This window comes from Leptosomus discolor, chromosome 1, assembly GCF_034619465.1.
Source record: "Leptosomus discolor isolate bLepDis1 chromosome 1, bLepDis1.hap2, whole genome shotgun sequence".
Lineage (NCBI taxonomy): Eukaryota > Metazoa > Chordata > Aves > Leptosomiformes > Leptosomidae > Leptosomus > Leptosomus discolor.
The window spans coordinates 59,012,896-59,139,371 of NC_141391.1; the positions used below are offsets into that span (position 1 = coordinate 59,012,896).

General features: G+C 41.5%; 1 protein-coding gene across 1 annotated transcript; it reads left to right on the forward strand.

Moving 5' to 3' along the window:
- Window positions 1-55,456: 55,456 nt before the first annotated feature.
- IPO5 (importin 5) lies at window positions 55,457-104,010 on the forward strand. The gene is made up of 26 exons (XM_086482044.1): window positions 55,457-55,549; window positions 59,985-60,065; window positions 69,139-69,331; window positions 69,840-69,942; window positions 70,200-70,296; window positions 71,400-71,504; window positions 75,237-75,359; window positions 75,443-75,563; window positions 79,204-79,291; window positions 82,439-82,545; window positions 84,947-85,071; window positions 85,161-85,250; window positions 85,347-85,520; window positions 85,747-85,965; window positions 87,190-87,273; window positions 88,086-88,218; window positions 88,329-88,450; window positions 88,972-89,068; window positions 89,576-89,748; window positions 90,209-90,320; window positions 91,377-91,432; window positions 95,162-95,284; window positions 95,904-96,123; window positions 99,513-99,741; window positions 101,129-101,270; window positions 103,641-104,010. Exons 1-26 carry the CDS (start codon window positions 55,463-55,465, stop codon window positions 103,725-103,727), a joined length of 3,291 nt encoding a protein of 1,096 aa, XP_086338170.1. The 5' UTR covers window positions 55,457-55,462; the 3' UTR covers window positions 103,728-104,010.
- Window positions 104,011-126,476: the final 22,466 nt, after the last annotated feature.

The following is a 126,476-nucleotide window of genomic DNA, read 5'->3' on the forward strand; positions in this document are numbered from 1 at the left end:
GTATTCCAGCAATGCACAGCATCTTTCCTTTCTATATAACAATGCAATAAATTGTTGGGCTTTACTGTGTAAAAGGTGTTACTGTACACAAGTGTGTCGGTGTCCCCCCCGCTCCCCAGCCATTAAAAATAGCAGCAAAATAAAGCAGTCACAGAAAGTCAACATGCCAAAAATATATACAGCAACCTGACAGTCATACTGTGCTTCCCATTTGTTTGTGACGCAGAAACTGTATTGCAGCACAGTGCGTGAGGGAAATTTGGGCACCAGTAAGTATGTGCATGGAAACGTCCACCTGTGTGTACATGCCCATGTGTTAAAGGATACAGGATTTTGGCAGGCACTATTTCGCATAGTCCTGCAACTCGTTCCTCTGTCATATAAATATTGCACCATTTCAAATCCTGTATTTTAGCTTTCTTTATGCCACTTCTTTCTAGGTAAGCCTTAGCAAGAAATAAAACTTCTTGCTCTCTGCTTAATCTCTAATTAAAACTGAGAAACGAGCATTAGTGTTTATAATGAAAATCCTGGAAAGGGAAATCAGCTATGTGTCATTTAAAATAATAATGTCAATTTAAACAATTATAGTAAGAAATTAGATCACACATGTCTCTTCCAATGGTGAAGCAAACATTTAACACTGGTTAATCTGCTACAGATCAGGTGACAATTGATTCTGAATGGACAAGCAAGTCCATATTTTCAGTGAATGAGAAACACATGAAGAGAATAAAATTTGTAGCTTGTGAGACATTGTAGTGAACATGACAAAGGATGAAACACGAAAGATACGAGGGTATAATGAAGAAAAATTGACAGCACAGAGACACATGCAAAATGCATGTTTTTGTAAATGAAGATGTGTAAATTAGGAAATCGTTTCCTTAGTTTGCAGTTAGCAGAGCAGACCCATAGGTAAAAATGATGGTGGATAACTTGTTGGAACACTATCAAAAGTATACCCAAACCCTAGGAGTTTAAACAGTATATTTGCTTGAAGCCTAGTTCAAAGCACAAATTTTCAAATTTGTTCCAATTAATAGCAAAGATGAGAAGAAATTAAGATTGAAGTGGCTAGAATTCAAATTTTATTTTTCTAAATATAGACTAGTGAGATTTAATTTTCTACCCTGGGCACCAAGTTAACAATTTGGTTAAGCTATGGTAACAGTGGTACTTGTTTTACTTAGAATATTTAAATTTATGCAGGTGATGGGTTTATATGAAGTAGCTTTTAATGGTGACACTGTAACTGAGAAACCATAAATATTTTATAATGTATTTAAGAAACAGTAAGAAGGGAGAGAGTAAATTTTCATTTTTCTAGAATGGCTAATAGCACAAGAAGCCCAGGTCAAAACAAACTTTTCTTTTTTTTAAAGGAAAGCACTTTTCTTTTTTAGTGACTGCTCTCAGTTTTTTATTTTCAGCTATAAATATCAAGTTGCAAAATACCCTACATGTCAGTCAAACTATTGTTCTGGTAAGTTGCATTTAAAAATATAGCAATGTATTATTAAAGTTACACATACATGCACATACATACATAACTTTATATGAGAGCAGCGTGTTCAGAATGACGGCAGTAACTTGACCCATATTAAAGACAGAACACAAACTGGGAATGGGACTGCAACACAGGGGTTTGATTTACATATGCAGAAACATGTCCTTTTTTGTAGAGGTGCTAATCACAGAATCACAGAACAGTAGGGGTTGGAAAGGACATCTGAAGATCATTTAGTCCAAGCCCCCTGTTAAAGCAAGTTCACTCAGAACAGGTTGCCCAGGACAGCGTCCAGGTGGGTTTAAATATCTCCAGAGAAGGAAACTCCACAACCTTTCTGAGCAGCCTGTTCCAGTGCTCTGTCCAAGAGGTTTTTCCTTGTGTTCAGGTGCAACTTCCAGTTTGTGCCCATTGCCCCTTGTCCTGTCACTGGGCACCACTGAAAAGAGCCTGGCCCCATCCTCTTGACACCCACCCTTTAGACAGTTAGAAGTGTTGATAAGGTCCCCTCTCAGTCTTCTCTTCTCCAGGCTAGAAAGACCCAGGTCTCTCAGCCTTTCCTTGTAGAGGAAATGCTTCAGGCCCCTAATCACCTTCATAGCCCTCCACTGGACTCTCTCCAGTAGCTCCCTGTCTCTCTTGAGCTGGGGGCCCAGAACTGGACACAGCACTCCAGATGTGACCTCAACAGGGCAGAGTAGAGGGGGAGGAGAATCTGCCTCGACCTGCTGGCCACACTCTTAATGCACCCCAGGATGCCATTGGCCTTCTTGGCCACAAGAGCACATTGCTGGCTCATGGTCAGCTTGCTGTCCACCAGGACTCCCAGGTCTTTCTCTGCAGAGCTGCCTTCCACCAGGTCAACCCCCAGCCTGTACTGATGCTTGGGGTTATTCTTCCCCAGGTGCAGGACCCTACACTCACCCTTACTGAACTTCATTAGGTTCCTCTCTGCCCAGCTCTCCTGCCTGTCCAGGTCTCGCTGAACGGCAGCACAGCCCTCTGATGTGTCAGCCGCTCCTCCCAGTTTTATGTCATCAGCAAACTTGCTGAGGGTGCACTTCGTCCATTCATCCAGGTTGTTGATGAATATGTTGAATAGGACTGGACCCAGTACTGACCCCTGGGGAACACTGCTAGTTACAGGCCTCCAACTGGACTCAGCACCACTGATCACAACCCTCTGAGCTCTGTCCTTCAGCCAGTTGTCAATCCACCTCACTGTCCACTCATCTATCCCACACTTCCCAAGCTTATCTGTGAAGATGTGATGGGAGACAGTGTCAAAAGCTCTGCTAAAGTCGAGGTAGACAACATCCACTGCTTTCTCCTCATCCACCCAGCCAGTCATGCCATCATAGAAGGCTATCAGGTTGGCCAGTGCCCACCATCCCAGCAATATTACACTTCACTGGGAAAAACACAGTGCCAGGAGTTTCCTAACAAATCACAGAAATCTCATAAATCCCCAAATATGGGGTTTTTTCCCTAGCATGTATTTTCTTCTATGGATAAGACATTAAGCTCTGGATAGAGTATGGTCTTCTAACACAAGGCTAAACTTACAAAAATTGCAGTACAGAAAGTCTTGACAACAGATAGCCACTTGCCAGAGACACAAATAGCAGGGGTTTGCCTGTCAAGTTGAGCTTATTTCTGTAGGCCCAAGTAAGAAATAAATGTGCCATAGTGGATAGACATTCTTTGTTTAATGAATATTATTTTGAAGTAGGAAGTCACAAAAACTACTTATTATGATTGATTTATTATTTAAAATGTATCAAAAGTAAAGCTTTGGCTATCCTTTCAAAAAACAGGATCAGATCCTTCACTGCATTTAATCACAGTGACAGCCAGGCTGTCCTGTTTCGGGTCATAGATACTGTATTTTTTTATTATTTTTTCTTATTCCTCTAGGGCCAAAAAGGAAAAATTAAACTCCTGACAGGGTGGTCAAAATGGAGAAGCATCAAGTGTCTCCTACACCATCAGGAAGATACATTCAAGATTTGCACTGTGAACTTAATGCGAGACCAGTTTCTCCTGCTTCAGGAAAAGGGCCGCAAATGTCTCAAACCCTGCCAGGAGCAGGTGGTGATAGCTGCTCGTGATGTTCCCCCTTTTCTCTTAAACGCATGAAAGCCCTGTTGCATGCACATTGGTGGGGACAGTCTGGGGTGCATTAGGCAGTTATGCTTTGGAGTAGTTGATGTGCAGGAGCTGAGCACAGCCCTTCTTCGCAATATGACCATCTGGCAAAAAGTACTGCTTTAGCAGATTGTTATATAGCAACTGATATTGCTTATCTGCACAATGTGGGTTTGACTGTTTCTGCCACAGGAGTAGCCAAGGACTCTAATTTCCTGGATATCAGGGCCAGTTTCAGACAAAGACAATTCAAACCCAACCATTCATCCTGGGGCAGTAATGGGTTCTCCACAGGGGTCGTATTCATGCTGACACTGTTCCAGAAACGTGCAAACAGCCAGTGTCTCCTCAGTAAATAGCACAGTGGGCAGAAACCACATCAACCTGTTGTAATGCAGTATGGTCTAAATGCTAGTAAATTCCTGGATTGATTTATGGGTGTCAATCACAGAATCACTCTACCCATGTAATCCTAATGAGTTTAGAGTTTTTAATCTGCTCAGCTTTCTGTAACACTACTAGCAAAGAAAGAAACCCAAACTGGGTCTCCTAAGGACGTAGGATGGCCTACCACTCTGCATGGAGATTGCTCACAGGCTTTGAAACGCTCCATCATATTTTCTCTGCCTTGGCCTTCCCCCATCTCTTGGTGCATTTGGATCTCCCTGGATTCCTGAGCATTTTGTTTGTTCTTGTTTAAATAGCATTTCACAAGGATGGGGTTGACATTGACTGCATAAGAACTGCTGGTTAGATAATTCTGTGTGTTCATGTCACATCTGCACAAGTGTTTGTCAGTCCCTGAAGATGGGAGGTGAGAAATAGGTGAAGGGAGATGGAGTTGCTGGAGTTGTGAGGCCACCTGGCCTATCTGAGGACATGAGGGGCATGGACTTTAAAGTGTGGGTGGTGTTATTCTGCTTGGTAGTCAGTCCCACTATTAGGACCATTGCAGGGCACCTGTAAATGGAACACATTTCAATCCCTCTCTCTCCTCCAAGGCCCAGCATACTTAATAACACAGTTCCCAACCTCCTATGCCACTTGCTAAGGGGCTCACATTGGACAAAACTGGAACTGGCAGCTCAAACATGGGGCCAAGAATCCCCCTCTCTGCCATGTTGTTTTTTCAGAGGTGTTTTTCCTGTCTGACCAAAGGCGAAACCTTTTTCACCTTACTTATAGCCTAAAAATATCAGATTGAGGCACTTAAAAGAGGGTGCTCTGATTAGCATTCAGGGGTATGGTCTGATGACAAGCAGCCTCAAGGTTTTTTTGCAGCACAGTCCACACCGATGTTTGCTCCCCAAATATGTGTGAAGAATAACAAATTTCTGGTAGCTGCAGATCTTGCTCTCCATCACTTCACCAGCATGCAACAAGGCGACCGAGCCATGGCTGCAGCCTCTTCATGGCCTCCAAGGTCTGTCACCCTGAGTGGCTCCTGCATGGCCTTTCCTGGCTTTCGACTGAGCTATAGGAGGGCAGTCACAAGCTTTTTGGGCTGTAGCTGTGCTCCAAACACATAAATCACCCCCTTTGATTCCAAAAAGTACAAGGAAGCTGTCCAGGCTAGAAACAATGCTTGGGCAGTTCACCCTACCCTGAAAGCCACTCAACTGCCCTACCCAGCAGTGACTTTTATCTAGTCCTCCAGAAGTATTTGCTGATGGTAAATGGGCCAAACTTCCCTCAACTGCAAGCACATTGCTTCAGAAAAAGATGTGGGGACAAAGGAAGAGATGAATAAAGAGATGAGTGCAGACCCTTCTGAAACCCTGGTCCTCCTTGTCTACACCGTATCCCTTCTACTCCAGGTGATTTCAGGAATACATCTGTTAGGTTTTCCAGACATTCAAGCATGTCTGCCCAGCCAAGCTGTTTGATGACAGTGCAAAAACTGTCCCCATTGCCCTGCATGTCCTCTCTGGGAATAGTTACCCTTGGGCTCTCAGCTTTTGTCACCAGCTGATTGCATTGGGAAAGTTGTAGGCATTCACTAACAAAATATTGGCAAAGGCTCAAAAGGGGGCATGGGCTGAGGCAACTGTGTGATTTATTAGCACCAATAGCTGGGGGGGCTCTCACAGACATTGAAATCAGACCACTGAAGCTGTCTCTGACCTGTTCCTGGACTTCGCTCCCCCAAGGCAGAGGCATCTGATCTGCTTATGCAGAGGTCCAGAGCTGCCACAGTTTTCAGTCCACAGTTAAGTTTAACCGTTTCATTTTTTCTTATCATCTCTCACAGAGTAGCGATGCTTCCCTGTGGGATTTTTTCTTCTTCCTCATACTTCATCATTTGTAGTTTCTAAGTAAAACTCTTGAAAAAATTAAGCAATATTTGGGAGAATCAACCAGGACTGTTGGTTCTCTATCCTCCTAAACATAATCTGTTACCAGTCCTTGAGTTACTGTCGTGATTTGAGCCCACCCAGCTGGCAACAAAGCACCCCTCGGCCAATCGCTCACCCCTTCTCTGTCCCCTGAGGGGTGGGGAGGAGAAAATACAACCGAAAGGCTCCAGGGTCGACAGAAAGGACAGGGAGGGCTCACTCACCAGTTATGGTCATGGGCAAAGACAGACTCGACTTGGGGAGAACAACATACATTTAATGAACAACCACCACCATCAAGGATAATGAGAAATACAACCAGGTCTTAAATACAAAACACCTTCCCCGCCCCCTGCCCCCCCGCCCCCCCCCCCCCCGCCCCTCCCTTCTTCCCGGGCTCAGCTCTGCTCCCTCTTCCCCCCCAGCAGCGCAGGGGGCAGGGAATGGGGGTCACAGTCCGTCCGGCACAAGGTGTCTCCGCGGCTCCTTCCCCCTCAGGGAGAGGGGCCCTCGCAGCCCTCCCCTGCCCCACCGCGGGGTCCCTCTCCCGGCAGACAGCCCTCCACCCACCGCCCCAACGGGAGTCCTTCCCGCGGGGCCGCAGCTCCCCACAACCCCCCAGCGCGGGTCCCTCCCGGGGCTGCCGCCCTCCCCCCGATGGGCGGCTCCAGCGCGGGCTGCCTCGGAGTCGCGGCTGCTCCGGGCCCGGTCCCTGCTCCTCCGGCCCGGGGCCCTCCGCAGGCTGCAGGCCAACCTCTGGGCCACCGCTGGGCTCCAGGGGCTGCAGGGGCTCAGCCGCCACCCCAGCGTGGTCCGCAGGGGACCCTCTGCTCCGGCACAGCTCCCCCTCTCCTTCCTCACTGACCTGGGTGTCTGCAGGGCTGTTTCTCTCACATCCCCCGCTCACCAACAAAGAAACATGAACAAAGAACTCGCTCAACAGGTCCTTTCACTCTTAAGTAGAGTTATTCTCAGAGCCATCATTGGCCTGGCCTTGGCCAGAGGCAGGTCCAAAATTGGAGCCAAGGGAGCTTCTCGAACCCTCTTACAGGAGCCACCTCTGTAGCCCACTCCCCTACTACCAAAACCCTGCCAGACACCAAACAACCGCAGTTACCTAAGGGAAAATTAGTTTTGGTATCTCTGCACTCTATGACTATACTGGCCATGGACCCTGACTGACCGTTTCAGGGGCACCTACGGTGGGTAAGAAGCTCAAGACTGGATCAATTTTTGTGAATGATGGCTCTCAGAATAAGCTGCTTCTCTTCCCAGTGCAATGAAGCCTAACAGTATTTTGCTCCAAATGGCTGATCAGCCCTCTCAGATTAGGTGGTGCAGTTCATGTGTTGAGTACTTTGCTTGTTCCTATTTGGTCTTATTTATAACAAATTTAAGAGGCTGCATCACATTATTTCCAAATTCCCAAAAAAATCTGCAGTACTAATTAGAGGGTAGTTATCCCAGCTGGTAACCTTTTATCTTTGCTGGATACTTCCATTTACCAGCAAGGCAAAAAAATAGATTACTGCCAGCACTACCATTACAGCAATCAAATGTTGCGGGTTGCCAAACACAATTTTTTCCCCTGATAAAACTTATTTCTTTTAATGAAAATAAATCTTTCCGAAGCACATTTTCTTTCTGATGTGAATAAATGGTTTGAAACAGAAGCACACACATGTCTATGTGACGTCTTTTTAACATCAGATTTCTGGGCTCCAAGGAAACCATGCATGCACACAATATACAGAACTACAGAGGACAAGGTGGGTTTTTTTATTGCACTACAGCAACGCTCTTTTATCTGTTCTGGGCTGTTGGATACCATTTTGAGATACCTACTGGTGGCAATATCTTCACACTGGTCTAATGTTAGGAAAATCATTATACTGCTTTCTGAGGTGCCTCAAGGGAGGGAAGCTTACAAGAGACATCTCCTCCGGTTTGCCACAGGCCGTCACAGGAGGAGGTTCAGAGTGGAAAAGCACTGCGGACCTGTTCAGGAAGCGTGGTGAGCGCTGCAGCAGTCAGCACCCCCGTATTCAATAAAGAGTTTCTGGTCTGCTGCAATTCACACACAAATGTGCTGCTGCTTAAACCCTCAGAAAAAAATAATAATAATAATAATTCCTGTGTCAAAAATGCTTCCTGGGCAGGTCTGCTGCCATGTCACGGTCCCGGGACCACCTGGGAGAGGAGACTCCAGGGCCCAGGGCTGGGCAGGCAGGCTTCTCCCCAGGACCCAGGGGAAGACCCCCCCCCTCTCCAAAGCTGCATCAGTTGCACTCAGTAAGTGCACTGTGAGTACATTTTATGTGAGCAAGAGCAATAGACTGGCTGTGTCTGGATATGGAGTAGTACAGGATTCACATCTGAGAAAGCTTTTCTGTTGTTGTTTTGCTGTATCCTCTGACCAGGGTGAAGAACAATCCTGAACTCTTTGAGAATGCTTTTGGAGCCAAAGTAGTTTTCCCTCTGGTTCCATCCATACGAAAATGGAGGGTTTTAGCCAAGCAACAAGCAGAAGCAGGTCAGCCGCTCAAAACTCCCCCTGCCAGGAGGCAGCTGCCCAGGCTCCAACAAAAGCCTCCTTGCAACTAACACTCCGAGTGACAGAGAAGAACAGAGCGAGAATGTAAAATAGGGGCTTTAAAATGAGGAGCCACACTCGAGCTTGGCCCTACAGTACCCCTGCTAAAGGGCAGAAACTCGTTAATGTGCAGTGCAGGTAGCTACCCAGAGGTTACCTTTAACCGCAAGCTTGAAGGAAAAAGCTGTAGTGGAAATGGAGTGGGGAAAAAGCAACACATCTAGAATGTGCAGAGTCAGTTATAAGTATGGCAGGGTACAAAGAGCCAAAAAAGGTCCAGTTAGCTCTGTCCAAAGGAGTGAGGGGAAATAAAAAGGACATTTACAAGTTATCAGAAGAAAATAGATTGTTAATAAATCAAAGGGGGTAGACTGCATGGAGATTGACAAATGCAAAATAATAATTTCTACATTGGAATTGCTTTCATAAAAAAATAGATAGATTTAATGCCTTGGCTTAAATGATTTATGATGAGTAAATGAATACACAAATCATATACAATCATTCATTCATTCAAAATAATGAATAAGGAGAATAATGAAGAGAAGAACAGTCTGATCATAGTTATCTGGTCTGATTTTCTATTTAACACAGTCTGTTTATCCTTGTTGGAAGCAGACCAGAACATTAGTTTGTGGATTGAGGTGTCTGACTCCTAGATGTCTCTTACTGCACATCTGGAAAAAGCCTTTTTTCCTTTCCTGGGACTCAATACCTGGAAAAAGAATAGGCAAACCTTTGTCTACATTTTCCCAAGAAACACAGTCTAGAGAGTGCTTGCTTGTGAATCACATTATCTTTTGAATCCAAATCACTGTTTGCACAACCCCCATGACTCAGTGCTGGTTGGCTCAAAAGCAGGATGGGGTCCTCTTGTCCCAAAAGCCTTCCAGGAGCTACTTGGGACTCTTCCCCATGCTCAAAGAGAGGATGGCACAGGATTTGGGCCAGAAAATGTCTCCCTCTGCCACATGCTCCTCTGGGAATTAAATCTTTCCCTATCAGAAACCCAGGTAAAAGTGAGCATTGCTCAGATATTCCTCTTAGGCTTTTCCAAACCTGGTGTATGTTGCTGAATGTTGAGCATGTTCTGCTCTTTTTTTTTTTTTTTTTAATGACTTGTCTATAATATTAAGAGTTCTGGGTAAAGATGCATTTTCTTTGACAGTAAAAACAAATTTATCAGATACTATCTGGTATTTGATCAGTCAGCTCATGCTGCACATTGCAAGTGAGGCCTCTTCTTCCAACCCTTCCACAGCAGGTCCCATTTTAATAAGAGCAGAAAAGTCCCATTTCTTGCCAAAAGACTTTTGATCTGATCCCCTCTTGAGTGGAATATGTTCATTCAGATCAACTCTGATACAGTGGGAAAGTCAGGTCCTCTACTTAGAGTGAACATGTGTATGAAATTCAGAAATAGCTACTACTTCTTCACTGGCAGAGGAGCAGCAGATAAGGAAGGGCTGTCCCACTTGGGCTCCATGCCGGACCCCAGGAATCACTCCATACCCTGCTAATGACAGACCTACCCCAAAGCTTATTTATACTGCCATGAAGCCAAAACCACATAGCAGTTCTGTAAATATCAAGGAGGGGAAAAAGCTGATCTTTCAGAAAAAAAAAAAAACAACCTTGTGTAATCCCAGAGAACAACAAATCTCCCTGAGGGCTCCAGTCCTTTGACACCAATCAATACCAGAATGAACACGGCACTCAGACACTGCTGGTGCATTTTGCTGTGTTTGGCACCCGCATTTCTGACTATCTTTCTCCTTGATTTTAGGAACTTTCACACTAATAGAGTTTAGAAAGACTACCACTCTGAAAAGAGGCGCGTGCAGATTTATTTTCATAACACAGTGAGGTACAATGGAGGAACAGTAATTTATTTAACATGGACAGTAATGCCTGTCTGAGGTTTACTTTTGTGAACTGCTTATTGTAAGCAAAATGTTAATTAATTGGGTATTTCAAGGGAATAGGCAGGCCTCCAGGAAGCCCTCAGATTTGTCTGACACTAGAAGCTAACATTTGTCATCAGCAACAATCACAAATACAATTTTATAGTGGAGTTTCTTGTGTGCATTAAGTGGATTGTGTTTAATCCCCTGATGACATGCAAAATGACATTAGTCACTATCACTTATATAATGAATCACAGATATATCATTATAGAATCAGGCTGCATGAGCACAGACTCCAGCAATAAAGAACAACATGCCAGCCTAAATAAAGGGGCACTGAGTCCTGTGATGGGTAAGAGAGAAGAATTTTACCCTCTTTCTTACTGTCCTGCCTGTAGAAGAGTTTTATCAAGGCAACTGGCATGCCCCAAGAGCTTCTGCCCTTCAAACTTACCACAAAAGGTTTTGTTTAAAAGCAGATTGTGGCCATGAACTGTTATGCATGCCCCCTCCATCTTACAAAGCCTATGCTAGTGGCAGACGGTACACGGACAAGAGGTGCAATGCATTGCCTCACAAACTGACACAAGCAACCTTCTGTTGGCACTGGTGTGGGATTTAAGATGCTGGTTTGGGGAAGGAGCTCCAGACACCTTTTTCACATTTCTCACGTTTCATGTGGCCCAGCTGTGCCAGCAAACCCTTAATTTCACGTATACCAGCCCCTCTGGATCCCCATAGGGGCACAGCTATAACCAGCTTCCTCGTGTCTCCTCAAAAGTTTGTGTTTTAAGAGCTCCAGGCTCTCTTCTTAAAGAATTCGTGCCTCAGTGTCCTCCACTGACTTTATCCCTGTCTATGGGAAAACAAGATGCTGCTTAAAGAAGATAAACTTCAAAGAAATTAGCACATCCACTACCTGCCTGCGTACCAGCAGCACAACAGATATATATGAATGTAGACAACTCCCATGTTCTTGCCAAGTGCTTGTTACCTTCCCGACTCACCAGAACAGCTCAGAAATAATTTAGGGATTCAATAAACTCATGAAGTACTTCCATTTGCAATTTAGGATGCTATAATCTGGTCTTGTTGATTTGCATAAACTAAATCTTTCTGACACATATCATACCTGTTTCTCTCAACCTAGGTCTTTACTTAGAAGATTTACATTACTTCCTAATTGCACATATTATAATTTTCTTATTCAAGACAGGTTTTTGTTAGAGTATTAAAATAATTTTAAAGATATGATTAACGGTTTGCCCTTTCTCATTAATCGGTCAATCTCTCATTCTTTTTTATTTCTAAGACATGTTTTTAAAGCAGGGTAAAAAGTCCTTTCATTGCCTTTAATTAAAATTGTTGCTGCTGATGCACTTGCACTGTCATGCACCTTTAGTAGCTCTGTGCAAGGCACCTTTCATCAAAGCTGATCTTTACTCTGAAAGGCTCAAACCTAAGGGCAGACAAAGGAATAAACTGAAGTTTAAATAAGGGAGACAAAAATACAGTCAACACACAAAGCAATTTGTTTCTCTGTAGCCAGGAGGCTGTTTCTGAAAAGGTGTCAGTTCCAAAATTTCTTCGTATTCAACAAAGCTCTCAAGCATAGGGTGTAGCTTAGTGTAGATTGAGACTCATTGAGTAAGAATGAACTTGATCTCATGAGTGTCCTACTTGCTGAGTTGAGGGTTGGTACCATTCAGATTGAAGTCAGTACTCCTTAAATGAAGCCTGAGGACTTCAGATACAGAATTTCCAAGTCATGAAACTGGAAATTTGAGGTCTTCATCAGAGACAGGTGAAGTCTGACTGCCTTTCTCAAATAAAGTGGGCTAAATAAATTTCTCATGATGATGGATAAAAGCTGGGAAAATTAGTATCTAAGTTAAGTGGGAACACATCTGCACTGGGCTTACAAGCCCTGAGCTGCCAGTGCAGACATTGCCCATAACACTTTGTGGTGGTTTGGTGTCTGGCGGGGTTTTGGTGCGGTTTTGGTAGTGGGGGAGGGAGCTACAGAGCTGGCTCCTGTAAGAGGCTTCGAGAAGCTCCCCTGGCTCCAATTTTGGACCCGCCTCTGGCCAAGGCCAGGCCAGTGGTGCCTCTGTGAGTAACAGAGGAAGGAAGGAGCCGCGGAGACACCTTGTGCCGGATGGACTGTGACCCCCACTCCCTGCCCCCTGCGCTGCTGGGGGGGAAGAGGGAGCAGAGCTGAGAGCTGAGCCCAGGAAGACTGGGGTGGGGGGGGGGGGGGGACACGGAAGGTGTTTTGTGTTTGAGGCCTGGTTGTGTTTCTCATTATCCTTGATGGTGGTGCTTGTTTTGTATTAAATGTATGTTGTTATTCCCAAGTCGAGTCTGTCTTTTGCCCCTGACCATAACTGGTGAGTGAGCCCTCCCTGTCCTTTGTCTAGACCCTGGAGCCTTTTGGTTGCATTTTCTCCTCCCGGTCTTTCAGGGGACAGGGGAGGGGGGAGGGAGCATCTGCACGGTGCTTTTGTTGCCATCTGGGTAGGTGTAAACCACGACACACCTGAAAACCAAAAGGTAAGGAACCTAAATGTATTGGAAGGCTTGAGTCAAGAAGACATCTTACCTTGATACAAAATTCAGAGTTTCCAAACCCCCTTGCTTTCTAACACTCCTCACCGAGGTGGCAGGCTAGGTGCGGCTGGGTAAGGATTGTGAGTTGAAAACTCAATAACAACAAAATGTTATTAAGCAGGCATTCTTTATTGCAGCACTGGGGATCGTTCCACCATGCATGCTCCGACGGGTTAGCAAAACACATCAGTTCATATACACAAAAATCATACATATTCACCAGATTTCCTGAGAAGGACAGCCTTAAGGTGATGAGTTTCTGGAGTTCACTTACATAGTCCAAGCATACGCAGTAGATTTAGGATTAGGGTCTTTTCACCCTCCAGTGGTCGTTCATAGTCTTCCTCATGCTGTCTGCTAGTTGAACTTCGGGCTTCCTTTGTCCATATATAGTCATTGAATGAGTTCATCAGTCCTTTGACCTCTGAATGTTACAAGGGGTAGGTTTAAACTATCTCCTTGGGTGCTTATCTCGGCTGAGTTCATGTTATCAGTGACTTACATGGCAAGCCTAATGAACTTGCTTAAGGTCTGTTTAATCTTGTCAGGTAAGATGTTACCTGTTTATCAACTCTGCTCAGCAAATAGTTAAAACCATCCTTGCGGGGGAAGGAAAACTCAGGAAAACAAAGATGCAAGCAAAACTAAACTAAAAAAAAGTGCAAGTAAAGCTTTTATGTATTACAGTGAGGCCTTAGGAATTGTCAGGGTTTAGCTCTTTCAACCTGTGATGGGTTGTGCAGGAGGATGAAGTGGGCAGAGGCATGACAGATGCACCTTGGAAGACTGAGGAGTGTTATTATTGTTCTCTTGTTGGGCCTGGAGTCAGCCATCGCCAGGCCACAGTAAAATGGGCCCTCTGCTGCCGCTTTCTCGGGCACATTCCACGATATAAATGCCCAGAGGTCTATATGACAGAAAACAAAGAAGTTCCCCCAGGTAAAGTAGGCTATTGGCCCCAGGGGCTTTTCCCTTGGCTCCTTTGGCTCCAGGGAGAGGGTGTGCTCCAAAGCTGCCCTGAGTCATGGACTCCTTCTTCTTTGTTCTGTACCCTTAGAGATAGCTCAAGGGTCCATCATATGTCCCCACAACCTTTTCAGCTCTGGGCTGAATGAGACCGTTTCATGTTTTCTGAAATCCTGACCATGCTCATTCCTTTCTTCTGCACTTCCTACACTGGGTCCTTGTGAGACCACGATCCTTCTAGATATGTGGTTCCCAGATATCCTATATATCCCATAAGCTGGGAACCTCTGAGGCCTTTCCAGTCCTGAAGAGAGGATTATTTCACATATCTTGCAGGGTATGCTCCTGTTTAGATATTTGGGTAGGATATTCACCCTTTAGCAGCAGTACCTTGTTGCCTAACATCCAGCTTGTTATCCCCAGCAGACCCAAATCTTTTCCTGTAGGATTGTTAACCTCTATCACCTGCTCACTTCAACCTTCACTGCTGAAGTCCTGATGACAGGTATACATGGAGCACTGTCTCATTTGGTTTTATTCCATCAGTCTATTAAAATACAAGCTTGTACAGTATTCAAGTCTTCAAGAAACAATTTCATGGTTTTTTGCATGATCTTTCTTTTTACTTTTTTCTCCATTCTTCTGAATTCAGAAGTATAAATTTGGTCTACAAAAAGCCATTTCTGTCATAAAGAACAAATGTAGTCCCCATGAAGGAAACAGAAAACAGGTACTGGGTTTATTATTTACTTTTCACTTCAAATTTTTTTCAAACCCCAAAAAAGCAGCAAATTACCATAAGTGTGGGCTTGCTCATATAAGGGACTCAGAGAGCAAAACCACGTTTTGCTAACAGAACTACAGGATGTGTTTTGTCTTCTCTCACCATTTTTCATGCAGAATTTCACCACTTGCACTCAGGGTGGAACCAAGTTATTAAATGGAGCCTTACTTACATAAGAAGCACGTCGCAGAGCATTTTAGCAGTTCCTGCAAGGACGTTAAAACTAGTGAGTTTCTGTATAAGTAAAGCAATCTGACTGGAAAACCAAATATAAAGACAAAGATGAGCTTTTAGATGCCTCCTCCCACGTGTGTTGATAATGTGTTTATTTTTTGAAATGGGGGTTACCAGCAGTGTCAGACACACACTAAGACTGAGGGCAGATCAGTTCCAGTGGAAAAGACTAGCATAGTTTTTCTGAGGTTGGTGTGTTCAATCAAAAATAAAATGCATAAGCAACATGAATTTGAAGTGTGTGATGAATATATCTTTTGTACTCTGTAGCCCTTAAGCAAATAATGAAAAGCAACTCTAGTTATGAGTCATGATATTTCTTTAACAATGAGAATTTATTCTTGATGCCTGCAATAACATTATTTAGTTAGACACTGTGCAGTCTTTATCTACATCTCTTTTTTTGCAAATATAAAGTTATAGAAATGCATGGAAGGGTATTTAAATCCCTTTGAGATCCATCCATAAGCCCACATAAGGTACACTGTATTAGACATTCTAATAAAATGAATTTTCAGGTGCAGTATCTAGTCATCACTGCAGTGTTGCTTTCTATCCAGATTTTTAGCTAAGCTGAGTGAAGCTCAGTAAAGCTGAATGGTTTGCTCTTGATTACATAGCTCAACTTTTTTTCCAGCAGCAGTTGCAGTATCATGAAGCTGCTTTAGGGCAGAACATGGAAACTTTTGGATGCTCTGCACAATACGACTGAAGAAGGATGAAACAGAAGGACACCTACACATCTGACCCTTCGACAACCCTTGGCAGATCTGGGTGAGGACTCCAAATGGACCTTCGTTGTGTGGGAGTAGGTGGTGGAAGAGCAGAAATGTGCTTGAAAAGAATATGGAAAAGTTTGGTTGCTGGTGAAGGACACTTTAATATTTGTGACATCTCTCAGGTTAATCCATGGTGGGTGCTGCTTGTCTACACCACGCAGCAATGGGGTAGCTGGTTAAGTAGCCAAGCAGTTCATATCATTTATCACAGACAGCTATCCAAATCGTTCATGTGTCTCCCATGCACCTCCCTAGCCCTTTTGGCTACCCTAACACCTCAGCACATACCTTGCTCATTGCTCTATAGCCTGCAGTAGTGGTGAAGCCTGGACAGTGGTAGCAGAGACTTCTCCCTTCTGCCCCATCAGGGTGCCTCAAAACTGTCCAAGATGCAAAAGTACACTTTAGCTTAGTTCTAGCATTCAGTTTACCGCCATGGAAGAAAGCCCATGCTGGGCTAGAATAGAAAAGAATAGGATACAATACAATACAATACAATACAATACAATATTTCAGTTGGAAGGGACCTACAATGATCATTTAGTCCAACTGCTTGACCAATTCAGGGCTGACCAAAAGTTAAAGCATGTTGTTGTCCAAATGTTTGTAATGGCTGTGCCATAACAAACCCAAATCAGCTGTTTGTCTGTCAGAATACCTGTGAGTCCCCAAGTAACAGGGACCTCAGAATACCAGGACTTGCTATGACAGCATGTCTATTGAGAGTCAGTTCACTTGTCACTGGAGCTTTTATGGTCTTACAATGACTTCGCTGATGCCAAAAGTCATGTGTGGCTCCATGTACCCTACTATCCAGTAATCTCCTCGGAAACACCCCAGGGATTATATTTTCCTGCAGCTTTATAATTTCTCCCTAACTGGGAAAGAAAAAATTTTGGATGGCAATGTTTTTGATCAAGCTAGGCTATAGCAGACAAGATCTATAGACGCAAAGGCCTGAAGCTCTTGCACCGTTGTGCAGTAGTTAATGCACAGACAGTCCTTGTGTGCTCTGCCAGGGCAGGATAAGGTTTCTATTTTTGGCTTGTAGGTACAGGAGAGTCACCTGTAGGGATGGTGACTGCCCGCAAGACAGGCTGGCCCTGAGCAGGGGTACACAGTTTCTTCAGACAGAAGAGTGCATGTGTATAAAAACAGTGTAGCGGGTCCGTCTGAGATGGAGCCCTTAATGGTGCTGTGCTGTGTAGTGGTAGTTAGAAAGTTGTTGGTAACACACCAGTGCTCTGACAGCTGCTGAGCAGGGCTCACACAGCACCAAGGCTGTCTCCCCAACATTTCCCCAGTAGGCTGGAGACCCCCTCATCCAAACCTACGGCATCCATCACATCCATCAGCCCTGTGCCATTGCCAGCAGTGACCGTGGCAAGTCAGGCTGTCTGTTACAGTTCACCTCATTCCCTCTGTTTTCCAGAAACAATAAAGCTAGGACTGATTTCAGCCCCTTAATTCAGGGGAAGTAAAATTCACATATTTCTATGCAGCTGAGAAGCTTTGAGCTGACAGAGTTACAGGTTTAGAATCAGTGAACCACTTGCACCAGGGCGGTGATCTTCTTTCAATGTAAAGCACCATGCATACTAATGTATGGTATTTAAAAGAAGTCTTCTTGATATCTTTTATAACTTCTGCAGGTTGTAGGTCCTTTTTTGAAGACACAGCAAAATGACTGTAAAAGGCCCTGCCCACATGTGGTATGGGCCACCTTTATTTCAGCTTTTATCACCCAGAAGAATGTGCTGGCCTGTGTCTATTTCATGATCCACTGTCAACTGCTCTTATCACTTAACTGTAGTGTAATCAGTTGTCACCTAGTTATGTGTTTATGGCATATACATTATACCATTTTGGAGATAAGAAGTGATTACTGACACACACACCTTCATTAATTCACTGACAGAGGAGTAATAGCAAATACAACTGTCAAGGTAAAATGACAGAATATATCAGCATTAGGGTCATCAAACAATGCAGGCAAATAACATCTATAAACATAAACCTGTTACAACAGCAATACTTTATGACTTTTGGCAGCCACAAAGTCATCAATAAGATCCTAAAAGCTCCAGTGACATGTGAGCTCACTCTCAATAGATATGTTGTCAGAGCAATTTAATTTGCTTTGTGGTGGTGTCACTCTTTGTTGGAGAAGGACCTTTCTCACCCTCAGAGTTCATTAATGGCAGTGTCAAAAACAGTCTTATTGCCATGACAACAATAAAGAAAGTTGAATGGAGACTACTGGATAGCAGAAAGCAGATATTTCACGTGGCTGTACTTGGCAGGCATGTTCATACCAAGCAAAATTCTGTTTCCAAAATGTATTTAGGTGAGTTCAAATTAAACATGCACAAGCAACTTCTGGATCTTTGGAATGTGTCTCTCTGTGTATAAATTTGTTAACAGACACTGATTTTTTTTTAATCATTCTTGTAGCAGAAGTTAGGAAGAACTACTCAGTGATTTAGGTCTGAAAACCTACTCAGTTCCATCACTTCTAGATGAAAGTACCTTTTGAACCACTTTTATCCATCTCATTTTTTCTTTCAGAGCAATGATGACCTTGTTTATGTTGTTGGGTAGCAGTTACAGCTGCTCTTTTACTTTGCAGTTGAGTCACACAATCAACATTTGATAGAGTATTAATGGTAAAGACAACTCTGAGTTAATGATTTTTACGGTCTAATTATTTTTTCTGTGGCAACAAGATTCCCTTCCATCACTTTGTAATTTTCTCTCTGTGAGACTCATTGACTGAAAAAGTGGGTAAACCCAGATGTTTCGTGTCCCAGGCTGGGGCAGTGAAAGCCAAATAAACACTGTATTATCCAAATTAGAAGTAAACTAATTCCAATTAACTGTGTTTGCCTTTGTTTAAACCATTGATTTTCCCTTATTCTTGTGTTCCCAAGTTCACTTCTTCAGATCATCTGCTGTTTTATATATTGCTATCATACTCCCACTTCTCCTTGTTTCAAAGGCAAATGATCTTGATCTTTTAAAACATGGTTTCTGCTGAATATTTTTACATGCTTGCAGTCATTCCCATCACCCTGCGCTGAAGCTGACATACATCTGCTTTGTCGCTTGAGAGTGTGAGCACTCTGTCCTGCACATGGTCTTCCCCACAGAGGAAAGAGCATATAGAAACACTGCATTCTTTTTCCATACATTTACCATCTCTTAATTTGTTTTGTTCTTTGGACTATGGCTATACACAGCTGTCTATAACTATATCCAAGTCCCCTTCCTAACCTGACACCGGCAGAACAGTGTAAGGTTAATGGGTAAATTCTGTTTTCCTCTCTAATTAATATGATTTTGCATTTGTTGACACTGAGATCCACCTGTCACTTTGTTAACCCTTGTTCAATTCTCTGGAGTCCCAACCAACCTTCCCCACTCATGACAGATTCCAAGAATATTATTCAAAAGATCAGTACTTGAGTACTCTATCCTTAATCTTTTGCTTTCTTAGAAATGGATTCATCTGGCTCTTTATTTCCTATTTCTTGGCTTTTGCTCCCAGACAATACATCGCTTCACCGAACAGAAAAAAGTGATGTTTTCACATCTTCTAAGGAACCTTTTCAGTCACCTTTTGAAAATCAAAATACATTGTTTTTACTTTTTTTACACTGCTTTACATTTTTACATTGCATTACTGACAGATTCAAAAAATTCTAATAGATTAGTGAGGCACAATTTCCCATTGCAGAAACCGGTGGATTGCCTTTTCCCCTTAATACCTCCTTTTAATATCTTTTTCCTAATGCTTCCTTTTCTAGAAGTATGAGACATGATTACAAAAGCTACTATTATAATTTTCAACAGCGGAAGCCTGAGAGTATTAGGAAAAGAAGAGGCAATTCCAGGCCAACCTTTGATATATCACCAAGATATTATGCTGGTGCTCTTTGCTGGGTTCATCTACTGACTGCAAGTTGATTAATCAAATTCATAAAATATTAAACTACAATGCAACCCAATTCTGCTAATTTATCATCGACTCGAAACACAGATTTTAGTCCCTCACACAAGTACACAGGTATAATGTATTTTTAACATAAAATACAAAATGAGAAGCAAGGAGAGAAGTAAGAAACTGAAGGGAAGCATCACCATTGAAAGCAAGGTCATGAAAAGGAACCTGAAGGCCAGACTGAGCACTGCAGATACATTCGCATCAATTGTCTTCCTCCTCAGGTGTAAGTTTTCCACTCGTATTTCATCCCTTTTGCTTTTCTTTACCAAAAAAAAGGGAAGAAAGTGTGTAAGATACAGCAGCTCGTCTTGTCAAAGAAAGAGTTCCCATTCATCCCACCTTTGCTGTGCAAATGTCCTGCAGCACACCTTGGGTCTCGGTCTTTCAGATTGGAGATCCACCAAAATGTGCCACAGGGATCTGAACTTCAATGTTTGTCTTAATGTCTACCACAAGCAGCTCCTCATCTGTGCAAGCCCCAGGAAGGACCAGCCTTCTCCTGCTGACCTGTTGGTTAAGCACCTGTGAGAGACGTGTGGTCCTCGCTGACCTCAGCCATTCATTCCCTGCCAATATCCTGCCTTTCAACGTCAGGAATATGATTTTCACTAGATATTAATTGGCCTGGCTAGTGAGGTTCTGAAAACACAATAAATTATTCGGCAGGCTCTTCAGCCACATTTACTTACTAAAGAGAGGATTCCAAGCGAGCTGTGTGTCAAGTACTATGGTTCAAATGGCTGAGAAACCAAGGGCTTGCTCAGTGTGTCCGCAGAGCAGAGCACGTAGAGGGGCTGTGGCCAAGGGATGTTTCTACCTGATGCACTTGTGTAAAACAAACAATGAAATACTGATGCATTTGTTTTCCTTTACCAGAAAAGAACAACAGTAAAAATTCACCTTTCAACTTGATGAAAATTCTGTGCTATAAAGCTACTTGGTTTAGGTTATGACTGATAAGAAATAATTAACAACTTGCCTTGTGCTCTCAAATTATCATGCTCAAGCCACAAAAGCACTGCACTTCTTACTTCATTGCAGCCAACTAATGTAACCATGTCTTGTTTGGGAAAAAATACTCTGGGGTTTTTACTTATCTATATACGAATGTCTGAGATCAAAAAGAAATTAAAGACCAGCCACGTAGCAATTAATGGCAGGCTGTTAGTGAAAGGTTCCTCACGAAATGTCATAATAAAAAGAATTTAACAGCAGTCCCCTGTACAAGAAATATGTCCCTTAACACCAAGCTTTCACCAACAAAATGCCTTGCACCCACATTTTGTTGCCCTAAATGTAAGATTTTATCACAGTTTCACTGCTTGATTAAATCTGCACCTGAGTGGATGAAGGCACATCCTACGGCTCTTGCACTGTGCAACCTCTGTAAGCCCATAATGGGGAGCAGGCTGCCTTGAGCATGGCAGTGTTTGATTTAAATTGGAGCAGGTCCAGAAGTCCACAGTCAGGTTAGTCCAAGCAGTTAAGAGGTTTCTGTGAAGATGTGCAGGGTCAAAGCCGAGACATTTCAGCTTGCCATTAACAAAGGAGCCCTGTGTCCCATATGCAGGTGTCCCTGTCCACTGCTCCCATCACACACACACTTTCCTGCACTGAAACCACTGGTTAGGTTGGGCTGTATCAAGGGATATACCCCCTAAGTGTGGTCCTCTGCCTTCACCTTAGCTACCAAAGGGGTTTATGTGTCTCTGGAAATGGTAACCTTGATTACCTTTTTAACAGATGGGAATGACAAGAGCTCTGGTGCAAGCCCTCTGCATATTCACTTCTGTATGCAGCAGCACATTTTGCTCTATGTCCTCTGTTTGTACGTACTAAAACAGGTAGCAAAAGATTAAAAGCAAAAAGCATAAAATGTGATGTATGGATGTGTGAATGGAGAGATTTAAAAGGTTCTGTGAAGTGAGACAGGATCAGAAGACACTAAGGGAGTCATTTTGTTCCTGTATAATCAAAGTTACAATCCAAAATACAGCGATTGAAGTGTCACTTGTTCCACAGCTTCTATGTGTAACTGTAGATTTGAAGGTCTATTTGCAAAGGAGGATGTACGGACTCCTGCTTCAGCAAGGCAAACAACTATTAAGCATTTATATCTGTCTCATTGGATTTACAAATGCAAGTCATCCGGCTTGAGAAATCCTACTGGTCACCCTAATATAGCAATGATACTCACTGTAATTATTAGCATGTGGCTCAGACCTACAATAGATCATTTTTTTTTCACCTTAAGTATGACCCTAATTCTAATGACGGCTCACAGGCGGGCCTATGTGCTAACCATAGTGAGGGAACGGGAAGGCAGGTCTCTCCCCACCGCCTGGACAAGGGCACCTACAGGCTCTACTCCTTCTTATGATCTGATCCAGCAAATGCATACCAGCTAGGGTTCATGTCCATATGTGGGCATCTACACATGAGCTAGGTGTCTACAGGCCTGTTATAGTCAGTCAATATAGTCAGTGGAGCCTGGAGAGCTATCAAGCTAAGGAAATATTGGTGAGATTAGGGTGAGCTGAATAACTCTCTGGCTTCCCTTGTACCGACTAAGCGCTTGACTGAGTTGTCTAATGATAGGCATCCAGTGCCATTTAAGGTATTCTGAATGGCCTCCAAATGCTATCCTCTGGAAGGACACAGATCCTGTGCTGTGTCAGCCCAAATCAGATGTCTCAGATGCCAAAGAGCATCTCAAATGCCACCAGAAGCCTACATGCAGGCAGCTGAATCTAGCTCTAGATCTTGATTGACTATAAGGGGAAGGTACAGTCCTAGTTCACATGTAGACACATATGTTGAAGGCACCTATATGGAGATGTCTGGATCTCTCTCCAAATGAGAAAAACCTTTTTTTTATTTTAATTATGCAACTTTCATTGTATAACTTTTTTTTTTTCTGAAAAGTAACCAGCTTCTTAGATAAAGGTAATGTAGTAGATTTAATTTTTTTTAGGTTTAATGCATGTCAGATGGAGATTGTAGGAGTGAATACAAGAATTTCAAGGGCTTTAAAAGGGGACTGAATGGCTATTTTTTGACAGGGAAAATTTGCATGATTTTTACACTGTTTTTAATTAGATCCCTGTTTCAGGGTTTCTACTAGTTGCTCGCTGTGGGCAGGAAGGTGGTTTTTTCTCTTGTTAATGTATAGTTTTTTTCCTCCTCCCTTGAAAGCAGGATATGTGGTCTAGCTTCAGAAACAGGCAGGCACAATACATATTGACAGTACCAAAAACCTCTAGCAAGCTGATTTATGTGTGTTGTTGACTGGCTCAGGCTTGGACAGATCACCAGATCCAGGGGTAGGAAGGAATTTCCTCTCAAGTCGAAGTGACAGCACCACTGGAGGAGAAGGTCATTGCTTTTCTCTGTAACGTTGACGTAGCCCAATCCCCATCATCTTCTGGGCCTTTATTCCTTACAAATTAGCTCCCATTAGAATCATAGAACAGTTTCAGTTGGAAGAGACCTTCAAGATCATCGAGCCCAACCTTTGTCCTAGCTCTAGCAACACCACTAAACCATGTCCCTAAGTACAACATCTACCCGTATCTTAAACACCTCCAGGGATGGTGACTCCACCACCTCCCTGGGCAGCCTGTTCCAATGCCTGACAACCCTTTCAGTAAAGAAATTCTTCCTAATATCCAGCCTGAACCTCCCCTGGTGCAGCTTAAGGCCATTTCCCCTTGTTCTATCGCTTGTTACTAGGGAGAACAGACTGATCCCAGCGCGCTACAACTTCCTTTCAGGTAGTTGTAGAGAGCAAAAAGGTCTCCTCTCAGACTCCTCTTCTCCAGGCTAAACAGCCCTAGATCCCTCAGCCATTCCTCATATGAGACATGCTCCAAACACTTTACTAGCTTGGTAGCCCCCCTCTGTACCCTCTCCAGCATCTCAATGTCCTTCTTGGAGAGAGGGGCCCAAAACCACACACAGTACTCGAGGTGCAGCCTCACCAAAGCCGAGTACAGGGGAATGATCGCCTCCCTGCTCATGCTGACAACACTATTCCTCATACAGGCCAGGATGTCATTGGCCTTCTTGGCCACCGGGGCCCTCTGCTGGCTCATGTTCAACCAGCTGTCAGTCAACACTCCCAGGTCCCTCCCTGCCCCTAGCGGGAGCAGCCACTCCAGCCCTCCAGCCACTCCTCCCCAAGACTGTAGCGCTGCTGCGGGTTGTTATGGATGAAGTACCGTCCAAGTCACTGGCTCTAGACCTAGATCTTCCCTTGCTCTTTTCTGTGACCTTTCATTAAATTTCCAGTATTTCAGCTTTTGTACTAAGGACAGCTTCATTTGCAATGGCCAAAGGAGATGTTTCATGGCTTGTGGAGAATGGGGATTCTGCAGATCCTTATGGATTAAATATTGATTGGATGAAAGCTTTTGATGTCAGGGCTCTTAACAGATGATTTAGGCAGTCCTAGTGGTCTGTGCCTGAGAAGTCCTACAAAACATCACAGTCATAATCCCCCTGCTTGTGGAAGATGAGAATGAGGGGTCGCACCATGATAAACACAGAGCAGAAATTGCACAATTAGCTCAGGGCAGATTTTTCCAAAACTATTTAGTAAAATTCCTTCTAAAAAATACATGCCTGTAGGAACTTGTTAGGGAGAAGAATCAGAGATTTCTCAGCATTGAATTAAGAAAAAATAGCTTTGTCTTGGACCAAGATTTCCTCCTACAAGGGTGCCACTGCAGTGTTACATTTATGTTCATTCACGTCACTGGCAAACAGCACTGGTGATCACTGGGTGGTGAAGTCATGAGGCTATACATCCCATACTCTCTGCTTACCATGTAGGGTCACCAATTTACATGAGTCTAAGATCAGCAGGAGACAAATACAGAGCACACTTGCTCACTAGTTGTGGGGTTCAGCTCCTTTTGCGTCATCCAAATTCAGGTGTCTACCTCAGGGTTGGGTGCCCAGTCAACAGCAATTTAGCCTGTACAGTCAATGAAGGGTGAAGAGAGTTTGGGCTGCTGGGCATCTGTGCTCATGTAAGGTGAACAGTTCCTCTGCCTTGATTCACCAGTTCTCCACCACCCATGACGGGAGCTTGGTGCAGTCACCCACCTGGTATAGAGGCAACCCAGACACTGACCCAGAGGCTGAGCAGATGTAACCCATGCCTTCCAGGAGCAGAGGCTAGACTTCATGTGGGATCCTTTATGCCACCCTGAATAACACCAGATACCTGCTACAGACTCACGTGTCCACACACTACACTTTCACACTGTGATATGCTATACCCTATTGGCCTAAATCCCACCCTAGCTGTCTGTATCATGTCTGGCTTTCCCCAAAACCATTTCCTTAAAACGCATCAAGAACACAACCATCCCCAGCCTGTTCTTTAACTAAATGGGGTGTTTCAATGTCCCACCAGCTACAGCACATAGAAGGTATAAAAAGAAGAAACAAAGTAGTTAATAGGTGTTCTGTCCTCCCCATTTTCCTGGATATGGAGCACCAGGATATTTTTATCTCCTTCGTCAGCAAGGATCCATATGGATGCACCAGTTGCTTCAAAAATAATTGTCAGCTTTCACCAGCATTCAGATGGGCCCTATTTCTGGCCCCACGCACAGAGCAAACAGAAGATGCCATCTAGTGTCTCTGAGCAGCATCCGAAACCAAAAGGAGAAATAACTCAAATGGTGCATTTAATGTCTACTTTCTCATTGACAGACACAAAACTGGTCTTCAAAATGTGCAAACATTTCATTTCAGAGAAGTTTAAACAAGGCAGGACTTAAGTCTTCTTTCTCCCTTTGTCTCTCTGCACTGTCTTCATCCAATGTCTGAGCCTGAAGTTCAAGACAGGGGTGTTCAGGAGTTCGATCCATTGGCTTGCTTGGATTAAACAATTTAAGGTCATTCTAAGCCATAATGATTCATGTTTAAACAAGTTTGGGCTTGAAATATAGTTTTGCATGTTACTAGTAACTTTTCGTCCCAAGGGGCTTAGTCCCATTTAAAGTGGAAAGCAATTCAGTCATTTGCTATCCCACAAAGGGAAAAGAGACAGTTTCAAAACTAATAAAATAGACAGTAGAGCTGGATTTATAAAAGGACTTAAAAGCCTAAATCCAGCCTAACTGATTCTGTGCATGCCTTTGACAAAAAATCAGAGCTCTGAAACTCCACTCAGCACTGACTGTACGTTGCAGGCATATTTGCAGTGCTATGCCCGTCGATACAAAGGCCAGGCCAAGTGGTGTAGTGAGGCTGTGTTTACCCTGCTCAGTCCTCACATCCCCAAAAAGCTGATGGGTTACATCCATTCAGTGCCACTCTTGGCCCTGGGTCTCACCACAGGTTCAGAGCGGTGCCCCTATCATGCTACAATTAAGGATGGTCTGGGCCTGCATTATTTTCATCTCAAAGTATCTCAGATGGCAGGAGGACGGGGTGACACTCTCCAGACTGGTGTTTTCATGGCATGAAATTGAGGAGGGGTACTGCATGCCCTGGGGCACAGCGGAAAGGTACATGGGAGTGCTGGGCAGTGGCAGTCAAAGCTCGGGATGGTGCTGGAGGATGGTGTCCGCCAGCAGAGGTGGACAGACCTGCCATGGGCAGGTTCATGCTGCCTTTTGGCAGTATGAATGGAGGGCAGTCTGAACCAACCCTTCTTGAGTCTTGCTTCGGAGAGGTTTCCTGGGAGTGAGCTGGGAAGTTGATATTTGAGAATAAAAACTTCTATGTGCATCAACATGTGCCTCTGCTATATCCAGTTATAAAGGACCAACCTGAAGCACCTGAAAGTTTACTCACATTTCCAAAATGGATGATACGAAGAAAAATCTGGCAGCTGTTGCCAGCATTGGCTCTGGTTCCACAATAAGGGACTCTGGCACTTTTTTTCAGCAAAACCAGAAGAAAACATTTTATTACATCAGAGAGACTCTTTGAAAGAACAGCCATACAGATTACCTGCCCCTAATTTGCAGGTATCTTGCTACCTCCTAGGCTGAGACAAGGCCACAGAGGATGAGTATCCCATATGAACATCTAGGAATTCATATTGCTTCTCACCCTTGTAGAGCTTATATAAAACAACAACTGAAATAAAACAAAAGAAAATGAAAGAAGCCTGCAACAAATATACTTCTGCCTTTCCTTCCTGCAGGATTAACTCCCTTATAAAACCTCCGTCTGCTCTATGATGCTTGTTGCATAGGCTGTATTCTTAAAGCTAAGTAATCAAGGATTATTCTCTGAGAACAAATGACAAATTATACTGCATCTTTTTTCAGAATTGTTCATCTTTTTACTTAAGAGAAAATCTGAACTTCTGGGCTACCTTATGTGGTAGTTACAGCTCTTTTTCCAAAAGAAATTATATATAAAGTGTTTTACGACACATTTTACTCTGCAAATCTTTTCCTTGATTATTGGGATTTCTATATGTATAAATAGAAGCTGTTTGTTTTGCATGTCTGATTCATTCTGCAATGCCACCATCCAGTGTTCATGATGCTTCACTGTCATTGCAATGATTATAAACCCATAGATACTGAATTGGAACATCAGAAGAGGGTAAAAGATGATAAAATAAAGCTTTGGAAAAAAATATACCAAGAAGGACATTAAAGGGAGAGGTGAGTTTGCACATCACTGTGAGTCAGATTCACTTGCCTTATTCACACACTGAATGCCATAGCAGACAGAACTCCTGTGGGCTTAAAGCATTCAGTCACCTTCTTTTGAGAAGCAAAGATCATGCATATGTAAGATTACCAGAAGGGTCTTTCTCTATCTTGGAGCCAAGTCCCCTGGAATGGAAGAAAACATGCAGCATACTTCCTAAACTGATCATATTCCTGCTTGGAGCCAGAAAGATTTGCATTTTATATGGAAAACTGTCCCTGGATGGTTAGAAGCTTTCTTCTACTTTCCAGAATAATTGATGTATAGCCAGAATTCACAGGCTTTTTTGTCAATATTGTTCCTTAATGTAAATAATTCTTCTTCATTCCTATGCATTCGCAGAGATCAAACATGGAGTCTTAGACTAATAAAACTGGAGGAAATTCAAGAAGCCATGTAAGCCATTTCCCCACCTCAAGGTGGGATCGTCAGTATACATCTATATCATCCCTGAAAAACACTTATCAGTAACTTAAGGCCTTCAGTAATGGTGAATACAAAGAATATTTAGGCAACCTATTCCAGACTCTATTCAGTGGTAATCTTTTCTTAATTTCTAATCTGCATCTTCCCTTCCTGAAAAATTAGGTCCATTTCTTCTTGTCCCATCCACTATAGTCTTGGAAACTTGCATGGAAAACTTCCTTTTACAAGCACCCTTTGAAGACTGTTAGCATGCTTCCCTCTTTTTGTACAGAGTAAATCACACAAATTATTTCAATCTTTTCTTCTAAATCACACCTTTGAGACATCTAGACATTCTGTGCTGTTTCCAGTTGGCCCACATCACTATAAGCTGTGGTGTCCAAGAAGGGACACAGTACTGCAACCAAGACCTTACCATACTGAAAAGTTTTGTAGAAACATAGAATCACAGAATCACAGAATGGTTTGGGCTGGAAGGGACCTCAAAGATCATCCAGGTCCAATCCCCCTGCCATGGCAGGGACACCTTCCACTAGAACAGGTTGCTCAAGGCTTCATCCAACCTGGTCTTGAACACTTCCAGGGATGGACCATCAACAACTTCCTTAGGCAACCTGTTCCAGTGTCTCACCACCCTCAGGGTGAAGAACTTCTTCCTTGTATCTAGTCTAAACCTGCCTTCTCCCAGCTTCCAACCATTATCCTTCATCCTATCACTGCAGGTCCTTGTAAAAAGTCCCTCCCCAGCCTTCTTGTAGGTCCCCTTCAGGTACAGGAAGGCTGCTGTAAGGTCTCCCTGGAGCCTTCTCTTTTCCAGGCTGAACAAGCCCAACTCTCTCAGCCTGTCCTTGCAGGAAAGGTGTCCCAACCCTCTGACCATCTTGGTAGCCCTCCTGTGGACTTGCTCCGACAGCTCCATGTCTTTCTTCTGTTGGGGGCTCCAGAGCTGGACGCAGCACTCCAGGTGGGGTCTCACGAGGTGTCCTAGGTTACAGTGTAAAATGTGCCCCAAAAAAAGTATTCTATTACCATCCTCAGGAGCTGTTGAGACCAGGTGGAGTGGTGCTCCCTGCCTCCCCCCTCTGGACTATCTTCTGTTACTGGGCACAACAATGCCTTATCTCATGACCCATCGATAACTCGCTCCTGGACTATCTCCTGTTAATGGCCCATCAAGGAACTGCCTCACGACTCCCCATCCCATTGTGAGATGATCCGCCCGGGGGGAAGGAGCCAAGCAGTCCGTGCTAAATAAAAACTGAGATCTCGAACATCCTAGCGGCCTTCTTCCACTGGATTCCCAGAGGAGTTTTTTCCCCCACTGAAGTTCCAGAGGACAAGAGCTACCTACCTACCACTGGACCTTCGGAGGAAGACCAGACCCTTTTACAAGATCGCTGCTTCAACAGAACTACATCCATCACTTCAGGAGGACTGCAGCCACCATCTTATCGGACTGCTACTGCCACTCTAACAGGGTGTCAGGTTGAATTTCTGACTCTGTCAGTGTAAACCAGTGGGTTGTTTTTTTTTTCCTGCCTTGTGTTATATATAAGTAAAGAACTGTTATTCCTATTCCCCATATCTTTGCCTGAAGGCCACCTAATTTCAAAATTATAATAATTTGGAGGGAAGGGGGTTGCATTTTCCATTTCAAGGGAGGCTCCTGCCTTCCCCAGCAGACACCTGTCTTTCAAACCAAGACACGAGGGCAGAGTAGCGGGGCAGAATCATCTCCCCTGACCTACTGGCCACACTTCTCTTGATGCAGCCCAGGATACAGTTGGCTTTTGGGGCTGCAAGTGCACAGTGTGGCTCATGTTCATCCCATCATCCGCCAATGAAATATTCTATTCCTTTTCATATATGTACTAGTATGAAGTCTGAATTTTTGAATCACAATTATGTTGAGATCCACTTTAGCTCCCATATAATTTTCTGAAGAGCTGCTACATGGCAATTATTCCCTATCTCACTTGAAGAGCTAAAGAAAATTGAACTGCATCCTATTTTCCACCTGATCCCTGAGAAAACAAAACATATGCATTTAGGCAGCTGCTTTATCTGTTTGCCTGATACTTTTTCTTATTTCCTCCCATTTTCTTGGAACTCATTTGCCTCTCTATCTGATTTAGTTGAAAAGCTGCAAAAGTATTAAGTTCTTTCAAGTTGTGTGAAAATGGAGGACTGGATAGAGGGAAAAGATGGGAACTGCAGCCCCTGCAGAGGGCCAGGCTGCAGTGTGAGCTCACTGGGCATTTATTCTGTCTGGCTTGCCAGCTGACCCCTCCGCCTGGGCTAGTTCAGGGCTAGTCCCATTACCCGCTGCCCCTTGCCCAGCTTAGAGTTGGGGAACACGAAGAAGAACCAGCCCCAGTGTGGAGGGAAGATGGGAAATAACAAGTGGTGAGGGGAAACAGCACCTTACGAGGAGGGCAGAGGGGTTGAGGGGAAGGGCATGCTCGCATAATGTGCAGGGTAGATACAGATATGGGAAATAAACCCACAGCTCCATGGACTGCCTGTTTTTCAAATTGTTTCTCCAGCTGTCAGCGTGGCAATTTCTCTCAGGTTTCAGTCATTGATTAATTTAATAAGCATATCCTATTTCCTCATCTGCAAAAGAATGGAGTCAAAATGCACCAAGGACAGATGCTGCTGACCCCTCAGCACTGTTCCTTCCCCGCTGGCAGTGTAACAAGGATAACACTCTCCAAATACAATTCTTCAAACCAGTTTTGCTCCTATTCTCTCTCAGTTTGTTTAAGCAGACTAAGAGAGCAAAGCTTTCTCAATTTCTTATGAAATAGGAGATAATGGTCCCAATAGCAGTTTCCACTCATCTTTATAAAGCATGGGTCATTCAAAACTATCTTGAACACAGATAATTCGAATTGCACACAGGAGTGCAGAGGAGCCACAGGAATATCACTACCGGCACACACTACTTCATCACTACTGGAAATACTTTGTTTAACAGGCTCCAGGATCACATTTTCGTCTTCACTCTCTCCCCATTTTCCCACCACCCTCATACACGATCTGCAATCAATTAATACAGAAACTCTTTGTACAGTTCTGCCAATTCCAGCTGATGCATTCACAGCTTATAGGGACCTGTAATATGAATTTCTATTTTGTAAATGCCCCGTACTGTTCCACTTTATCTCATTTTCCCTGCTGCTTGGGAAGCAATTGGACAAGTCATGTTTGGGAACTCATAAAACATTGGCTATTCTAGTTTTCCTCTGTATCCAGAATGCCTTTATATCAACAGCAAATTTTGTTTGTGTACTACAGAAATTTAAAATACTGATAGACTCCGTTCTGTCTGCTTTTTCATTTTTAAACACAGTCTTTTACCATCCTCTATGTAACTGGTTTGTATTCAACTTTAAAAAATAATTTTATCAGTGTAAGTAACAATTCTCCATGTGTCACCATGGCTTTTGCTTACTGACCCTGAAGCAGCTGTGACCTTCACATCACATTTCAAATCTTCATGTCACTAGAGTGTCATGAGTTTTTGTTCATAACATTATTATTATGATTATTAATAATAACAACAACACCACCACCACTATATAAACTACTAGTAGATCCATATCGATGGATCTAGTTGCATAGAAATAGTGGGCATTGTCAGAACCACACTCATTGCAATTTTGATTCCTCTGGATTTCTCTTGGAAAATCCCCTCAGTCAAGTGGTCTTTATTCAACACGTGTCTGACAGAATAAACCCACTAGAATTTCTCATTCTTGGATCAGGATCTCATTTGCAGCCTGCTGTGTATTACCTGCCACTAACCTCAGCATATCTCACCCATTAGCAAGTCCAGAGTTGGGTCAGCCAATGCTAGTCCAGGTGCCTCTGCAACACAGTGTACAACCATCCTAATTGATTAAAGGGAAAAGAAAAAAAAACCAAAACATTTTCTTCTGAAGGAATTGGTTTGTTTTCTTCCTTCTGGCCATGCTGTACTTGACTGATGTGAAGTCAGAGACAACACAAGGTTTCTTTCCCATCCTTGAGAGCCAATAGTCACCTAAGCACCCAGCAAGCCTTATGTCCAAGCAGAATAACTACGCGGTGTCAGCTGAAAATGTTTATTTCTGTTCTTACATCATTTATTATTGCAGGATCCCCCATTTCCATTGCAATACTGGCCAAAGCTGGAAATTACAGAAATACCATTACTATTAGGGAGAACTGGAAATATCTGAAAAAGTCTGATTTAAGTGTCTCTCCATTAACAACCAAAATGAACCCCTGCAGATTTTGAATTTTATTTGTGAGAAGCTGAGTAGGACCTAACTGTATTGACTATCTTAATTTGCCTCTGGGAAGTCTACCTTTCTTTGTCAACCTTCATCAAAAACAAACAAACAAACAGTTTTGTTTTATTTCTGAATCCTAGATTCAAATGTTTTACAGAAAAGAAAGCTCATTTATCCACCCTAAAATCCTTCTGTATTTAGAGAAGACAACTCCCAGGGTCTGTAACACTGATTCTGTGTCATTCTCTTTCTTAGGGAAACATCATAAGAACATGATTTTTTTCAAGACCTCAGTATCATTTCTGACTAAAATTGTGATTTTAAGAATCTCTCGCAATTAATATCACATGGGGAACTGGCAAAACAAACCATTTAATTTAATTATCAAGACCTGAAAATATATTTTTCTTCTAAGAAATGCTGATAGACTTCTCAAGCTGTTTTCAAATCAAGACATATCTCTAGTGTATTTGCAGAACTTACTTCACACCTGCTTTTCATCATTTAATATTCTTTCTGCTCCACACGACAAAAAGCGCATAACAATTCACTTAATGCATTCACTTACATGCTGTTTTAAAAACAACGGTTCTTAAAGCAGATACATGAAACTGGGAAGAGCATGTGCTGCAGCTGGTTTCCATTTTAGGATAAACTTTGGTCCTCCTTCACTTGCAGGTAAATCCTTGCCCTTTTGTTAAAACAGAATTTTCAGATAAAAAGAAAATAACATTCAGCTCCTCTTCCCAGGACTCCAGGAGAAGGTTTGGACATTTCCACACCATACATGTGCCCCTGTTCCTGAAGCCAAGGTGTTCTGTTACCACAGTGCAGAGGGACAATGGTGTTCAGCAGAGATCAGATCCAAGACAAAAAGAACAGCTGAAGATGACCTCCAAAGATCCACCAGTAAACCTAACGAAACCAGATCTCGAATATGGAAAATACTTTATGACTCTGAAACATGATAACCCATAGTATGGAAGACTTTTCACATAAAACCTGCATGCTAGGTCAGATACTCAAGCTTAGGAAAGGATGAGGAGAAAGGGTTTGCCCCCAAAGGTTCTGCAGCATAAAGTGAATTTCTAGAGGAGCACTGGTAGCTTCTGAAATTTCATTTTTCTGTAGTGGATTGGCTTTTCTTTTCATCTTACTGATAATTTCACTCTGCACAAGTGGAGACAATCCTACTGACACATCATAGTCAATCTTTTGAGGAAAGATTTCTTCTTTGGTTTGGGTGTTTTTTTTTCTTATTTCTCCTTTTCTTTGACTAGTTGGAGAAAATTGGCTATTTGGACTAAAAAATTCACCTGCTTTTTCTTTTTCTCTTAATGAAATAGACTATATCCATTATATGTGATAACATTATTCACTGTAGGTAACGTTGTCAAGAAGAATGAAACTTCATCGGAGCAATACTCTGTAGGAAGAGAAGGCATTTTAAGCATCAAATAGCTGGCTTTCATATTTTCAACAACCTAAAAAGCAAAACCATCACTACATATCTGCATGATAAGAAGTACTCATAAACAGAATATACAGTGCTTAAATCCCTCCAAAGCCTTCTTGAGGAATTACAGAGCTCTCTTCCGTTTACTGAACAGCTTGCCTATTAAGATACTAGAAAGCCAATTTGTTCAAGACAAAACTTAGATGTTCTCCTCAACTGCACTATCTGTGCACTCAAATGAAGATTTAGAAATTCTTTGCATTATCTTTTTTCAGAGCCTATATCTGAACTGAACTGATTCTTCAAATATCCTGAATAATACAAAGAATCATCGGAGAAAATAAAAATTTTAATTTCAGGAAAGCTAAGAATTATTATCGATCCATCTAACAGTATGTTTCCCTCTCACCTCACTAACCAAATACTTCAAAGTAAATCTTCAGTATAATGTTTTGGAAAAGGAATGGAATATAATTTTTAAAGGTATCTTATCTTCAGGAATGTTGATCATTTGAATGGTTCTATCTGTATTGCAATGCCTTCATGAAGTATATGTTTGGAGCATAAACTGGGTAAAATACAATCAATGCCTGTGTACTCTGTGGCAAAATCACTGTGAGCTGTACATCAAAGCACCTGGACTCTCGGAAGTGAGACTGAGTAGATCTCAGATTCTTCTGATTTCATTGAAGTGAACAATAGAGGCTTTTACTAAATACAATACATCAATCAACAATGTCACTACAGCCCTCTTCATTTCATTTAATTCATCCTTGACATTCATTTCAGTTAAGAAGAAGGTGTCCTTAAAATTTCAATCACTGTGCTGCAGAATCTTGGATAAAAAAATAAACTGCAGAATGTGGAAATTGGTTAAGTTGCACTTTTGATGCTTTAGAAACACATGAAGGAAGCACAAGCCTCATAAACACACCAACTTTGCATACCTTTAGCCGCAACCACAAACTGAGTGGTTCAGCCTCACTAGCATGGAACGCTCACGCCACTAGAAAATGCTTCCCACAAGGGAAGGAAAATAAATCCCGTCAGTTAAAGGAACCTGTATACCACTGCAATTATCTCCTCTTATGGGTTATGCCAATATTATCATCCATGATTAGATTTATGGAAAAAAACAGATGTTAATATAAGTTGCATAGTTTGTTCTGGAAAAAACAGAGAAAGCACTGCCATGTGTATCAGTGGTGCTCATAGGTCCAAACCACGAAGGGAGAAAGGCGTTTTTAATAAACTTTGGTGAAAACAGATGGGAGGAAGAATGTGTTTGCTAGCATCAGGAGTTAGGTGACTCTTGGTCACCAAAGCAGATGAGGCCGATGCAAGCCAGGATTGCCTGCAACTATTCAAGAGTTAGCACTGGTGAAGGTGTTTAATTAACCCAAGATTGCTGGAAAAAGAACGCAGTTGCTCATAGCTCTTGAGATGCTTCATTTTTTAAGAGGGTACAAGAAGCAGCTAGAGAAGGCTTTTGTAGGTTTTATCCTTACCAGAGGCAGAAAGTGATTGAGAAGGCAAGACTATTTGTGTAAAGATAACCTCACATTCGCTAAGAAGGGAAGAGGCAGAAGAGGGTAATAAAACAGGGATTTCAGGAAGGCAGAATTCAATAAGCACAGAGAATTCACAAGTATAATCTCACAGGCCACAAATATAAAGAGAAAAAGGGCTCTTGGAAACTTTGTCAGGGTACAGAGGCTAGTTGCAAGTGACAGTTTTCCCCATGCACAGGGAGAACAGGAGCTGCAATGAGAAGTTAGTTTAGCTATCCTACGGTCTTTCCAATGATATCAAATGCAGGAAATAAGCACACAGCCATGGAAACTAGGTCTGATTGCAGTGTATATAAAATAATAGCATAAACAATTAGGGGGAAAACCAGAAATGCTCAGGCAAAAAAAAAAAGAGAGGAGATGCAAGCAGACGAGGGATTTCAAAGGCAATAAGAAATTAATCTGTAGGGATATCAAGTAGCAAGAAGACAACCAAGAAAAATGTCAATCTGTTGCTTGATTGGAAAGACAATCTATTGGCAGATGACACCAGGAAAGACCAAATGCCTTTCTGTATTTGTCTTCACACAAAACCAGAAATCAATTAGCTAATGAAGCAAAAAGACTGACAAATTACTGCTTAGAATAGATAAAAGACAGGTTAGAAACCATTTAAATAAGGGTTTTTTCAAATCAGCCAGGCCTCGTGAATACTATCCTAGTCTATTAAACCAACTGACATTAGCAATCTTTGAGCACACTTGGAGGACAGATGAGTTACTATAAAACTTCAAAGGAAGACTGTGGCACTTAACTTTAAAATGAGACAAAATCAAAAGTACAGAAGGATAGCTAGTTGTCTTCAGTCCCTCCAAACCACTGAAACAAACAACTCAGTATCTTTAGGCATCTATAAAACAAGGAGGTAAGTAATAGTTAATGTGGATTTGTGAAAGACAAACATTAATCTAAAATAGTTTCCTCCTGTGGGTAGATGAGAAATAGCAGATGTCACGTAGCTGGACTTGGGAAAGGGAATTCTCACAAGTAAACTACAGATGAAATTACTGTAGAAGAAGAGTAAAAGTAATTGGAAAACTATTCAAAAAGAACCTATCATGGATCCACAGTGAAACTGAATGAAAATAAATGTTTCTGCAGGGCTGTCTTAGACATAGCACTATCCCTTATGGAAAAGAGCATATTCCTATCAAATCTGCAAACTGAAAAAAAAAAAAAAAAGTTTTGGGACAGGGTTAGAATTCAAAGTAATTGTTACATTGAAGAAGGTTTTTCTAAAACAGAGTATGATTCAGCACAGAAAAATACCAAAGTCTACAACTAAGCAGGAATAATGACTTGCATACCTGGACTAGATAGCAGGTCTGAAAAAAAAAGATCGGGCATTTCATTGGATTATAAACAGAACAGAAGTCAATGACGTCATGCTGTTGTCAAAACTTATATGTCCTACTGTGTTGTACAACAGGAGTACAACCCATAAATATATTAAATGATTGATCTGGCCTACCCACACTGGTTAGTTTTGAGAAAGTCCAGAGGACAGCAACCAGAATGATCAGAGATCTAGAAAACATGACCTATGATGAAAGACTGAACGAACAGTGTTGTTCAGTCTGGAGAGGAGACAACCTCCACTCAGGAAAATCCCAAAATGAGGACAGGGCTGTCTACAGGGAATACAGGAATGAACAGCAACAAAGAAGATTCAGATTGGATATTAGAAAAAAAAAAAAAACTTCTAACATCAAGGGTACAGAAGCATGGAATAAGCTGTAGTAGGTATGTGGATGATCCAACTTTTGAGATGGTAAAGACTAGGTTGTATTACTACTTGTCAGGGAACACTGCAGATAGAAGAGGTACTGCTTTTTGGCAGCCTCTCCCAACAATATAATGTTTTGCATGTTTTATTTGCCACTAGGTGGGAGTGGAACATAATCTTCTAGTTAATCTTTATGTAGTATCAATAGAGAAAGTGAAAGACAAAGTATATTTTCTCAGCTGGTCACTAAAGAAGAATCATTCTGTCAATAGAGAATTACTTCAGCAATTCATAGGTGTCTGCAGATATAAGCTATGGGAGCAACACTGAGTTCTTCTTTATGCCTTCCGTAAAGTACTGATAATTCCTAAGAAAACTTTGATTCCCACTCAGAATGGAACTTTTTGCATTTTTTTTTTTTTCAGACAGCATTAAGAATTGGAAGACTTCTTTTTCTGAAATATACACACTTACCTAATGCATCTTCAAGGAGGTGCCTTGAATAATATAATATTGCTCAGACCTCTCACCTATTGTTAGTGATGCACCTTTTGTCAGTATCGAGAACATTGCATATCTATGTAAATAGTCTTCAGATACATTTCACAACAATTTGTGTACACCTAGAAATCATGCACTTCTTTTTATTGCACAAGGTCCACTTGTGTTTTTTCATGACCCGTGACATTTAGGATCACTTTTGAAAGCCTCCATGCTGTAAATAAAAAGGATGCTTTTTACAATAAAATGTCCTGCCCAACAATCCTTCTGCATGTGTTTGTTCCTGACTTGAAACAGGTATCCTTTTTTTTTAAGCACAATATCTTACTCTTTCATTAGTAGTTATGTAGTTATTATGTCAGTAGTTATAATATTAAACTACAGATGGATCATCAAAACTGAAAGAACTACAATCATGGGTTGTAGTCCTTTCTTCCTTCTTTAGAAAACGTAACATTAAAAAAATAATAATTTTAAAGGTATTTTTACTATTTTTTGGAAAAATACAAAGTTAATGCATATGTTAGGAGGAATACACTGCAGGTTTCTAACATCATGAATGGTATAAGGGAGGTGAAGATGGAAAGATTTTGCATTGCCTTTCTTTGTGCAAAAGTTTCCAGTGAACTTAGTAAGGAGCTGATTTAAACAAGTAACAAGAAGCAACTTTTCACACAACATGCAGTTAAAACACAGAACACAGTGCTAAGGGTTGCAATGAAGTAAAAATAAAGTTAATAAATTTTTTAATTAATAAACATAAATAAAAAATAAATAATAAAAATTTAAAAATTATAACAAAACAAATTCTGGAAGGACAAATCTGTCAGGGTTTTGAGTTTTTTTTTTTAAATGTTCATCACTATTAAAAGCAATGGTTAAGATGGAAAAAAACCTGTAGCATCTACACATGGAACTAGTACAAGATGAAGGAGTGTATTTGCTCCATTTCTTATGCTTTTTCCCCTTCGTTTTAAGAGCACCTTAGTTCTTGCCTGAGCCTTGAAAGTCCAGCCCTGCTTTGGAACAGTTCTCCCGTGGCATGAAGGAGGCATAGTACCACTTCGGAAAATGTTGTCGGTGCTTTCCTCCAAGGCTGACCAAGTCCAGCGGCTGCTGGGCAGGACAGGATCGTATGTCACTATACATTAGACTTTAGAGAGAGCTGCAGGCATGCAAAAGTATATCTGGTGTCATGCATATTTGTGGACTCTTTTTGTCATTCTTCGGGGTACAGCCAGCTCTCTCTGGGCCACTTTACCCAGCCAGCTCTTACCGTGTGCCAAGAAGCTCTGTCAGCAAGATACAAACAGCTTAGCTGGGTATCCACCAAGCAGCCATTTCTTGGTGAATACACAGAAAAGATACCTGAGGTTTAATGAGTGACCAGGCATTAGTATGCTCCCCACCCTGATAAGAACCTTAAGGAGCCTTTGCTGGCCCAGCAGGCGTCAGGTAGGTGGGGAAGGGTCAGCCTTGCTGCTGCATGCTGCCAACCTACCACCTCCTCACTACAGTTTGCCTTTAGGATTTTATACCTTTATGTGTTGCTCCTCTCTCCTCCTGAATTGCTCTCAACAGTCTCACCTCTGTCTGCAATTTTGCTTTCCTTAAGTTGCATGATTTTACTTGCAGCTTGGCAATTCCAATGGGAGCCCAAACCAAGGCTGCACGGCTGGGCCGTATCCAAGCCAGGTCATGGATGGCCGAGTCCCCGAGGAGGGGGCTTAACGCAAGGTAAAACAGTGCAGTGGTTGCACCACGTGCCATCTACAGATGGTCCTAACATAAATTTAGCCACCCTGGCCCACTAGCAGGTACTTCTGTGGTCAAAAATAGCAGGGATGACGTACACTCTGCTGCTCCTCGCCTCCCTGGCTGCACACCCATGACAGTTGACCTGTGACAAGGGAATATAAAGCTGCTCTGCCAGCTCCAAGTCAAAACGGCAGTCTGTGATACAGAAATTTCTCTTTGTGATACTGAAATATCTCTTTATGATATTGAAATTTCTCTTTATGATAAGGAAATTCTTCTGTGACCATTCCTCATGTTTTTGCTTCCATCAGGCTGTACTGCTGCACAAAATTTGGTGCCACAGAATTGGCCACAGCTCAAAATCAGTTTCTTTTTGTCCAGGAGTCACTAACAGGATGTCATTGAAACAGCTTGAGCCCTTAAAATCAAGATTGTATTTACATTAGAAAATTGTTTACATGGAGTTCAGGGTAGAGTCTGAAGTGAAGCTGCTAAAACACCTTCTCTGAGCTCTGAGGACATGCAATCCCCTGCATAATATTTTGACTATTAAAAATTCAGATCAAAAATGCAGCTAATTTCAATGAAATCAGAAAAGTTTCAAAGCATGCCCTCAAGTGATACACTGGGCACACTTGCGAGCTCGTGCCTCAGCAGTCAGTCCAAGTGACCTGGGACCTTCCACCCATAGGCACACTGCATATGGCCCCAAGCCACGCAGGTGACCTGGGACCCTCCACACCATTTCCCCCCATCCGCTCAAATGATGCAGGATTCCCTGATCTCTTTTCTCCCCTCCTCCCCCCCCTCCTTTTACCAAGGAAGGATCCAGCACCCCCTCCCCTGCTTTATATTTTAGCCTAATTTTTGTGCCTTCTGCTTGCAGCTGTGAGCTAATGGGAAAAGGGACACTTCCATAATTAGCAACCTTTAAGAGCAGGAGCGGCCGCTTCTGGGACACTGTGACTTCTGTGCAGCAGAGTTCAAAATTATAATCAGGGTGATTGACAGAGATATGGCGTGCTTGGGGACTGTGTAGGACAGTTAGTAGGACGGAGAATGCAGCATATGCTGGCATCATCCCAGAGGAAGCTTCTTCACCAAGGATGCGTTTCATTAGGGGAGTAGCATTACCATGGTATCAAAAAGACCAGGTCTTGTTGGCGTGGAACTGGCGTACTGACTTTCACAAAGAAAAGGCAATTTTTACCAGAAAAGCTTTAAATGCTCATGCTAGTTTACAAAATCTTTTTTTTTTTTCTTTCTTTTTTTTTTTTTTTTTCCTAGTCCTGGCCTGTTTCAACGTAGCTAAGGCTAATTCTCCCCTGACCCATGTTTATACACCTTTACCCACATAGCAGCCACCTGGTCTAACTTGGAAGTCGTTCTTGCTTTGAGCAAGCTGTTGGACTATATGGTCTTCAGAGACACCCTCCCAGCTGAATTACTTTGTGATTTCAGTATTTTAAGTAGTTAGGAAGCACTAACATAGCCAACTAGTTAGCTCTTAACATTCATTTTGCACTTGCAGTGCCTCCGTATAAATGACAAACGTAACACCAAGCAGTCACAAAGCACACTTCAGGTGTTTCACCAGCCTGTAGACTTTGACATCCCAGATCACTCCCCAGCAGTTATCCCGGCTGGGTCTGTCTAATTGGGACAAAGGGCAGGATCAGGGGCTGCCATCTCCAGAGGGATGACGGCTGCCTCTCATTTGACCTATCTTCCTTTTTTAACAGCTGAGAGTAACCCGAACTACATTTCATCTCACAGATACTTACTCTCAGCTGCTTCAAACGAACAGCAGGCAAAGAAGAAAAGAATCTTAATGAACAGCTAAAATATTCTATTTATGAGTATGATTTTTATGCAGTAAGAAATCATTCATTTTTAATACTATTTATGTTTTTTAAATTTTACTCAGTTTGGTTAGTAATTCCATTTTTGCGCTCAGAGGAAATGCCTCTGGTGATTCAACTACTGTTAACACAAGAATTCAAAGGATTTTCAGTGTTATAACACCAGCCAACAAAACACTGATACACATTAGTTTGGAAATTATGGGGACAGGCACACGATAATTCTCATGAAGAATAAGAAGAAATTCCAATTAAAAGGAAAACTGCAAAATATATCCAATCAAATGATCCATATATTTCATCTGAGATAGCGACTGCTACAGCTAAAGTGATAGAATAACTTTTCTCTCGACATTTTGAAATAGCTCTGGGGAGAATAGCTTCAAAGACTTATTATTTAAAAAGTTTTCAGTATAGAGGTGCTTCTGGTGACTTAGCCACTTTGAGAATTTCAGTTATGACAATAAGCACAGATATATTATAAGGAATACTTTAAATTATATTTTTCCCTATGAAATAAGTATACACAAGAACCAAACAAGAATAAGCAGAGCAAACGGATTTACATGAACTTTGTGGACATACACATCTAATTTTTATGTTACAGAAGAGGTTTTTACAACAGAACACAGCAAAACAAAACTTTCCTTGGCATTGAATAGAATAATGTAAAACCCAGAGGAAATGGTTGATCTGTGAGAAGGACCTGCTAACATTCAACATACATTATTACCTTTTAAGCACTGTTGAGGGTAAATCTTTAATTTCAAAGTGGAAACAAAGTGAAACTAATCCTGCAAACATAGTGCACCTCTCTGGTCTCCTGTGACTTCAACGGGACTCCCACCCTACAGGGTCAAAATCAGCAAGAAGCATGACACTCTAAGTGAATACCAGTTTAACTTCAGGAAAAACACCAAATGTTGTGGTGGGTTGACCCTGCAGGGACACCAGGCACCCACCAAAGCTGTTATATCACTCCCCCTCTTCAACTGGACAGTGGGAAAAAATACAGTAAAAGGCTCATGGGTGGAGATAAGGGCAAGGAGATCACCCAACAATTACTGTCACAGGCAAAACACTCGACTTGGGGAAATTAATTTATTACCTATCAAATCAGGGTGGGGTAATGAGAAATAAAACCAAATCTCAAAACACCTTCCCCCCGCCTCTTCTTCCCATATTTAACTTTATTCCCAATTTCTCTACCTCATCCCCCCCAGCAGCGCAGGGGGACGGGGAATGGGGGTTATGGTCAGTTCATCACACATTATTCCTGCTGTTCATTCCTTCTCAGGGGAAGGACTCCTCACACTTTTCTCCTGCTCCAGCGTGGGTCCCTCTCATGGAAGACAGTCCTCCACTAACTTCTCCAACATGAGTCCTTCCCACGGGCTGCAGGTCACAAACTGCTCCCGCGTGGGTCCCTTCCACAGCGTGCAGTCCTTCAGGAACAGACTGCTCCAGCGTGGGTCCCCCACGGGGTCACAACTCCTGCCAGCAAACCTGCTCCAGCCTGGGTTCCTCTTTCTACAGGTCCACAGAGACTGCCAGGAGCCTTCTCCAGTGTGGGCTCTCCATGGGGTCACAGCCTCCTTTGGATGAACCCACCTGCTCTGCCCTGCAGTCCTCCACAGGCTGCAGGTGGATATTTGCTCCACCGTTAACCTCCATGGGCTGCAGGGGGACAGCCTGCCTCACTGTGGTCCTTACCACAGGCTGCAGGGGAATCTCTGCTCTGGTGCCTCCTCGCCTTCCTTCTCCATTGACCTTGGTGTCTGCAGCATTGTTTCTCTCACATATTCTCACTCTTCTCTTCAGCTGCGGTTTGTTGCACAGGTTTTTTTACACTTCTTAAACGTGTTATCCCATAGACACTACCACCGTTGCTGATGGGCTCCGCCTCGGCCAGCAGCAGGTCCATCTTGGAGCTGGCTGGCGTTGGCTTTATTGGACATGGAGGAAGCTTCTAGCAGCTTCTCACAGAAGCCACCCCTGTAGCCACGCCGCTACCAAAACCTTGCCACGTAAACCCAATACAAATGTTTGTGAAGGTAAAACTTCCTAATATTTCTACTAGGAATTCTTTAGAAAGTATAATTCAGTTCACAGTTTCTCACAAACTTTACTGGTGTCACACTTATGCAACACGGCAAAGTGACAGTAGAGAAAAAATACTTTATTTAGACTATTATATTTGAGAATAATTATAAAATTATAAGGAAAATGATGGGATATAGTGTATTTCAGATGACTTCTTGCTACTTTCTGCATGGGCCAAAAAAAGTCTTTTAATAGGGTATTTTTCAAAGTTGCCAATGAGAAGGCAGTCGTGACTTAGTACTCTTCTAAATGAAAAGAGAAATTCTCACAAATCAGAGATCCAGAAGAATGGACATACATATCTGCTTGGTTACAGGCAGAGCTAGGTGAAGGCACTTCAAGGAAGGTGGTGACATTGCTGAAGGGAAGAGTGAGCCAGCTGTACAGGCTCTGAATGTCTTCGACACGGAAATAAGTCTCATACAGCATAAGACATCTAGAAGCAGAGATGAACCAAGCCATTCCGTGAAAGCTGCTCCTGATGCTTATGCTGCATCTGTGTGAAACACAGCATTGATGGCCCTCAGAGCCTGATCATCTGAATCCAGATGGGTGGTGGTCCCAGAGGCTGTGCATGTTTCTTAAAATTGGCTAATACTCAAGATGAGTCACGGCCAAGCATTTTCTCACCTAAAACATCAAGACGTGTACGCTTAGTCAAAACAACCGCACCTTGCTGTTGTGCCTTCAAACCTGCTTGCTGCTATCACAGAAATTAGATTGTGCTTTACCTGGGAAATCAAACTATTTTCTGCCACAAAAATCTTGCAGTCCTTGATTTGAGTGCAAAGCACGTGACACTGTCCCCCATGACATCCCTGTCTCTAAATTGGAGAGACATGGATTTGACGGATGGACCGCTCAGTGGATCAGGAATTGTCTGGACTCAAAGGCTTGATGTCCAAGTGGAGACTAGTGACAAGTGGCGTTCCTCAGGGGTCAGTACTGGGACTGGTAGTGTTTAACATCCTTGTCAGCAACATGGACAGTGGGATCAAGTGCACCGTCAGCAAGTTTGCTGACGACACCAAGCTGTGTGGTGCAGTCGACATATTGGAGGGAAGGTCCAGAGGGACCTGGACATGGTGGAGAGGTGGGCCCATGCAAACCTCATGAAGTTCAACAAGGCCAAGTGCATGGTCCTGCACCTGGGTCAGGGCAATCCCAAGCACAAATACAGGCTGGGGGATGAGTGGATTGAGAGCAGCCCTGCAGAGAAGGACTTGGGGGTGCTGGTGGACGAAAAACTGAATAGGAGCCAGCAACATGTGCTCACAACCCAGAAAACCAATTGCATCTTGGGCTGCATCAAAAGAAGCTTGGCCAGCAGGTCGAGGGAGGTGATTCTCCCCCTCTACTCCACTCTTGTGGAGGTCCCACCTGGAGTGCTGTGTCCAGCTCTGGGGGCCCCAGCACAGGAAAGACATGGACCTGTTTGAGTAGGTACAGAGGAGGGCCATGAAGATGATCAGGGGTCTGGAGCACCTCCCCTATGAGGACAGGCTGAGAGAGCTGAGGTTGTTCAGCCTGGAAAAGAGAAAGCTCTGGGGAGACCCTATAGCAGCCTTCCAGTACTTAAAGGGGACCTGCAGGAAAGGTGGGGAGGGACTCTTGATCAGGGAGTGTAGTGATAGGATGAAGGGTAACAGTTTCAAACTGAAAAAGCGGAGATTTAGATTAGATATTTGGAAGAAATTCTCCACCATGAGGGTGGTGAGGCACTGGCACAGGTGGCCCAGGGAAGTTGTGGCTGCCCCCTCCCTGGCAGTGTTCAAGGCCAGGTTGGATGGGGCTTTGAGCAACCTAGTCTAGTGGAAAGTGTCCCTGCCCATGGCAGGGGAGGTGTCACTAGATGATCTTTAAGGTCCCTTCCAGCCCAAACCATTCCGTGATTTAGCAGGAAAAAAAAATTCTCCTTGATGGATCCTCACACTTTTCTGATTGCTGTTGCACCAGTATGCTGGTTTCTTGTCTAACATTACCGAGGATAAGCAGTCTATTTGAATTCATAGAATCATAGAATAGTTTGGGTTGGAAGGGACCTTTTAAGGTCATCTAGTCCAAACCCCCTGCAGTGAGCAAGGACACCTTTAGCCAGATCGGATTGTTCAGAGCCTCATCCAACCTGTCCTTGAATGCTTCCAGGGATGGGGCTTCTACCACCTCTCTGGGCAGCCTGTTCCAGTGTTTCACCACCCTCATTGTAAAAATTTCTTCCTTATATCTAGTCTAAATACACCTTCTTTTAGTTTAAAACCATTACTCCTTGTCCTATTGCAACAGGCCCTGCTAAAAAGATTGCCCCCATTGTTCTTATAGGCCCCCTTTAAGTATTGAAAGGCCAAATTCACAATCTATTTTGGGGAAAGAATGTTTCCTTCTGGGAAATAACTTCAGGATACCCTCCAGGTGATATTTTCTGTAACTGATAAACAACCAACTCATTATGTTAAAAAAAATTCCATTAAGAACAAAAATGGCCATACTGAGTCCAGCTTAAAAACCTTCTATCCTGGCACTCTCTCTGTAATGGGAAGCAAATCCTGACATTTCATGGGAAATCAGAAGGTTGGAAGGAACTCTCAAACTTCTATTTTTACTGGCTGGAGAAAGGCATTTGCCCTAACGCCTCCAGTTTAATCTCTCAAATGGTTTGTAATCACCCATTGATAGATATTCCAAATGGGCATGTGGCAGACGGTTGATATTAGAGGATGATGTGCCCAGCGGAAGGATATATGTCTTACCACATAACAGCAAAGCATGCAGGGGAGAAGGCAGGAGTGAAGGGCCTTCAGACTCACAGAAGGAACCATAATACAATTCTAAGTTTTCACCTGCCACATTCATCACTGAATTTTCCCAGGGTTATTTCATTATTATTTTTTTCTTCTGGATATTTGTTGTTATTTCCCAAAACAAAATTATATCCTCACAATGAAAGCACATTTATTTATGACTTTGGTGCCAAAGGAGGCCAAATACAGCAGGAGTCATGAAAATGGCTCTCTTTCTGACCCTTTTTCCAAACAACCTAATTGCCAAGCTAGGCATGGGTTGCCTAGGAAGAATTCTACAATTATTACACATCCAAGACCTGAAACTTGGACTGTGGCAGACAAAAACAGTGACTGAAACATGCCTAGCATTCAAATAACAAGCACAGAAGACAGAGGTAAAATATCACACATCCACTTTTTCCATAGATTTTCTCTTTATATTGCATTATAGCCTAAGGGGAAAAATCTGGGGCAGAGTTTTTTGCTGGTCCAGTATGTCATTATTTCCTTCAAGAATTTTTAAGAACAACAGAATATGTCTGTCCCTACATTTTTGAAGTATATGTATCAGCAAGAAAAAAAAAAAAACAACTAAAAAGTTATCTGAGGAAAAAGAAAAACAAGGGAAAACCCTGCAGGAGACTTTTCTGCAATTTTGTCATGCTTTCCTGCAGATAATTTTTATTCCATTTTCCTACATTAATCTTAAAGAAAAAAACATGTTCATCCAATTTTTTCCAATCACTTTATTTGACCATTGCCATGGTTGGATTTTAGGAACAACAGAAATGCTGGGGGAAAAAAATGGATTTTATTTACCAAAAGGATCAGAATTTAAATACCCCATCCCACACAAAATTTTCATCAGATAAATGTGATCTTCCCTGAAAGATCTTTTTACCTATAATGAGATTCTGTCAAAATCAAGCAAATATTGCTCTGTTAACAATAACCAGAGGTACGGTGATTTCTAAACCTTTGGTTTAGATGGACGTTACTGTTTGCCAGTATTTATTACCTGCAATATAGCTAACTTGAAAGAGATAAACCATCCATCAATAGGACATGACCCTTTGGCAGTTGTTTTATCAACTGTTCCAGGCATCATTCTTTTTCATTAACTCTTTCATCAAACGTCCGTCTGTCTTTCATCATCTTCTTGCAAAAAAACCTTCCACGGCAAACTACCATTGACACATTACCCCTTGCAATGAATGACATTGTGTGAGTTTTTTATGGTTTGCATTATCCTTTTCAATCTCCGCCGCAGAAAGAAGGCAAACAAAAGGTAGTATGTTCTACTGAACTATATGAAAAAAAGTCCCAGCATGTATCTTCAGACACCCAGCCCTTCAACACATTGGTTTAAAAAAAAGGTCTTTGTACTAATTACACTTATTTATATATTATATTCAAGTATGTAAATGTTAGAACCATATAACAAGAGAATACTACTAAAAACATATTCCTGTTGCTGTAGAAACTGAGCTTGGTTTTTCTGCTACACTGGTAAGAAGCAATTGACATGCAAACTAACATCTTGGCACCTTGACATTTTAGGCTAATTAAGGTGCAAGGCACAAGAAAGATAATTGAAGTGCTTTTCTTAAAAAAATACAATAAAAAATGTTTTCAGGTAGATCTGGAGGAGGAGAAGCTGTTATAAAGGACAGAAACAACCATTAGCATAGAAAGAAGAGATACTGCACATTTCTTCCCAAATAGTATGTGTGATCCAACAATATATTGTTCAAATTCTGTTATTATCTTTTCAGTTTGACTGAAAGTGACAAATATTGTGCCTTATCTTTGGCACAGAAAAGAATCACAGACTCCGAACAAATAAATTCAATGAGAGCATGAAGAATACAGGTACCTGAACTACAGAGAGCATATGTGAGATTTGTTTGATGAAAGAGAGCTAGAGAAATGTAATGTTAGAGAAGCTAAAAGAGACAAGAAGAAAAATAAAGTACTTTCTAGACTTCTAAGATAAGTTTGGTATTCAGGGCAATTAAAACTAAATTAAATCTAAACTAGATTAATCTGAAACTCTTTGGAGCTCAATATGTCTTGCAGACTGTTCTCGGTCTCCATCCCTATTTAAAAACAAAATCAAATCTTCTTTTAATTAAACAATTTGACCTTCGTTCTTCTTTGGGAACAACCTTCAGTTTCTAAGGGATAATGAAAAACAAGTGAGTGGAACCAATGCCACTTCATATTCTATGGCTAACAGACCTCAGGAGCCACAGGCAAGAATGGAATTTAATGGCTAGAAGATGTCAGAATTATATGAGATGACACAGCTACATGTCATATAAATTAAAAGGTAATTAAAGTATGATACAAACTCAGCTGGTACCCACTACTTTTTTAATTTTATCAAACTCTACAACCTGTACTAAAATTTTCCATGATTGTATCAACCACCTTTATGTGGAAAGCCGGGCCAGAAGGAACACCATGCCTTTACAACGTTCTGTCTTAATCTCATATAATAGATTCTTTACTATTTTTTAATAACAGTCTAGAAAAAATATTTAGGTTTACAAAGCCAAGCACTTAGGATTTGGAAAACACTAAAATGAAAGTTTCCTGAGCAAAACCATTTCAGACCTTTTACCAACATGACAGCATGTACGTGACCTCATATGATCAAGGAAGTTCAAGAGAAATTTTCCAAAAATACAGCCAAAGTCTTTTTTTCTTTAATTTAGCCCATGTGTAAAGAGATGTGATACTTCATATTACTCTCAACAGTGTAATTTGTGTTTGTAATATTGACCATGGCAATTGACGATTCTCTCTTCTAGCTTTTCCTTTTAAATGCATCCTGCCAGTCCCCTAATCCTAAGTTAGAGTCTTTCCTACAACAATCATTTTCAATTTTCACCAACGCAAATGGAAATGCCAAATACACAACTTGTAATCTGCACTTGTGTTTGCTGCTTTCCTCTGATCACACGAGGTGATACTTCCGCAGCAATGATCATCTCGACACTCCAGGAAACCATGCTTCTGTTACAGTAACCCAAAACTACACTAGTGGCTTCATTACTCTACCGCTTGACTCAATCATATCTAATTTTCTACCTGTCTTGTGTCCACATGTCCTTCCATCTGCTTACCAAAGATTATGACTAACTGACTGAATTTCAAGTCTTTTTTTTTTCCATATGGATTATTCAATAGTTTCTTTACAATAAGTCACATTTTCATGTTTTCCTTAATCTCTTATTAATACTGGCCCTTTTAAATTCGCAATTAACATTTTACTTAACCTGAAGATCTGAAAATGTTCTTTCAGAGGTGTGTTGAAACAGGTTAACAGTAGCTAAACTTTTATAAAGGTCTGACATATGCAATATATTATATGCAAAAAAATAGCAAGTGATTTATGAGATAAACCATAGAATAAATGAAATTTGACATTCAACACGTTTTGAGCACGTAAATTTCAGTAATTTGGAAACACACTGTGTTACAATCATGCACTTACAGAATACACTTCCTTCCAATAGATCTCCCAATTATAAGCCAACTAATACACCAAGCCAATTAATGCTCTAACGCACAAACAATTGCAAATTTGAATCCTGCTGGAATGTCTTATTTTTCTATCAATATACCAAAATGGGCTGAATTTCGACTATTTCACAATCTCTTTTCTCCCATGCATAGGGAAGCTGGAACAAGAAATGAAGTTGTGCAACAGTAAGGCAGAATCAGTCCTGGGGGGAGCAGGAACTACAGCTGAATCTTGAATTCTGGCAAGCCAACCTTGACACAGTAGTAGTGTATTTCCACCATGGTTTTCATGATTTTACATTATTTCTGAATAACACCTGATGAAACATCAAACCTAAAGTACAGCTGACAGGAAGGAGGCTGGTAAGTTACCATCTTGATACGGCAGGCAGCTTTCAACTTTTGCAGCAGGAAAAGCAAAAATTTTGGCAGGAGCTCAGCAGGTATTCCACAGTATCTTGTTCATTGCCCCAGAAAAAAATACCGCTTTCCTTTCATTCTATGTACTTATAAAATATGCTATACAATAAAAAGGATACTGAGTAACTAATAGAAACGTATGAAAATGATTGTGAATCTGCCTATTCCCGCACAGCCTGGCAAGATGCTTTGAGCACAGAAGCTTGCCAAAGAAAATAAATATGTAATCAGACCTGCCAACATTCACTCATTCAAAACTACATTCTTTCATACTGATTTCATTTTAAGATTGTCAAGTTTTGCCCTCTAGGGATAAAGGACATTTACCATGGATATTATGAGACATTGACAAAAATCTCACTGCTACTCATTCCCTGGGGGTCCTCAATTGTGATTGAGGAAATCTAATAGCCCACACAATGGCAATGTAATCATTTTGGAGTAATTCTGTTCATGTTCATATCTTGCTTTTAAAAGCAATGCTCCCTTTCCATGCCAAGAAAAACATCATCCATAGACGGGCATCTGAAGCACTAGCAGGTCATTCAAGTATTTTACTGTAGTCTAGGCTAACACAGGGAGAGTCAGAAAGTTTCTTTACCCTGCTCACAGCCTCTGTGACAACACTCTGTTCAGACAAACTTGTCCGACAGATGCTCTTGACAAACCGCCCTAATAAAAGCAACAATACCACTGAAGCCATATATAAATCCTCAATAATAATTGGATTTTATAATACTGAATTCAATTCTAAGAAAGGAATTCTATGAATGACCATTTTTTTCTCTGTTTTTTGGTAAAAGCTCATCACCTGTGTCTTTATCTTAGTCTCTTAGAGAGTAGTTACACCACTCCTTACCACCTCTTGCTGTTATTGACTAAAACTGATTTGTATTTTCATACTTTATCCATTTTTTTCAATACAAACCCCATGTTTTTTTGCATTCTTCCCAACCTCTGTGTTGTCAATACATCAAATCATGCAGCCCCACAAATGCTTGGTTCATAAGTACCAGAAAGGTGCCTCCTAAATTAACAAAATCAAATGGTCTCATCTTGAACTCAAAGGCCTATCTTCATGATGAATACAAACTACTATTTTTTCAGTGGAATTTGCATGTGCAGCTTAGTGAAGTTCAGCAGGTTGTAGCATTTGGCACTCTTCAGGCTGTTCGGTAAATTATCCACCTTGTCTTATGATACAGCAGGCACAGCCTCAGTGCAGCATTATCTGTAATGCACACAAAAACCTCCTACTTCTTCCACTTTATCACTTTTCAGTAAAATGACCAGTGGGAAGAGCCTTGTTTGAGTAGTCACTTATCTCCACAGGTCATCCCAGCCTAGTACACTTCATTCTGTGCTGCCTGGTGGTCTCTGGTAAGGTTAGTGTGGGCTCCTTTATCAGGTATACCTGGTCTGTCAGAAAATACTCCCAGGCATATATAGAAGTCCCTATGAGTTCTGCTTTCTGGGAGGAGCAAAATTCCCCATCAGTCTGACGTCCTCTAAGGGATAGCTGACTTTCAGTGAGTAAATCCGGTAGGGGGGGAAGTCTGGGATGCCTCTTCCCAACTCTACACAATATTCAAAACTTCTGCATAGATGCAGTGCTATGAAGGATCTGCTGTATAACCTGCATGTGAAGCTTCCTTGTCTTGCTATTAAGCTCATTAACCACTCCAATGACTTCATAAAGTTCCCACCCAAGAATTTTGGATCTTGTTAGTAGTCGATCGCAATTCTCCAGACTCCCAGCATGCTCACCACCCTAGTACTCCTCTCAGCTTGTGGCTAGGCATGGTTGTATCGCCTCCCTAGCTGTGCCTTCCCAATATAGAAAAACATCAGGAAGCCACAGGTCAGGGCTTCTTGGAGCAGGACAGAAAGAGCTGCATCTCCGTCAGCATGCTTTTAGTTACAGGCATCCCACCTGCCATGCTTTGTGCATGGGAACCGACCGCCATGTCCTTCCTGAGCTCTGAGTATTAGAAAGAGGTGAATGAAGTATTTGTGAAAACTGTAGTCCACCACTGATGCTCATAATTCTTTGCCTTACCCCGTATTTTGGCCAGAACAATTCTCAGACACTGTGTCCTCTTAGGAGATAGCTTGCTCTGCCAAGATAGTTTCAGCCAGCCCCCGCTACAGCATAGATTGCCAGTGACATCAGCTTACTCCATTTTGTTGACTTTTGCTGGAAATCTGCCTTCATGCACTTTGTTAACTCTTCTCTGGCCCCTCAGGCTATCATGGCTGCATTCTCGTGATATGTACAGGATATGGAATCCACATAGACCATCAATAGGCACTTTAAACACATGGTAGATCTCCTCTTATGGTAGGGCTGATATCTTAAGGACTCTGGACACAGTTGGCCTGTTACTACCCTTAATAACTAGGTTTAGACTTATTTTCCTTTATCTTCTTTTCCCTATCTTTCTTTTCTCTACTCTCCCTTCATCTTATTCTTTTCTCTGAAGGTTGTAATACATACATGTCAAACCCTTAACCTGTCAGCATCAGAAAGTATTTTACAAGAGTCTGAGACACCTCTCCTCATTTCATTTGTTAACCCACATCTCCTATTACTCTGGCAGAAACCCTATAGCATTCCTCAGGTATAATTAAATCATTTCCCAGCTGTCTCTTTCTTTAGAATCCATTCATTAGCAGAGTTGTGAGGTTTAATAGATACTTCAATAAAGCTTCCGCTTTTTGAAGACTTGAATTTTCAATTTCTCAGTCTATCTGTGTTTTAAAATATAAAAAAAGTTTCTTTGGATAAACTACAGTTCAACATACTTCTTGGGTCTAGACCTCTAGAAGAGGTCAAGGTAGTCCTTTTGATTTCTGTTATTTAATGAACATCTTCCTTTCTTTCAAAACATGCGGAATAGTTTTCAGTGCTTTGGTTTGGGGTTTTTTGTGTTCGGTTTGGGTTTTTTTTTGAGACAGGCTGCAGAAGTTGAGCAATATCCAGCAACACCAACACTGCTGCTGATGTCTTTGTGGCTGTATCTGAGCTCTCCTTGGGTACTTCTTCAAACCATCTTTGGCGCTGACACCTGCTTCTTCAGCATAGTTCCTTGTTGCTTCCCACACTTTGGGTTCAAACTTGTCCCAGGTAAGAATGAGCACCTGATGCGGCAGGTTCTCTGATTACATTGCATTAGCAACATTTTGAATTCCTTGGGACTCTTCCCAATATCTTAACTACCTTTTACCTAAGTGAAGTTTTTTATTTACTTTCACAAAGCTCTGTTACAATTTGAAGCGGAACAGCATTGATCTGCTGGGTTTACAAGCAGGGTCTTCTCAACCCAGTGCTGATGCAGTCTTCTACGCTTTGAATATCAGAGCAAAATGTATTCAAATGCATTCCTAGAGCACTATACTACCTGAGTTTATTGATCATTATACACACAGGATTGGAAAAACACACACACACACACACAGTCTCTCTCTCTAGGCTTGCTCTAACAAATTGCATCAGGTTGTTCCTGCCTTCCCCTTCCAAGGGAGCTCTAACTGACTTGAATTTCAACACTGATACTATAAAGAAGATTTGGCAACTGTTTTTTAGGTCTTAGGCAAATTACTGCTTTCATTCGTCTAGTTTTTTCTCAAAGATGACTAGACAGTTTTTATGTAACACCCCACTCCCTGCATCTACAGATGGAAAAAACAGCACGGGCGAGAAAACAATTTTCCACATCCTGTGGATTACATTCTTTCCCCAACCATATCAGATACCTTTAGCTAACAATCCTACTACAGATTTATGGTGAAATCACCATTAAGACAAGACAAAAGCAAATATATTTATTCATTTACACATGGAAAGCAGACAGCAATGTTACTAAAGTTCATACAAACCACAGGTGATAAAAAGGCAGGAAAATTGTGCTTATTTCAAGATCACATTTAAAAGGCCCTCCAGAACCTGTGACAAGCTGTAAACACCTAATCCACATACCTGGGGTCTGAGGACGTTTACAGATGAGCACATCACATTAAAAAGCATACCTGCTTTCATAATTCATCTTCACTTTTGGTCCTTCTGAGCTTCAGGTCAACTTAAAATCATTCTCTAGCTCTGCCTGCAATTCTTTCTTAACTCAGTGAAGAAGGCATTTCTCTTTTTCCCACTCGCTCGCTGGCTGCTCCTTCTTGCTTTTAAAGAGCTCGCATCCCCTGGGCGCAGCCCAGCTGGTACCCACCGGTACCAGATTCGGCCAGCCACCGCCTCATGGCTGAACACCAAACAGCTCGATAGTGCACCCCGAGGCAGCAAGCCCTGCACCAGCGAGCAGGGCGAGCTTCGAAGCCTCTCACCGTGCGCGTCATGAACCTTGTATTCCATGCAAGCACAATGGGAATACTAATTACCTTTTAGTCAATGACATACTTGGGATTCATGAACATAGCGTACTATTGACCTTCGTTTGAGAACTGACATAGTTTTGACCAAATCATCTGAACATGAAAATACACGTGGGAGTACATGAGGGATACCGGACTCATTTGAAGCATGAACTAGAGGATGACCCATACAAACGTACACGAAGCAGCCTAACGTGCTGGATCCCACACCTTCATGCCTTACACCCGCACGTGCACCTGCCATGCGGACGTCATCGATGACAACGCTACTTTGCAAACCTGCCATCTGCTGAATGGCTTCTCCCGCTTTGTACGAATCCACGACCACCGCCACCCACCCGGCTCAGCAAACTGCCTCTCAGCAGCCGAGACCCGGCTGACCCGCTGCCCTCGGTGCCCCCCACCCGCCCCGGGAGGTACCAGGCAGGCCCCTCTCAGCAGGGCCCCGGCGCTTGGTGTTCACGGGCACTTCTCCCTCAGCCGCCCTCAGGGGGGGTGGAGCAGGCAGGGGGCGGAGCGGCAGCATGACGTCACCGAGCAGGAGCGAGAGACGCCGGCGCCCCACGAGGAGACGCCTTGCGATCTCCCGCGCTTTCTTTTCCCTCCCCTCCCTTCCCTTCCCCCACCGCCCTGCCCCAGCTCGGTGTCCCGGCGCGGCCCCTCCATTCCCGCACGACCCGACCGCGCCTCTGACCAATCCCGCCGAGATTGCCAGGGCATCCCGCCAATAGCAGTGCTCTTCGGTGCGTTTCCCCGCCTCTGCCTCCCACCTCCGGCCCGGCGGCGCACCAATGAGACAAGAGCAGACAAACCCCCATTCAGGGACGGTTCTTCGGTCGCTCTCTACTCCTATCCCCCCTCGCCCTGAGTCTCCAGGACGTCATAGAGAAGGCAGGCCAATTGGGGGCGAGGCTCCGTGCGCCACAGCCAATGGGCGCGTTCGAGAGCGCGGCTGGCGCGGCCGGCCCCAGGGGGGGAGCCGGGAGCAGAGCGCGGCGGCGGCTCCGCCCCCTCTCCCCCCGCTGGCGGCGAGGCCGGCTTTCCCCCTCCCCCGCCTCCCTGTCCCCGCCCGGCCGGCCTCGCTCTCTTTCCCTTTCGCAGCAATGGCGGCCACCGCGGAGGAAGAGCAGTTCTACCTTCTCTTAGGCAACCTGCTCAGCCCAGACAATGCGGTCCGCAAGCAGGCCGAGGTAACGGGTCCGCCTCGCCCCGGCCCTGGGCGCCAAGCCGGCCTGTCAGACCTCCCAGACCTTGCCGGAGGGAGGGAAGGGCGGGGGGCAGGGAGGCGGCGGCGCCGGCCGAGCCCCACGTGTGAGCAGCGGCACCAGCTGCTGCCGGGGCGGCCCGGGCCTTCCCCTTCGCGGGGGAGCCGGGCGGTTGCGGCGTTTGTCCCCGGTGGGGGCGCGGGGGCCGCTCTGGCCGTTGGCTCGGGCGAGGGCTCCGCCGTTGGCGCGCGAGGGGTCTCCCTCACGGCGAACCGGGGCCTGGGCTGGCTCCGGCCGGGCCGGCCGGCGCGACGGGGCTCCGCCGGGGAGGGGAGGCCAGGCCGGCGGCGGGTGGTGAAGCCGCTCTTCGCAGGCTCGGGAGCGGGGGAGGGGGGGCCCCAAAGGAGGTTAGGGCGGGTGTCTGCCCTCCGTGGGTGCGGAGCTCGGAGAGGCGTGATTGAAGCGCTCCGCCGGGCCCCGGAGGGCGGCTGCACTGGCAGCCTCGTTTCTGCGCTCCCGGAGCGGCGCTCGCAGCGGGTCGGTGCCCCCCGGGCGTGCCGCCTGAGCGGGGGCAGGAGCGGGGCCGCAGCCGCCGCGCCGAGGTCCTCCTCTGTTGCCGTACAGTAGTTCGGTTTTTGACTTCGGAGTGGGCCGTGTATTCAAGTGTTCCGTCAGCTAAGAAATATTTCACTAAAAGAAGCATTTTCAATATACCGACTTTCTCTGCTATCAGCGAAAACTTTTCAGATGTGTTATTTCAGCTAAAGTTCTTTGTGATGGCTAAGCCACGTTAATTCTTTCTCTCTGTCATGCTTAAGACTCCATTGTCAAGCCTGGTGGGGAATCTCTCCCATTGAATTAAATACTAGCGCCTAGGTTTAGCATGAATTCCCACTGCATGGCTGCATCGGGTCTTTTATCACTCTCATCACTTCAGCGGTCAGCAGAGTTCAGCACATTGTTTGGCGAAGAATAAAAAGGGTTGTTTTTCCTGATGCTGCAGTGAAAATTCCAAAATATAATTTGAGACTGAGAAGGAGGGGAGACACGTTTTTAGAAAGTTAGCAAAGTTCAGTATTGATTATCGCAATCGCTTTACAGAGAAGCAGCAAGATTTATTCCTGCGTTCCTGAACACAGAATTGGAATGAAGGCCATTCCCTGGGAGCTGAATTTCTCTCTCTTCTCAGCTGCCTGCATGTAATATAAGAACATTTCTCACAACTTTATTAAAATTGTAACAAAGCAGATTTACTGGACAGCTGTCTCGTAATGCCTGTGAAATAAAACATTTTTGGAAAAGAAGTCTAAAACTTAGATTCTTACAACTGATATATTCTGTCAGAAATTTGCTTGGAACTGAGTTGGAGGGTTTTTTTAATCTTCATAGATACATGTACACTGTGGTCAATCAGAGTGAGAAACCTTAATTGTCATGATAGTATTATCAGACTTTTCCAGTCCATTAGTTTCTTGTACAAGTACAGGCGAGTAGTATAACTTTTACTTATTTAACTGCACTGAATCTGGAATTGGTTTCTGCGTATTTCCAAGGTGTATTGCAAGTATTTTTATGGTTTGGGACCATTCAGAGTGGAAGGGTCCCCAGGAGGTCTGTAGTGCAATCTCTTGCACAAAGCAGTGTCAGCTATCAGGTCAGACCAGGTCACTCAGGGCTTTGTCCCATTGAGTCTTGAAAACCTCCAAGAATGGAAACTGCACAGGCTCTCTGAGCAACCTGCTCCTGTTTGACTGTCCTCATTAGAGCAAAGAGGTCTGAACCTCTTTTTTTTTTTCAGTTTATGCCTGTTGTCTCTCATTCTTCCACCATGCACAGCTGTGAAGAACCCAGCTCATTCTTCTTCGTGGTGGGTTAATGAACTTGTGCAAAGAAACTGCAAGTCTGTCTCTCTGCAGTATAGCTAGATAGACTTTTTTTCCCCAAAGTTGTTTGTTTCTTGAAGTAAGATTTCTTTGGGTTAAAGTATTGCATAGCATTTAGAATATCTGCTTACCAAAAACATACAGGAGTCATATTTGATCTTAAACATCTGCAGAGTCAAATCAGTTTTTTAAAGTGTACTTACTGTTGGAAGGCAATATTGAATACTATAGGGACTCAAATGACTGCAGGTTAATTGAATAGCAGGTTTTCATTTGTGTCCAATGAAAACCAGTGAGTATGAGGAACGGATAGACAGGGAACTGAAGGAGACAGGCTTGGGTTAGTTCTAATAGGGCTGGTCATTCAAATTAAGATGAGGGGTGTTATGTTGAAAGACTAGACTTGATGGAGGTGTAGAGTCGTACCCTGTTTGAGTGGGCGTGTAGTGAAAGCTGTAAAAAAGAGAAGGGGCAGAGAGGAAACTAATCACCTAAAACCTGGTTTTGTTCATGTATATGGATCTGTGTACGTTCTAGCACACTCATAGCTAATTCTGACCAGTTTGCTGAAACCTGCTTCATTCATTTTCCATTAAAAGTTACAGGAATATTGTCTGTTGACTATAAAAGCCTGTCTTTCTCTTATTCATGTGTCTGTCTTTTGACAGAGAAACTTTTATTTACTTGTCTTGGCGCATTTATGCTTTTTTTAAAAAAAATTATTTCTCAGGTTTGAAGAACATGTGTACTAAATGTAGATAATGGGTATTTGCTTGCATGTATTCTGAAGGTTAGTCAAGCTGTGTGAGAAATTCATACCTTTGGTTAAGGCAGCTGGGGAACAAATTGTGAACTAAAAGAACACAGTGAAGATGTAGCAGGATCCAGGTACATAGTTAGGGCATAGCCAAGGCTGGTAGTAAGATGGGTGGAGCCAGCAAAGTAGTCCTCCACCAGCAGAACAAGAAGGTTCTGGTTTTGGCCATATGTTCCTCTTGCCTACCTTGCCCTGGTGCTCTTTAGCATCCTCTGAATCCAGTTGACTGAAATGACAGAATTATGCCACGAGCAGCTGGATAGGTTGCTGCCATTTCTAGTGAGTCGAAACAATTTGAAATAGAATTTTATTATTATCGGAATTGGCATGAGGGAAACCAGCCTTTAGAGTGCTTCAACTGTCCGTGAAAGCATAGCTTCAGGTCCATGCTGGGCCTGTGTTTAGGGAACCTTCTTGTTTCTGTGTTCATCTTTATAGTTGTAGATGATAGTGCAATAGAAATATGTACATTCATGGAAGTGGTTAATCTGAGAAGACTTTCTATTCTGACCCTAAACCTCATTTAATTTTGCAGTCTCCATGAAATGCTTAGGTTAAATGCAGGGATCCATTGGGGATTCAGAGTCTCATTGATTGTGAGTGTATATTAGCAAGTGGAGAGAATACGAAGAATAAACTCCATGAACAAGGCCTACTAGGGAACAGGTACAGAAAGTGGAGGAAGATGATGTTGGATATTAAATGTGTGATGGGGAAACTACGTTATTGAAAATAGGTATACTGTCAAGGTGTGTAAATTTACTAGAGTATTAGAAAGAGCTGCTGCAGTGGTAAGAATGGGAAGTAGGCAGGCAGGGAACTGGTTGACGTGAATCTGGGCTTTAGGCTTGTTCCTTGAGTTCAGGATGGGATAGTGAATATTTGGAAAGGGTGGAGTAATTTATCTTCAAGATTGTGTCCACAAAAAAATAACTCGTTCAGAGTTAGTAAGTATAGAACTATTTCTGAATGTTTTAAGTGGGTGCTCTTCAGCTTGTAATTCCCTTGCACTTACCTACATAGGTTTAGTATATTAGAAACAAGCAGTTATAGTTTTAAAATACTCGTGCATACCATGTTTTGGATAGCAAAAGTTATTTTTCTCTGTGCTCACTCTAGCTTCTAAGTAACAATCTAATTTAAAAAAACTGCACACCAGAAGTCTGTAAGACAACGTCACTGAACTTCTCATGAAACTTTCCATTTTATTAAGAGGGTTTCCCTAAGTGGGAGACTAAATAATCTCTCTTTCTGAAGTTTAGGCAGGAGTTTCAAAATGAAAAGTTCTTATTCAAGACAAGAGGGTGGGATGTGTGACTGCCACATGACATTGTAAAGGCCATAAAAAGGTTCAAAAAAAGAACCGAACAAATTTTTCAACTGTACATTTGTCAGTGGTTGGTCGCAGTTCAGTCTCAGGCTTCCGAAGATCTTAATCCTTTGATGTGATAGAAGCTACAATGTATTTCCAGGCGGATGCGTGTTCTGTATGTATTGTATTTCTTAACTCATCTTGTAAGTGTCCAGTAATGCATATATAGATCGTTCCAATACGGCAGGTCAGAAATTTTTATTTTGATAGGTTTAATTTTTTGCTATGTTATTTTCTATTAACTGAGTGGATACTAAAGTTGTTTTAAAAGGAAAGTCAATTCATATTAATGCTTAACACATGCTTTCCAGTAATTGTTTACAATAAACTGCATCCCTTTTTATGCAGGAGACGTATGAGAATATTCCAGGTCAATCTAAGATCACATTCCTCCTACAAGCAATCAGGAACACTGCTGCTGCTGAGGAGGTATGTCTCAATAATCTTTGAATTCTGCGGATTAAGAAATCAGTGCTGGTCATTTTGGGATAAATGAACAAGATGGGCATTAACTGAATCATCTTAATTTACTGCACATTTTTAGAGGGATCACTCATCTAGTTTGTTGCATGTTGAGTTCACTATCCAAGGCCTTTTGATGTAAGATGTTTAGTTTCAAAAGTAGTCTTTTATCAAAGTGACTGCTTAGATCTCCATTGTTTTCTAGTTGTCTGTTTTGCTTAATGAATGGGTTCTTTCCTTAAAATGTGTAACTAATGTATCTGCTACTGTGATGTTCCTTCAAGTTTCAGTTGAGAAATACTTTCCATTTTTGGGGTCCTGTGCCTAAATGTGTTAAACTTATGTAGCATCTGAAACTTCCTGTGCTTCTCAAATTGTAATTGAGGGGAAGAGAAGGTAGCAGTTGTTTTGCGTGTTTTATTCAGGTAGCTTTTGGGTTTTGTCCTGTTTGGGGAGGATTAAGTCATCTAGCAGTGTTATAGGACGAATGGAGAGCAGTCTAAGCACTATCTGCAGTTTTTCTGTGGGCATACAGTCCGTGTGCCTTTTAGTTATTCCTTGATTTTGTTAAGGCTCACACACTTTAGCAATCAGATGTAGTACTTACTTGTCTAAGTACACTTCGATATGCGGAGTGAAGAACTACTAAGCTTTCAAGATATTATGAAAGTTTGACTTTTTTTCAAATCTAGAGTTTTACTGAACAACAGAAGATTGTGGCATGTAGAATTTCTGAACAATGTTATAAGGAGAGTATAAGTGTGCTGTTTGGATAATGATCTCTTCTGGTAGATTGTATTCCATTTAGAGGTAGATTCTATTTGTTCTTTTTGATGCTCGGTGTCAGCTTACTAATACTGATGCTTATCTACCTACAAAGCAGTGTTCTTCAGACAGAATCCTTCAATGTTATACTAGCAACTGATTGCATAAGAGCTATGTAGCTTTCCCTTCTGCCCCTCTGAGATGTTTCAAATGATAGAGAGCCATAGAGCAGTCTCACCTGTATTTAACTTTGTCATGAAAAATAAGATCTACCACTGCCCCTTTTTCAGCAGAATAATATCATATATAATAATTAGGATAATCAGATAATACTATGCCCTAGAAGTCATAGCTGCATTTCACATACTTCTGTTTTGAATACATTTGATAAGTCTTGAGCTGGCAACTACAAAGTCATGCTTGAGTTAATAAGTACTTGCTCCATGTATTTATTCCCTTTACATCAGCTAAGGAAGTAGCCCAGTCTAAAACTTGTTCAGAATCTTGCCAGTGACTTGGCTTCCAGCTCACTCAAGTGCAAAGAAACTTTTCACCTGTAGAAGTTACTCTTACCAAAGACATCAGAGGTTAACATTTGTAGAGTAACTTGACATTTAACTCCACCAATGGATAAATCAAAGAAAGGTTTAAATGTTATCTTATAACTTCAGTAGACATTAGGTGCTGGACTCAAAAAATCATGATTAATAAAATGTGCAAGCAGCCTCTCTTCACTGTAAATCCAAATATACATAGTAACCTAATTAGAGCCTAAAGGAAGTCATCCTTGCTTGATCTAACCATTGCATATAAACCTGCAGGGAAGTATTCTGCGCATGTCCAGTATGGTACTGGTATCAGTGGCTAGGCATTTTGTGTCTGTGTATGTTTTATGTAGATCCAAATGTTGGGCAGAATAGTGTGTATGTCACTAGTGGGTAGGGCTTTGGGCCAGGTATGTGTCCTCTGAGCCCATTGAATGTACTAGCACCACTGAAGACAGGCTGCTGGAAGAAGTCTTAGAACTTTAGAGATCCCTTGTCCAAGCTGTGGGAAGGCTGAGTTCAGATCCCTCTTCATCCTGAAGCCTCTGTATCGCCTTTCTCCCCACTCAGGAAAACTAGGCTGAAGAAAATACTCCTTCCTGTTTGCAGGAGCTGGGCAGTTGTGTTGTAGAGAATACAAGATTCGTAGGACTATTTGGGCAGCAGTTGGGGGAATCCTGACTCTGCAGCCGAGTACTTTTGGCATTTAGATGCAGAAACAGGGATTTGGATCCTGCTCCCAGGGCTCCTTTTGTTTGACATGGGAGAAAACATTAAGCTAGATCAGAAATAACTCTCTTTAAAATTAACCATATAACAGTTTTTCTCCTAACCAAATGCCTAACTGGAAATAATCACCTTTTCCCTCTGTTCTCACTTCATACCCTCCTTATAGCAGAGTAACACTGTTCACAGAGGTGGAGGGAAGCACCTGGCTTAGCAGTTAAAACACTTCTGTGCCAGGTGATACACAAGTTTGTACACCTCAGGCTGAGGAGGGGCTTGAACCCAGGTCTCCAACTTCCTGAACGTGTAGTCTCACTGTTAGGAAGTCAGGACTCTACTTCTTCCTATGCAACTGTGTTTTAAAGGGTTGAACAGAAGGGTGGTGTATGTTCACAGTTTTATTTGGTGATTTTTCTTCTTGGGATGCGTCTCAGGTGTTAGAGGCTTTTCCTTTGCAGTTTTGATTAACCACCTAAATCTTAGAGAGGAACAGAAATTCTGCGTTTTCTCCTGCATTTGCTTTCTTCCTGGTTAAATCTAGATTATGTCTTGATTTACAGTTTACTAATTTCAAGCCTTGTGAAATACAATAACAAATGCTGTGTAAAACAGTCTTTCTGCTGTACTTACAGCCCTTTTGGAGGGCTCTGCACTTTCCCTTCCATATCCATATTGTCACATGAAGGGGTTGCATTTTAGTCTGAAAACTACTGCTTGGGCAGCTTCTTGTTCAGCGTTTGGAGGGGAAGGAAGGCAGCCCATGGACTCCAGTGCACCGCAGGTCTGCCTTTAAGTTGTATGCAGACCTTAGGCACTGTGAACTTTGAATTCCACATGGGGCTGGATGCCTGAATGAGTTCGTGCAAATTCATCTTTGGACCATGTCCTAAATATTGATACCTTCCATCCGTGCATGTTTTCCTCCTTGAGGACTTAAAAGGAACAGTAAAATAAAAGTAAAAATCACTAACTGTGCTACACAAGATAGTCAGTCTTTTTCTTACAAAATATGTAGGATTAACTGGACACTGTGAATGCCAGTGGAGAACATGGTATCCCAGATTTCTGTTCATAGTTCTGCTGCTGCCCTGCTCAGCAAGTTGATTTTCTTCTTGTGCCTTGGTTGCATCATCCATAATATTGTAGAGCATTTTTGAAGCACTGTAAATTCTATTAATAGGAAATGGTATGTTGAAATTTGAGTATTATGACTGCTTTTTATGTTAATACCTTTGACATTCCAGTTGTATATGAGCACCTCTGTAATTTAGACATGCAGAAGAATCCAATGCTATGAGAGACTTCTGCTTTTTTGTGCTTCATTGGTAGATGGAAGTTCTTCTTTGGGGATGTACACTTTATATTGTTCCTGTTCTCATGAAAAGCTATAGCTGCTAAGTTGCAGGATTTTAAAATGCTTGTTTGGGTACATATCTTGTAATACTTAAATATAAAAGAGCCTTTGATGTGTGTGAAAAATACATGCTTTCTTCCTTAAAGCAGAAGAAACAGCCTGAGAGCTGCCATGAATCGAGCCGTGTTCATCATAATTAAATTGACAATGGTGATTTTCACATATAGGTGAATATCTGCTGAGGAAAATGTGCCATTTATTGTTAGAAGTCAATTGCTGCTTTGTCACTCCTTCAAACATTTGAATTTGCTTTAGGGGATTTGGAAATTTTTTTCTAAGGCAGTAACAATCATAGAATCACAGAATGGTTTGGGTTGGAAGGGACCTCAAAGATTTTCTAGTTCCAACCCCCCTGCCACGGGCAGGGACACCTCCCACTTGACCAGGTTGCTCAAGGCTCCATCCAACCTGGTCTTGAACACTTCCAGGGATGGACCATCAACAAATTCCTTAGGCAACCTGTTCCAGTCTCTCACCACCCTCAGGGTGAAGAACTTCTTCCTTATATGTAGTCTAAACCTACCCACCTTCCAACCATTACCCCCCATCCTATCACTGCAGGCCCTTGTAAAAAGTCCCTCCCCAGCCTTCTTGTAGGTCCCCTTCAGGTACTGGAAGGCTGCTGTAAGGTCTCCCCAGAGCCTTCTCTTTTCCAGGCTGAACAAGCCCAACTCTCTCAGCCTGTCCTTGCAGGAAAGGTGTTCCAACCCTCTGACCATCTTGGTAGCCCTCCTGTGGACTTGCTCCAACATCTTCATGTCTTTCTTGTGTTGGGGGCTCCAGAGCTGGACGCAGTATTCCAGGTGGGGTCTCACAAGGACAGAGTAGAGGGGCGGAATAACCTCCCTCGACCTGCTGACCCCACATCTTTTGATACAGCCCAGGATACAGTTGGCTTTTTGGGCTGCAAACGCACACATCTATGATTGGCTCATGTTCATCCCATCATCCACCAGCACCCCCAAGTCCTTCTCCCCAGGACGACTCTCAATCCACTCATTTCCCAGCCTGTATCTGTGCTTGGGATTGCCTCGACCCAGGTGCAGGACCTTGCACTTGGCCTTTGTGAGGTTGGCGTGGGCCCACCTCTCCAGCTTGTCAACGTCCCTCTGGATGGCATCCCTTCCCTCCAGCGTGTCAACATCACCCCTCAGCTTGGTGTCGTCAGCAAACTTACTGAGGGTGTACTTGATGCCACTGTCCGTGTCACTGACAAAGATGTTAAATAGCAGTGGTCCCAGTATCAATCCCTGAGGAGTACCACTTGTCACTGGTCTCCACTCAGACATAGAGCCATTGATCGCAACTGTTTGAGTGCAACCTTCCAGACAATTCCATATCCATCGAGTGGTCCATCCGTCAAATTCATGTCTTTCCAATTTGGAGACCCGGATGTCGTGCGAGACAGTGTCGAAGGCTTTGCACAAGTTCAGATAGATGACACCAGTTGCTCTGCCGTTGTCAGTTGGTGCTGTAACTATCATAAAAGGCCACCAGATTCGTCAGGCAGGATTTTCCCCTAGTGAAGCCATGTTGGTTGCCACCAATCACCTCCGCATTTTCCATGTGCCATATCAGAGCCTTCAGGAGGATCTGCTCCATGATCTTGCTAGGCACAGAGGTGAGACTGACGGGCCTGTAGTTGCCCGGGTCTTCCTTTTTCCCCTTTTGAAAATAGGGATGACGTTTCCTCTTTTCCAGTCAGTGGGCACTCCACCAGACTGCCGTGACTTCTCAAATATGATGGAAAGTGGCCTAGCAACTTGGTCTGCCAGTTCTCTCAGGACCTGTGGATGGATCTCATGAGGTCCCATAGACTTGTACACCTTCAGGTTGTTTAGATAGTCACCAACCTGCTCTTCACTTATAGTGGGCGGATCTTCCTTCTCCCAGTCCAGGCCTCTGGCTTCTGCAGCTTGGACAGTGTGGCTAGAGCCCTTGCCAGTGAAGACTGGGGCAAAGAAGTCATTGAGAACCTCAGTGTTCTCCATATCCCTTGTGACCAGCTCTCCTATTTCCTTCTGGAGATGGCCCACAGGTTCCCTAGTCTTCCTTTTATCACTGACAAACCTATAAAAGTTTTTTTTTGTTACCCTTGGTGTCCCTGGCCATATTTAATTCTATCTGGACTTTAGCTTTCCTTACCTGATCCCTGGCTGCTTGGACAACTTCTTTGTATTCTTCCCAGTCTACCTGTCCTTTCTTCCACTTTCTGTAAATTGTTTTGTCTTTAAGTGTGTCTGGGAGTTCCTTGTCCATCCACACAGGCCTCCTGGCCTTCTTGCCTGCCTTTCTCTTTTTTTGGGATGCATTGCTCCTGGACTTGGAGGAGGTGGTCCTTGAATATGGACTGGCTTTCTCGGGCCCCTCTCCCCTTCAGGGCTTCATCCCATGGTACTCCACTAAGCAGATCCCTGGAGAGGTTAAAGTCTGCTTCCTTGAAATCCAGGGTAGTGAGCTTGCTGCGCACTCTCCTTGTTGCCCTGTGGATCTTGAATGCTAACATTTCATGGTCACTGCAGCCAAGGCTTCCCTTGAACTTCACGTTAGCCACTAGCTCCTCCTTGTTGGTGAGAACAAGTTGCATGGCACCCCTTCTCGTCAGTTCCCCTACCTTCTGGATTGCTGGTGCCCTGCTGTGCCTGCCTTCCAACAGACACCCAGGTGATTGAAGTCCCCCATGAGGACCAGGGCTTGTGAATGTGAAGCCGCTCCTATCTGTCTATAGAGGGCCTCATCTGCTCAGTCGTCCTGGTTGGGTAGCCTGTAGCAGACCCCCACTCTGATTCCCCTGCCTTTCCTCTAACCCTGACCCATAAGCTCTCAGTCAGCTCCTCATCCATCCCTAGGCCAAGCTCCCTGGACTCCAGCTGGTCATTGACATAAAGGGCGACACCCTCCTCCTCTTCTCCCTTGTCTGTCATAGAATCATAGAACAGTTTCAGTTGGAAGAGACCTTCAAGATCATCAAGTCCAACCTTAGTCCTAGCTCTATCAACACCACTAAACCACGTCCCTAAGTACATCTACCTGTCTCTAAAAACAGCTCCAGGGATGGTGACTCCACCACCTCCCTGGGCAGCCTATTCCAATGCCTGTCTTTCCTAAAGAGCCTGTACCCATCTATTCGTACACTCCAGTGACAGGAACTATCCCACCACGTCTCAGTGATGCCTGTAACGTCATAGCCTTGTAGACATGCACACATCTCTAACTCCTCCTGTTTGTTCCTCACACTCCGTGCGTTTGCATAGAGGCATTTAAATGGGCCCCCCATTGAAGCCGACTTACGACCTGGAATACTTACTGGCTGGAATTTTTTATCTTGCACTTTCATGTGCTCCCTCGCTGGCAATCTGTCTCTGGGACCAGGGCGTTTATTTCCGGCACTGGCCTTGAAGTGGGATGGATTGAGGATCCCCTCCCTCAGGAAATCTAGTTTAAAGCCCTCCTTATTAGAGACTAGCCTTTGTCCAAAGGTGTTCTCCACCTTCTCTGAGAGATGTACCCCATCAGCCCTTGGGAGACCAGGTTTCTCAAAGTGAGTCCCGTGGTCCAGGTAGCCAAAGCCCTGTCTGTGGCACCAGTCCTTCAGCCATTCGTTGATTTTCCTGATTCTGTCGGCTCTTTCAAGCCCCTTTGACGATAACCAGGAGCTAATTCATGTAGTGCTGATCTTGCGTCTTTCTGTACGCCTTGTTACTTGTGTTTGTACTTTGCAATCGGTTTGTTTGTCAGTCTTCTAGTATTTTAAATCAAACTCATCAGAGGTAGAAATGATTATCTTTGAGACTCTGTGCTTTATGAAAACAAGCTCTATTCCCTACCTTGCCATCTATTATTATGTCAGGAAAGGAATAAATATGATGACAGTACAGTCATTATCAGATGTCAGAGAATACGCGCAGAGACATGATGCCATGAGTAAGGGATCAGGCTTTGTGCCTCGTTTAGGCACAGCAAACTTGGTCCCCAGTCAGGGCTTCTCCATACTAATGTTTACAATAGTACTGAGACGAAATTCAGTCTTTCACAATATTGGTGCTTCTAGGGATGGCAGAAGGAAAGATATCATTATATTGTTATACCATTAGAGTTTTTGGACATGTTGTTAGTGGGGTTCCCAGAGGCAATGGGGAAAGAATCTTCCTTCTTCCTAACTCGTGTTCCCCATATGATGACCTATTGCTAGAGAACCTTGGCTTATGGTGGGAGCTACAGCACAGGTGGGCACTGTGATGCTCTTTGTTCACCTGCTGCCTTCCTTAGATCTGCTAGGGATGATGTGCTAATCCTATGTATGTGATGCCTTTGGTCCACACTGGAGCTGTTGAGGAGGAGGAGATAAGGAATGATCTAGAGAAATGTTCAATTCTAGTCCTTCCCTTCTGCTAGTATAGAGAATGTTGTGTGCGCTACTCTTTAACTGTATATGAGAGCTGGGTGGATGGGAAAAAGGCGCAGTGATTTTGGAGACTGCAGAATGTGACAAGAATAGTATCTTGGGAGATGTTCTAGCAATACCTGATTTTTACAGGGTACATTAGAAGTTGAGACTTTGCAGCAGTTTGTCCTTTGAAACTGCAGGTTATGCTGTAGCAATACAGTTGAGAGATCTTTTGGAAATCGGACTTCATTAGTTCTGCTGCTCATTGAATATTTTTTAATTCCAAAGGCTGTTATAAGTGAAACTGTTTTTCATTCAAGTACACCTTAAATAAGTATATCTTAGGGAAAAAAAGTGCATGTTGCATTGGATTGTTTTTTTGTGAGGATTCAATGAGTGTTTCCTGTGTCTTTTTGCCTTTACTGCATGTGTTGCTCTATTCGTTTTCAATTTCTTAGCCATATTTTTTGCTTCTGGTTCTTCTATAATTGTAAATAAATACGGATATGTAAATGATACCATAATAGAATTGCTGTACGCAAGCAGGAAGCGTAGGAGATTGTAATATGTGGTATTGAGGTTTCTATACTCAAATTCAAGTTTAAAGAAAAACATTTTGTTGTAGGTCTACAAGAGGCTGAAAGCTTTGGGGTGGGTTTTTTCATTCAGAGTAGAGTTTTATTTGCCGAAATCTTAACTCTAGGTTCCTGAATCTTTAGTGTGAAGTTTGGTGGTTGGAGAAAGTGAAGGAGGGTTTACAGGTTAATTGTCTGACAAAGTTGTCCCATTAAGTCACTTGTTAATCAAAAACACCCTATCTGGATTATAATTATCTCAGCAGGCTATTTAAAATAGAGAGAAGACATGCTTTAAACATCTTTCAGTAGTGCAGCCAAGTCCTTAACTTGCCACAAAATATGTCCAAGGTTCAGCTCTAACAAAAACCTGAATACCTCAGTGGATTTCCTTGCTATTTCTTTGAAGAGCTGTAATTGTTAGAAACGCGGTTGTAAGCTGATGTCTCTTTACTGTGTTTTTACTACTATCATAATTGTCATTTCTTGCTTGAGAGGTATTCCATTCACCAAACAAGTCTACATGATGCAAACTGATCATTTGGAAGTATGATGTCAGTGTCTTTCCTCATAAGCGCATGATTATCGTATCAAAACACTTTAACATACATACTTTCTTATTCAATAGGCTAGACAAATGGCAGCTGTGCTTCTACGACGTCTTTTGTCTTCTGCTTTTGAAGAAGTTTATCCAGCTCTTTCACCTGATGGTCAGACCTCTATCAAAAGTGGATTGCTGTTGATTATCCAGTTGGAAACACAGTCCAGTATGAGGAAAAAAATCTGTGACATCGTTGCCGAATTGGCCAGGAATTTAATAGGTACTTTATATAAGCTGATATTGTGGTAAAATGTTTATGTATTGATAGTAGTTGTATTTTTATCTCTTGTTCTCTAGTCTTGTGTAGATGTTTGCACATGATGTACTAATTTCATGGTTTAAAATAAAACCTAATATTTGTTTACATTATCCTTGATCAGATAAAAATAAGATTCCTTAACTCTGCTTTTTAAATTGCTTACATTCAGGTAAGATTGTATTAAGGTTTAGAAATCAAATTTTGTTTAAATTTTTATGAACGTTATGCTAAACATCTGCATCAGTTTCTGTTTTGAGTGCTGTTACAGGACAGTAAATAGAGATCATCTTCTGTTCCCGAGTGCCTTTAGATCTAACATTTCAGCCATATTTTACACTGTGACTTGGACACATCTTCAGATCAGTTTTTTTAAAACTAATTTTAGTACTGATGACTGGTTGCCCTGCATAATTGTGATCTAACCGGTCTTAAGTTTGCTGATCCTAAAACTTTGTTGTGTTTGATCTAGACGAAGATGGCAATAACCAGTGGCCGGAAGTTCTGAAATTCTTATTTGACTCTGTCAGTTCTCAGAATGTGGGACTGCGTGAGGCTGCCCTACATATTTTCTGGTACGCATTCAGACTTTGCTATATTTTTTGCAGGTTAGCGAAATCACGTCTGTAAAAATATAAGAAAAACTGTCACAAAAAACTGTTGCAACTTAATTAAGAATCATATATATTTAATTTATTCTGGTGTATTGTGGTTTACTTAGCTCTTACATGTACAGTTGCAATCTGTAGCTTAAACAATGGATAAATTTAAAATAATAGTTAAGGTTAAACTGTGTGAATTTTTATTAATGTTTCAGTCTTTTCTTATTTAGGAATTTTCCTGGGATTTTTGGCAATCAGCAGCAACACTATTTGGAGGTCATTAAGAGAATGCTGGTTCAGTGTATGCAAGATCAAGAGCATCCATCAGTAAGACCTTTATGTTCTTTTTTTTTTTCTTCATATATCCTGAGCATAGAAACTTAGTGTAGTAGTCTCAAACACAAAGATTAAACCATAGATTCCAACCGGAGAATTGCATTACCTGAAACTGATGTATGTCTGGAGTTTTGACTATGCCTACTGCAAAACAAAAGGGTCAAACCTTTTCATGGTCCTAAAGCTGACTCGTATCTGCACTGCTTAGGCCCAGACTCTTCCTTAGTAGTTATGTTTGGAGAAACCTAGTTGTAGTGGCCCAAATCAGAACCAGGGGTTTTAGCCAGCAGCATGAGGGGTCAGAAACTTCTTGTTAAGCTCTCTTTCTGGCCCTTGTGTTTCACAGTATAGATAGGTAATATCTCAACACATAGTGTGTGTACACCATATGTCTCAAAACTCTGACAGCTCCTTGAACTGTTTGTGCATGCTTGGCTGTAAGGGCATGTTAGCAAGCCCTGCTTTTCTGAAATGCTTCAGATTATTGATTTGTGCAGAGAATTGTACTTTGAAAATTTTTCTCTTGTCGTGGAAAATGCTGGGCAAGGATAGGAAACCCTGCTGTGGTATGTGGGTTTAGTTTCCTGCTCCCCCATGGATTACTTTTTCTGACCTTTCAAAGTCAACTGAGTAACATTTTGTAAAGTGCCACAAGTCATGCCTTTAAAGAAGCATGTTTTATATGCTTAGATCACACTTTTTGAAAAATGGGACTTTTTGACACGTACATACACATTTGAAATTGGGATGGAGGTTGAAAACAATGTCTTTTTCTTTTTTTCTCTCGTTTAAAAAAAAACAAAACCCCAAACCAAAAACAAAACTAGAGAATACTTGCCACCTTGTAATGTGCTAAACTTTTTTTGTATCCTGGAAGATATGAATGATGAAGATGTTCATTATCACTTTACCTTAATTTGAAGTAAGATGTAAAATCCTGTGTTAAAAACCAATTGCTATATCTATTAGGGAAATGTAAAAGGGAAATGTTAATACAAAATGTAGTCTTAGAATAGACCTGATGTTAAAAGAAGACAAAGGCGTGTTTCATTACCAGTTCTTCACGTTTTTCTCCCATCCTGCCTGTCTTCTAGATCAAGACTTTGTCTGCTAGAGCTGCAGCTGCGTTTGTGCTTGCTAATGAGCACAATCTTCCCCTTCTTAAACATTTTGCAGATTTGCTACCTGGAATCTTGCAGGTAAGAAACCACACAAGTAACACTTAATGTGCCATTGCTGTCTGTGTTGACTGTATGCAAACGTAAATTATTGGCTTGCAAATTTGTGTAGCATATGAATTTTTGCTGAGACCTGGATTAGGGCAATGAAACTGGTGAAGGTTCTAGAGAACAAGTCTTATGAGGAACGGCTGAGGGAACTGGAGTTGTTTGGTCTGGAGAAGAGGAGGCTGAGGAGGGGAGACCTTATTGCTCTCTGCAGCTACCTGAAAGGAGGTTGCAGTGAGGTGGGCGTTGGTCTCTTCTCCCAAGTAACTAGCAGTAGGACAAGAGGAAACAGCCTCAAGTTGTACCAGGGAAGATTTAGATTGGACATTAGGAAAAATTTCTTTACTGAATGGGTTGCCAAACATTGGAACAGGCTGCCCAGGGAAGTGGTGGAGTCACCATCCCTGGAGGTGTTAAAAAAAACGTGTTGATGTAGCACTTTGGGACATGGTGTAGTGGGCATGGGGGGTGTTAGGTTGACGGTTGGACTTGATGATCTCGGAGGTCTGTTCCAACCTTATGATTCTATGATTAACTATATTTTAGTTAGCCTGACATCAGTCACTAGCAAGATACAGTGGAAACTGATAAGGAATTTTGTAAACACAAGCTAACTGATAGGGTTTTAAGGAAAATAGTTTAATGCTGATTAATTTATACAGTGTTACCTAGATAAATGAGTTAAAATTCTTCGTAAGGTATCTAACTCAAAGTCATATAGCTTTTAAATTAACCATCATATTGAAATATACTTTAAATATGGGCTACCCTGAGATTTCAAGTAATTGGTTGTTGGGAAATTTGTTGACCCATGATATCCTGTATCTCTTCAGTTTAGAGGAAAGCATAGAATTATTCTGAACAAAGATTCTCAGAGTAAGAACAACAGTCTGGACAAATTATCTTTATTGTTTGATAAATTAGGAACTTGCAAACAAAAAGCCTTTTTGAGCCTCATATGATTTCTGAGGCTGGATTAGGTCCCTTTTAGGAAGAACGAATTTGAGCAAAATCTGGAATTCTAATATGAGGTTGTTTACTTTTGGCAGGAAGCCTATTGTAAACCAAACCAGAGATAGAAATGGTTTGAACTCTGAAGGACAACAATTTCACAGTATAGTTCCCTTTCTCTATCAAGAAAAAATGGAAATAACTAAGTACCTGTGATAACAGTGGTAGTGAACTTTTGGTGATTTTAAATTAGGCGAAATTTAGGTTAAAGACTGACTTCTTGCTACAGTCAGTAAAGCAGGTTCCTGTTGACAGTGTAAGCTATCAACCTTATCTGTGTGCTTTGTGGCAAGCTGAAGAAGGGTTGTGCCAAGTGTACTGGCTTCTGCAACCAATGGAATTCTGCTTGATCGTAAGTGGAAACTGAGAGGAATTTATTAAAATCAACTGAACTTGAAAATGGGCTCTAGTGTGTACAAGATAAGTATTTTGATATTGAAGTCACTATTTGGTGGTTAGTCCTCTGTGACTTTGGCAATAGCAATTGTATTGTTCAAAAATCGTATCTGGCTGAGAGGACCTTGGCTACTGAGTACTGTATGAGTGGGAGTGAGGCAGGATTTGGGGTGGGCATGCCATTCGTCTTGATGTTTTGCAATTAAATAGTATGCTGTTTTTAGACTTCAGACTAATACCCACTTTGTGTGATATAAGTTTCAGTGCTACTATTTTAGGCTGTAAAAACACATGCACTTGGCTTGCATTTTCAAGTTTTATTTTGCAAATGTAGAGCACAGAACTATGCTATGAAATCTGTCTTTAAAGTATTTATTGCGAGAAGGACTAGATTTTCTGGCTGTGGTAACACAAGATGGATGTGGAGATCTGAGGTTATAAATAGGAGATGGGATGTGTTAGAACAGTCGTGAGTGACCTTTGGAGACAGTTGGATGCTTTTTTTGTTGCTGTTGAAGATCATTTTGTTGAAATATTGGCGTGGTGAAAAGTTAAAAATAAAATTCTGACTTAGCAATTCAGTCCTTGCAGAACAGTATCTGTAATGGTTGTGCTGAAAGTTGAACTTTCAGAACTAATAGCTGAAACTTGTATCCAAGAGATTTGTCCTGCAGTAGAGGTAAAGGCAGCTGAAACTTCAACCGACTTCTGTGGCTGTTGGTGTTAAATACTACAGAAAAGTGCCTCTGCCTTTTAGGGCTCACTGTGCTCTTTGAAACCTAGTCTTGCTTTAAAAAACTAGTCAAAGTTGTAATGGGTATAAAATACAGAGTTTTAAAGAAACTTCCAGTAAATATTACATTATCCTTTGCCAGAATCAGAGGATGAGTGGTAACTGTTAGTCCAAAAGGCCTTAACCAAGATAGGTTGTTTGGTTTTTTGCCTCAAAACATTTCTCATACTAGAAGGTGCTACTTCTGTGTTGAAAGTGTGGGATGTTAGGGTGGCATTATCAAAAATGTTGGATTCTAGACTTAATAGTTAGGCAGTTTTTAGTATTTAACTTAAAAAAACGTTTCTGTATTAGGAAGACATCAAATACTTTACTAATGAAAATTCTTTTCAAAACCCCAAAAGTGTGTTTAAAGGCTGTTTTTTCTTTGGAGGTTTGGGTTTTGGTGTCCTTCTAGGATTGTTTTAACACCATTGAATAACTGTGTGCTGGTTTGGTACTAGAGTATCAACCTGATCAGTTAAAAGTAAGTTTTAAATTACTTTTCAGTATGTAGCTGTGGGTTAGGAAAGATACTTGCAAAAATCTTGATTTCTTTTTCTCTCCTCTGTGTTCCGTGACTGAAGGCTGAAAGATCTGCTTTAATTTGGTGCCTCTCCAGAGTTGCCTGGAAAAAAAAGATTTAGTCTTGAGATTCCTGGTTTGTAAATGTAAGCTATTCAAAGCTGTTCCTGTGTACCGGGGAGAAAAGGAGCTAGGCTCATTTTCCTTTTGGGCAGAGTTACTTTGAGGAGTTTTTCTTTATTTAAAATGGGTTTTGAAGTTGTGCTTGTCAAAATGTACTGCGTGTTTTTGCCTGTTGGCGCCTCCGATGTGTCACCTTAATTCTTTGAGTGTGTGTCTACTCTGTTAGATTTAAACTAATAATGGTCAAAATTGATGGCATATAGCATTGTGAGCTGTAACTTACTTGTAGTTTTGGATCTTGCATGTTGTCGCTTTGTAGTTGTTACGGATTTATGCACACCGGCCACCGTAGCAGGGTCCAACCGTAGGATCCTGCTGAAAATGCAAAGTCTGAGTGAAGGCTTCCAATTAGTCTTTTACTAGTCCTCAGGTTACGGCTCAAGCTGGGTGCCTCTGGAGTGGGACCCCTACCCCAATTCATACCTCTCAGTTACACCTGTACCACCGATCACCTGGTCCCCAAGGCAAATTACTTAATTCTGGTTGGTGGTCTCTTGATTTCTTACTGGTTTTCACTGTTGCTGGGCTGGCCTTCTTCTGAAGTTACTTCATTCTCTTAGAATTGTCTCCCTGGTCCTTATCTTCTTCGTTCTGCTCCTTTTGCCAGATTCACTTGGTTCTTTGTTACCAGCATTAGCTTTATCAAAAGGTTGTGGCCTAAGGCATCAACTATTTTAGCTACTAATGCTAAGTCACTACTACTAAACAAGGCTATTCAGAGAGACAAGAATACAGTTAATCAAATTTCTTCTGTAACAGTGGTCTCATTCATGTTATTTGTTTTTGTTTAATCTTATCTTAATCTTATCTCTTTATAGGCTGTAAATGACTCCTGCTACCAAAATGATGATTCTGTCCTGAAATCCCTTGTAGAAATTGCAGATTCCGTTCCCAAGTATTTACGACCACATTTAGAACCTACCTTGCAACTAAGTCTGAAGGTAAAGCTAGGAATTTTTTTAAATCACTCTTTCTACCCCAAAACTTCTGTTCTAACCATTTGCTCTGTTCTTCTGGATTGTAGTTGTGTGCAGATGCCAGTCTTAGTAACATGCAGCGTCAGTTGGCACTTGAAGTAATTGTGACCTTATCAGAAACTGCTGCTGCTATGCTGAGGAGGCATACAAACATCGTTGCACAAGCCAGTAAGTATTTGGCTCATTTTCTTCCCTGAAACAATTTGTCTTCATTTACAGTGTTAAACTGGCTTTGCAGGTGGTCAGCGGGAAAATGTCTAACTCAGAGTTTGGTGGTGCTGATAGCTTAGGTGACACTGAATTGAGTTTTCTTGTGGAGAAAAGCCCTTCTTATTATGACTCGTCATAAATTAATCCGTGCTTATGCAGCCACCAAAAATTTGAATAAAAATACAGTAGACTCTTCATTAGATGTCTCCAAAGAAAATACTGCTTCTATGCTTTTCTGTTGGCTTTGGAAATTCATACTGTAAAAAAAAAAAAAAAAAAAAAAAGTTGATGCATTTAGCTCTGAAGTTCTACGTTTGAAGTTTGGTATTTAGGCCAGATACTCTGCGGTGCTGGCAACTGAAGACTGAAGGAATTCAGCAGTTCAACATGCATGTTGAGCTTCAGTGTTGAGTTAAAGCTGTGAATCGAAAATCAGATGCTTATATAAATACTTAGAGATAGTCTAATTAACATGCAGTTTGTAAATTCTTTGGAGAGGCACTTTTTTAGTCATGCATTATTATTTGAGATACTAAAAATAACTGTCTTCTGGACAGCCCCAGCAGCAATGCTGTATGCAGTGGTATTTCTATGCCTTTTAAACCCTTTCTGTGAGTAGATCAGGGCACTGACACAGCAGTGTAGCTTGCTTTTTGGAAGGATTCTTTTCCCTCCCTGTCACACTTGTATTTGTCTAGATTCTTGTTTGTTTTCTGAAAGTTCGACAAAGACAGTCTGTTAAAAGGCAACTTTTTTTTTTACTTGTGTGCTTGGGTTGGGGAAAGATGCGTATATACATGTCACTAAAATAATCATAAAACTTCTGGAAAATGTAGACTGGATCTGCTTGGCTTAAGTGTTTAAACTATTGCCTGGAAGTTTTGTTTACTTTTAGAATGGTTTTTTAAAGAACAGATTCTTTTAGAATGTATTTTGAAATTTGAAAATCTTGAGAATACTCCGTTTTCACTCTATTCTGTAGCTTGTCGGGAATATTAACGCTTGACATTTGCTGTCCCCCAAATTATTACAAGCTTTTTATTTGGTCAGGCAGCATAGTGAAGTACCTCATATCTTTTTAGAATGTATTACTTTTATATTGGGTTGCTAGTTGCTGTTTAGGAATGAAATATTTGTACTGAGATAAGGCACCATGTGGGAATGAAATGCCTTTGGTTTGCAACCCATTGTAAAATTGCTCTTAATTGCTCTTCATTCTTATTAATGAATCACTAAGGTGAAAGACATTTATTTTGCAGCGCTAGTAAAGCAGTTATGTTCAGAGAATGATAAAAAGGTAGCCAAAAAGGATTGCTTTTGTCTTGGTTTTGTGTCTTAGTTTAAAAGGCTTTCTGTTTTCATTCAGCTTAAAAGTTGATAGATCACTTGATCCTTATGACTAGAACTGGGTCTTAGGCAAAACTCATCTTATGCTGGTTTTGCTGAACGAACACGATGCTGATTTAGGAGTAAGTCTGTGTCCTATGTACCAGTTATCTGCTCAGGAATTCCAGCTGGGTTCAGACTTCCGTCCTTGAGCTCAGTATAGCAGAGTGTTTTATTGCTCTCTCCCTAGAAATTAGAGCTGCAGGCTACCTTTGACTGTAGTTTTCCTCAGTGTCCAGAAAATGGAGAGTCGTGGCATACTTTGACAAGAGCCAGGCTTAGCGGGCTCATCCTTAACTTGTTTGTAAACAGTCTACATATTGGCAATAATGAAATTTTGAGGGCTTGTTGGGACAATATTGAAACTTTAATGCACAACTCTACCTTTAAAAAAGAATTCTTTGTAAAACTATACTTACTGGCAACCACGTTCATATTAAACATCAAGAAGAAACAACGTGTTTACAAGCTTTTGCAGGTTGTAGATATAACGATGGCCAGACAGCTTTGAATGACAGTTTGTTCTCAGCCTTGCTTGTTAGTAGCAGTGAACACTGTGACATCAGTTTTTGGAACCACATAGCGTTTGTGGCAGGTGACGGTTGACTTCTGTGTTTCAGAGGTGTGACGATACATCGTTTTCACATGTATGCTTATGAGTGTCTGAGTCTGAAAAGCTTCTGGCCGATAATATTTTTCTCTTTTTTTTGAGGAAATTCTTTTCAGTAACTAGTAACTATATAGAATTCTGATGTATGGGCATCATGCAAGAGAGTTCATAGTGTCCATTAAGTTATCATGATATGTATATAAAAGCTCTCTGAAGGTTTTTTGCAACCATGGTATAGTCTCTGGCTGAAGATATACAGCCGCATCAAGCAAATCAATCTGTAATTTGATGTTTTCTTGATACTTCCCCCACAATGCTGTCAGCGAGCAACGTTTTCATCAGTTGATCAGAAGTTTCTCATCTGTCCGGATGTACGGTGAGGCGAGTTTGCTTAGGGTTGTGCCTCTATCATAGATTACAGTAGCATAAGTATATTATGAAATTCACTGGTTGCAGTATACGTAATAAGTTGCAGTAAATCTCAGCAGCAGCATGGACTACTGTGTGCCTGCTAGTTTTTGAGGTAGGTTGCTGTAAAGGTCAGTTAACTACAATTACTGTCCTCAAGGTCTGTGGTAGACTGTACTAAGAAGATTCTTCAAGCTCAAAGGTTGAGTATTTGACTGAAACCTTTTCTTTCCAGGGCAAAGTGAAGCTTTTTTGCTTAAATGGTGTTGAATTCAAACAACTACTGAGTGGTTAGTGTAATCCTTAAGTAAAGAATACTTAAGAGCACCCTACTTTGCTCTGAAAGTGCAAGGTATACTTCTCACCCCTTGGGCTGCTGAAGTGCACGGGAACAGGCAGGCTTAGAATAAACAGATCACTGCACTCCTTCCTCCTGTGAGAACAACTCAGAAAAATAGGTTTTGTTTATTGCTTAGTAGTTGAACATCATGATAAAGATTGTGGAATAACCTCTATAAAGACTTATACTGAGACAAGCAGACAGAATCGATCTACAGAGGTAGAGGTAGAAGATTGGTGGATTATTATGTGCAAGATATTTTCATTATATAAAAAATAATTTATGTTAAGTGGGGAAAAATCTCTAGTTATAAACCATTACCTTATTGTAAAAGTAAAGCTTTATGCTAAGTGACCACTGTACATATAGTTAACAAAATTTATCATTTTAGTAAAACTAAGGGTTGAGTAGTATTCTTCTCTAACAAATAGTCTCTTTCATCAGTAAATATTCAAGGGCGATGTCAGTTTCAGCAAAATCAATGAAATATATGAGTGCTTAAAGCATGTAATACTATTTTTAACTCTTTCCAAGGAACTTAGTCTTTATTAATGAATTTACTTTTTACAATCTTCCTGATTTAAAAAAAAAAATCTTGCATTGCACTGTGAGTCTTGGTAAGAAATATACTCCACTTTTTTTTTTGGTATCCTCAATTTGAATGTTCTGAAAATACTTTTTTTTAAAATCTGAATTATTGGCTGATGCAGTTTGACAGACTTGGCTGTCTGCTACTGGAAGAAGAGTTACTTTCCTTCAATGATTTTTTGAAAGGAGAGAATTTAAATTTTGTGCTTATTATTTGAGAATCTATTTTAAGAAAGCAACTGGAGTTTAGAACTTTCTTTTTTCAGTTCCCCAAATGTTAGCAATGATGGTTGACTTGGAAGAAGATGAAGATTGGGCAAATGCAGATGAGCTTGAAGATGATGATTTTGACAGGTAATTAATTATGAAACTAGTTGTTTAATATATTATCAAGACTGTGGCTAAAGGGAGATTTTAAGTGCAAGATGCAAATAAGTGCAGTGCATAACTTTTTCTTTACTCAAGTAACTCTTCTAATTTTGTTCCCTCGGTCATGAGCGTATATTCAACTGTTCTCAGTTTATGTAGGCTATTTAGGTACAGTTCAGCAAGTAAGTAAATTATTTCGGTATTCGTGTGTTGCTCTAATTTACTTCTACAAGTTGCATGTCCTCTTGTCTGCTATTTTGCGCTGTTTTAACTTTTCAGACTTCTGTTTCTTCTGTTGTTTGTGTTACTCAGTTCAGAAGTCAGTGCTTCCTAAGTGTTTAGATTTAGGGCTTACCCTGAAGTTAGCTGGAACCAAAGCTGAAGGATATGGATCTGTTTAATCATCTACAACCAACCTATTCATGTTTTTCTGTATCTATGCCCTTGAAAAGGTGGTGTTAAAGAAAAAAGCTACCTACCTTTGAAAGGACATCAGAATGCATAGTGGAATTCCTGCTGAATTTCACCTAGCTCGAAAGTATTGTGATTTTGCTATTATTTTAAATCCCTTGGAATGACCAGCAGAGTAGCTTATCTTGCTGTGTCTTAGGCAAGAAATATCTACTAAACACATCCAGTCTTTCCAATTTGCTTCTTCGTGTGTGCTTTGTAGCTTGCTCCAACTTTTCACTAGAACAACAGCGGTTTGTCTACAGCATTCTGTTACATCTGCTGTTGTCCAAATAGAGTTAGAATGAAATAGAAGAAAGCAGAAATATGTGTAGGAGATAACTATCTCCACACTTGTGTAAATACACGGATGTTCCTTTACTAGCCTAGACACTTTTTTGCCACATCTGCCATCTTCTTCAAGACTCAGATGTAAGTAGAATTTTGAAACAATTTGTCACAGAGCACTTTGAAACATAGGCGGTAGAAGAGACATTGATTGACCACTGAACTGTATAGTACCTTCTACTAGGTATCGGGCATGTGAAGACACTTGCAAAACCGATGCGTAGGAATTTATGGAAGAACCTGTTTAATTTCTGCTTCACTTGGAATACTTTTATTTGTTCCCCTAAATTATGGAATTGAAAGTAAGCTCTCCTTTCTTCCTCCTCTCACATGGTAAACCAGACCCTTTTAACCTGTTTCATTTCCTCAATTGTGAAATTTTGCCATACAGGTAGAGCTGTCAGACACCACTGCATTCGGGTTTGTCAAGTATTTGAATCTTTTCACTCAGCTAAATTTCAAGGGGAAATAGAATATTAAAGTTCGAATCCTCATCAAGCCTTTCAGGGTGTGGAAGTTGATTCGGATGACCTGCCTTAGGCAGTTTAGTAAGTGCTCTGAATCATTCACTTGAGGCATGCCAATTTCTCTTTATTGTCAGCAGAGTGACTTTGTTCTTCTAAATACAAGTTAGCTCCCTATGGATTTTAGAGTGAAAATTTTCCCTTTTTTGTTACAAGTTGCAAGTAGAGCAAGCAAAGATCAGAAAACAAATTATGCTCTGCAACCTTAGCCTAAAGGAGAAGCATAGCTCCTTTGGCCCTCGAAGAAACAGGAGAGCTTGAGGCTTAGACACAAAATACTGGACATCAACTAGTCTCTGGTGATTGTGCGTGTGTAGTGATAGTCTTTTCTTTTAGCAGATTAACTCACATTATGTGTTTCCCACCACTGAAGTTCAGCTTTGTGGAGAGCTGTTGATCAGATGATGTGCATGCTAACCTCTTCTGGTGCTTGAATGTTTGTAGATTCATAAGGTGACTGGAATTTCTCAGTCCAAGAAACAGGCTGATGATCATCAGGCTGTAGCCTAGTTAGGGTGTGTTCAGTTCTGACTAAGGGGGATGTGAGTCAGTATACACAAAAGCAATGGGAAATATTTTAGCATTTCCAGTTTTTTGCTGCTCTGGCTTCATAGACCAGTGAAATTCTAAAGGAGGAAAAGGTTGATCCAACTTCCTCTTTTCCTGGCAAAAGCCTTGCAAACATTGCAGGGAGGTGTGTGGTCATTTTTCTAAGGCAGACTCTCTTTATTGCCTCAAACTGAATGTGTGAATTAATGGTTGGAGGAAAGAGCTCAAAGAATGTAATTTCAGACAAAAGCTGCTGTTAAATTTAGTGAGTTTGCTCCAGTCTAAACCTGTGTGCCCATGCTCTGTTGTCCTGCTGGTGATGTGACTGTTCATTTGAACATGACTCATCTGAAGAACAAATACAACGTTGTCAATATCTTTGCGCAAGCAGCTTAGTTCACAGCATGTGAGTTTCTAGACTGTTTATGGTTTGTAATGAGACTTGGGTATTCAAGCATAATGGTTTGAAGACATCTATTTCTGACCCAGCTGACTGATACTTGAAAGAAGAGGGAGATTCATCCCTGTCTGAACCATTACTCAGCTTTTCCATCAGCAAAGCTGTCTAGGATGGACTGTAATAAACTTGAGTTATTACAGTGCTAGCCATAGCCAGGCTGTAACAGTAGTTGTCTATGTCCTGGAAACTTTCTTGCTTTTCTGTAGGGCATAATTGGGTGGAACAAGTCACTTTGCACAGATAATGTTTGGCTATTCTCAGTTCTGGAACTGACTGAGAGACACAAATTCCTCATGGACTGCATGTTTCCTGCCTGAGTCATTGGCAAGAGATGGGTGTGACTAGAGTACTGGTGCTGCAGCCATGCAGGAAAGGTCTCCTAAGTGCCAAAGGTTGCATTGTGCTGGTTCACCTGATTCATAGCAAGTCTGATTTTCTGTTCTCATGACAAAAAGATGATGGCCAGTATTATTGCTTAATTCATTACAAATTTAGTTTTAGCTTTCTAGGTGTGTGTAATTGTCACAAAATTCAGTCTATACCTTCAGTGCTAGTAAAGCCCAAGTGTCTTTGTTACTAGACTTAATCACTGTCTTATATCAATAATCAGATAATTATTTTGTGACTGGTGTGTGTGTTTTTAGATTTGGGTATGCTTTATTTACTTATGGAGGCTCAGGTGTATTCAGATGGCAAAAATTTGAAGTCTAGAACTACAGGAAAGGGCACTTCTGTGCCCTGTTGGACTGTTTGTTTTATTGTAGATATCAAACCACTGATATTTCTGTAACTGATATTTAGCAATGCAGTTGCTGGTGAGAGTGCACTGGACAGGATGGCGTGTGGCCTTGGAGGAAAACTTGTTTTACCTATGATTAAAGAACATATTATGCAAATGCTTCAGAATCGTAAGTAACTGCATTTTCCTTTTTTTTTATAATTCTGTCCTTTCCAGGAACTTGATACCTCTTTAAATCTTCATCATTAGCTACTTGAAATATTTTTATACGCTTCTATTTTTGATTTCAGCAGCAAAACCTGTAAATACTGTGATCTTCAAGGTTTATACCTTTTCTTAGAGTGTGATTTATTAAACTGATGTACAGTACGTTACGAGATTTTTTCTGGAACATGGGCAGGTGAACAGAGTTATCAAAAACAAAACTACATTTTCTTGGAACTCGCAGTCTGTGAATTAAATATAAATAAGGGAAGACTTTTTTTCTACTTTAGAATATTCTCTTTAAATCCCTATACAGTGCCTCACAGTACCTTAAGTGTGCCTAAACTGCTACCTGTTATTCTGTAGCTCAGTTTTTTTGCTTCTTCAGAAGTGTTGCATTTAAGTAAAATATTCATATGTTATAATTCATAGAGGAAAACTTGTTTGGTTTCTGCCCTGACCCTCCCCCCGCCACCCTGTAATTTGATGGACCAAAATACAGAAGTCTGTGGTAGGCTGGCTGTCTTTTGATATGCTGGTTTTAATCTTGTTTCATGAGGTGGTTCCATATATTCCTATCTGTTGCTTTATATGCTTCTTTTCCTCTTAAAATACCTGTAATGCTTGCTCAGGCAATCATTCAAAAAATATTGTGCATTTGTTGCATGCACTTTCACTTGACCTGTGCTTTGAGCCTTTGAAGTAGAAGATAATGCAGAAGTTCTGGGTACTTTTCCTACCTTCATGATTTAAAACCCGGTCCAGAAAAGGCTGTTACCATACTGGATATGGAACATGGGGCTACTCGAGGTGCCACCTGCAGGGTGTGGACACTTATAAAGTCTGTTTGGAGTTAAGGGGTTTTTTGTAAAGAAAGTTTTATTAAGGAGTTGGATTAACCTGACTCTTCCAGTGTTAATAGTTTCAAGGCTAGCAAATGCCTAGTTTTGTAGTACGCACAAAAGGTGTGGATTCTGCTGGCTGTAAGACCTGACTCCTGTGAAGGGGAGAAGTCATGCAGTTGATGCCTGATGGCTTTCTTTCTGCTGGGTCAGAGCTTTCCATAACCATTAGTACTCTTTGGAAAAGGAAAATGAAATGAATAATGTTTTGTTCAAAGGTTGTCACTGGTAGGGAGTTGGGAAGAAAGATGAAGACATTCAGATTAAAACATCATCAATACTCTCAAATCAAATTTTCCCTTCCCCTGTCCCTACTGCTTTTCTCACAAGTGTTTCTTGAAATAATAATTTAAAACTTCTAGGTTTGGATTGTGTAGCCAGATGGTCCAAACATGATCGTTTCATTTTGTAGTATTATTAATTCCAAGTCTGGAATGCATGCTAATAGTAATACAGCGAGAGTAACGAGAGGTGCAGGCTTAACTAGGAACAGCCGATGAACAGAAATAGCACAAAGTAAACTGCTTCTTCGCTGTACCTTCTGTCAAGATAATATTTCCTCTCGTCGTGATCAAACAGGAGCTTGAGTGTCAGGATTCCAGTGCTCTGAACTGTGATGTTCTTCATTCCAGGAATTTAATACATTACCAGCAAGAATGAATTTTGCATTACCTTGGGAAAGAAGTTCTGTTATGTGCCTTTCCCACAGGTCATTTAGTAAACCTGTTTGTTCTTCTGGTTTTCTTTTCTGTAATCCCCATGGTTACTAGCACAGACATTTTGTAAAAAAAAATAAAAAATTAAAAATTGCAGTTTCTTATATATTTCCGTTGCCTAAAGAAAAAGGAGGGAGGATGGATGTGAAAGATCCACTTCAACAATACCCACTAGCCTGAGAATAGGCTGATAGGCCTTGGAGGCAGGGAAAGCCTGACATCCCTAAATGGAATGTTGCTGTTCTTAGTCTTGGGGAAACTGTTGAAAAGTTCAGTACTGATTATTTATTTGTTTTAAATTTAGATGTTGTTTGATTCACTAGACCTTTTACCTTTTGTGACCTAAAGAGGCAGATATAGGCTGTTCTGATACCATTAAAAAATAGTAAATATGCAGGGGGATAAAAAGAAATGCTGTCCTGATGTTTCCCTGGTTAGCTCATTTAATTAAAATGCAGTTCCCAGGTGTTAGTACTGTGTACATACTTGTGTCAGCATTAAGGATTCTTTTTTTCTAGGTCTGGATTTGGCCTGGATTAGATACTCAAATTTTTGTGCGTCTCTGGAAGTATGTATGAGGAAAAATGAAAAGTATTTGAGAAATCAAGTAGATGCATCAATTTCCCTTCCCTCTCCTGTTCTTCACTCTTGTTCCTCCTGTCCCCCTCAAAAAGGTGATTTATCTTTGTCGTGCTTTTTAGTTTCCAAGCTGAATGACATATCTATTTTCATTTTTACTGTTCTGTAGCTGACTGGAAATACAGACATGCTGGCTTGATGGCACTCTCGGCCATTGGAGAAGGTTGCCACCAACAGATGGAGGGAATTTTAAATGAGATAGTTAATTTCGTTTTGCTATTCCTTCAGGATCCTGTGAGTGTAATTCTTGTAATTATTTCAAAATGTTTGCATTTCTGCTCTCATGACTACATGTTAACTGTTTGAGGAAAATACTTTTTCAGCATCCAAGAGTAAGATACGCTGCTTGTAATGCTATCGGACAAATGGCAACTGACTTCGCACCTGGTTTTCAAAAGAAATTTCATGAGAAGGTAAGTAGTAGAATAGTAAAAAAAAAAAAAAAAAAAGGTGGTAAAACTATGTCCTTCAGAAACTTGTTCTTCTGAAAATAAACATTTCTTTTTCAGGTGATAGCGGCTCTTCTGCAAACAATGGAGGATCAAGGCAACCAACGTGTTCAGGCCCATGCAGCTGCAGCACTCATAAACTTCACTGAAGATTGTCCCAAGTCACTGCTCATTCCATATTTGGATAATCTAGTGAAGCATCTTCATTCCACTATGGTGATAAAATTGCAAGAGGTATAATATACTGAACAAATTGTTTCATGGAGGGTAACCTTGTCACATACACAGAATAAATAAAACTGAATTAAGACCTCTGAAATAAGCCAGGAAACATATTTGCTGATGTTGGTCTGAACTGACAAGAATTGGGATATAATAAGAGCAGATTTTTACATTTGGCATGCTTTTAAGTAAAATACGTGCTTTAGAAAGATGACACTGTATTCTTCCTCTTTCCAAGTTGATACAGAAAGGCACTAAGCTAGTTTTGGAGCAAGTTGTGACTTCAATTGCATCGGTAGCGGACACTGCTGAAGAAAAGTTTGTTCCCTACTATGATTTATTTATGCCCTCTTTAAAACACATTGTTGAGAATGCTGTTCAGAAGGAATTAAGACTTTTACGAGGAAAGACTATTGAATGCATCAGCCTAATTGGTCTCGCTGTTGGTAAAGAAAAGGTAAGCTTAGATCTTATCTGATGGTCTAAATGTATTTTAAAATGCCTTTTTTTTTTTTTTTGGCAGTGTTAGCACTGAAGATATTCAGTTGTTAAAGGTACAGTTATGTTGCTGATTTCTATGCTTGTCTTCCTGTTTTCATTTCTGAGGTGACTGTCTTGCTGTTTAGATTCACAAATTCACAACAGAATCTTACGAAACAGCTTAAGTTATTCTTGTCACACTGAACAATGTTGAAAGCAAGTCTTTTCGGTTTGTTTGGGTTTTTTTTTACCTTAAGAGAAATACTGGAGCATCTTGTTTAGGCAGTGTCTGAATGGCAGGTAAAATGTATAGTTCAAAAGAAACTTAGCTTTGTTTTTGTATGTGGATGCCTGAAAAAGTTTAAGTGTGCCTGTAATAAAACTTAAAGTACTTGTTTGTCATGAGGCAGCGATTTATTTTTTTTTATAAGTTGGTTAAAACACATCACTGTAGAAGTACCAAGAAACAACTGTGAAGGACTATATAAAAGTATAAGTGATGTTCTGATAGCAAGTTTGCATTATGGTTTACAGATTTTCATTTTATTGAGTGAAAAAAAACAGGAAATCACACTTCAAATTAATGTGATGTATACAGTACAAAAATACTAATAGCTCCCTGCAAAATTATCAGTCCTTTCCTTTGACTTAGGACTACAAGTAAACTTTACCATTCATGCAACTAGATCTTAAACAGATTTTAAACATAACTAATGTTTAATAAATCATTCTTGGAGGACTACTGGGAACGGGGAGTGAAAAGAAAGTAGGTGTAATACCATTGGGGCATCTGATGTGATCTGAAATGTTTCTAGCTCATGAGTAAGTAGCTTATGCTGTCAGCTTTGATCCCAGTTACATAAAGGAGTCAAAATAGTAAGGAGGATATCTGGGGAAGTTAGAATTGTCAGATATTTTTTGTATTAGTATTCATTTATGTAGTGTTTTATTAAATAGTCCTCTGCTTTCAAGTATATGGACAGAGGTACAGTGAAGCTTAAGACAAGAATGAGTTGGTGATGCTTCCGTAAAAAGAACGTGTGTTTTTACTTTTATCCACATTTCAGTCTATTTCCAGCTTTAGCTTCTGTGTTGATAATGTGTTGGACTTAACAACAAACAATTTAAGTAAGCATTTAAGTTTCTGAAAAGTACCCTTTTAATTTGCTTTTAAAAACATACGGTTGTTTCCAATATCTAGTTTATGCAGGATGCATCAGATGTAATGCAGCTGTTACTGAAGACACAAACAGACTTCAGTGATCTAGAAGATGATGATCCACAGGTATGTTAAGATTATGTATTTATAGTGCATGGCTAATTGGTTGCTATTAAAAACATTCTTTGTACATGTGACATTTCTACCCGCTCGTCCCCACCCTCAATTACACCGTCAGACTAACTGTTTGCATGTCTTACAAAAATTGAGATTGGTTGCCCTAAGATGGCCTTAGAATCTTTCACAGAAGTATGTTTAGGAAATGAGACTTCCAGGACCTATATTTGCTGAAAAAGTTTCAGCATGGGGGTAATCGTTCCTTGTCGATTAGTAACTACTTTGTTTGGCGTTGTATGACCTATTCCCTTGCATGACCTAGTCACCTTCTTATAAATAGTTCAACAAGACTTGTTAGACAGCTGTTCTAATGAATGGAGAGCTGTTTTGACTTGTGCATTTGAAAGAAAACACTCTTCCAAAAACACAGTACTGCAGTCTTTTATGCTATATTTGCTGTTTTCAGGAACATGGCTCATTAGTGTCATTTAAACTCGGGAAATTATTAATTTCAGAAAGAAATTTACTTTTCAAGACAGTCACAATTGCATTACAGGTACATCTTACACTGTCACATTTTACATGTATAGCAACTTTGATCAGCGGTGCTGTCAATGCATTGTTAACAAATAAAGACTTGGGACAGGTCTTTAGAAAGTGCATTTATATATGGATTGCATATTGGATGAGTTTTATGCATTGCTGACAAATTCTTTTAAAAAGTCCTATTGTATAATGTTCTTCCTTTATGCTTTCCTTTTAAGTATGCATTAAAATAAATGCAACATGAAAATTCTGACTCTGCTTTTTTTTTTTTCTAGATTTCTTACATGATCTCAGCATGGGCCAGAATGTGTAAAATTCTTGGAAAGGAATTTCAGCAGTACCTTCCTGTTGTCATGGGACCTTTAATGAAGACTGCATCTATTAAACCTGAAGTAGCTCTTTTAGACAGTAGGTTTAAGATAATGTTTTGCTTGAAAAAAATACTGAAATAAATGATTTTTGTAGCACTCTCAATTTTTTTTTTAATTTTTTTTTTATTTTCCTCCTCTGTGTAACAGCACAAGACATGGAGAATATGAGTGATGATGATGGTTGGGAATTTGTAAACCTAGGAGATCAGCAAAGTTTCGGAATTAAAACTGCAGGCCTTGAAGAAAAAGCAACTGCATGCCAGATGCTCGTGAGTAATAGGACAGTTTTGATGATCTGTGTATTGCTGGACAATTGAGTCTGAAGCCAAAATCAGTAACGCAACTATCCTTTATAGTAATAAATAAAATAGTTCTGTTTTATTTCAGGTGATAGTGTTAAGTTTGGATTTCAGACGCTTTATTGCTTGTGGCTTACTTGATTAAAAATAGTTTCTTTAGTGTGGAGCTTCAGTTTTTAAGATGAACAGAGAGTTTTCCTTTGTTAGCAAAACTTTTAAGGAATCAGGGATGTTAAAGAGTAGTTCCTTTTTGCAAATGTGGATGTTTCTGAATTCGGTTTGAAGAATACATGTATGTAATAAGAGTGAGAACTCATGCTACTATCAGGATTTCTTAAAATACCACAGTGGAGGGGGTAGGTAAATGGATTATTGCATGTTTTTTAAAATAAATTTTTTAAAAATTGAATGTTTCTCACCATTACGTAGTTGAAAAATGTCAGTAACAGTATTTTCCCATAAAGGTGGCGTTTCCATGCTTTGTGTTTCAGGTTTGCTATGCAAAAGAGCTAAAAGAAGGATTTGTGGAGTACACAGAGCAAGTTGTAAAGCTGATGGTGCCCTTGTTGAAGTTCTATTTCCATGATGATATCCTATTAATGAATTCTACTGTGAAAATGGAAGCTTAGTTTGAAAGAATCGGTCGTGCTTACCGTTTTCCTAAATGAATTGGAAGTGTTAGTGTTAAAATATTCTGTTGCTTTATAGCAGAAATTGTTTCTGAGAACGTTGTTTTACACGCTATTTTAGGCAACGTATCCTACTTTTTCCCCTAGATTCTTTTTAAATAAGCATGTCTATAATGTTAAAAGCAAACAGTAGAGAAAGTGATGGGTGTGCCAACAAAGTGAAGGAAAACTTGAATAGCTTTTCTGTCATGGCCTAGAATAGGCTTGAAACAACATAGAAATAGCAAACAGTTTAATTTTCCTATGATCTTAATCTGTATCTAAATAAGAAATCAAATGCATTGGACTGTAATTAAAAAAAAATCAATTTCAAGTAGAAAACTATTAACTTCATTATGGTGGTGGGTGCATAAATTCTAAGAACTTTATGTTGGCCTAGATTGTTGTATTTCCTTAATAATGAAACGTGTTCGAGTGGCAGCAGCAGAGTCGATGCCCCTCCTTCTTGAATGTGCAAGAGTTCGCGGGCCAGATTATCTCACACAGATGTGGCACTTCATGTGTGATGCGCTCATCAAAGCCATTGGGACGGAACCAGATTCAGACGTTCTCTCAGAAATAATGCACTCTTTTGCAAAGGTAACGTTCTTCCTTACGAACTTTGTGGCATTACTGTTTGTAGCTTTTTACAGTAGGAGAGGACATGTTTGATGTCCATTTAAATGGCTGGAAGAAATACAAGGCTTCCTCTACATGGATTTTGGTTTGATTATAAACGTTGTTATAGCTGATTAAAAAATTTACTTGTACTTTTTTTTTTTTTTGCAAGAACCAAAATACCAAAGTATTAACCTTAAATAATTTCCAGCCTTGTTAATTTTAACCGCAAACCGCTGAAGTTAGGGCATGAAATGTACAGTGGTACTATGCCTTACTTCTATGATTTGAGCCCTGATTACAGTGTGAATGTTCTATTAGTATTATTTCTGCTGGTGATCACTTAAACCAGAGCATGTATTAATATTCTCTGTGTGCTTAGATTTCATTGAGACTGCTCATGTAACTTAAAGTGGAAAAAAAGATCATTTTATTTTACTAGTGCATTGAGGTAATGGGAGATGGATGCCTTAACAACGAACACTTTGAAGAACTGGGAGGAATATTGAAAGGAAAATTAGAAGAGCACTTTAAAAATCAAGAATTAAGACAGGGTAAGTTAACACAAATTCCTCTTAACATGTAATAATGGCTGATCTTTAAAGCAGAATTCGTAATAATTTCTGAACACAAAAAAAACTTAGTTCATCTTTCTTTAATTTGCATATTTATGTAAGGTAATTGTGCTTTGAAACAACAGAATCTATGAGTTACACTTGTAAGCTCTGGGAAGATGAAGATGGCATCCAGAGGAGGCCCACGAAGATGATCAGGGGTCTGGAGCACCTCCCCTACGAGGACAGGCTGAGAGAGTTGGGGTTGTTCAGCCTGGAGAAGAGAAGGCTCTGGGGAGACCCTATAGCAGCCTTCCAGTACTTAAAGGGGACCTACAGGAAAGGTGGGGAGGGACTCTTGATCAGGGAGTGTAGTGATAGGACGAGGGGTAACAGTTTCAAGCTGAAAGAGGGGAGATTTAGATTAGATATTAGAAAGAAGTTCTTCACTGTGAGGGTGGTGAGGCACTGGCACAGGTTGCCCAGAGAAGCTGTGGCTGCCCCCTCCCTGGCAGTGTTCAAGGCCAGGCTGGATGGGGCTTTGAGCAACCTGGTCTGGTGGAAGGTGTCCCTGCCCATGGCAGGGGGGTTGGAACTAGATGGTCTTTAAGGTCCCTTCCAACCCAAACCATTCTATGTTTCTGTGATCTTTTGCAGAGATACTGTAGTTTAATCAAAAGTTGACAGATTTATTTGAAGACAGTGCACATGTCTACGGTGTTGTCATTTCTGTGGGGTTTTTACAGCTGAAGTCTTTGCAGTTTTCTTAAAGCAATGGTAGTTTCGTATTTCTGAGCACTTTTCTTGTCCTTGTGGACAAGCTTGTGTGTTTATTTCTATTTCATGCACTTTTATGCATTCTTAAACTGAGCTGTCTCATTATACTTGTTTTTTTGTGAAAGCTCTTTGGAGCTTCTTAAAGATGGAAAATTCCTGTTGTATCTTCAGCTACTGTTTCTTATTTTCTAAATTTGTTTCTGCATCATTATTTCCCTTTCATGGGCTTCTTATGCACTTGTAGAAATGTAACTGTTTAATATTTGTTTTTTAATTTAGTGAAAAGACAAGATGAAGACTATGATGAACAAGTTGAAGAGTCATTACAAGATGAAGTAAGTTGTTTTGGAGAGTTTTTCCACTCATAAAGCACCAGGATGGAAATAGATTACACAAATATGCTATGCTACTCAGTTAAAGCATAATGCATCCTCAGAATTGTTTCTTCATGGAAGAACGTTGTTACCATATTCCTTCAAAACTTGTCTGGTATACTGAAGGAAGAATTTCAGGATATAGCCCCTCATTTTCTTCATCCTCTCTAACAATTCTCAGATGACTTTAAATAGTCTGCTGAAATGCTGTATCAGTGATAATCTAAGGCCTAGCCCTGCTGACTCGCCTTATGACCTAAGTGGCTGTTAACCTTGAGCATACTTCTGACACCTAGACCTCTGACATGTCAAGTCAAGACCCTGTCTCAAAAAGACTAGACCTAAAATAATATCAGAGGAGGACAGCAAGATGAATAGCTGGCATGATGTGTTTGCTTATGAGAGAATACCAAAGTGACTACTTACCTGTTAAGATAGCAAACTGACTTCTTAGTTTGAAGTGGAGGTGACTATAGAAGAGATACAATAGTTCTATTAAATCATTATTGATATGGAGAGAGTAATAAAGAATAATAAGTTACTGCTGCTTATAACATGAGACATAAAGGATACTCAATAAATTTAAGAACTATGAAATTTTTTTTGCCACACAATGCAGGTGTTAAGCTTGTGAAGTCAAATTGTGAAGCCTGTTTTACATGAGTTTAACTTGGGTGTAGATGCCAGAATATATCTTTACATATGGGTGCATGATCTGTTAATACGTTCTTAAATAACAATGCAGTTCTTGAGCACCTTTCCTTTGGGAACATTCAGCCAGCATTCAAAAGGATGGATTTCTGGCGCCTACGTACTGCTTGGGATTAAGAAATAACAAAACCGAAGTTCTGAGCCAAAAGCCTTTCCTGATTTTTCTCCCTTTCTTATTTGCAATGTTTGCTGTTCATTCTTCTAGACAGTGAGTTAGGTCGTTTGTTAGCTTTTTTTTTTTCCTATATGTCACTCTGTACTGATGATGAGAGAAAATGCTAGGAAGCAGCATGAAACGAAAAGCTGAATCCACACTCTGCAAGAGTTGCAAGCCTTTTTTTTTTTTTTTTTTAATGCTTTAATTTATATTTGACCTTGCGGATCTTTTTTTTTAAGACTGCAAGGAAGACTTGTCTGCATTGCCCTGTGAAAGTAGGAGTGGGACCAGAGTGTCACTTGCCATATGGACAGAATTAACATATGCTAATGAGTAACGTTTGGATATACACCTTTGGTCCCAGAGTATGTTTATGTAGCCCTTACCTCAAGGCAGCAGAAATACAAGGGAGTACAGAAGTCATGAAAGATACTCAAACAGTGGTTTCGGTAAGATACTCAGATACAGCCTTAGCTTAGGCAGTAAGTAAACTGCTGATTTGATAGAGGGTAGGAGAAGGCAAACACCAAGCAACTGTTGTGCCTCTCCCCCTGAGCGTCTGGTATCAGCTATCAGTAAACAGGCAATACCAGGCCAGGTGGACCTTGTGGTGTGCTGCAGCAGTTTTCTACCTCTGTTTTCATTTGTGTGTACGGTCCAGAGTTATTGCTTGAATTATGCCTTGACAAAGCAGAAGTTGTTTAAGCAGGGAGAGTTTAAATAACCACTTGTGGGAAGCTGCCTGTTGCACGAGAAGTACGTATTAGTTTCTCACTAAGAACCAGAAGCCAGCTGTATTCTGTTTTCCCTGCCTGTTGAAAGTATAAACTGATTAAAGGAACCGTATTGAGTACGACAGAACTTGCTTTAAAACAAAGTTAAAGGGTTTTCCCAAGACATGTGTGTCCAGGGAACAATCCTTGCTTGCAGATATAACATGAATTGATAGGTGAATCTGAGCAAAAAGATCTTAACTTCACTTTTCACCTTGCCTAATTAATGCATCAAACTGGTGATGTAAAGTGATAAGAGGAGAGGGTATTTCTTAAATGTTTGCTACAATCTTCTATCAAAGGTAGTTATCCATTTACTTCTCAATAGAAGCTTGTTACAGTATCTGTGAGGTACAGAAGAGGAAAAGGGCCTTCTGCATTCTGTAAAGGGAGTCCATCAAAGCAGTAAATTTGCACAAGATAGTGTCTTGATTAAAGTTTTTCTGTCCCTGAAACAAACCTTTCAAGTCCTAGGCAATTCGAGTACTAGCAGTCGACTTAATGTTATTAGGAAGGGTAAAAAGGAGGACACTGGGAGCTATCAACCGACCAGTCCCAGTCTGTACCTGGTAAGGTCATGGAACAGATTTTCCTGGAAGCTATGTCAAGGCACATGGAAGACACAGAGGTGGTTAGTGACAGCTGACGTGGCTTCGCGAAGGGCAAATAATGCCTGACTAATTTGGTGGCTTCTAAGATGGAGTGACTGCATTGGTGGATTAAGGAAGAGCAACTGCTGTCATTTGTCTTGACTTCTGTAAGATCTTGGATGATGTGCCACACAACATCCTTGTCATTAAATTGGAGACATAGGGATTTGATGGATGAACTGTTTGGTGGATACAGAATTGGCTGGATGGCCACGTCCGAAGAGTGGCTCAATGTCCAAATGGAGATAAATCACAGGGTGTCCCTTCAGGGGTCTGTATTAGGACCAGTACTGTTCAAGATCTTTATTAATAACACAGATAGTGGGATTGAGTGCACCCTCAGCGAGTTTGCAGATGACACCAAGCTGAGTGATGCAGTTGATGCAATGGAGGGAAGGGAGGCCATCCAGAGGGACCTGGACAGGCTGGAGAGGTGGGCCCATGCAAACCTTGTGAAGTTCAACAAGGCCAAGTGCAAGGTCCTGCACCTGGGTCAGGGCAATCCACAATATCAATATAGACTGGGTGATGAGTGGATTGAGAGCAGCTCTGTGGAGAAGGACTTGTGGATACTGGTGGATGAAAAATTGCATGTCAGACGGCAATGTGTGCTTGCAGCACAGCAAGCCAATTGCATCCTGGGCTTCATGAAGAGAAGCGTGGCCAGCAGGTCAAGGGAGGTGATTCTCCCCCTCTGCTCCACTCTAGTGAGACCCCACATGGAGTGCTGTGTCCAGTTCTGTGGCTCCCAGTATGTGAAAGACATGGACCTATTGGAGCGGGTCCAGAGGAGGGCCACAAAAATGGTCAGAGGGCTAGAGCACCTTTTCTATGCAGAAAGGCTGAGTTGGGGTTGTTCAGCCTGGACAAGAGAAGGCTCTGGGGAGACATTATTGTGGCCTTTCAGAATATAAAGAGGATTTACATGAAAGATGGAGAGACCTTTAACCAGAGTCCATAGTCACAGATCAAGGGGAACAGTTTTAAACTAAAAGAGGGTAGGTTTAGGTTGAACGTTAGGAAGAATTTATGAGGATGGTGAGACACTGAAACAAGTTGCCCAGAGAGATTGTGGCTGCCCCCTCTCTGGCAGTGTTCAAGGCCAGGCTGGATGGAGCTTTGAGCAACCTGGTCTAGTGGAAGGTGTCCCTGCCCACGGCAGGGGGGGTGGAACTAGATGGTCTTTAAGGTCCCTTCCAACCCAAACCATTCTGTGATTCTATCATTCTATGATTAGACTAAGACTTGAAAAAATAGTGGACTTTGAAAGATTGATTTTACAAAACCAAATCATTGAACAACTTTATTCCATTGGTTTAGAGACCTTAGCATTCCGTGCAACTTCCACTATTTTGAAGATCATTAGTCTTAATGTGAATCGTATCCTTTTTCCTATCAGGATGACAGTGATGTTTATATTTTGACTAAAGTATCGGACATTTTACACTCAATATTCAGCAGTTATAAGGAGAAGGTACTGCCATGGTTTGAAAGGCTACTTCCACTAATTGTCAACCTAATTGTAAGTACCTTGCTTTCTTTTAATTTGGCTTTGATTATTTTTTTCTGATGTGTTAATAGGCCTTCCATGGTGGAATCTTGGAGAGCTTGGTAGATAGAATGTTAGAATTACTATTCTACAAATAGAGGAATTGGAAGATTTATTCTGGATCAAGTATGAAGTTGTTACATTATGCTTTTGGACAGTTGCACTTGTGTGCTACTTCTAATTTCTGTGTTGCAAGACCAGCATTATTGGCACACACAACTGTTTCGAGAAATTTAATTTGCCTGGGAGCGTGCAATACTCTCTAAAATGGATTTCAAGAAGAGGACCAAAAAAGTGTTGCAGGCTTATGGGGAAAATTGAGACTGGAATAGGTAATGGAGTGTGAAATAGAGGTAAAGGATTTAGCCTAAAATCATTATTCCTTTAATTAGCTCAGATATTCACCTGGATTTCATTTTGTTTATGGTATTGTTGCAAGTTATTACTACAGAAAAATATGTTTGTAGGATTAAATCTTCAGACAGGAAGATTTTAACAAAAATACTAGACCACTGTTACAATGATATAATCATTGACTGTAGAAAAATTACCAATTTTAAGGTGGCTTAAATGTTACCTGTTTTTAATGCAGTGTCCACATAGGCCATGGCCAGACAGGCAGTGGGGGCTATGCATTTTTGATGATATTGTAGAGCACTGCAGCCCTTCCTCGTTCAAGTATGCTGAATACTTCCTGAGGCCAATGCTACAGTCAATATGTGACAACAGCCCAGAGGTTAGGCAAGCAGCTGCCTACGGCGTTGGTGTTATGGCACAGTTTGGTGGGGACAGCTATCGTCCTTTTTGCACAGGTACGTACGTGCATCTGAGAAAACTATTTGAATGTGTGATTCGGGGGGGGGGGGGGGGGGTGCGCAGAAATTAAAATTGCTCGCCTTTTGGTTAACGAAGTCTCCTGCCTTTGGCAGTGAAGTAGATTGCCCGTATAACCTGCGTGGCAGACTGGTGATGATTAGTAAAGTACCTGAATTCCTTGGGTTTTTAATGACATTCTGCTTAGTAGCATTTCTGTTGCAGCACTTACTGCTTAGCAAAGTTGATCTACATATTTTTTAAAAACTATGGTCTGACGTGCAAATGTTCGTTTCATAGAAAAATAGCTTTCTGGTACACACCTGTCTCATAGTTGCTTTTTATTAATAATCATGTGGTTATATATTAATGCAAAACCCTTTGAATGTCTAGAAAAATTATACAAGTGACCTGTATGAAGGAGTAGCTTAAAATACAACTAACGTGCCGCTCTGCTTTCCCGTTACATAAAAAAGGAGCCTGATTTCTGTGACTAAGAAATGAAATTAGTATGATAATGCCTATCAGAAACACTTTGTCTGCTTGCTTTTCTGAATGTCTTGAGTTTCTCTAAAACTTCAAATTCATCTTGAATTTAAAGAAAAGATGCCTGCTGGCACTCTTCTGGCCAGTCAACAAAGTTAATTTTGCACACAAATTTGCATCCCTTATCAGAGTGGTTTTTTCCTTTTTTTAAGAAAATATTTAGTCAGCTGTTTCAAATATGTATTTCACATGAATCTTAAACAAAAGCTGAATTAAATGATGTAAGAAAATAAGAACCATGTGATAGAGATAAATTAGGGCTTTAACACAAGTCTTACCTACATCAATAGAGGTGTCATTCTCACTGTTAATACAAATATAACTCACATGGTGATAATCAAGATGAGATGTCTTTTTTTTTGGAAAAAAAAAAAAAAAGATAAAAAACAAGGGGGAAAGCATTAAAATTTAAAATTGTCTAGAAAAATACTTCCTAAAAGGTTTTTTTGGTGAGCTTTTCCCTAAGGTTTTTACATCTTGTCCCCAAACTAGAAGAATAAGCGACTGAGGTCAAGACAGTTCTGATTTTGGAGTTTTGTGGGGTTTTAGCATCTGTTGAAGTCTAATTTTCTTTTTCATTCATTAGACTTTACCTTGGCCCACTTAAACTTTGTAACAACTTTGATCCTTGTGCTTGTATTTGGACAAATAATCCTTGATTAAATGCAGACACTTGGCCGTTCCTTTAGTTGGATGTTTAGACAAAAGAAACTTTTTACTTTAAAACATACAGCTTATTAACAGGCGCCTCAAAAGTATTTCAAATTCTCTTGTATGTATTTTAGTAGATGAAGATGTGCTGTGATTACAAACTAAGTAGATTCATGGCATGACAAGCTTTCTACCCCATAGGTTTTACTGTGTTCTCTGAAAACATCATGTTTGTGAGCTTTTGTTTGTAATTTAATTTCTTTACTGATTAATAGATAGCACTAGCCTATTGTTCTATTAAAAGTTTGTAGCAGTATGTAAAGACTCAAGACTATTCATAAAAAAACTGTATTAACATGAGTGGTTTTGACAGTTGAAAATATACAGGAATATAGGGAGAACTCGTAAATGGCACAAGAGCTTGATGATGAAACAAACATAATTAAAAATAGAATTAGTAAAGAGCAAAGAAGCAAGGTTGAAGAAAAAAAACTATAGCAAATCAACTAATTTTCTAAATAGGATTACAAGTTTGCAATTTATGTCACTACCAACACTGCTTGTATTTTTTACATTGGTGGAAGAATATAATTGGCTATTCTTTGTGAATATTGCATTAATCAGCTGCAAGTGTTTCTTCCTAAATCATATCAGTGGCCTCTACTTTTGGTGGTGCAAGATGTCAGAGCACTCAGTCCTTGGAAAAAAAAAGCTATTATAGAAGATGGTCTTTTATAGTCAAAAGGGTTTTTTAGGGATTATCTACCACAACATGTGTGTGAGAATAGATCTCTTTTCTAGACAAGAAGAAAACTTATCTGCTAATTTGTAGGGAGGAGATTATGCTGGTTCATTTTGAAGCCCTCCTAATCTTACAGCTGAAAGGAAACACATACTGACAGAGTCATCCATGAAGGAGCATGAGGAAACAGATGAGATTTAGCTTGAGCAGTCTTGAAAACCTGAGGTACAAAATGCAGACTCAGTTTGCTTGGATATTGTAGAATTCTGTGAAACAAATTCTGCTTTGCAGAAATGACCAGCATCATTATCCTACATTTAATAGACAAGCCTAGTGGATCTGATAACCAATGTTTCTGCAGTTCTGTAATGTTTGTCAGCCCCATGAAAGTATCCTCATCTAGCTTAGGGTTGATCATATTTTTCCATAGCTGCTAAATTCTTCAAGAATCTTAATTCAGTGAAGTTAATATAGCAAGTGTCATTGTGTATTCCTTAACTGCAAAGCTGCTACTTACTCATCAAAATGAAGTAGTGTGAGATCTCGCTTTTCCTCAGTAATGAGAGTTATTTTGAAGTGCGCTTTCTACACAATTCCACAACCTGTTTTCTGTGCTGATACAGAATTTCACAGCTTTAGCATTATATTTTTAGCAGAAGACCACAAGGACAATTGTTCTTGCATGCATGTAGAGTGCTCTGAAGTCTATATGAACACTAGTAACTAAAAATACAACATTAATGTTCATTTAGAAGTGTGCATGTGGTTACCCACATGACGATTAAAAAAATACATAATTGCTATTAACCTAGCAAGAAAATTGGCATTTTTCCTTGATGTTTGACTTTTGATATCTAAACTATGCCAGGTTGATTCTCCAGTTGAGATTACTCCTATGAGCTTTTCCTAGTGCACCTTTTAGTGGTGGGAGGTGTGTGTGTGTACGTACATATGTGTTTATACATGTGCACAGGCAATGAATGTGCAGCAGGCATACGCGCTATACAGGCACTACAAATTAATGTGAATGTCACTGTATCGGTCCTTTTCATCATACTGTGTTTATAGAACCTAACGATAACGCTTGTTATCTGTGTTTTTAGTATAAATTACAATGTCTTGTATATTGTAGATTGCATAAGTCCAATTGAGGGACACAGGAAGATTAATTTTTTTTCTGCTGAACTTAAAGAGCAAATCCAGGCTTCTGCAGTAGCTGTTTTCTTGTGTTTCCTTGCATAACTTTATATATATGTTTGTTTTTCATATGCTGATTATTGAGCAGGGGAGAACCTAGAAGTAGTGGGACATTAGGATGCCTGGATTTTGGTGCTTTGGCCACAGAAAAATCCCATTTTTAACACATGCAGTAGTCTCACATAGAATTCGTGATGATAATAAAATACAACTTTATTGTGCCTTAAACTTTTTTCTTGTGTTGTTTGACAGAGGCGCTTCCATTGCTGGTGAGAGTCATTCAGTCACCAGATGCCAAAACCAAAGAGAATGTCAATGCAACAGAAAACTGCATTTCAGCTGTAGGAAAGATAATGAAATTCAAGCCTGACTGTGTAAATGTTGAAGAAGTCCTGCCACACTGGTTATCATGGCTTCCACTTCATGAAGATAAAGAAGAAGCTGTTCATACTTTCAATTATCTCTGTGACTTAATTGAGAGGTAAGGCAAAGTCTTGACATTAATGCAGAAAGTAGAAAGTTGGAATGCAAGGAAAGAACCCGTGTTTTCCAAAACGGAGAAACTGCCAGGTTAATCTGCATATGCTTTAGAGAAGATAATTTGGAATGTCAGAATTGAGCCTTCCATGATGTTATTGCTGGTTTTTTAAACAGTGTTTTCATCCTAACTGCTGTCTGTATGGCCTGAAAAAATTCCTGGCTGCTTCAGATGTACATGGCGGGAAAGGATCAGCTGGGATATTACATAGAAAATTTCAGGATAATTTATGATTCTCTGCTTACATATCAGCATTAATAACTGATTGGGTCTTTTTACTTAAGAGCAGCACCTATGCCCTTGCAGCCTTCTTTTCATAACCTTTTACAGTAGCTTTGTACCTTTTTGCTTTCAAAAGGCTTGAGTAGCAACAAAATGAAGCATGAAGAAATAATACAGATAAATTCATGGTACAGTGCCATCTCCCTTGACCGAAATTATTATTACAAACTTATTATTGAAAGTATCTTGTCCCACAGCTTGTTCTTTAGATTTGTGCTCCCTACCGTAGGTCAATGGAGAAAAAAAAAGATAATTCTTCTAGATCTTAGTAGAAAAATAGAAAGGAAATAACTTGATTTCCTACAGTCTTTTCTACTATGTGAGTGCCTTGTATCTCTTGGTGTTTTATTAAGGGGAGGTCTTAAAATGGGTGGTGGCAACTGGGCTCCCTAGGCTGATAGTAGTACAGTTGTGTAGAGACACCATAATAATGCCGCCACGTAGGCATATACAGGCGCATATAGAAATCGGGAATTACAGTGCTAGCACCCTTCTGTACCCAGCTCTGCGCCGGTGGCTCAGCCTTGCTACGTCCTTCTCTGGAGCTCTGTCAGTCTCAGCCTCTGTGTTCCAGCAGTGGTAGATGGCAGGGCTGGAAGTAGATCATGTTTTCCACCCAGATCCCTGGTTGCCAGAACTCCTCTACTCCAACGCTTGGCTGGGAAAGAGGGAGCAGAACTGCTTACTTGCTGTGTCAGTGAGAGTGCTGGCAGAGAGCTGAAGTCACTGGTGCTCCTGACGCCAGTAACACACCCTCTTCCCTCTTGCAGCGCTGAGAGAGGAATAAGCCCTTTTAGGCAGCGTGTTTGTCACACTATTTATAGTTCCATCTGCATGGAACTCAACCATTCTGAAAAGTTCAGAACTTAATCGGCTGGTTAAATATTAACAGGAGGTGGAACATTCTGTCAGCAGGCAACAAAGCTGTGCATACTTATTCAGCTGAATAGAGTAAGCTATTTCAAAATCACTCAACTTACATGTAAAACACAATAAATTTTTTAGTTAAACATTAATTTATTTGTAATATATATTTTGATTGTAACAGCAACAACCCAGTTGTCCTCGGACCCAACAACTCTAACCTTCCCAGAATATTTGGTATAATTGCGGATGGTGAAATTCATGAAGCTATTAAACATGAAGATCCATGTACCAAGCGGTTGGCTAATGTTGTTCGCCAAGTGCAGGTAAATAAATGCTTGCTTAGGTATAAAGGGAACATCTAGAATCTACGTTCAGAAGTAACCACACTGTTAAACCAATTTTGAGAGCCTTGTCTCCTTAGAGAATAATGCTTGGATCTTGGAGATCCTTGGACATTTCTTGAACCGTTAATGATAAAACTTGGTAACATTTGCACTTGAATAAAGTCTCCCTCTTTTGATAAACTTCAGAAGCTTATTAATTAAAAAAACAAAAAAAAGTTTTAAGATATATGCAGCTAGATGGTTAACATGCTAGCCGGTATTAGTTGTTTGTGGGTTTCTGTGTGTTTGTTTTTTCCTGAGCCAAAAATGAAAATCTGGAGAGAAATCTGCCTATCTTTGTATCGGGAAACTGTATTGCAGGATTTGATCCCAGCGTGTGGCTCCTGTAAGGGTCTCGGCACCCTGTAGTGACTTACTAATACAGCAGAGGCTTGGGATCTTTCCTAGAGAATGACTCTAAACCACAAGTAATTTTACTACTGCCCTCTTTAAGCCAGTGCAAATATAGGCGGCTGTTCGGTGCTTTCCCTGCCTTTGGGGAACTGCCTCAAGGTTTGCTTCCTTTATGCCGTAATGAGTACTTCTGGTGCTGGGTGATGGGGTTGTCCAAGTATTTAAGCTGCACCTCTCTGCAGTGTGGTAAGTGGTAGTGCTCATGGGGCAGATCTGATCCGGGGCCAGATGTTATCAGGTGGACATACTTGACAGATGCAGCAATAATGACAGAAAGGAGTGTACCTGGCAAGCTTGTAGCTTATAAAAATGTGTAGAGGATGTGGAGCAGCAGCTGTTCAATTGTGGTCTGTTCTACCTGGCTTTGGCAAAACTCAGGTTCAAGAATTTGAGGTATACTTGATTTTGGAAAGGATTCACTTGGATGAGTGTATCAGCCTGTGAGATCCATTATGTCCAGTAGAAAAATGGCTCGTTAAAACTCTGAAAGTATAAAAAGAATGAAATCAAGCAGTTTCAAAGTGAAAGAGGTAGAAGTGGCTGCTCTAGATTCTGGCTGACAGATACAAATCCTTGTTGTTAGTACCTAAAGTCTGGGTATGGATCTTTATATTAGGGTGCACTAATGCATTTTTTTTTTACTTCACCGTAAATGCTCAAGGTTAGTTTTTTGTTGTTTTTTTTTTAATGATATAATGGCACGTACATGTACAGATTAGTTATGTATAGCAAAGTCTTGTTTTGGCCAGGAGTGATAGGAATATTAATATGGCAACAAAACTTCTGCATTGGTTAAATGATTTACCTTTAGACTGTGGGGGGGAGAAGTCTTAAAGGTCATGTTTTTTTAAAAATATAATTTTAGCATGCTGTTACCAGACCCCTCTCTCTTCACACATAGTGCTTTGACTTTCGTAAAGCACTGTAAAGGTTTTATACCATGGTAGGAACTTTAAAGGCTGTGTAGTTGCTAACAGTCTGCCTGCTGCTGCTTCCCAGATTCTAGGATTTTTAATGATCCCAGTAAGCAGTTCCACTGCCAGCATCTGACAGGAGCAACATTATGGTCATAGTTGGAATTAAACATAAACTTTTTTCCTCATGCTTAGGTATTCTCAGGCCAGAAATATTTCAGTTTAGAGTATCAATTTAAATGTGTGTCAGAAATGCTGGAAGAGTACATTTAATTCTGCAGTATTCCATTATACATGGAGAATCTAAAATGCCTAGTATTATTTAAAACTAAAAACACAAACTCAACTTGAGGACTTCATTTTGAAATTCTTGTGAATTCTGTGAATCCGTTTTTATTTGATTTTTTTTAAAAAGTGTGTGAGAAAAGGGCATTATAATGGAGCTGAACGTAAAATATACCAAATATAAATTAAAACTTTTTTTTTATTATTTACTGCAAGTATACTCCTATTGCAAAAGCCAGTCTAAAGACCTACAGGCAGTCACCTGCAATTTTATTTTTCCTATCATTATCCTTCTAAAGAAATCAGGATGCCAGTTGCTTCTAGCTTCTATCAATAAGTGAATAAATACTTTTTTTCCCAACCTCTTTTAATTTTCAGCATTTTCTGGTACCATGAGAAGCGGTCACTGCTGGTGACTTCAAAAGCTAACGTCTTGGCCGGGGCCTGTGGTAACACATATTACTGAGGGGCAGGAAAGGGCGGATTTACATCTACCCAGGTGTAGATGCCGTGTACCTTCTCTTCTCTTCTCTCTGGGAGGCTGTGTATAACTGAAGATTTCCGTCTGTTCTCTTTGGCATAGATATTACAGGAATAAAGCCCCATGAATGTCGAGCTTTTTAAGCATATGAAAGTTTAGCATATGCCTTAGAAGCTTGTCAGCCTGCATAAAGACAACTTCTCGTTTGTTTTCTAGACATCTGGAGGACTGTGGACAGAATGCATATCACAGCTCAATGCAGATCAACAGGCAGCCATACAGGAGCTCCTGAACTCTGCTTGAAGGGCCTTAATTATCATCTGCAAGAAAACTAACTCCAAATAAACATTTACCCTATTGTTTAGGTTTCTTTTGTTTCTTTTTTGAGTAAAACCAGAACTGTAGTGCGTGTAGGCCATTCTTCTGCAACCTACAGGCAGTGGCAGCAGGAAGAAGCATTCTTTCAGGACGGTGTTTAAATCGGTTTCTATCCCACAACACGGAAGAAGTTTCCTGTAAACCCTACAATAGCACTGAAGAGTATTTTTCTAACGGTATAAGCCATCCATACGATGGTGAAAGGGAAACAAGGTGAATTTTCTCCTTAGACATAATGAATTAAGAAACAGCTTTAAGACCTTCAGCAGTAGATGTACGTTATAACAGATAAACGTTTCTCTACATCTAGTGTAATTGTATTAATTGGAGTGTGAGTCTTTGTAGGGTAGAAAGTGTCCTTCTGCCCAACAAGTAAGTAGATCAAAAGATGAAAAACTGAAGACAAACATCGAGCATGACGACCTCATTGATCACACTTTCAGATTCCCAAAAACAACTTGTACAGTGACTCAATGAGGAAAGCTGTTCAGCTTCCAGCCCTTGAATGTGAAGTCTCTTTGGCATGTCTGACAGTATCTCATTCACTCCTCAATAAATGACATTGAAACACAAGAAGCTTGTGTAGAAGTTCAGTGATGTGTGGTTCTTTTAATTTCCTCTTGTGAAAAATGCAAGTAACAAACTATACGAGTCCTGATTTTATATTTGAAACTTTGTATATTGTTGCCTATTACAGATTTTATGCATTTTTGTTTCTTGACTTTTTAACAAATTTTTCACCCAAGTGTGTAGAATGGAAACTTAATGGCATTCCTTTTATGACAGTGAATTTACATACCTTGACTTAAAAATGTTTTTCGTGTTCAGATGCAATTGCATATCGTAACTTATAAAATGTAGCGTTGTTCCAGTTGCAAGTGTGCAACATGACCTGGCAGCCAGTGATAACTGTTCTAGTAGCCTGTGTTTTGTTTAAAACAATCGTATAGTTGATAGCCTGGCCTGAAAGAACAAAAAAACCTTTTCTGGTCTTTTTGGTACTGCAAGAGCAATACATCATTTACCAGCTGACATAGCAGGAGAGATAAGCATAGAGTATGATTTTAAACAAAGGTGAGTGAAGTTTTTGCACTCTCTTACTTTGAAGAAGTTAGTATATTCAGTTGTTTACTGAAGTGTTCTTCAAGTCAGTCTCAATAGTCTCTTCAAACATACAAATCTTTTCAAAGAGCGTGTAAGTTTTCTTCCTTTATAACAAGAGAAGGTAGAACTTTACGTGTAATAAATTCCTCTCTTACTAAAGAATAAATGTAGTTCTGTCTTTGAAAAGGTTTCAAAAAAATCCCAGTACAGAATGAGGTGTACCAAAAGCAGCCCGGGACCATTACATACAAATGTTTGTGACACAAACGGCCTTAACCAGAGGGTTGGCACTGTAGTTTGTTTAGAGGCAGCTGAAACAGTGTCACAAAGTGTCTGCTGGTCCAGGTCCCACTTTGTTAAATATTGTTAATCTTGTATCTACAGAAAGTCAAGCAGTCATACGTCTGGAAAATGTAGATACCAGCACTGTGAGAGAATTAGTAAGTCAGGTCACTTATCTCAAGCACTGGTCCTGACTACAAAAATTGGGCTAGATCATATCCGTAGTCTTTCTTGTTCTTAGGTTTGGGGGGGTGGGGTGGGTTTTAAAGATTCTTTATTTTAATTTCCCCTCGGTCTAAAACATTCAAGTTTTTCCCCACAGCTTGCTTTCTGTACTTCTTCCCAAAGCTTCAGGCTTAGAATTTTTTTTTCCCTTATTTGGAAAACCAGTATGTGGAAAAAACCAGTAGCACATTTGGTATTTCCCTGAAACACCATCAGCTTTGGCTCTCTGTAATATAAGAGAGAAGCAATTTGAATTGCTCTCCTAATGGACCAACTTGAACCTTCTTCCTTTCAGTCCAAGTAAATGAGAACGAATAGAACTGGGAGATGGGGTTGCTCTGTGTGCCAGAGCCAGCATAGAGCAACGTTGTGCAGTTGCTTCTTCCCTGTTAACAAACATTTTATCAAAGAAAAGGGCACTGAGCGAGTCTCTTCTGCCAGCCTGACAGGTAGGTCAGTTCCAGGGAGTACCTGGAGGTCTCATCTTGCCTGTCCCCGCTGAACTGGTCAGGGTTAATCCAAAAGTTTGTGTTGCATTTGCCGCACTCATGCAAGCTTTAAAAGCTGTGCTTCCACCTATTTAAAAGCTGTCTGAATCGCTGATCTTAGCTTTTTAGGTTCCTTGATGCTTGCAGTACAGAGTTTTTAAACGGTCAACCAACCATTTTTGGTCTTCCACAGCACTGAAGTACTGTTGCCAAAACAAAGTGTAGTAGAACAGTAGGTTTATCTGCATCTATGAAAAAAATAAAAAGTCATCCTTAGGAAGGAGCTGAAGGAATCTGCCTGGTGCCGATATGGGAAGGGTCATAGTTTTGTTTCAACCATTTTTCCCAAGTATAACTCCAGTCATGCTTTATCAAAATGCTCAGCCATTGCATTTGGTAAGAGATGCACTTAATGTAGTGTGAAGAGCACTGCAGTGCTCTGCTTTGGCAGAACAAAGGTAGGGAACCCGCCCTAGACATCCAAGCAAAAGTGGTCGAAGTTGTACTCTGTAACAACAAAACACGACTAGAAAACTCCCCACGCATCGGACACCATGTTGCAGCGTCATCATTTCATTCGCTTGCTTAAGCGTGTAATAGTAAATGAGCGTTTGTGAGCATTGCTTTCAAAAGTAGCTCATCTCTCCTGAAGCTTAGGTGGGTTCCCATCTAAACTCCCATCTGTTCTGAAGGGGGAACCACTTGGGGTTTTTTGCAGCTCTAGGTGGTTCATGAAAGATATTAATACAGATTAAGTGTCTAGTCTCCTTTGCCTGGCTTTGTCTAGAAGATCTCCCTGAGAATCCTGTGCAAAATCTGTGAAAGAAAGTGACTTGTAGAGTTCATGTTTTCCACCTGAGGTTTGCATACTGCTGGGGCATTCTGCCACTGCTTTTTCTCTGCAGAGGCTTCAAAGTAATGCTGAGTGCAAGGGCTGGTATTCCCCAGCGCAGAGCAGCTGTTACGCTAAATGTCTTGTTCTCGACACATCTAGGTCTTTCAGTCTCATGTACGGAGTGTATGTGTGAGAGTAAGACGTGTTGTATGGTTGGAGTTTCTGATAAAATAAAGAATTAAGGAAGGTGAATTTCCTAATGACTCTGTGTCAGCATGTGTGTATGGGATATGCAGCTGCCTTGGGCTCTTGAACTGGAGCTTTATTTTTGCCTTAGTGGTATCTATAGGGGTGCACACATAACAGAGTCTTCCAGCTACAATTAAGGGTGGTATTAAAAATAATAAGTCAAATACCTGCCACCCCATATTTTCTTCAACTTTGAAGTATTTTACTGTGCGTATTTGGGGAGCAGCCTTAGCCTTTGCTATTTAATCATTTAGTCCACTCATAGTGTGCTGGTCTAGCCAATTGTACTTACTTATATGGGGCTTGATGGTCTCTTAAATTCTAAGAAATGCATTTGTTGTCTTCCAAGAAGCAGTAAACAGGATCTAAGCTTCTGCCTGGTAGAGGTCCTTTCCCTTTTTTGATTATCATGAAGATGTTTGTATTGCTTCAAGAAAGAACATCTCTCAGAACAGCTTAACATCTGTTGAGACTTCAGAGGTATGGGCTCAATATTGGATAAAAGTCATGGGATTCATCTTGCCTGATACTGGATATATGTAACAAAGTTTGTACGTAAGTATTTGCAGCCATGTTCAGTGAAGGAAAACAGATGTGTCTAGGTGATGATATATTTTGTCGTAAGGAAGTGTGTGAGACCAAAGGAGACTGCCATCTGAGTTGGTGCTGATAGATGAGAAATTGTTAAGAGTCTCAGGCAGTTCTTGGGATGGTGTTTATTGGCACTTCAGTGCCTCACTGAATAGCCTCAGTAGTTGTTCTGTAACACAACTACTTGGAAACACTTTGATTTCCTGGAATCTATTCTTTCCCTACTCCTAGAATCAACCAATAATAAAAAAACCCACCATCCTTTCTGCAGCAGTCAGCCCCCTGCTGCCTCCTCATGTCAGCTTTCAAGGAGGACTAACTGTTGAGGTGTTTCACATTGACAGGTAAATTACCTGATAAATGGGGTAATTTACCCATTCAAAGGTGTTATTTAGAAAATCCTCCTCTTTCTGGAGGGTGTAAGCTACCTCCATCGATGCCTCCTTTTGTAATCAAGTTAGATTTCTCTCTGCTTTATGTGAGCCTCAGACTATCATACTATTAACAGGTATAGTAACAAGTTTGTGCCTCTTTGCCACTACTGAATTAATTTTCCTCTTTCACAGGGGATATTACCCACTGCTGTAGCCCTAGAAGCCATAAATTTGGGTTACTTTTAGTTCAGGAAAAGGATTCTACAGTATCTTTTCTGACTCAAAAGAGATGTGAGGAATGGAGACCCATGCGGGACACAAGAAAGCTGTGTGTTTTATATCTTTGAATACCAAATGTTAAGCTCAGTAACAATACGGTTATTCTAGTAGAAATCTGAGTTCGTCTCCTGAGTTTTAGAACACTTTTCTGTATCAAGAGTATTTGCTTTTCAAAGGCAGTGTCTCGTTCCTTCACAGCCCATGAGGCCCAGTTGTTTGTTCTTACAGATTTTACTTGCAGAATTGACTCTGATCTTTCTAATTACCTGATAGATAAGAGAGCACATAGCCTCTCAGCTATTTTGAGTCTATTTAGAAAATCAGCCCGGGAGTGGCAGCCTGGGGTGATGATCTCTGAGCGCGCTTGCAAGGCTGGAGTTAGTGTGAAATTCACCTCTTGTTCAGAGACAAGGAATGGCAGTCTCTGCTCTGGGAAGACTGTTTCTACAATCTCTGTGAGATCTTTTCCCACTGTTCTGGTTCAGACCAGTGATGTAATTTTCTCTGTATGTTTTCAAGAAGGTAAGGTAGGACCTAGCACGTTCACGTCAGTTTTGATTTTTATGATTTTGCTTTCTCACTCCAGAGGCTGCCCATGACCTCACTTCAGGTGCAAGGAATTTTTGCGGCTGCTAAACCGTGAAATCAAAATGTCTTTTGAGTTTAGTAATGGTACCACTCTTGGTTTAAGAGTAACTTCAGCTAACGTAACACTACATGCACACAAGTATTTGTAGTGGAGTTACTTAGCAATAGATACTGAAAATTTAACAGTAAGCAGTGAATGCCTTAAGAGATTTTTTTTGGAGGATGTGGTGTTGTGTGTCATTCCTAGCAGAGGAGCTTCAAAGCTTTCCTGAGGCACCAGATGACCCATACTGGTTGCTGGAATGGAATTTTGGAATTTTCTTCCAGAAAAGTGGGAATGATGCATGTTGGCCGACTCTCCCCAGGGGACCATTACCCCGGGGATGGGAACTGCAAATTTAACTTCAGTCAGTTTTGCTCAGTAGGTCGTTACTTGTCTCTCATTTTGCCAACACCACTAACACTGCTTGCTACCTTTTGCAGATGGCCAGTGTCTTCTGAGGGTCGGGAAGGAGGAAAAAAGAAAGGGGATATTTCTTTAACTTACTATTTCTACATTAAATGTGTGACTGCCTTTTTCCTAAGTAGCAACAGAAAGTTATATTTTAAATATACCTGAAGTATGTTTTACTGTGTAATGAGTGCTGTTAACAAAATGTTGCTCTCTAATAACTGCATGGTCCTATCTTCCGGTGATTTGATGTAAATTAATTAAAAGGTTTAATATTCAGTTCATATACTATCTTAAAAACTGATGCTAATCTTCCAACCAAAAAAGCTTGGAATAAAATTCACGTTTTGGATGCAGACTGGTGAAAAATACGATTGTAACACAGGGTCTTGGATCAGGGAAGCTAACTTTGCCTGAATTACTTGAAGTCAAATTGTGCAACATCACCATTTTTAAATATCTGAGAATAAAATGCCAAGAGACTGTGGAGTTTTGTCTGTTTAGGAGTTGGTATTCCTGGAAAAAAAAAAAAAAAAAAACAACAAACCAACCCACCCCAATCCATAATTTTTGTCAATAGTTAGTGTGAAGAATAGTGTGTGGATGCAGTGGTTATATTTCACCAGCGCTCCCTCTAAAGTTTCTTCTGGCCAGTAGATGGAGATGATACAATTGAGTATGAGAAGGCCACACGCTTGTGCTGGGGAAGTTTGCTACTTCACGGTCCCTATTTTTTGGGGGGAGGGTGTTTCTTAATAGGACCAATTTATAGGCAGAGTGTTAAACTGTAACTTCTGTTTACTGGAAACCTGGGAACAGAGCGGGTAGTTTGTCTCAAGACTGCCTATTGCAACCCTAGAGAGAGAAAATAAAGAGAAAGGGGGTGTTAAATCACCACAGGTTTAACCAGGTCTTCTCCCTATCCCTATTTCTCCCATCATTAGAAAGTCTGAATAAAGTTCAAGCCAATAAATAATGGCCTCTTGGTAGAGTGAGACAGTCCTAGCAACTTTCTCCTCACCACTACACAGCCGAACTCTGTCTTTGGAACCTGCCACATCTACTCATCTGCAGGGTAAGGAGGAAATGAGTAGCCACCGCGGTGAAGGGCTCCGGAGCGGCGGGTGGCGCCGGGGGCCCCTTCCCGAAGCGGCAGAACCGCGGCCAGACCGAGGCGGCAGAAGCGCCGGGAGCGAGAGGGCGCCCCAGCCCGCCCCCCCAGGGAGGGGAGCGCGAGCTCCTGGCGGGGTCCGCTCGGACTCGCCGTGGGCGGGGACAGGAGCGGCGGCGGCCAATCCCCTCGCAGGGCAGAGCGGCCCCGGGGAGCGCGGGCCCGGCCGTTGGGGCGGCGGTTGGCGCGGGCGGGGCGGGCAGGGCAGGCGGGCGGGCAGGGCGCAGTCCCTCCCCCGGCTCTAGAGGCCCACTCGACTAAATCAGAACTAAATGGACTTAAATCCAGCTGGCGACCTGTCCCAGGGCTCAGTTTTGGGGCCGGTCTTGTTTAACATCTTTATCGATGATCTGGATGAGGGGTTTGAGTGCTCCCTCAGTCAGTTTGCAGGTGACACTAAATTGGGTGGGAGCGTTGATCTGTTTGAGGGCAGGAAGGCTCTGCAGAGGGATCTGGACAGGCTGGATCGATGGGCTGAGGCCAGTTGTGTGAGGTTTCACAAGGCCAAGTGCCGGGTCCTGCACTGTGGTCACCACAACCCCATGCAGCACTACAGGCCTGGGGATGAGTGGCTGGAAAGCTGCTTGGTGGAAAAGGCCCTGGGGGTGCTGGCCGACAGCCGGCTGAACATGAGCCAGCAGTGTGCCCAGGTGGCCAAGAAGGCCAACAGCATCCTGGCCTGTATCAGAAATCCTGTGGTCAGCAGGACCAGGGAAGTCATCGCGCCCCTGTACTCAGCACTGGTGAGGCGGCAGCTTGAGTACTGTGTGCAGTTTTGGGCCTCACACTGCAAGAAGGACATTTTGGTGCTGGAGCATGTCCAGAGAAGGGCAACGAAGCTGGTGAAGGCCCTGGAGAACAGGTCTTGTGAGGAGCAGCTGAGGGAACTGGGGTTGTTTAGTCTGGAGAAGAGGAGGCTGAGGGGAGACCTTACTGCTCTCTACAACTACCTGAAAGGAGGTTGTAGTGTCGGTCTCTTCTCCCATGTAACAAGCAATAGGACAAGAGGAAATGGCCTCAAGTTGCACTAGGTGAGGTTTAGGTTGGACATTAGGAAAAATTTCGTTACTGCAAGAGTGGTCAAGCATTGGAACAGGCTGCCCAGGGAAATGGTGGAGTCACCATCCCTGGAGGTATTAAAAAAAAACGTGTAGATGTGGCACTTTGGGACACGGTTTAGTGGACATGGTGATGTTGGGTTAGTTAGGTTGATGGTTGGACTTGGTGATCTTAGACGTCTCTTCCAACCTAATGATTCTATGATTAATTTGGGGTTGCCTCTTAGTCTCTGGGAGCAAGTAAAAAGGAACAGTGGCTGTGTGGATGAGCTCCTGGGGCTCTGTATTATCATCAGAAAGTGTGGATTCCTGTCATTAAAATGAGTAAAATTTAAGATGTTGCTGGAGGTGGCAGAGTGTGGTAGGAAAGTACATTTCAAGTGGAAAGCTAAAAAAGGGTTGACTGGAAAAAAAAAAAAAAAGATGAAATCTGAGAAGATGGAGTCTTCATTTGCCCTTACTGCTATTAAAATCTTGTCACATAATATTTATTACCCTTGGGGAAAAAAAACAAACTACATATAAAATGGTCTAGCCAAAACCTTCAAGTTGCTGGAACTGGACTCGTCTCATCACTCTTACGCCTGAGCATAAAACAGAACTCTGAGTAGTTGCCCACTGTAACTTCAATTTTCTAAATAAACATTTAGTAATGTTTTAAATGTTCTAGCATAAGTGCAGGAGATAATTTTTGTCCTGCCTCACATTTTTCAGCCCATCTTGTCTGTAGTGTTTGGTTTGCTGGAACCCGAGTCCCATGCTAGTCTTATAGAAAAGATGGTCTGGTTTCGGTTGGTACCTTTTGTAGGTCTATTTTTCTTCTTTGACACAGCTGCCTATGTTTTTCCTTATGAAAAGGACAATGAAAATGCAAACAACTTTTAAAAAAATGAACTTCTTGACAACAAATCACCTGAATTTTGTGCCTAAATTGTGAGACTTGGACTTAAATATTTTCTCTTGCCCTTATGCTGAAATACCACCCCTAACTTCAAAAATGCAAGCAAGCTTCTATCAGATCATCTAAAAAAGAATCATAATTCATTTTCCTCCAAATCCTAAATTTCTCTGGTACTACTGTAATTATAGTGGAAGAGAATGATTGCTTTGGTTGGAAAAAGGGCAACGCTGAATGACATTAGGCTTGTTTTCCTTGTAAGGATTCCTTTTCCTTCCTAAGGAGGAAGTTGAGCAGCAGGTGCTGCAGTTGCCAACGCAGGGTTGTTCTGCATAAATGTCTCTGCACCTCTGTCTTGACTTTGCACGCAGTCCTGATGCCAGTGCCAAAAAGAGGATATAGTAGAACTGGAAAGGTAGAGAAAGAGGTGAGAAGTTTAAGAAGTATGTAGTACAGCCATCTGAGGTGAAACTAAAGAGGTTAGGGCTCTTCAGACTGGAAAAGGGCCACAACTCCAAGGGAAGCAGGACGGATATCTACACAATTGTGAACGTAAGGGAGTAGGTGAATAGGGAACAATGCACTGTTTCTCATAACACAAGATCAAATGCTACCCAAATAAAGTATTAGACAGCATGTTTAAAACCAACAAGAAATATTTTTTTCATATGCAATTAAGTTAATTTCCGATGGATGTGCCTGGAAGTCAAAAAAAAGAATCGGACCAATTATTTCAGGGCAAGTGTGTGAACAGTTAATAAGCAAGGTGCTCCTGAGGAAACTACTTGCTCAAGAAGTCCCTAAATTGTTGGCTGCCAGGAGCTGGGAGAGTAAGCTAGGGAAAGGATCACTCTATATTTGTCCCGTTTTTTGTATTCTTCCCCTCAGGCTCCCTTTCTGTATCTCGTGTTAGACACCTGGTTCTCTGACCAGGCTTCACGTGCCCGTTTTGTACACATCCTTCATTTCAGCACTCCTCACCTCACTTCTTCCCTTCTTGGTTTTGTTTTTACAGATCAGAATCTCCTCACTGGGTTTGCGGGGGGCTGTGTGAGATACAAAGAATTCTTCACCTAGGTCATACAGGACCAACTAGAACTGGAATCACTTCGTATAAAACATTTCTCAGTGCTAATGTTCATGTAGACACTTGCTCTGGGGCCTGAGAAGGAAATAATGTTTTCTTATCTTGACGCTGTTGAGCGTTACATCGATTCTAAATAAAAAACAAAGGAGAAATATGTAATTAAATAAAAACATAATAAAATGTTCTATCCTTTTTTCTCGGCACCGTTTTGAAGGAGCTAATAGATTTTTCATGTATTCAAAGGTAGCAAATCTGGAATGCTGGCTTTTAGTAACTTACACAAAGGATCAAAGTGCAGTAAAAAGTAAGGCATGGGGTGAGACTCTCTGGCTTTCTCTAGTAGAAGATTAAACCATTTTAATATTTGGGCAGTTTTATGAGAACTGCAGCTCCTTTGTTACTGATCTGCCTCTTTAGGAGGAGAGATTACAGCAGGAAATAGGGATTAAGATTTCCCCCCTGGTGCCAGAGGGAGATATGGCACAGTACAGATGTGCAATACCCTGTGTTGTCAACAACTGCACAGAGACGGCGGAGGGAACAAACTAAACAGGCGGTGGTGAAGCAATTGGAAATATCAAAGAAAAGAATGCATTTCAGAATTTAAAATCATGAGATGATGGGCATCTTTATTATAAAGAACTGGTTAAACTTAGTACAGACTGTTATTAGAACGCCGGTGCTCAAAACATTTCCTGGGAACTGTTCTGGTTAAGTCTGTCCTCTTTCAGCAGAGTGAATTCAATCCAGTTATATATTAAGCTCATGTTCATTTTGAAATCTAATATATATAAAATAAAATTATTTTTCTTTTTTTTTTTCTCTTTGGTTCTATTGCAAATAGCAAACAATCACTACAGAAAATTAGGGTATTTTTAAAGGACAAATGTATCCTAAAGATCACTGATAAACCAGAAACAATTGCTTTCTGTGTTTCACTGTCAGCGCAAACAGTGAATCTCACATTTAAAATATTTATAAAGTCGAAATCTCTACAAAAAACTGAAAGATTATGGAACACCATAATGCTGAAGGGAATGCAGACATACATGACATGCAGACCGCTAACCGAGGAAACAGAAAAAAATGCTACTAATAACAGACATAAGGGACTTTTTTTCTCTTAAGTGGAGTGGGAAAATTATCTAATTGGAAGCAGTGGTAATGAATTATGAATGACTATATTAGGTGGAAAAAACTGGGCATGCGAAAAACTCATACTACCTTCGCCTGTAACCCGCACCTCAGAAAATTAAGAGGCTGTAAATAAAAACTGTTCCCTGTCCATCTTTCAGCATCAGAACCTAGGAAACAGGACAGCATTCATCACTCGCTTCAAACTCACAGGCAGAGCCCTAGTTGGTACAGACACAGAACAGGTTAAATAGGATCTTTGACAGTGACAGAGCAGCTAACGTGTTTGCATGGGGGGGAACATGACCAACAGTTCTGCGTAGCATTGCCAGCAAGTTGACGGGAACTGATGGGAGAAAAAGTGTACGCCAAGTCTACCTGACCTTGAAGCAAAATTTTCCTTCCTGAATTGAAAGCAGACTACGGCAGAAAGTAGACTATGTCATTGTAGATGATTTTTCTCATCGGTAAAATGGAAATGATGCTTCACATCTCTTTAGTCTAAATTCTACTTTTTAGAGCAGTTATTTTCTTTCCATTCATTGGAATTTTATTTCTTGAGAAAAAAACCTGCAGAGGATAAAAGATAATAAGCAGGAAAATAAATGCTTTTCAAGTCTCTAATAATTCGATTATTCAATTTTATTAAACTTAAATTATGCAGATCTTGCTAAGCTTTCTACAGTGAAATATTATTTCTGTAAATTATTTAATACCTTTCACTTTCTGAATAGAGTTTCACAGATCTCCTTTGAAGAAGGAATTTCATTAATGATATTAAACCCGGATAGAAAATAGATGGTCTTGTTTCTCTTCACTCCGCTACGTTTCTCATATGGGAAGCAAATAAATTAAACCCTTAGAAGACCCGGCTTCTGGCCTGACATTTAAGAATGGGCTGATTTCAGAGGCCGCATTCTGAAACAGCAAAATCATACGCTGAATTGATGTTTGCTTTGACAGGTTTTACAGTTGCTCCCTCCAGCCAGATGTAGATGTTCTAAAAATGAAGCCAGAAGAATATGACAATGTAGAAGACCATAATTAACACACCTGTTGTAACTAGCCATTGTAAAAATGAATGTCTGTCATCCAGCATGAAGTCAGAAAGGACCCATGGGAGGCCCTGAATGCGACAGAGCACTAGATAAGTTTCCCACCACCACCACTTTAAAGTGGGGATTATCCCAGAAGGATTTATTCAGACACACTGATATGTTCCAGATGTATTCCCTTGCAGGAGGAATATTGGCAGGGGGGGTAGCGGGGAGAAGAGACCAAGAGGGTTATTATTTTCATGGGAATCTTTAAGTCTGATAACGCTAAAAGCTTAATGTTCTATATTCTTCCCATTTTCGTATTTGCAATGGGACTCTTTTCAGCTGTCTTGGTATAAATCCTGAGGGGCTGCAGAAATGGCATTTTTTTCTATTTAGAACCATATTTGCTTATATCAGTCCAGGTACTTAAATGGTTCTTCTTCATCACAGTGTCAAATGGTCTCAAAATCATTTAATGAAGTCAGTTGTACTGTCTTCAAGGAAAGTATCACCTCTTTTTCTTTATTTTTTTAAACAGAACAACAGTTTGCTCTGTCCAAAATGACAAAAGCACTGGAAGAGAATGAACTATGATTCATTCAACTGCTGGGAGTTCTACCCTAAACTCTGAATTCTAAGGGCACATTTCTATTTCACATAACACATTTGGTTTTCTTCTCAAAAGTAGTATTGAAACATTAACATGGCTGGTTGGTTGCTTTCTAAAAGCCACATTCAACAGGGAGATTATGAGCTTTCACTCCTGCCCAACACACTGCATCTTGCATGGCAGGCTCGATGACACCTGATGAAGGAGGCAGCTCTTTTTAGTATTTTGTTACGCAATAGAAGTATTTTCATATCTGCAAATATTTTCTTATTCCACCATCACTTCTCTCTCCTCACCATGACAGAAGAGGTACATTGTTTCTGATGGAAGTACTGGCATGGAATACATTATTTTGTCCTGGTATTCAGTGTTCTTTTTCCCTTCTTTTGGGAGAAATGGTGAAAATGGATTGTAGGAGAGGAAAGGTGAATAGCAAAAGGATGTTTGGTTTGATTTTATCTTTCACAAACCTCTGTATTTTTCCTTGGGTTCTATTTTCTTGAAGGTTCTGATATTTGTAATTTGATAAATTATTATTTTATAGCTAATGATAATAAATTATTATTAATGTTTTCATTTACATTGCAGTAATTGACAATTTCGACCATTAATGAATACTGTGAAATCCTCAGTGTCATTTAAAAAATGAGCTTTTTTTTTCTCCTTGGATTTGCAGAAGGGAAAAAGCAAGCACAACGCAATCTACACAGTTTTGAGGAGTATAAATGAATGAATTTCAAGTGAACTTTTTAGTTTTGAAGCTTCAGGGTGATTCATCTATTAACTATTGCACTGGTGATCATCTTAGCAGATATGCACCTAACGTAACAAACGCATTCATCCTGAAACAGGCCAATACATTGGACAATGAGAGTTAAATATGATGACACGTAACAGAGGTGATTGTTATGTATGGTAATTGTATGGTATTAATACCGAGGTTAGGGAGAGGGGCTTGTTCCGACAGCTTGATACGCAAAAGTGCTCTTTATATAAATTCTTAAGGACTTAGGAAACTTTTGCATATACCATTAAAAGGCTCTCTTTTAATTCGTGATACTATAGGCTTTGAGCAGGCAGTAAACAAAATCTGTTAATTAGCTGGCTCTAAGTGCTTAAATGGCTTCTTTTCAATGGTGGAGTATTTCACATGGAAATCCTGAAGTTTGAGAATGGAAATGGACTCCTTTGCTAACTGGCTAAATATTTATTTGGTTTTTTCTTTGTTTTTTTCCCTCAAAAGTTAAGACATGGTGTACAGCTAGTACACACTATTACGAAGATTGTTAATTACCACTGCTTCTAGCTATAGATTGATGTTGCATTCTGATGTAGAAGCAGGAAAGATGTACCAGTTCAATATTAGTAACCTTACCAGAAAAGCTAGTGGTATGATAATCTTAACAACTCATGACTGTAATAATATTTTGAGAAGACTTGGATAAAAATATGTTGCAAACAAAAGCCACAGAAGTGGCGCGTACGCTACAAAACATGTAATAAAAATAATGGTGAAACGATCCTGAAAGAACTGGATGGATAATTCTGCCATGCTCACACACCAAAATTAGGAAAAACAGATGAGTTAACACAAGTTAACATAAAGACATATGAGAGAGAGCCTAAAACTGACTTACCAAATGCCGTAGGTTTGCAAGATTGAGCCCCAAACCACATTTATACAAGAACACACTGATAAATCTAGCACGGAAGTATTTGCTGAAAGGGTCTTTGAAACAAAATTTCAGGCTCCAGGGAAAACATCTGTGGAATGTTTTATGAAAAAGAACTACTAGACAAAAGACATAGCTGAAATACACAGATTTCGATTAGGGCAGCATCTTAGCTTCTCACTTTAATAAAACACAGAAAAACACTTGAACTCAACACATATTTTAAAGTAGTTTACAAAAGAGGCATAGATTTTAAGGTCAGAAGGACCACTGAAGAATCTAGTCTGACCTTAGTGTAAACCAGACCAAAGAACTTAATCTGCATACTTGGGGTTTGAGTCCAATAATTTAGTTTGACGAAGCACACAGATAGGCAAACAGTTACCACATGGCAGGTGAAAATGTGAATTTGCGGGTACTCTGCCATAACTGCCTGCATACAGGCACGCGTTCTAGAACCTCACAAGAAAGACAAGAAAATGCCAGTGAAAAAATAACCACAAATCATCCCAGCATACAAGAGTTGTAAAAAGTGAAGGCTTTCCAGAGATCCGTATTTGCATTCTACCGGAGCTGTTGCTATTTCTTTCCTAACAAGGAAAAAGGCAGAAGGGGCAGAGAGGCAGTCTCTCAAAACAACAGAACCCTTTTAATGTATTTCTCTCCTTTCCTTCTTTTCCCTTGGGTTCTCTCTTATCAGGTAAGGCAGAAATGAATGATCATGCCAGCTTGGTGTTGCTTAATCTGAAATCCAGCTCCAGCTCTTCTCTCCTTTGTTGGCGGATGCAGACAAAGCTTATCTGTTTTCTTTCAGAAACATGAACTAGAATAATTTTTCTAATTTCAGCGACTTTTCAAAAAAAAAAAAAAAAGCTGTTTCTTTTGAATTCTCCTGTTTATTTGATGTCCCATTCAACAGGGAAGAAAAGTAACCCTACGTACCACAGGAAACTAATCGTAGCGATGAGTGCTTTTCTTAGCAATTGCATCAGGAAAGCGCAAGTTTCTGCCATGCATAATTTACAAGAGAGAAATCTGTTCTAGAGAAAAATTGCTGCTTAAGAATTGTAGAGAGCATCAATGGGAATGGATGGGTGAAAGATGACTTTATGACCAACTACGTAAACATCAAGAGACAGTAAAAAAGTCTTTTTAGATGTCAGTGCCTAGTTGTCCTTGATACCTTCAGAAGATTCAAGAATCACAGGGTTAACTAAATAAACACATGCAAGCTTGTCCCTGGCTCCTGGAGAAATGACCAACATATTACCATCTTTGATGCTTCAGTGAGTATACCATTCAAGACAGTATTTCACTGTTGCTTTTTGGAGCTCGGTAATAAATGGTCAGTAGCTGCAGGGCAACCTGTTACTGCAGTACTGAGAAACGTTTCAAGGTCACTCAAACTTGGAAGGCATTAAAGATAACCTCACTCATTCTATGTAGATTACAACAACTCTTTTGTTGGGTGTGAATGAGGCATTAGGGATCTGGAAGTGTACGTAAAAAGCACCAGGAAATTCTAAATGCTACGACTGACTCTTGCAGTGCTGCTCTTACCCTAACTGCACCTCAAGTAAGAGTTAAAGCTGCTGACAAAATAAGTATTTGGAAAAAGGCAATCTTTTTTATTATGTCAGTCTTTTCGACCACAGTTCAAATGGTCAGGCAGTTGGACTAGATGGTCATTGCAGGTTGTTTCCAAGTGAAATAGTCTATTATATTCTACTCTGTTCTAATTCTATTCTATATTGTCAGAATGAAAACGTAATCTTGCTCTTCTACATTTTGTGTGGAAAAAGTCTGGGGGAAAGTCACAATAATTACTATCTTATCAAGTATTGACAGCTAAAGGCAATTTCCAGCCTTTCAGTCAGCAATGTATGTACTTTGGTTAAGGTTTCAGGGCTGACCGAAAAAATGAAGGTTCTCTTGATCTCACAAGGTTGGCTGGCATATGCATTGAGGCATTTGTACTGAGGTGTTTGTGGATAGAGGCACTGCTGTTGACAGCAGAGGATTTTGTCTTTCGGGGATTAAGCAAGGCACAAAAATTATTTTCAGCATTCACATATAATTTCTCTTTCCTACAGTGATTAAAAACTAGAGATAGTAGTTGGGCTTCTTTAAATGCCAGGTGCTCAGAAGGGTTACTTCATTTATAGAAACACAAGCATAGTTTACTGCTCCCTCCTGGGTCACCAAGAGAACTTCAAAGACCTGAAATGTTTCCCCTGCATCACTGATTTGTGTGCACCACCCAGTGCCCTTCCTGAAAAAAATATTTGGTAAAAAACTGAAAAAGGGTCAAACAGATGCACACTCTAACACTTACATTATGCAAATGGATAGCGGTGTTTTAAGAGCTGCTGTATGTGGTCCTAGGTGTGACAGCCTTTTTGCTGTAGCTCCAAATCTTCTCTGACGGAACGTGGAGGTCTCTGGAAAATGCACACCCCCGGCCCTGGCCTTTGCCTAGTGGTCTCCTTTCTACTCACATACTGGAGTGGAAACTGGTTTGAGAAGACAGCCTTTGAAGCCCAGATTGCTACTACTTGTTAGATTTTACAGTGCTGTGATCTGTGGTTGTCTAACCAGGAAGAAAATATAGGTTACGAAGTACCAACCATAAACGCGAATACACTACCCACACACCTCTGGTTTCTCTGGCATCTCAGGCAGGCACCTGGAGTATGACGGGTGGGGGGGGGATACCTCTCGGCAAATCAAGCATTGCTTTGTGCTCCGTTGATTCCTGCAGCCTCCTCCTAAAGCAGAAAAGCTGGGGTACGAACGGGTTTGCACAGACCCCTTGAGGCAACGTTCTGGTTACTCCTGAATGACCCACCTCGTTTAACAGCCCCTCAGCTGCGAGTGAACCGATTCCCTCTCCAAGGGCTGCAGGGGGCAAACTTCCTGCCGGGTGCCTCTGAGGGCACCTACGTCGGATGGTCCCCAAAATCCACAGAAAGGGGCAGTGATGGCGCAGGGCCTCTGCTGCCCCTTGCCCCGCGTCAGCAGCTGGAGGCGGGAAGGGAGGCCCCGGAGACCCTCTCCGGCTGCCTCGCCCCTCGGAGCCGCTCTCCGCCCCCCGGCTGCGGGGCTGCAGCCTGTTTTAACCCTTCCCTTACGTCGCGGCCACCCGGACGTTGCTCGACCCTTCTGGTGCCCGGGAGGAGGAGAAGGAAGAGGAGGGTGTCTGGAGCCCCCCCCCCCCCCGGCACGGCAGCGGCGCAGAGCGGTGGTCGCTGTGCCCCCCGCCTCGGGTTGCACGAGTACCTGCGGCCGGGCGGCACCGCCGAGGAGGATGCCCCGCTCCCTCTGCAGCCGGCAGCGCTGAGCTGGGCGGCCATAGCGAGCCGCCGCCACCGCCGCCTGTGAACGCTGGAGGGGGCTCTCGGCCGCCTCCTCCCGCCGGCGGCTCCCCCTCCGGGAGGGGGCAGGGTTAGGGGAGGTGCAGCCGCGGCAGCGCGGTGAGCGGCGTCCAGTTCCCGCTCCCCCAGTCTGCAGGCGGCAGCAGGACCCCCGCCTCCGTCGCCGCCTGCCCCCTTTCTCCTTAGTGCCCGGCCCGGTGGGCTCCCCCCGCTGCAAAGCCGGACATGGCGACCCTGCTCCTGCGAGTCTCCCGCTGTCCTCCTCCCCCCGCTGCCGCCACCTCTCCTGCCGCCGCCTTCTCCTTCTCCTCCCCGCGGAGCTTTTAATGGCTCGGACCTCCAGCGGCCAAGCGCGACTGCCCCTGCACCAGCCGCAGCGAGGAGAGCCCGCGGGAGCCCGCGCAGCCCCAGCTCCGCACACGGTAAGGGCGGCACGGCGAACAATGGGGCCGGGCGGGAGCGGCAGCGGGTGCCGCCCGGCCCGCCGAGCACCGCGACGAGGGCTGCGGGGCAGGCGGCGGGACCCGCCCGCGGGGCGGCGAGGGCGTGAGGTAGCCACCGGCCGGGAGCGCCGCCCGCGCCGCCCCCAGCACCGCCGCCCCCTCCCCGGGCAATGACAACCGCGGGGCCGCGTTGTCCAGCGGACACCCCCCGGCCGGGCGCTGGTCAGCCCCGCTTAATCCCATTACCGCGGGTAATCCGCGGGGAGGCACCGCGCCGAGCGGCGCCCAGACCGCCTTCCCTCCCCCGCTTCCCCCAGGCCACCGCGGCCGGGCGCAGTCCAGGCGACGGCGACGGTGGCCGCTCAACTTGGTGCCTTTTGTTTCGCCCCTGGGGTGGGATCCGGCCTCGGCGACGGGGCGTCCCCCCCGGCAGTTGCCCGGCGGCGGGTGGGACGCCCCGCGCGTCCGTGAGGCGGGGCGGGAGCCCTGAGGGGACGCTCGGTGACGGGTGGAGTTGGAGGGACGGACGTCCCTGTTGGCCCGAGGAAAGGTTTAGCCCAGGCCGGCAGCGCACCTCCCTCCACGCCTCGGCCCCAGGGCGGCCCGGGGAGGACGGGGCGGCCCGGTCCGTGCGGCGGTGGGTGTGGGCGCGGGCTCCGTGCTTCCCCCCCGGCCAGTGCCGCCCCGCTGGGTTCCCTGAGCGGCCGTGACGGCCGCCCCGCCCGGTGCTCGCTCCGCCTTCACACCCGGGGGTGCGCCGAGGTGGCTCCAGCCTGGTTCCCTCGACGCCTCTGCCATCGCCTCGCCCGTGCCCGAGCTGGAAATTTCGCTGCGTTCAAAACCGAGTGTTCACTGTTCTTCGGTACGATCGGCCTGAAACAGGCATGAACTGCTGGGGAAAGTTCTGAGTAAACAGAAGTTTAGTTTCAGAGCGGGAGCTCATGTGTAGTAGGCCTTATCTTTTCTGATTCGGCTGCCTTTTTTTTTTTTTTTTTTTTTTAAAAGCAGACGCAAACTGTGGAGTTTTTTTTAAAGTTGCCGGATTTGCTTGATTGCTGGCATGAAATAAATGAAATGCGTAGCATATCTTTTTCGGTCACAGCCTTCTTACCAGGGTTTCCTTCAAAGAGATTTGTCCCTGGAGAGTGGAAAGATGATTGCTCTGAAGGAACAGTATCACTCAGCTGTTTTGTTATTTGTATCTCTCAGATACTTTGACTCTTGCTCCTTGTATTGCTTCCAATATGTATTTACAGCAAGCAGCTGATGTTGGAATCAAGCCAACAAAAATAAAAGTCTGAAGGAGTCCAGTTAAGAGAAGCCCCAAACGTTCTCTTGAATTAGGATATCCACTTCCCCTTCTTAAAGATGTTTATGTGAGAATTGCGGTACCTACCTAATGAGTGGATCTGAGCCTTTCAGAAATGGTTCCACGTACCAAGAAAGTACAAAATCCTCTTAGCTATGCCTCACGTGTCTGACCTGCTGGGGTCTCGAAACTCAGTGGTGGCTGACATGGCTGTGTGTGCTGTGCCTGGGGCTTGTAGTCACCCTGGGGCTTGTAGTCACCCTGGGGCTTGTAGTCACCCTGGGGCTTGTAGTCACCCTGATATGCACCTTGCAGGTAAGGGGTGTGAGGACTGGGCTGTTAATGAGGCCAGGTGAGAGCTTGTCTTCCCCCTTTGTACTGGCCTTCCCTGGTATCAGAAGTGTCCAGTGGTGAGTAGAGTGTAACAACTCCATGGCTTGGGGATCCCGCTTAATGTTTTTGCTTTCTAATTTCAGAGCTTTGTTCTCTTAGGTGTGGTTTTGCTCTAGGCTTGGGTATAGTTTTTCCTTTGCAAATAGCAAAGCTGAGGGGTTATACGTGATACACTGAATTACAATGGATATTTTTGAATGCTTAGACATCACTGTATCAGCCCAAAAGCACTGTAAATTATTTTATCCCCATAGACTGATGTTCAGCTGTAGCTGTGAAAAGGCTCGTTTGCACTAGGGCCAACTGTCATCATCAGGGGAAGGGGTTAGAAAGCTGTATTTCTTTGCTCATTTTTTGCAATATCTTGTGTATAGCCATTTTTTTTCTTCTGCACTTTCTTTTTTTCAACAAACCAAATAAACTAGGAAAGTGGGCAGAATGTTTAACACACAGTATCACGGGACTTCAAAATGTCAAAAGTTGGTAAGAGATTGAATGTGTGATGCCAAACCCTGACTTTTATTTAATGGCTGGACTTCAAATCATTACACACCCCACACCCCCCCCCCCTTAGGTTGACATGGTTCATTAGTCATTTTGTAATCAGTATCTTAAAGCAGGCTACTTGTAGACAAGCTTTTTGAAAGAAAATTATGGATGATAAGTGACCAAAGGGGAAACATCACTTAAATGTGATGGCTTGAAAAAGAAAAGAGGAAGACTTGCTTTAGGAGATGTGTTTCTGCATTAAAATTCAGATAGAGAATTCTGAATTTATAGAGCTATTCAGTAAATTTTCCCTGCTGATTTTAGATTAATTTGACTTAGGAAAGAATCCAAACTTCCACTTAAGAAATTCATATATGATGAAAATCAGCAGCTCTTTTTAAAAAGTACAAAAATTCTTGACACTGATGAATACGAGGCTGCCAGTGCTGGCAGCTTTTTAGATTATGTATGCTTTGTGATGGAGCAGTGCAAAAGAAATGCTTCTCTGGTTTGAAATATCTTTGCATTAAGTCTTTGGCTTGCTTTTGGGCACGAATTTCTAAAAGGGACTGACTGGTGACTCCCAAACTGAGATCTGTTAGGGCATAAAGCTGGGGAAGGTGGTCCATGGGACCATACTGTTTTCACAGTGTTTGCAGTGACGAGTTGCCTGGTGGGCAGAGAAATTTCAGGGCTGCCAGTGGGCTAAAGAAATCATGTCCCCATCGCTGGCTGAGTGTGTCCTCTTAGGTTTTGCAAGGGGGAAAGTTACAGAGAATCACGTTGTGTCTTCTCTGGTTGTTAATGGTTGTCAGTCCTTCTTTCCTGAGACTGGAATTTGAAGTGCCGGTCAGTGCTCTGATCTTGTCCTCCCCTCTGCTTCGCTTGGGGAAATGCAGATCTGTGTCTTGCTGACTTGGGCGGAGATCCAGATCCAGAACTTCACTTAAGTAGAATTGACTTGACTCATCTTTTTAAACTTATGTTCATGATTAGGAAGTATTTTTTGCAACTGTAGGATTGGGTTGTAAAACCTGATTATATACATAAATGAAGTTCCAGTGGATGTTTTCTGCAGTTAAACCTCTGTAATCTTGCTTATATTCTAGTGCAGAATCAATGTATTTGCATTATTTCATACTGTGCTCTGATGTTAGCAATAGGGACTAAACTTACTTGGGTTTGTTTCTAGTTTGTTTTTTTTTTTCCCCCCACTATTTTTTTCGTGGTGCTTGGCTATGCTAGTGTCCTTATTTTGTATTGTCTTTTTAAGAAAAGCATGATAAAAATGCTGTTAATTGAATTTGGGTCCACCAACTTGTCCTGGTTTTTCTGTTTCTTCTTTTAGAAATTGGCATGTTTATCTTAAAAGGGCCTGTCCAGACTTAATTTCATGACTTAAAAAGGTTGTAGTTTATGTTTTTTTTTTTTTCTCCTTTTTTTTTTTTTCTCTGACTGGTAGGTGCTGAGTAGATGGTGAAGTTTATAGTTTACAGATGGACTGCTGAATTAGGGAGAGTACAGGGGCAACTTGCTTTTCTGGTTGTGAAGGCACAGAAGACTAATTACAGAGGTATAAAAGGTCATCAGGCTCAGTCAGCTTTGAATTTGTGCAAAATGTCAGTACATTTGGCCTGCAGAAATGTAGGCGAATCAGACAATTAGGTCAGTCTTTATCAGATGTGGGCACTATCGTGTTTGTAATCGATTGCGGCATGTGAGCTTTTTAGCCTTGTCTGTAATGAAGTAACTTGATTAAATATGAGGAATGAAAATACGATACACCTTTTGGGGGATTTGAGAAACAGGGTATGGAGCTATGGTTGTTTTGTTCCTTTTTTTTTTTTGTCTGGAAATATAAATGGTGGAAATTATTTTTAATGTTGGGTTGTCAAAAAGAATTTAAAGAAAAAAAGAATGGTGGCTCTGTTAGTTGGTACCCAAATAAAATGAAGCTTTGTTGGTGAAGTTCACGGAGGTGCTGAAGTTCTGTTCTGTTGATCTCAGAGGGAACTATGATTTTTGTAATGTGCCCTTGAATGTTACGCAGCAAAGTCTGTACAGTAAAATCTGGCTTTTTGTTGCTGTATAAAATGGAAGAAAGAACTTTCTCAAGTCATGAAATCTGGATACTGAGGTTTACAGTAGAAGATTTCTGTACAATACACGTTTGTTACTAGGCATGAGGAATACATGGGGGATTGGGTGGTATTTTAGTATAAGGCAGAGATGGTGTTTCCACACTGTGTTTTCTTTTCCAGGTTATAAATCAGGTGTAGTTGTAAAACCCACTGAAAGGTAGGAGACCGTGTCTCTGAGACAGTGCTGCTGGTTCCCTTACTGGTGATGCCTTCCCTGTGCAGCACTCTGCTGCTTGTCATTAAAATCAGGTTTTTTTGCTACCTTGGCATCAGTGCTGGAGGTTGCTGTCCCATGGTACAAGATTTCTCAGATGAGTGGTAACGTTAATGATGATTTCAATCCCAGCTTCCTTCCAAATATACTCACTTGGGGGCCAAAGTAATGGCT

What these genes read in the sequence shown, in the direction of transcription:
- IPO5 (XM_086482044.1), top strand. Translation starts at nt 55,463, where the DNA reads ATGGCGGCCACCGCGGAGGAAGAGCAGTTCTACCTTCTCTTAGGCAAC. An exon ending in AAGATCAAGAGCATCCATCA is followed by an intron (nt 70,297 to 71,399) that starts GTAAGACCTTTA and finishes CCTGTCTTCTAG; the next exon opens with ATCAAGACTTTGTCTGCTAG. An exon ending in CACTAATTGTCAACCTAATT is followed by an intron (nt 95,285 to 95,903) that starts GTAAGTACCTTG and finishes TTTTTAATGCAG; the next exon opens with TGTCCACATAGGCCATGGCC.